This window comes from Balearica regulorum, chromosome 4 (assembly GCF_011004875.1).
Source record: "Balearica regulorum gibbericeps isolate bBalReg1 chromosome 4, bBalReg1.pri, whole genome shotgun sequence".
Lineage (NCBI taxonomy): Eukaryota > Metazoa > Chordata > Aves > Gruiformes > Gruidae > Balearica > Balearica regulorum.
The window spans coordinates 24,540,497-24,684,675 of record NC_046187.1 but is presented as its reverse complement, the minus strand read 5'-3'; the positions used below and the strand labels follow the sequence as shown (position 1 = coordinate 24,684,675).

Here is a 144,179-nt window from a genome sequence, read left to right as displayed (position 1 = left end):
GCACTTTTCAAATAACGTAGCTTATATTTAGATCTGCCAAGAGTGATGACTTAGAGAGTAAAATGATTCAATTCCACCAAGAAGACTGGGCCATGGGTTTTGTTTTTTCCTGAAGTTGAATCTTAATAACTGACGTCATCAATCTTGGATCTTAATAACTGATGTTATCAATATCAAGCTATGGAGATCTACTATCTTGGTAGCTTGGGATCCTCTTTCTTCAACCATTACACCAACAAGCATCACTATAAGGACAGCAATCAGTTCTCATTTATATCTAAGCCCAGTAAAATTTATAGCAGCTCCTTTTTCTACATAGCTAGCCCATTGTCAATCTAAGCTTTGTTACTTTATAGGAATATTTCCACATAGTTAATGGGAATTAGACTGTAGGACTGCATTTTTCTGCAGCTAGGGCTGTTATTTCCACAGATCAACTTTACCTGGCATCCATTCATTATTATGCTACAGTGTCATTTTACTCGACACAAATTGCAGTAACGTTAGGGAGTGTTGTTTCACAAAAAAAAAAAAAAAAAAAAAAAAAAAAAAAAAACAAAACCAACCCACACACTTATTTTCACACCTCCCACACCAAAAAAAACATTTCACATTGTAAGGCACTTTAAAGTGGTTTGAGGTAATACTACAAAAATTAGACACGAAATTCACAATGAAATTAACAAAAGATGAATGTATAATATTTGCTTATTTTTAATGTACAATAAAATTAATCAGATATCTTTTTGTGCCTTTCAATATTATCAGCGTCCAGAACCCACACTGCCAGCTAGTTTTCTCATCACCACCCTCACCCTGAGCCTCTGTAATGTCTCTCTGCTCTGCTTCTCAAGAAAAATAGTTTCATATTATTTCTACATCAGCCTCTCATTGTCTAAGTTTTGTTCCTTAAACACCAAAAGCACCTCTGCAGTGGAAGCACTGACAGTACAATTTTCAGCTCTAAAGAAACTACGTAATCACAGTCTTAAGCTTCTGAAGTTTGTCATCTACAGCTGATCACATTGCCAGTATCTTGAGCTAGTATTTGTTACATGTGAACCTGATTTTAAAATCCAAGTTATTAAAAAAAAGAAATTATCTTACAGAAAGGTCACATTTATTAAACATATTAGAATGAAACTGGCAATTTTACCTGGGAAAAAAATACAATTTTACAGAGACTACATTGGTATTAGAACATGTATAGATGGTATATTATGTATTGTGAACCAAGGTGGCAGACACGCAATTAAAGAGACCGTCAAGAAATGCTAGGTTGACAAACCGAAAAAGTCAGAGCTGGGGGAATCACATCCCTCATGAAAAAAACCATACAGGAGATCCTCTTAATTGCTCACATTTAGAATCATTTTAGATGCAAGAGTCAATAGCCACAAAATATGAAATATTGCAACATATTATATTTGATAGGGTATTTAGTTATCCTGTTGGGTAATGACTACCGAAAGGCAAGCCTTAAAACTTCTGCCCCTTACTGAAGGGCAAAGCACTTTAAAGAAGACACATATTCTACTGCTGGTTATGCTTAAAATAACCTTGATGTCTTGGTTCCAGCGTGCATCCATTTTTAAAAACCATCAAGAGAAAAAGTATTAACCAGACAGAGCCAAAGAAGCAGCTGGCACCACCACTATGTGAAAAGAATGTTCCCCAAAAGTTCAAGCATCTACATTATGATCCATCATGGTTCCCCCTTCTAATATTTCAAAGTCATAAAAAAGTGCTAATTGCAGTCTTAAGTGAGAAAGAGGAAGTAATAGACTGCTGGAATGAGAGAGGATGTGGGGCCATCCAAATGTAGACAGCCATGCCTTCTGCTTCCCGGACACTGCCACTGTCATGGATTTGCTAACAGTTAACAGAGGTCCAGTGAGAGAAAGAAGGAACCCAAAGGCTCACAGCTCTTCTCAGGCTTTACTAGACCCTCCAGATGCAGAGCTAGCCTTCAGTCCTGCGGCCCCCTGAGACACTACTCCCTACCCTCCAGAATACCTGTTTGGAATTAAAAGCTCAGCACAAAGATAAAAGGGGTGGAAATACTATACACAACAGGGAGACGTTCAAATCTTTGGGTTTAGGCTTCTAGCTTCAGGTAACTAATTAAGATGATGTGCTGAAGCAGGGATCAGTTGTTTCAGTCTCTCCAAATGAGGGCTTTTTCCTCTCTCAACACACCCTTACTTATCTGCAGCTCTTTCCAAACGTGCAATTGCCTTTGGGAACTGGTATCTCAGGGCTTACTGCTTACCCCACGGGAAAGCTTAAGGTATCTAACATGCACCATGCCCAGAATTGCACAAAGTCTGAACAGGTACCTATGTAGACTGTTCAACATCAATGTAGAAAGTTTTTTTGGAGGGTTATACTCACTAAAAATATGGATAAGTTTATGACTTTCCACAAAAAAGAAAAAGAGGAGCTACTAACAGAAACTCTCCAGTACACGTTATCTGTCAGTTTAGGTAATAAATGCCTCTCAGGTAGAATCTTACATTCTTCACAACTCTGGACACTTATTTGACTCTGCAGTAGTTATATGACAACTAACGACTCAAGAGTACCTCCAAGTATATACCAGACAGCCAGGGTATTTTACGCAACTGCAATCACTGTTTCAAAGTATGTTGTAGATCCATCCTTTGCTACACCAGTGTGAGAGAGCAGGATTGAGCCTACGTACTACATAAGCACAAACTATCTCGGTCAGGAGATATAGGATCTCATATACAATATATACCAGAACCTGAATTAGCCTTGGGTTTAGTAACCTGTTAGAAAGTATGTCATATTCCTGCTGTGAAACCAACCCAGTCTTTCGGTTATTCTGTTAAAGCAGGATATTGCTTCACCCCTTCTTTTTGTGCCTCGTCAACCTTCCTGACTTACCTGAACATAAGATTTTGTAGCAGGGCCTCCCTCCAGATCTTGCTGCTGCAAAATAGTGTATATGTGTGTGTGTCTCTCTCTCTCTACGTGGAGAGAGAGCATATCACTTTGCGTAACTGCAGCACAGGCACCCATATCAAGCATAGAAAGCTAACCACATCCTGGGCTGCATCAAAAGAAGTGTGACCAGCAGGTCAAGGGAGGGGATTCTCCCCCTCTACTCGGCTCTCGTGAGACCCTACCTGAAGTACTGCGTCCAGCTCTGGGGGCCCCAATAAAAAAAAAAAAAAAAAAAAAAGACATGGAGCTGTTGGAGGGAGTCCAGAGGAGGGCCACGAAGCTGATCAGAGGGCTGGAGCACCTCTCCTATGAGGACAGGCTGAGAGAGTTGGGGTTATTCAGCCTGGAGAAGAGAAGGGTCCGGGAAGACCTTATAGCAGCCTTCCAGTACCTGAAGGGGCCTACAGGAAAGATGGTGAGGGAGTGTAGTGACAGGACAAGGGGTAATGGGTTTAAGCTGAAGGAGGGTCGATTTAGGTTAGATGTTAGGAAGAAATTCTTTACTGTTAGAGTGGTGAGGCACTGGAACAGGTTGCCCAGAGAAGCTGTGGATGCCCCATCCCTGGAAGTGTTCAGGGCCAGGCTGGATGGGGCTTTGGGCAACCTGGTCTATTGGAGGGTGTCCCTGCCCGCAGCAGGGGGGTTGGAACTAGATATCTTTGAGGTCCCTTCCAACCCAAACCATTCTATAATGATTCTCTGAAGCTGAACTTATAGAAGTACTCTGCACCTTTTTAAGGTGTTTCTCAGAGCAGCAGTAGCACCAAAGACAGATTATGCCTCTGGGACATCATTGTGTCTTTGGAGCTTCCCCTGTGCACTGCCCCCTCAACCCAGTCACACAACAAAAAGCACGTTCGAGCCCACACCCAGAGTTTAAATTCTAAATAAAAAGTCAAGGTATTCCATTTGACAGAAGTTAGTAAAACTACCAACCTGGTATTTTTCAGCCATCTAAAAACTATTACTCTACTCTCCATTTAAGTTCTCAAACAGTTTACATTTCAAAAGAAAGGGTGTCATTGTAGAATAATATGTTAAAAATTGCCTGTAACTGCTTTGAATGTGCACTCAAAATGGGATTAGTCTTTCCAAGGAAATAAAACTTTTGGCATGGCACCCGCTTTTCATCTTGTCAGAGTGCTACTTGATGCCTATATATAACCACCTACATTTTTTGTTGTTGACAAAAAAAAAGCCCCTTTAGTGCAACGCTTGAATAAGTTACATAAGAGACATCTAAAACCGATTTTCCTTCAAAAAGGGATCTGTAGTCTGCCAAAAAAACCTGAGGCTGGCAGGGCACTTTCAACTGAGATTTAAAACTCCCAGTATAGCTGTAACTTCCCAGATGTTTTTAAAAACCTCTGTCAACAGTCATCCTTGCCCGCTGGACCTGTACACTTCATAAATTCAGAAAGTTAGAGGATACCAAGTTGTACACATCCGATGAAACTCTTCACCAAATGAACCAGTTTACTTCAAAACTGGACTATGGGAAGCCTCTAGATGTTGTTAGTCCTTAACTATCACAATTTTCCTGACAATGGCAAGATTGTTCAAAATAAGTTGTTGCTCATGAGAATTAGCGTATTGCCAAGTAGAAATTCCCCTTGCTGTTACCTGCAAATCAAAACTGTAAGAACAAGAAGCGATGCATTGGAGGAATTGGTGCCTTTATGCACAGTACCGAGGCTGTGGAAACACATTCAGCAGGTGTAAGTCAGCGCTTTGACTTCGGTGACATTACTCCAATTTATGCTAAGTGATAATCTGACTCACCACATTTAGTATCCTTCCTGTTTAATATCCTCAGCCTCAGGAAAGAATTCAAAACACTTAGTTCATTTCTGTCTTTCCAATTCAGCTATCAGACAGCAGTGAAGTGAATGAATGAATGCTAAGACCGTTGCATGCCATTATAGTTACGCATTTTCACTAGACAGAAGAGTAATTTGACATTGTTTCAGATCCTTGTAAATTGAGGTCCAGATAAACGAAACCATGTAAAGCACTACCACATGACCTACTCTGGTCATTCTGGAAATCACATCTGCCTTTAACTCGGATCAGTATGATCCAAAGCAGTCATGAAAAGAGAACAACTTACATTGTGTTCTGTTTTACTCACAACCCTTATCACAGTCCTGGGAGTATGATAACAATACCTCTGTTTCTTGAATAGGTAACCAGATAGTTGCACATAAAAATATTTTAAATGCGATATATTTCTTAGAGAGAATAAGAACTCTGGTTTGCTGGAGGTGACTATTCAGATGAACATAACTACAGCATAAAAACTGGAGGGACACATCATAAATCATTTCTGAATTAAGGATGAACAGTAGATCAAATCACTTCTGATGGTACCTTATGAAAACAACCTGTTGAAGAAATTTTCTTGAGTTCTTTATTTCAAGGTTTCAGGTAATCCTTTGATTACTGTAGTCAATTATCTTAGAAAAGAAGATGCATCATCTTAACAGTGTAACAGTGGGGAAATAAAAAAAAATAAAATCTTTCCTTACATGAAAGAACTAGGCGGTAGATAGTGATGCTATGATTTCCTCAGACCTCACAAACAGTTCCTCTGGGTTATTATTTCTTCAGAGTATCCAGAGAGCTGCAAGCGCTAACCCTGATGATTCACAGTTCATACTAAAGCCATTCTGCAGCATGGCCTGCAGGCAAACTGTGCAGGTGGTAAGATTGCCATTTGTCAGGTAGGAATTTAGGTGCAATTTAAACTCTGCACAGCTATAGATTTGAAAAGCTTTTTATAAAGCTGCAAGTTCTTCATTCTCCCCACCCCCAGCAGATATCAGAGCTGACTTAAGGCATGAGTACAGCAAGACAGCTGCCTGTAGGAACAGCATGAAGAGGCAGAGCACTTATGGGTATGAGCCCCACACCCATACCCATCACTCCATAAAGCCCAGCGCGTAACTCCAGGTCCAGCTCCCATACTCAGTCCCACTCAAAACTCCCTCTGCCTTTTCCATGCCATCTCACCTACCACCCAACTCCTCCAGCCAGCCACTGCACCTCACCCACACCCCAATCTGCACCACCATGAGAAGATCATCACCTGAGAAGCCCTGAATTAGTTCTGGAACATGTGAGCTTAGCTATCTATACACATCAGTAAGAGCACAGAAAAAAAATGGCTTATTAAGAAATAACATATATTTTATAAAGCGTTCTGGAACATATTGTGATTCCGACTTCAGATATTTACTACTATCATTATCATTGGTATTACTGCTACCACAATAGCTATACATGCTGAATAAATTCAATTTTAGTTAAAAATCAGGAAAAATACTTCCCTCCCTTCTCTGAAAGCAGACTCAAGCCAATTGCTCCCCCTCATCTTTCCTGACGCTTCTCCTATGCTCCATCATTCACAATATAAGGCAAGTGCCCTTTCTACCAAGCCCAGGAGGGTCACCCCATTGTAACAGCTAGCCTCCATCAGGATCTAACTGTTTCTAGCATAGGAAAGAAAATGCATGAGCAGCAGGAGAAGGACTTGCAAGACAACCTTTGTGCAGTGCTGCTTTTGGCCAATGCTAGCCCTTGTAAATTAGTGCAAATTAGAACAGGTGCACTAAAAAGATTATAAAACTCTCCTAGCAAACAATACAGAGTTTATCTGACTGGATAGATGAGCATAAGTATTTAGGTGCATAGATCAAAAATATTTTGACACAAAGTTTTTCATTAAATGTGTGGTTACATCAATATCTGATATTTGAAGCTATATCTGGATGGTGACCAGTCACCAGCAGTGTTCCTCAGGATTCCATTCTAGGGCCAATTCTGTTCAATATTTTTATCAATGATCTGGATGTGGGAGTTGAATGCACCATTAGCAAGTTTGCTGAAGATACCAAACTGGGAGGTGCTGCTGACTCTCTTGAAGGATGAGAGGCCTTGCAGAGGCATTTAGCTAGTTTGGAGTGTTGGGCAATGATTAATGGGATGAAATCTAACGAGTCCAAATGCTAGATTCCGCACCTAGGATGGATTGACACTGGGCACAAATATAAATTGGGAGAAGAGTGGCTGGAGAGCAGCCCTGCAGGAAGGGGTCTGGGGGTGCTGGTTGGCAGCAGGCTCAGCATGAGCCAGCAGTGCGCCCCAGCAGCCAAGAGGGCAAACCCCTTCCTGGGGGCACCAAACACAGCATCACCAGCCCGTCAAAAGAGGGGATTATCCCGCTGCATTCAGCGTTAGTATGGCCTCACCTTGAGTGCTGTGCGCAGTTCTGGGCCCCACAGTCTAAAGATGTGAAGGTCCTTGAATGCGTCCAGAGGAGGGCAAAACAGCTGGTGAAAGGGCTGGAAGGCATGTCCTGTGAGGAGCAGCTGAGGACTTTGGGCTTGTCTAGTTTGGAGGAAAGGAGGCTGAGAGCAACTTCATGGCTCTCTACAGCTTCCTGAGGAGGCGATGTGGAGAGGGAGGTGCTGAGCTCTTCTCTCCCTAGATAGGACACGTGGGAACAGCTCAGAGCTGCACCAGGGGAGGTTCAGACGGGACACGAAGAAGCATTTCTTCATCAAGAGGGCAGTCAAACACTGGAACAGGCTTCCTAGAGAGGTGGTCGATGCCCCATGTCTGTCAGTGTTTAAGAGACATTTGGACAATGCTCTTAATAATGTGCTTTAATGTTTGGTCAGCCCTGAATAGGTCAGGCAGTTGGACTAGATGATCGTTGTAGGTCCCTTCCAACTGAAATAGCCTATCCTATATCAAAATTTTACAGACATATTACTATACCTAATCATGGTTTTATTATGTGTGAATTGAACTCCATTTTCACATTTCATATCAGGAATGAAGACAAGTGCACAAGCACGTACACATGTAACATATCAGAATATTTTTCCAAAGTAGTTTCAGTTCATGTCAAATTGCAAAGTGCAGTAGTAATCTTGAATTATTAGTAGTACTGAATGCTTTACTATAATTAAGCATTAAAAGCAGTTCAAGAATGTTGAAACAAAAGTATTCAGCTGTATCTCCATGAAATACATGATTACACCTAAGTTTTATGGAACATGCATTTTGTGGTAGACTTCTATGCTACAATTGCACTTTTTTGCTTAAAAACTTACATTTTCCATTCAATGGTAATTTGGCTTTCTGGCCAGATAAGAGATAAACATTCAGTACAACAGATGAGAAAATCTTCAATAACATCGTACTGCCATATCAAATCAGACTGCAAAACAAAAGGACCTTTTGGCCGTCATTCTCCATACATGTCTTAGTTTCTGTATACCTTAGCTACAGCAGAGGAACCAATTTATTAATTTACATTGGGCTACCTTCTGGAGCATGCATCATACAAGCATTTGCAGGGCTGGGTCAAATGGAATTCACTGCAGCAGAGTGTATTGCACAAGTGCTATATAGTCAAACGAAATACAATTGGGGGGGGCATCACCTCGAGTTACATTCAGTGGGAGACAAAAAACCAAAATGTCGGAAAGATTTTCTAAATTATTGGTGAGGAAAAAATAGTCCCACACCTTAATTTCCACACAACCCCCCAACCACCTCTTTCAGAGCAGTTCAGCCAAACTCTATTAAACTTGTCAGCATTGCATTCCTTTATGTATGGATAGACTGATCCTGAAGAAGGTCAACATAAAAAGCACAAGCAGGCTTTCAACATCAAGAATGCATGCTTTCTCTTTTGACTCCTCTCCTGAAAAAAGACCTTTCTGAAAAACTCATGTCCTCATAAAATATTACACTGCTGGTAAAAGAATCTGGAGCTTTATCTTTCTACACTCAACTACTCTGACTCCTACCTTGCATCTATTTAAGCAGGTTCCGGAAGATAGGACCTTTGTTCCTACATATGTATAAATATATGCTATAGATGTCAATGACAATGTCGTTCTTTAAAAAACTTTGGATGCCAAATGTTAGGCATCTAAGCATACATCAAAAGATACATTTTCCCTTTCAAGTCAGTAGGAACACTTTGAAATCAACTGCTTACATAAGTGTCCAAATACAGAGTGGCATGCCTCGTGTTAGTTACTCAAGGTGAAAAGTTTATCTACATCCTTACTATTGTAACAGAACCTGCACACATCACTACTGGCATAAGTGCTCTGTGACAAGGTGTAAACAGTGCAGGATTTTCCACCTAGAAATGCAGCCAGGCACTGCCGCAAGAGCAAAGCTATTCTGCTCCTACTGAAAGGCAGGGGGAATTCCATCTCCTGCTAGCTATGGGATTTTTCTGGGGCTCTACCTTTCTCTTCCTCTAGTGTTCTCTCAAAAATTGCAGCATCTGTACCCGCTCCAATTCGTAAGGCAGGTGATGGTATACTGCAGTTCCAGAGAAAAACAGTTCATTCAGATTCGTTCTCTGCTCCTAGTTGTGCCACAGACTTCCGTGGAGTTAACTTGGACTCTCATTGATCTAGTAGAGGAAAAAATGCACTCGACTACATATAAAAGGCTTTGAAAAAATCTATAAATTAATTTCAGGTAATGGGAGAAGAATAGAAATATGTATGATCTTCACAGTGCTAGAAAGAAGAAGGCATTACATCATGAATGTGTCTGGTTACGTGATGTAATGAGGAGGTCAGCCTCTACCTTTTTTTTTTTTTTTTGCCTCTCACAGAAAGGCTCATTTTCTACATGGCTCCAGGGACACACATATACATGCTGTATGCATTGATTTAAAAAACCAACCTACATCTGCACATCAGTTCTTGTAACCTTGTACCTACCCGTTGAACTGACACACATGCAAACACCCAGGTGCACCTGCAAATTTTGTGGCAGCATTAATCAAAAGATAAGATTAGACTACATATTAGGTGAACGCAAGCTAAACAGCCAGCAATTTAAGAGGCAAAAGGTCATCTGATTCAAATCAGTATAGCACCATTCAAGTTGGATGTATCTCAATTCCTCATAGCTGAGAATCTGATCCTAGCATACAAGCTATAAAAAAGGGGGGGAATAATCTTTATGTCAGACATATGTGCACATGCACACACAGCCACAACCCCATGGAATACAACTGCAAACTCGGTGTGTTATAAGTATTTACTTTAAAAACAAAATAAATTCTCCATTATTAAACATGAAACAGAGCAATACTATCATCCTTCAAAGCCAGAGGATTTAAAATACTTCCTGTTCTACTTATCAAGACTCAAGTTTCTATGTGAAGTTATCAGCTCCAGCAGGATAAAGCAAGATAAGCAAACTACTGAACCTAAATAAATAAAATTAGCTCTCAACAGTACAGTGCTTTCAGCATTAGATACACTTTGAGCTATACTACAGAATTTGCGTGAGAAATTTAGATAAGAGGTTGTTCAATCCAATTCCCCCTCCTACATGGACAGCAGTAGTGCTGGACCTGATCTTACAAAACTGTGACTATATCATAGGGTTATTCTCTCTCTTTGCAGTCTCCATTTGCAATCAAGGGCATTTGGCTCGAGCAGGCAAGGTTTTCTTCAGTAAACATGTGGTTTCAGCCAACTTGAAAGGATTAATGAATCCAGGTCAAACTCGCTGACTAATTTCATCTGGGGGAAAAACAAATGAAGAGCTAGTATCATAAAACCTCCCTCAGAGGCTGGATGTTCCCCCTTTTCCCAATAGCTCAGTCAGAGCACATGGGAAATCTGGGCTCCACCTTGCACATCCAGGGCAAAGCTCAAGCTATCAGATGAAAGGAGACACCTTCTCAGCAGTGTAAGTCTCCCTTCTTATTCACTTCTCCACAGAATGTCCAAAATGAAGTATTCTGTCTCTAGTCAAACTGTTTCACATCAAATGAAGCATCACTTTTACCTTGTCATCTTGAAACACACAAAAATGAAACACTCTCTTTGGTTCAATCTGAATCAACTTCATTTTGTGATTTTATGCTTTTTGAAGTGCAGGTGTTGAAAATCTCTACAGCCTTTTCCACTGTCTTGTACATTTTATTTAGTACTGCTTAGGATAAAATCTAAATTTCAATTACCATCTAAAGGGAATATGCACACATATGCAATATTGTTCCCAATACAGTCAAATTGGCAATTCATCTTTTTCAATACTATACACTGAAAAAAAAAAAAAAAAAACCAAAAAAAACCCAAAAAACAGTGACTGCAAAATAACATTTAATGATTTCACTCTATTCAGCATGCTGCTTTGAAGAGAAAGGTTCTTTCCTTGAAAACAAGCAGCTACAAATACTGCTTGCACCTTGGTGTTTTCCCTGACCTTGAGTCCCCTTTGAGCTCCCAGATGGTCTTAATTAAAATAGAGTAGTTTCTAATTTACAGCACAGGAGACATTTTGAAACTTGTTGAAGTAGTGTTAGTGAAACTCCAATGACCCAGATCTTACCCCCAGACAGGTACATCAATATCTTTAATTTATCTACTGAAGTTCCTGTTGTGCTCATAAGTCTTCTTTACTGTAACAATTGTACTGTGCTTCCATAGCACCTTAACCCCCCAAAAATAAATAAGTTTCACATAAAATATGTGCCATCACATAAAGAAGTATTTATTCCTTTCCATTCTTGCATCCCCTCCTTCGAGCTGTTTCAGCTCTGCAAATAGAGCCTAATGCTCTAATATAGACAACAACCTTTCTGTCTGGAATACTACTAGTAGTCTTGCTTTTTCTCTCAAGCACATCACATTTTGCAAAAGCGACATCACTGCTCCACAGCACTTAAGTGGGATACCATACATCTTCGCGACACACTTCTCATGCATCCCATCAGCCTGCTTTTCTTGTAAGCAGCCAAAGAAGAGTGCCATGCGTACAGCTCAGTAACTCAAAGTGTAATCAACCAATAAACCCTCTAGGGCTGAATGCAGATTTTCGGTCTCATTTCTAGCTAGGTTTTTACAACAGGTAGTTCTTTACTATTACACACACAGAGGCACAAATTTATTAATAGCTTACAACCAAACCAAAAAACAACAGGAAATGTTTCATAACATTATGCATTAATTGAAAACAGAATATCATTAGAACTGGATTTCATTTATGGCATGTGCGATATTTCCCCCCTACACCAAAATATACATACTTACCTAGAAGAATACCAGAATGACAATGTTATTAACATGTTACATAAACATACCCAATGAGTATTGTACAGTAAGAAGGAGAATTGGTTGTTTACCATACAGGAAATTTTGGAAAAGCTCAATATGTATTTTCTTGAATGTAGAATTTTCTCTAAGAACCTATTTTTTTCTCTTCATAGAATTAATTCTAAATCCTTGGCAGAGAACATATATTGCTCCTACTTGCTTTTTAAACTTGATGAAACAAAAATTTTAGTTTTCAAGTTAAATTGACTAGCACTGGCAGTTCTGCCATACCTCAACCTCCAGGTCAGTACTGCTCTTTGAGAGAATCACATCAAGCGAAAGTATGTTTCAGAAAAGTAAATTCCCCTCAACTGTGCACTGTTTTAGTGATAAAACTGTATACACGGGTTAATTTAATCCAATGCAGTTTAATCAATGGTGCACATCCTCATTTCAGCATCTCATTAAGGCACCTGATTTGTCAAAAATGAGTGATCACAAGCTGTTCCCAATGGCTACTCAGAACTAAGGATTACATATGAAAAATGTGTGTAAAACTACCGTTAACATGTGGCTTTTTTGTATATTAATCTTTGTCCGCCTTCTCTGCTGTTTATTATCTTCCCTCCTTCTCAACCAGTCTCTTCTAATTGTCACCACCTTTGCCATTTTCCTGCCTCCTCCTTCCCACATTTCTACTCCTAGACTTCCTCCACTTTCCACTCCCAAGTGCCTATCAGTGTCTCCTACTACATTTGCTCAGTCCCCAGCAACTTTCCCTTCATACCTTTTTATTTGAGGTATTTTTATATGAGAACAAGGCAACGTCATGCCCCCCAAGGATCACTCTTCTTTTACATGTTACAGTGGTCCTGTTTCCCATCCTATGTTCCAAATAAAGTGTATAAACAGAACATAGTTCTTTAGAAAAGGACTATGTCTTCTTTTGGGTTTACATAAGATCTAATACTACAGGATCCAGGCCCTGATTTGCCTGGATCCTTGGAAAGAACAGGAGAAAAACCTCCATCAAAAAGGACTTGAATGGAAAATACCATGTTTACACACAAATCTGTACGTGTGTTGTCCCTCTCTCAAACTCTCTTCTAACTTGTTTCCCTGCTGTGTAATTCTACGTTAGCCAAAAAAGGTCCATCAGTCAGAAGCTGACCTCTGCTTTATCAGAATTTTATTTTAGCATCACTAAAAAAAGTACATGAAGTAATACACCTCTGTAGCAATTTTTTCTGCAACTCCATTACTTAAAAATGGGTGTACAAGCAGATCAGAAAGCAAAAGATGAAAGGGAAAAAGCTGAAGAGAAGGGAAAGCAAGGTGAGAGACTGCTACGAGAAGACATGTATAGTTAAGAAAAATCTCAAATTCCTTCCTGCTATAGAAGCCAGGAAAGGACTACTCACAACCACACTAATTATGGCACTTTTGGAGCGTGGAAATAAGTATACATATAACTTGCAAACATACCCAATACCCCAAAAGTTCTTCAGGCTCTTCATCTTCATCAATTACACTCTTGAAGTACTCAACAACAAACTGCCTCCCCACATGCATTTGCATGGAAACTATTACTTAAGTTTTCAGTCCATCTTTTCTTAAATCAGTATTCAAGCTCTTTCTGATATTCTGGTAAGCAATTACCCTCACTAAAAATTTCCAAGTAAAAAACCAAGATGAACAGTTCTCCTCATTTACTCTACTGACTTACTGGGTTTTTGGATGCTTTTAATAAGTAAAAGTGGAGACATGATCTCAAATATTAACATGCCTGATAATTCAGCATTATTTTTTAGATGATAGCCTGGAGAATGATTGTCCTGCTTAATTATTTTCTCCTCAATCCTCCTTCCCATTAAAAAAATTACAGTTCAGTGCTTTTAACTGATGTCAGAATAAATATGATTTACTGGTGTCTAGATTTCTCTGATCACTGCACTTTTAACTGATGCAAATAAATTTATTCATAATAAAATACAAAAGATATTTAAGCCTCTGCAATCAGCAAATTAGCCAATGATTTTTCTTGGAAACAACATCATGATCTTTTAGTAAAGTAATTCAGTGCAAACTTTGATGCCTAACTACAGCATAACCTCTAACAGACAATTTTTTTTTTCCCTCCTTCCTTAAAAGCAGACAACTTTCACATTCAAGACCCTGAACAGTGGCACCTGAAATTCAGACTCCCACAACCCCAAGATCCAAAGAATGACTTTGTTTTGCTGGTGATTTAGAGAGTGCCTTTAAGTACCCTTTGATGACTTGAACACTTTCATTCCTTCATGGTTCAGACTGCCCATTTCCTTTCAAGAGCTGAAGCCTCTGTTTTTCTCTCTAGCAGATTTTTCTGTAAGGGCAGGGAACTTGCTGGGAAAATTCTTTTTCATGAAAAGGTTATGCAATAAGCTACAGAAGTAACCCTTCTTTCCAAACTTCCACAAAGCATATAGAAAGAAAACAAGAGACAATTAAGAAAGCAGACCTAAAAGTGTTAAAAACTAAGCACGTGTTTGTTAATTATTGTATTGTCTTTTTTTACATGGATATTCTTTTCATTATCAGGGTTAAAATTTTATATTTGCAAAGTCACCGACCATACCAACATATCTCAGTATCCTTTATGGCATCCCTAAAGCTATTTCCTACAAAACCTTACACGGACACAACTCCAGTGGTTTCATGAGAGCATTCTCACTGGCCTTTGGTAGGTCACAACTGCTTGAAGCTCGGTAAACAGTTAATCTGCCCGGGCCAAACACCAGAACAACAATTCATCATTGCCAGTTTAGTACCGCAGCAGCGGCGGGAAGGTCCTACCTCCTCCGCTGGCTCCTTTGCCAACACGAGTGTTAGCCACAGCCGCCTCCCGAGTCACAAGCACTGCATTTCAGGTGTCCTCTACGCAGACAGGAGATATTTTTGCACGCACTCAGAGAGAAAATTCATACACCTCAAAATCTATTAACACGCATATCATCATCAAAAAAGTATTAAAGTGACTGCATGGCAGTACCCAAAGCATTCAAACATAACGTTCAACCTATGAGATGAAGAGATTTTTACATATTCTATTTTTGTCTCCCCCATCCTCTGCATCCCACACCACCTCTTACAACGAGGAGCTCCATTTCTCCTCTCCAGGGAGAATGCTGACAATCAATTTGCTTTCTGAAGTGTTTTTGGACTCCAATCACTTTTGAAGTGTAAAAACAACAAGTATAAAGGAAATTCCCTGGAGTCACATTAGTCCATACAGTGAAATTCATGCTTAGCACACAGAATGCTAATGAAGACAAACTATAGTTATTTTACTGTATGCTACATCATTAAATAAGTATTAAACCTACGTATTATTTCCAAAGACTCAGTTTTAAAAGCACACAGACCACCTGAGTTGCTTAGAATAATAATCTGTGTTTGAAGTGATGAAAGCATTACCTCCTACAGGCCCCTCTTTTTGTCAAAGTAAAAGGTAGGAAACATCTCACCTAAACTGATCTGAAAGGCACCCTATATCCAGCTCCTTCATTCGCTAGGATAAAGTATTTTGAAAGTCTGTTTGACCGTTGAAACACCTCAGGACACAGATATTTCAAGAAAAAAGCATCTCATTTACAAGCAAATCATTTTCTAAGCAAATAACTTTTGCAGTTTTATACATTTACTATCATTTTTTTCATAGCATCACTTATTTTGCGTTATCCCCTTTAAATCCAATATAGAGTTGTGTAACCTAAGCCAATGTCATTTGCCTCAAGAGTCCTGTAGTCTGTCATTTCAAAAAGTAGCACCCTTTTTTTTTTAGCTTAACTTGAAAGCTGTCTCAGTTGAATTCAAAGACAAACTTTTGCCCCCTGTCTGAAATGCAATTAAAAACTAAATCAGCTAACCATTAAGAACACTTTCAAGGTTTATTTTAACATTTTAAAGCTATTAACATGCTCTGCAATTATACAAAGCAAAGACAGCTTCTTCCCCTGCCCTATCAATACTACAAAACATTAATCCATGATATAAAACACCCAGGCAGTGGCTAACTGGATTATACAGTTATGGGTTTACATGAATAAACAAGGTGAGGACTTCATACAAGATACTTTGTCTATCTACATCTATTATTAAAACTTAATCCAAAACCTAAGTGGATCTATCTTCAAAGTCTACAGAAGAAAGTACATAGTTCTCTGGGATCATAAGATTTAAAAAAAAAAAAAAAGAAAAAATCTGTTTTTTCCCCAACTCTCCATACGTTTGATGTAATGCTATAGCTGCTTCTACAATTCACTTTAGCTTTTCTTTAGTGAAATGTACATTTGAACTTGCTTAATGCTGAGCCTGACTGGTGTGGAAACTAATGGGTTTGTCTTGTTTTACAAGCAAGCCCAGGTTAATCTAAATATTTAAACTACTGATCAGCAGCGTTCCTGAAGTGTGTATTTTTGGCTCAATTCTAGTCTCTGGTAAATTAACAGACTAATGCTGTCGACACACATGGCAATATTCCAAAGTTACAGATGTAGAAACGACAGCAGAAATGGTTGCATCTTTCTGTGCATCAGGGACAAGTAGCAGTTACCTGCAATCAGATAAGAATTAAGCTAATCATCTCTGTATTAGATCAGATAGAACTCTGACTTCAGGAGGTTATTCTCAATCTACCCTAGTATAAAGAAACAATATTTTTCTCTCAAAAATAAGCATAAAAGCAAGAAAATAAACTGAGTGCTACATATCAAACATGCCCTCATTGCCTGAGCAGTTTGCTCTGCCAGTACGACCGACATACTTTGAGTCTGCTGCTCTGAAGATAACCTCCATTCAGCAAGTACCCCTCTGAATTTGAGGCTGCTCACACGAGGGCTGTTTGGTTTTCTTGGTGGTGATTGATTGTTGGGTGTTGTAGGCTGCTTTTATTTTTTGGGGTGGGTGGGGGGTGGAGGGTTGCTTTTATTTTTTTTAGCTTAACAACCTACCTTTCACGGTCTTTGAATACAATGCAATAAGCTTGAAACATCATGTTCTCAAAAAAAGCACGCACATTTAAACAGATTAGGGGGATGTGTTCAGCATCCGATACAAGGATGTTAAGGTATCTTTCAAATTGCTTGGAAGTTTAAATTCATTCGTGACAGGCCAAAAGATTCAGCAGATTCTATCAGCCCCCACTGAACTTAAAGACATCTCCAACAAATATCCAAGATCAAAGCCTTTGGATACAAACAGACAGCACATCCAGAGAACTCCAGTTTCACAAAGAGAACTGGAGGTGGAGGGAAGGAGAATAACTGTCATCAGCTTTCTCTGTGTTTTCATAGTTCAGGAATCCTTTCAGGTGTATTTCCTGCTACAACACAACAATTTCTGACCTGCAGTCTCTCTCTTCCTTTTTATATACAAAGCAAGCTGATTTTATGGGCAAACTGTCTAGTAGTGCTCATATGGTCCATATAGAGGGTCCAGGATTTTTTTATTCTATATTCCTTGAAGGAATCTAATCAAATAACTGTATTTCCATTAAATATCATATGCACTTCCGCAAACTTTTTTTGCAAAATTACAGCAATTGTCTATGATATGGATATCCAGAAGTTTTTCATTATACTTTTCCCTTCTCCCACTCCATATTGTATTTTACACATCTGGAACCAGTAGAAAAGCTATAGTATTAGTATGGGCAATAAGAATCACAACAAATCCACTTACAGTACAAACATACTGTTCAAAAAAAAAAAAATACTGCCAGTAATGGACTTTTTTCCCCCCTCCAAAGTTCACATAGCTTCTGAGGAACAACAGAAGTATGTTTCTGTATTGCCTGTTGGTGAAGAATATGTACACAGACAAAGAAGTGTAACACCTCTTGTACATTGGGCATTTCTGTAAAATCAGATGACTTAGTGACCCCTTCTGCAATCACATCAGTCAGTAGCAGCACTATGGCCAATGCTCACGAGGAGTTATGCAGAAGGGGAAAAAATAGTTTTACTCAGTTTGTTTTTTTTATTTTCTTTTTACCTTTGAGCAGGTATTGAGATTGTATCCTCCCCTCTTAACTCTGAGGGTCCCCATGTTACACCCAATCACACCCACAGTTATATACAAGGTTCAACTTCAACTATTTTTCCTTTCCAGCCAAAAGACTACTACGAATAAACTTTGCTGAACAGAGGCATGCTTACCTGCTTTTTATCATCTCTCAGAAAAACAACCGAGACTTGAAAAGGCAATATATGCCTGTAAATTCCATGCACCTGAGTAATTATTGTAATTAATATTCTAAGAGGTACAAAGTAGCGCATCAGGTAGTGATGACACCAGATTAAGTGTGTAGAACACGTGCATGTTGACATGTTTTAAAACCTGTGAGATTTATGTGGAATTGCAGCCAGTAATACAAGTTTTCCTTTTTATCTTCACAAGTAGCGCTTTTATCTATAAACAATCTCAAATCTAGCAACCATATCAAACACACACAGGGACTCACATTAACACATCCAACTTTTGAAAAAGATCATATGGTTCCAGAACTGGGATCAATGAAATAGTCCTACACGGAACACGACTGGTTCACTGCAGCACTACTCCAAGTGCATCCTTCTGTTTTAAGGCAACTCTATTAGCTGAGGGAGGTTTTGCTTCTTTGCAGGCATGTACTTTTACAGTATCTTTCATCAGTTCCTTGAGAGTGAAATAAAAAGGCAAACAGTTTTCCTGCAATACCTTTAGTTGCTTTAAAGCAAACCCAAAAGTCATGGAGGAACATACTCAAACACATCTGGTTATGCTGAGACATTTCAGGAGGTATGAGAAATCTGGGATGACCCTAGCACTGGAATTGCCATTACACACAGGGGGGGGGGGGGGGGAAAGAAAGAAAAAAAATAAAAATTCAGAACAAACAGCATCTTAAGCTTTCTCACTATCATGATTGATTTTTAAGTGCCTTTCACTAAGAAGCAGAATGAAGTTGAACATTCATAGATCACAGGAAGTCTTTGTCACAATCTTTCCCCTTTAGCTTCTCTTCATTTGTTAGACTGTTTTCACAACCGTCTCTCCTACTATCCCTGCTGCTAACATCAACTCATTTCATAGGATGAAAATAACTTCAAGACATTTTACTTTGGCAGATGGAAATACTCCTGTAAAGCAACTTCAGAAAAATTCTCCCAATATCACATCAGAAGCTACCACACACTTAAGGTGTAATGAAATGCTAGTAGCACTTCCTAGAAATTCTGTGTGCACTTGGGGTTGTTTTTTCTTTTTTTTCTTTAATAATCATGTCAGTTTCTTAAAATTGTGCCAATTTGTTTGAGATTGGGGTGAGTTAATTTGCCAGGGTCCTATCCTAGAGTTAGGATTCAAATTTCAGCTTAAAACAAACAAACAAATCTCAGCTGCAACTATCACGTTGTGCTGAAAACATACATTTGCTCAGATTCTCACAAAACTCACCTCAGAAATGAAATCACGTTCTTCATCAAAGAAGGTTTGTTAAACTCAGATTTAGACTGAGATTGGGTAGTTTAAACTGTCAGACTGTTTCCTAGCCAGGAAAAAACCAACATGCTGACGTGCATCCTCACAAAAGGTCTTATAGCAACCTCATCTTCCTACAAAAAGTGCTTTTCAGAAGCTTTTAATACCACTTGCAATAAACGCAGGATCCGAGGTCTGCAGGGGGTGGATAACTCTTTATAGTTTTCTCAAATCCTCTTATTCCACCCACTCTGAGAACTCTACAGGCCAAGTTTAATGACTAAGCGTACTGCAGTTCCACTGCAAAGCTCAGCCATATTTGCGCGCACACACACACACACACACAGAGAAAAAAACCCAAAAAACCCACAAAACACCAAAACCAAACCCCGAACTCAAATCTTTCTTCTTCTGCAACTGCTTTATAGAATCAGGCCTTGAAATACTAGTTTGTAGTCATATGCCCATGCATTACTGTGCCTCAGCCTCTGAAGTGCATTCTATCTTCAAATAATAAATGTCTTTTATTCTTTCAGGGCAAATCATGTTGTCTCTGTTCCATGAAGGATGTGTGAATATTCAGCAAACAAACTGATGATTCATTATGGTCTTGAACAGCAATAGGACTTCATCATAATTCCAAGCAAATCTGATCATTTCTAAAATCATTCTTTAAGAAATATAATTAAAGTCTCACATTCATGCATCATGCTCAGATGGTGACATTTCTGACATTTTCAATTTGAGCAATGTCACTAAGATGGAGAGGTCTGAGATTTACTAATTTCAGAAGAGCCCTGTTACATGCCAGTACCTACTTTAAATAACTAGAATTTTTAAGGCGTAACCATGCTCTATCTGTGCAGCTGTTTTTTGTTTATCTTCACAGACAATTGACCAGTTCTAATATTTTGGAAGTGAAAGAATCCAAAGTGCTCAGAGTCTAGACTAAATGCTCTTGGCTTGATGCTTCTGTCATTAAGTCTGGTACAACTGGGCTGCACTACAGGCACAGAATCATTGCCAATAGAACAGCAATTTTCAATCGTGCATGAGACTGCTGAGGGTAACTGTGAGCATATTCTTCATATATTTTATGAAAAAATAGATACTTGGCTCTTACTGTATTACATGTTGGCCCTAGTTTAACAAAGCATTTAAGTGTGTTTGTGTTCATAAGGCAAGACGTATGACACGCATCACAGTAAGGACTTACGCTTAGATTGATTTCAGTACCTAGTGCCCATTTCAATTAAGTCAGAGAGGAGCAGGTTCCAGAACAGCTTCAGAAATCCAGTCCTCTCTTGCTATTTGAAATTCCAGGTCTCCAACTTGCATTAAAATTATTGGCCATATAACACTTCAGAAGGATTAGGAACTATACAGAAAGTAGTAACTTTATCTTATTCAGTTAAAATAAATGAGTATTATGAAAACTTGTACAAACCAAAGCCATGAAATTGGATAAAGTAAAGCACCTACCTGCTACGGGCAGACAATGCTAGAGAACAAGGTTCAATTCAAAGGATGCTGAAATATTTGTATCGCATCAAGGCAGGCTGGCTGAGGGAGCCTCGGCTTTCTTTCTTTCTTACTATTTCTACCTACCTAGAGAAAAATGTACGGAGTCTCCAACTTTTCCAGTTCAATAGTAGTACCGAGACGGAGAAGTCCATACTGAAGTCATTTCAGAGTCCAGTGACAACATCTAGCATCTGCCTAGCCACCTCTTATTTCTCAACTCAACACCGAGTTACTCTAATAACTCAATGTTATGTTCAACATAAAGACAGACATCCTGATCCTTCCATCACAAGACTTCTCTCCATGCCTCCCAACTCAAGAGCAGTGAATAAATTCCTGGTCACTCACAAACATAGTTTGCACATCATCGTGGATTCAAGTCAGATGTGAGGACCTGTATGGAATTTTACGCCTAGATCTCTTCTCTCTCCATCTCTCTGTTGGCACTTCTTTCTCTAATGGATCAATGCTTACCTTCAAGTTCTTCCACATTCCCAACCACCTCATCTCCAAACCACCAATCTCAATGCCTAAACAGCAAATAGCAGTGTCTGCCCACTTCTGTTTTCTCTAGTTTTCAAGGCAGTACCTTTCAAAATAGCTTTCCTCATGCTGCCCTTGCCATTTTGTAGGACATTTTCGAAGATGTGCAAAGCTTCCTTATTATCTTAAAGGCTCACTTGAAAAGACAAACCCTCTACTTTCCTGCTACCAGACAAGGTAATAAAATAAAACAGCTTCATAGCACTTAGGGTGCTAATTTGATCAAATGATTGCTTACTATATTAAACAATACTGCCACACTGTCTACGTATCCTCCCCACTAGCCCGTGTTGAACTTACCTTTTCCTGTTGCCTCACACTTAAATTGTAAAGTCTCAGCAGAGATGGCCTCTCCTCCCTTCCTCCACCCTCCCTATTTTGTTTATACAATACTTGGGGCAACAAAATCTTGGTCCCAGCAGAGTTCCTAAGCACTGAGGTGATAATGAAAGGAATAAACACATTATACATAAGACTATACACACACACACACACATATATATATCATCACTTGTTAATCACTATTGTAATTTGTCCTATATAGGAAATAATCACCTTAAGAACTGCCTAGTAATGCAAACTGAATTTGAAATGGTAACACACTTCAGGACTGTACGTGGAAATGCACCATCTCTCTACTAAGACTATATTCATACCTTTGCAAGCAGTTAGGACTGCTCTTTCAAAACTCCTCCTCTGAGTAGCTTATTGCCAATTATACTAACCAGGATTAGAAAATTATTTAGTGTTATAACGATATACTCACAAATTAATTGAGTTTTGTAATGGTGCTTTTTGCATGGGGCAGGTTGTTTTGGTTTTGGTTTTGGTTTGTTGTTTGGGTTTTTTCCTGACAGAATATATAGCAAAATGAGCAAACTTTCCAGTCAACAACTGCCAACTGCTACACAATATTATTACAACATTTTTAGGGTTCTTTAACAGCGTGGAATCCTCCACATCTTGGGAAATTGTAAAGATATTAAAGTAACCAAGATTTCCTAACCCAAAAAGTTACTTATGACATGTGAAAGCATACTGCCAAAGTACTATGTGGCAAACCATTTTTAAGTGATCAAGTAGCTGCTGCAATCTTTAAAATTCACTAAATATCATCAACATTCTGCTCTGTATAAAAAGAAAAATAAAAAACGAACCAACCAACCCCAAAACACACCAAAACTGCTGACAGTTACAAAACCCTCTCAAACTAATTTCATGAAAATCACTACTTACCTTTTCAATACTGTTACAACATAATTAGACATTTGTTATATCATCTTAGAAATGCGAGTCTAAAATAGAATAGCAAATGCTATTCTAAGATATGTCTTTATGTCACTCATTTAAAAAGTTAAATTGCTTATATCTTAAGAATAGACTATAATCCACTGGTTACAAGAAACAGCCCCCTAACTGACATATTCACACAATTTTTATGCGCCTTTGCACTTTCATAAAAGAAAAATAGCCATCCCCCCCCATTTGAATCAATCGAGATCACAAAGACATTTCCTCTTTTCCCACTTCACACTAACAAATCCCCCAAAGACTACAGGCAAGTTTCCCATCACCGCAGGGGTGCAAAGGCCAAAAAGCAAACTTAATGAGGCCAAACGGAGGCCTTCTCTTGCAGAAATGTTAATCTTAGTCTGAAGAGAAACTGTGAGGTAAAAGAGAACCCCATAAAATCTGGAAGTGTACAAAATCATTTGTAGTAAAAACGTTTACAGCATTTCTTTTGTCCAAGGTTATCACAAAGGCCTTTAATTCAGAGGAACTAGTGGGAATACAGTTCCTCTTATTAAAACATATTAATTAGTGTAATATATACAGTTGTTTCCTTTGAAAAGCAAACCAAACCCATGAGAGGAACAGCAAGGTTCTGCAAGGACCCGCCCACCATCTTGGATTTACTCCTCTGAGGACGGAGTCCCAGAAGCTGCCTCTGAAGCTTCGCTTCTTTTCATGTTTAAACCCTTCATTTACAGGCATAAATTTCAATGTCATGGTCATTAGCAGCAACAAAGCTCAAACTTTATCAAGAACTTGCTGTCATTCTGATAACGACTCTCAAAACAGAAAGGCTAATCTACAAATTGGCATCTAGCTTGCAAATTGCAGATTGCCAATGAAATCCCTAAATACATTTCCCAGGTCTGAAACGTGACTGTCGTGAAGACACTGGTTCGAGTGCTTCATTTCATATGTGCACATAACTGTGCTTATTTGGTTTATAGGGATTATCCTGATCCCTAGAGTTTGCAGCAGCAATATAAGTACAATTTCTCAAAAATATTGTCCTATGTGCTGGCTGATTGACAAATAGCAAGTTTTAGCAGTCAGCAACTGCCTCTCAACAGCTTATTTCAGGTGAAAGTAATTTTAAAGCATAATTTTGGATAGCAGTTTAGATGGTAAGCTGTAAGCGACCACCACAAAAAGATATCATCTCTACCTAAACATCACTCTAGGAAGTAAATTACTGGAGGTTACAAGCGTGTTTTGGTGAAAAATTACTGTGCATTCACAGCTGACAGTGATATTTTCAGTTTTGTGTTTCTGATTTACACATAGATATATTTGTATCCAGTCTATGTTTTTCTGCAGATCTGCTACTGGCCAAAAGATACAGCAGTAAGAGTACAGATGTTCTTAAAGAAAGGGGGAAAAAAAAAAAAAAAGAAAAAAAATCAGTCTAACACCTATTTAAAAAGAAAATCCACAACACCAAACAAGATCATTCTTATTTTCATGCACACTATTGCCATAAAGCTTGTGTAAGCCAAAACACATCAGTCATTGCACTGGCAAAGACCTCTGCAACATGAGCTTATGAGGTTAGCATGGGTGAGAATGATTAGCCTTGTAACTCGTGCAAGAATTCTGATGATGCCTAAGGAGAAGTAGTAGCCAGCCTACCCTGCTGTTGACAGGACTAGGAATAATCATATTTTTTGTCACTTAAGTCAATTATACTTCACTTCTTTGTACACATATGGAACAGACAGTCAGGGAAGGTGTTAATTTTACAATTCAGTTTTTAGAATTCAGCCACGCTTTAAAGTCACGTTTGTTTAATCACTGCTGCCACCTCATATACACGGAAATGATGCCAACAGTCCTATGTTTTTTGACTGCAGCCTTTTTTTTCATGAAAGGCAAAGAAAGCACCAAGCTTGCTCAAACTGTGACTCAAACCAAATAGAGGTTCCCCTTGCTGCAAGGCCCTCGGTTTTTCTGAGCCTAAGGAGCATTCATCCACCATGCCGGCATTTAGCTAGCCATGCCAGCTTCTCAAAGGTTTAAGGAAGACATGGGGAGAAAGGGGGAAAAACACATCAGACTCAGATTCTGTTAAACATTGCAGGAGTCTTCCCACTAAAGTAAATTCATTTGTGAAGAACAAACAGGTTTGTGGGGAAAGAGGAATAAAGAAATACAGCAAGCGGATCCATTCCAGGTTCTATACATACATAAAAAAAGACAGCTTTTCCAAGCGTTCCCCTAACAGATTTCCTAATAATTTCAGAAGTACTGAGCATTTAGAGAGGTATAGTCTATCCTAACTCTTATTAATATGTCTTACTGTTTATTTTAGAAACAAAAGTGCATCTACTGCATCAGCAATCAATTTCAGCATACACTGTGCCAAAAAAGAAAAACCACCCAACTTCACACAGTTTCTGCAAACACTACCATAATATATCAAGTCAGCAACAGCACACAAGAAGAAAAAAAAAAAAAAAAAGGCACTATGACACTTAATTCACTCTCACATCTCCTGTGGCGTGTTAGTGGTTTTTTACCTAACAGTCTACCAACAAAGTACTTACTAGAGCCATACTTGCTGGACTTGCATGTAAAAATACCACCAAACATACACACAGTCTCACTGAAACCAAAGCAAAAATTCTTACCAATACAACGCCCACATACATGCCAAATAGAAAGAAACCAAACACTGGCAAGCAGGTCTACAAAAATTTAGTCGCTGTGCTGCTAAAACAAACACACATACAAAAAGTACTCCCTCCAAATTGCATTAGCAGCAGAGTTTAATTTTTAAGTTATATCTTGGCAATTTAGAAAATTACCCTTCAGGTTTAAAAGCTATGAATTTCTTGAAATAAAATCATCTGACTGCAGTATTTCAGTACTACTGTTCTATGCAACAACAGAAAACTCAAAAAGAGAGTACAGCCAATCTCTTACCTCCTTAAGAACTTTCTGTCACACACCAGCAGTAATACTTAGCCCTCACTTTTAAGCTACATTTCTCCTTTCAGATCTTTGGAGAATAAAATTATACATTTCTGATATCAATGTTACACCTACACATACAGGCAGTCTATCTTTTAAATTGAATTCAAGTGTAAAGATGACAGCAAACAAATCCCAGGGTTCTAAAAAGCAGTATCTATGAAAGGAATTGATGACGTAATGATATCCACCACAAGCAATGAATCAATATTTAACTTGCAGGGTGTTTAACATTTCAGCAACTGAGAAGAAACACTGAAGTAATTTCCAAAGATCATCTAGACTACTTCCATAAAGTAAGGGCAAAAAGTTATCGATATCACTGCTGAGAGATATTTACAAGTCTGTTCTTAAAAACATCTTGTAATGGAGATGCTATAACCATCAAATAAATTGGTTCCACTGGTTCCATTGCTGCAACATGGTTCCGTTGCTTACTTTTCCTTCTTTTCTCTTGCCCCCCCAGCTGACTTGTAGGTCTTTAAAAACTTACCCCTCCCCTCAGGTGTATCTGTTCTAACCTAAACCACTCCAGTTCGCAAACTCCCTTGTGTTTACAGACTGTATTCTGATGGCTGTGGTAGCTGTGCTCTGGACTGTCCTTATCTGAGCCATATTTGTATTCAGATACTTCCCAGAACTGGACAAAAATCTGCAAGTGATAACTCTTCCACTCTGAATTGGTAAGGTATTTCATACCGACAGCCTGTTTCGATATACCTGCATGCTGTTTGTCACTTCTCAAGAGAGCGTAACACTTAACTTATGCTCTGCTTGTGATTGACTATAAAACCAAGAAACTTCTTCAGAATAGCTACTTTATCAACATCTGTAAAACAAGCTTATTTACATCCAAGTATTTAGTACTCAGCCTTACTCAGCTGTACCCTATGTTTTTTTCCACATTATTTCTCCACTTCAGGATTCTTGTAAACCTTTCCATTATGAGACACCTGAATTCTAGTTCTGTCCTCAAATATATTTGCAGATTCTCCCAGGCTGTTCCAGAAACTAAGACACCCAGAACGCAACAGCGGAAGGAAGACTGAAAAACAAAACACTTTTCAATTTCAATCCTTAACTGTGCAATTAAAACACTTCTCACTAGCTCACCTGCTAAAGCAACAAAGCAGTGCTAGACAGCTAAAATGAACGTGTAGTTGAGTTAAAATATGCAAATCATGGCATCAATTATTCTGGTGAGAATATGGTACATAAAGAGGGAAGAAAAAAAAGAGGGTTTTTTCTCTATAAAGAACAGAGTGTGCTCTTTTATTGTTGATACTATATCAGGGCAAACAAGAATTCATGAAAACATGCAACACGCAGGAAAAATGCAGTTTTAAGAGTACTGTGGACTTTTAAAGAGAACAAATTTTATCCTAAAGTAACTTCTTTTATTAACTTCTAAGTAACTGTAAATACCACCATAAAATAAAAAGCTATTCACTTATCATTTGCTTATGAGAACCCATCAGACCACCAGAAAAAGTACATTAGAAACTTTGATACCATATAAAGTTACAAGCCTAGGTATTTGGAAAATGTTAAGAAATCCAGGGGGACAATGAGGGATCATGCAAACCCGACCCACTAAATTTTGATTTACTTAAGCGGAAAGAGGAAAAAAACAACTTTGATAGACATCAGCAATAAATGAGATATGATCCAGGCTACATTTGGTACATGAATAAGACTTTTTTTTTTTTTTTCATGCTTCAAGGCTAATGGAAGGGAGGAAAAAAATCTGTAAATTTGGATGTGACAACTGGAGATTTAAGTGCTAATCTAAATTCTTAGAGACAAAATTTCAGAAAAAAAGAAATGCTATAAGCATATATGCATGGATAGGAGTGCACCAATATATCTGTATAGCCATGCATGCAAATAAGTAGCTAAGGGCCTAACACCTCATATATATGTAATACCTACCCTATTAACACATCCAGCCAACAGCAATATACATCTGTTTAGGGAACTTGCACCTTCTTTCTAGAAACTGCAGTCTAATCATTATTTTAATGGGCAAGAAGAAAGTAACTTAGAAATGTCTCACCTTATTAACCAAGGCTTCTTTTCCGCCCTATATATCCTTACATCTCAACAGCCATCTCTACATGCAAAGAAGAATCTCCCTAGAAACCAAATAAACAACAGAAGTGCAAATGGCGTGTTCTGCCTTCTGATCCACCAGAAGCACTACCTCAAAAGCTTTATTATTGACAGCCATTGCTGGTGGGAGGCAGGGAGAAGGGAACTTTACACTGAATACAGCTTTGTTTTTCACTTGTTAGCATGAGTTGCGATGCTGCCAAATAGAAAGAAAAAACCCTCTCTCATCTGCAAACAAAACACATGTATGGAAGACAGAGTTCACTTTTTCAAAGTCACTTTTTTCATATATTGTAACTATAATTGGCTTAAACAAAAACAGTTTCCAGTTTAGAATCAAGGTTAGCCTAACAAGTGTACTGGTGGTAGAGTACCACAGGTCCGTCAGGAAGAACACACTGAGCTATTTTAAGCTGTTTGATGTAGTAGTGTAAGGTGTTTAGCGTAAGTGCAATACACTGGAAATCAAGCCTAGTAACAACCCAGATCTTGTATACTGTGCAAAACATATTCATAACCTGTGAAAATAAAGTATTTCAGTATGAGTAGCACTCTACCAACAACCATTAAATATGTAAAACCTTAATGCTGGATTCATCAGCTAGATTCTTTCTGTGTATCTAGTTTGTGCCCATCCAACAACAAAAAAGCAAATGACACCAAGGAATAAAGGCCAACATTTTTCAATAACTAGTGTATTTCAAGAATCCTGTGAAGTACTTCATCATACAAAGAACTGCAAATTTATCTAGTTCTTATTCAAGTTAAATGAAAATATTTCTACCAAATCAAGTAATATGAGATCAAGTCTCCAGAGAAAAATCACTTTTGATTCCATATCAATGGAAATAAGATAAAATTTCACAAAGTTAGATGCAAGGAGCTGTTTTTCCTCTCTACTTAAGGGGACACACTTGGACAAAATGGGCGATGACTTCTATAAAAAGACTAGAAGAAAGCACTAATAAAATTCTGCACATTCTATTCTTCCACTCCCTTGATATCCTGTAAGAACACAAGCATCTAGTAATGTCATAGAGCACTGAGGGATGCTTTGTCACCTATAGACAATCTCCTGTTTCGCTCAATCATTTCTCAAACTTTTAAAGAAAAACTTTCTTGTAAAAATGGGGGCTTTTTTGGTTTTCATTTGTTTGGGTTTTTTTTTTTAAAGTTTTAATTCAGAAAAGTCAAAAGCTGTATTTGTTCGCAGACACATTTTCTGCAGTTTTCCATCACCCTTCTTAGCAAATAAGGCTCCAAGATTTTTCAAGTTCCAAGCTTTTATAAGAATACTGTAACTTCCAAGGGTAGAAGATTTTTGCTAGTTCTCCTTTTATTTAACAAAATTTCCACTGTTAAGTCTGTTCAGTGATTTTTTTTTTTTAAGCAAAAAAATTGGTTTATCTATAATACATAACCATATATGCTAGCTCAAATTCCAAGTTTTTGAACAGTAATTACTGAAAAACACACTAAATGTGAGAACAAGTTAGAAAGAGAACTTATTGCCAACAACGCTACTAAGTACATTTTGACCCTACAGTTCAGCTTTTGGGAAAATATTTTTGAACCACTGCTTCCTGGAAATTTATTCAGCTGTTGGCAACCAAATAAACCAGCAAGATTTGAATTTACTTTTACTCCTGATGGGCAAATAAAAGCAATATTAACATATTATCACTTAAAGATATTGTCATTGACCACAACAGGAGATGTTCCACTCAGGGTGGGGGGGAATCCAACGTGTTAACTTTAGGTATGAAAAGACTCCTGACTTACATCTCATTATTTTATAACTGTTCTTAGCTGACAGCAGATCAGCAATCAATTCTTTCTCGCCATAGTTAAACCAAGAGGCATTTTTAGACTCTAAAAAGGGCAGTGTCATAAGATCATATTGTGTACACAACTGAAAATGAAAATTAATTGAATGGTAAAATGCATCATATTTAATGAATGCAAATGAACATGAGCCATCTGCTGCTGGTCAATACATCAGTAGTTATATTTTGTAGCATGTTTAGGAAAATTAATTTGTTATGTACCTTCTTTGCTAATCAAAGTGCATGTAATTAACTTTATGGAAAAAAATTGTCATTTTATTCAGCTCAATCATTTGACAGCACAATTAAAAAACTGAAACACAAACAACAGGGATTTGGAACTACTGGTTCTAGCCTTCCTTTTGATCACATTTCAGAAAGAAAATGGGGGCCAGTTATACAGAAGGTACGTATGTATACAATGACATCCTCTATGAAGCTGTCATTTTACTAAGAACCCTATTTCACTTCACGAAAGGCCAGTCTTATGCTCTCAACCAAGCAGCTGAAAGGAAAATAGCAACAAGTAAGTGTCCCCTTGCTGTGTCTATGAAAAGCGTACGCTCCCGTCATGAAGCAGCCATACAATCTCACTTGGTGCGGATGCAAGTGCTGGTGCTGTTGTATATTCTGGAGAAATTCTGTCCATTTGCCGTGAAAAGGACCCCCAAGAACCTTCTCCTCACAGATCACTATAGATTCCTCCCAGACTTTAAACTGATGGCTATCTGTCACAAAAAGTCCTCCTCAAGCCACTTTTAGTCAGCAGCTTCATGGGGTTTAGACTGAGGTGACCAATCACGGCCTAACAGAAAGATTAGTGTGTCTGAACACAAAGCAATACAGAGATGTGAGTAACCCTTTTTGCCATCTCCAGCAACGCAGTTTAAAGAACACTGAAGGCAGTCAAAGAGAGAGAATGCTCGGGCATCTGAAAGACAGACGACAATTTGAGGAGATATCTGTCTTCATTTGAAAACAAGTGTTCTTTAGAACCAGCAGGAATTTTCCCAAAGAGTCAGAAAAATTTTGGCTGCATTAGTCCCTTTCCAAGTGCTATTATTAGTGACTAAGTTAAACAATTACAGTTCATCTCAAAGTATGATTAATAGCAACATAATAATATTGTGCCCCACCAATCTTTTTTCTGTAAAGTCCCACACTTTACAAGACAAATACACATGTGATGGGAATATATGGTCACTAGGCTACTAAGCCAAACATATAAACAGCATGCCTCAGTGGGAAAAAAAAAAAAAAAAAAAAAAAAGAAATCTAGGACCATAATTGAAGTCCAGTTCCAGCAAAATACCAGTCCATAGGAGGGATCAGAGTTCAGGCCTTAGCTGTTGTCCTTCCTACTCTACACAAAGCAGGAAATCAAAGACAGATAAAGGACTAACAGCAACATGATCAAGCAAGGAGGGATGAGAACAGCTTTTGGAATAAATGAAGTCTGTCCCTGTGCCTTTAGGTCTTCAAGCTCAACTTCTACCACAGACCATTGGTCTTGACACTTTAATACATTTCAATAGAGATAAATAATATGCAGAATCTGATAGTTCCTATGGGCTTTGAGGAACACTAGTCTGTGCTACGGCACAGAGGAAGCCAGCACTTGCACTATTTTCACGCTTCTGCCTGTGTAGTGTTACTACCAGACCAGAACAGAGCAATGTAGAATTAGAAAGAGCTATGATCGCTCCCTTGCTTAGGCAATAACTTCTAGTTCACACTAGCCTCCATCTTCCTATAAATTCCTTCCTTGTTAGCTTCACACAGCAGGGTAATACCCTCTGTCAGGAGGGCAACATTCAGACTATGCATTCTCCCTGCTCACCATTTTTCAGGAAAAGCTGAGCATATGCAATAACTACTTGCCTATGCACATCATCTAGAAGACAGCCCAGAAATAACGGGCACTTATCCCACCTTGTGCCATTGTTCCAGTCGCCAGCCGATCTGCCCCTTAAGCCATTAAATCTGGACATCTTAGATGAGTACACAATGTCTGCAAAATGTCCTTCAGAAGACAACATCCCACAGATATGTCACCCTTTTTTCCTCATGACATCACTGCATTTCCTAAGTGTTGAGAAGCCCTTTCACCAGTTTACACTTCAACATATCCTGCTGTCACTCACTGCTCAGAATGAATGAGCAGTAAGAGCTGAGATAACCTCTAGAATACCAAAACCCAGCCTCACCTAACCTTTCCCAGATGCTGCAGAGAAAAGCTGTATGGAAAAAATGTTAAAAGAGACTATTTTATTATTTTTCCTCTTAAGACTGTGTCAATCCTTAATTCTTCTTCATTAGGCCATCACGGGAGACTATGAACAAACCAGGCACCTTGTCTCTGCTATGGTGTATTCCTCTTCACTTATCTCAGTCTTTGATAACTGAATTTTCTTCTGAGTATGGATGTCTCTTAACAACATAGACAGGTATTCTCCTTTCTGCTAGCACACTCCTGAAGCACATTGAAGATAACTTCTTGGTGCAGGTAGAGAAGGGAGCAACTTGGAAGGGCGCCCTCCTAATATGTTGTTTGTAAACAGAGGGGGACATGTGGGCAAAGAGCTGTTTGGTGGCTATCTTGGACACAGTGACCATGAAGTAGTTGAGTTTCAAGTCATTGGCGATTGTAGAAAAACTGCCAGCAAAACTTCAACCCCAGATACAGGGAGACCAGAATTCAGGCTGTTGAAGGAGCTAGTCTGTGAGGTCCCCTGAGAATGTGCTTTTGAAAACACTGGGATCCATGAATGCTGGTCACTTTTTAAAAGAGCCATCTCTTAAGAGCGCAGGAACAGACAATTTCAAAGTGTTGGAAGTCAAGCAAGTGGGGTTTGACAGCCCAAACAGGGATCTTCAACTTTTTCATACCATTGCAAGCAAAGAAACTTACAAAGTGCAGTGGTATGAAAAATGTTAATTAATGCTTCCATAAAGAAAGGAAGGGAACATTTGGATTAAGCAAATAGTGACTTTTTGAGTGTAGCACCAGGAAAGCGGGCAATGGGAGAGCTACTTCAGAGTTAAAAGAACAGTCCAAGTTGAACAGAAGGATCACCTCTTGCACAAGTATGAAAATCTATTTGAGTAGAAAGACATATGCACCTGCAGAATTCAGTCATGTTGGTAAGGAAATTAAGATGAAGGTCCAGCTATATATATGGGTCTATTTTTTCTGTCCTTCAGAACTGATGTTTCGAACACTTCTGTAAGATTTTTGGTAGCTTTATCTAATGATTTCTAAACAATCAACAATCCTCAGAACAACAGTCACTGAGTCTGCAACTATGAATCAAGATGTGAGAATATGTAACTTTCCCATAAAGATAAATACATAAAATAATTTCTGCTGTTCAGACTGTCCCCAAGTGCAGCCAGAACTCTTACAATATTACAAAACTAATTCTGTATTCCTAGAAATAGATATAGACATAATGTTCTTGCTCAGAGATTGGAAAGAACAAATGATCAACTGAATGGTAAATAAAGAATAGTATTTGTATGATGGAAACAAACTATAACTCAAAGCTAAAGTTGATGATAATGGCTGCACATAGAAACAGGTATGCACAAGGATCCAAAGGGGATAAAAAACAAACAAAAAAGACCCCTCAAGGCCACACTCAGCCTTCAGATTCCAGCATAACTACTGATTTCACTTAAAATCTGTGGGATTATTAATGTGCCTGAAGTAATGTATATGCACATATCAGGTCTGATTATTGTCAGTCAGACTTCCAGTTAAAAGCTACTTTCACCTACCTTCAGTGAAAAGTAAAATAATATTTGGATATCAGAAATTGTGGTAGCAGAAGCAGCTACTTCTAACCCTGAATAAGTGATCTGAGCTGGCATTGCCCACCTGTTCAATTATGAAGATTCTTCAAGGTTAGGTTGTTGTTAAAACAAAAACATCCCAAAGCATTCCCAAAAGGTTACTTCAGTTGCAAATTTATGTTTTTGCAACTACTTTCACACATGATGATTCAGCAATCTAAGGAAAGAAGAAAGAGCACTATACAAGATCCCATTTTAGTATCCTCAGAAAATGAGCATGCAACTGCCAGCAATGATACTTAGCAGATTCCATCTGATTATATCCTGGACTATTGATCAAACTGGAGCATGGAGGGGTGATTACCAAAATTAAAAAGGAGAAGAGATTAATGCATTGGAGAGAAAGAAGTTTCTGCTCCCCAAGACAGTAACTTTATTCAACATTATAAATACTTTGTACTCGTAAGTCTTTGGCACACTTTGGTTAATGTCTTTACATCTGTTCTATTTTACGGATGGAAGAACTCAAATATGAGGATGTTCTACCTCACCTTTACAGTCCTGAAATGAATACAATCACAATACAGAACTGTTACTTAGTTGTCCCTGCTGTAATTCATTAAGCACAATGTTTCCTCTAAGCTGCATTCCTTTAAACTTACTATGAGAGTGCTTTTTCCAGAGTGTTCCAGTTGTTATAATACACACTGAAAACAGATTCATTTCTCCTTATTATCCTAAAATGGACTGAAATTGTTTGGAATACATCAGAAGACCACCTTGTAGCAGCAAATCAATTTTAAGAGAGAGAAAAAAAAAAGAGAGGATTTCAGTCTTGCTGACTGGTGGTTCAGTTTTCAAGGCTCATGCTTCTTTTTAACTGGCCAGTCTAAGGGCTTATGTGCTGCCTCCTAACTGAACGTGCTAAAAGAAAGTCCTCCTACCACACGTCAGGATGTGGCTCAGCCTGGAATTCAAACTAAGGAATTATGCAAAGCTGTCCTAAAGTGAAATCCACAACCGTCAGACTTAAATACTAATCTCTCTTCACTAAGATCAGTCTCCCTACACTAAAGAAATACAGTGCACTTACATGCTTGCTGCATTGGAAAAACACTTCATCCTCACATAGAGAAACATTTCCAGCCTTCTACAAACACGGCTGTCATCATTACAAAGACACCAACTCTAAGTAAGTATTGACAATGGCTGTCTAAGCACTGGTTCATTTTAAACTGATGCCGTGCCACTGTGTCTTTCAGCCTCTCTGGTTCATCAGTATTCTGCATGGCTACTCTCAGGAGCCACTTGGGAAACACATGCCAGATAATCCTTACTGAACTGTGACTTCTTCATAAACACACATAGATAGCTACAGCAAACACCACGATCCGTTTCTGTGATACCACTGCATTTGTATGTGCCAACTAAAGCCATTCCCCAAGCCGCACAATATTAACTGACACAAACAACTATCAAGCATCCATCAGGACAGAGAATAAAAAAAGAGCAGAGTTCAAGCTCAGCACTGCCATAAAGACCACCTTAACACCCACTTTAGTCTACACTTGAGTATGTCTGCACAGAGCACATCTCCTGGTACAAGGACCACATAGGAGTCAGGAAGTATTTTTACTAAAGTTTCAAGACAGCTATCCTGTCTGAGAGATGAAGGGTGTAAAATCAGTAGTATATTAAGCACCTCTGTCAAGCTGAAGTGATAGTTCTCAACATTTGTCATCCTTCAACCAGCAATAACCAGCAGTGGAGGTGCAAGCATTAAAGGAACATTTGATAAAAAGCAGCAGCAGAGTTGGCAGTACAGGGACTCTCCAGCCACCACTTAACGGTATGTTTCATAGTGATGCCGTTGGGCATTATCTAGATGTAAACTCTGTGACTGGAGAGGAATATGGAGTTTATCCTTTTAATCCTCTGTGGCCATACCCCTATGCTCAGGTATCAAGGCTTCCCCTGAGAACATCAAGGGAATCAGAACAGGAGCTTACTCAGAAGGTACGGGTTCAGGGCAGGGAGGAAGAGGAGGGGTGCCTTCAAGCAGCTGTTCTCATATTCTTAAGAGATTATTAGAGATGCCAGCTAAAGGAAATACCTCCTCAAGTTAAGATATATACACTTTGACTTTGAACACTGCTGTCTTCCATGAAAACCCTACTATCATCCAGCTGAAACACCGATATCTTAAGAAACCTTACAGCATTTCCTAGCAACACAACTAGTTCTACCAGCAGAAGCTAGGCCTTAGTCCGTAGCTAGCTATGCTCTTGCTCTTACAGACTGCACATGATCTTAATCACAGAAGTATCTTTTTAGAGAGTTTATTTAGTGTTCTTCAAGTTACAGGGTGCTGTTCTGCGTTCAGATATGCATACACAAATCTGTCACTGCAGTGGTAGCCACACCTCTGATAAAAGATTTTGGTCTCCAATATTCAACACATTTTCCTGGTTTCAAAACTCCTATGTTCCTTCCTCTCCCCCCCACCCAATTTTAGAAAAGATCTTTTAAATAGCAGTTTTTTACCATAATCTTAAGCACAGTGTGCTAAGAATGAGTTTATACTTATCAAAGGAACCTCATTCATAAGCTAAACCTTTAACGTATACTTGCAGTATGATTTTTTTCTGTGCTATTATATTACAGAGAAGGGATATTGAAAATACTCAAGTGGAAGGTAAAATAAATGAGTTTTTCTTAAGACAGCATAAACTGCAAATGGCAAAACAGCAAAGGCCTTAAAACCACTTATTTCTACAGTCTTCCTCCCCTGATATTTACAGCTCTTACTCCACAGCCCCTTACTCCTAAGAGTACTAAAATCTTCAAAAGGGTAGGAAGAGCCAAGTTCATGAGCTAATTGATTCTGCTTCTTTTTTAGAAAAAGAAGAGAAAATAAAACACTTCCTTCCCACAAGTCTTTGCTGCTCAGAGGATGCACCTCCCAGGTACCAACAGACTGAAGTAGTAACAAGAAATGGCACAAGCCAGCTATTTCAGTCAGCAGAAAGCAGTGGATCAGGCGCCTGCCTTTATGCAGGTTTTTCCCTGATATAGTGAGCCATATTCTACATTACGTCACCGTGACTCGTCAGGCAGCCTACCGTGTGTCCAAGTTACGGCATAGTGTGAAAGACCACCAAAACCATCATACTGCTATGTTGTACAGTGTACTGCGTTAAAAAGAGGACCAAAGATCAAAGATTATTTGATACCCTCCTTCTCCTCAACACTTCTTCAGCTGAGATTGTAGAAGATCCACAGACAGGTAGGGGAAGCTACCTAGAGGGACTCAAATCCATCATTATTTCCTGTACAACCTCCTTTTCAACCTCCCCAAGAAACTGTGATCCGCTCTCCATCGTGAGCCCAAACAAGACATATTAGCAAAGGTAAACACCTATTAAAAAAAAAAATCTGTAAGCCATATTCCTAAAAACCCAAATTTAAATTCCTAAGTACTTCTAAAAAAAATACACACATCATTAAAGAAATTTAATAATATACTTGCCCAACACACAATAATTGCAAGATGAGATTCATGCACAACCAAAACTAAGATGATAATTCTAATGCTTAACACAGACAAAAACTAAAAATTCTGGTTTTAATAGACCTCCATCTATTTCCTCATGTAATTCACCTGTACACATTCTAAAGAAAAGTATATTTTCTTTATATTTGACAACTTCCTGCTCAATTTTTAAGACACCATAGGACAAATTATTGTTGCTTAAAAGCTACATTGCTTCTTGGTTGAGTGTATCTAAGCAGAAGTCTCTGAAATCATTGTATTAATTTTCAGAACATTCTAAAAGAAATAACATCCCAGTTTTATCACCTCTGTTATTACACATTTTCTTCACTCCATTTATTGTTTCCTTGCCCTACAAAGGGCTGTCATCATCTTTGATATAATTTACTAGAAATATATATTTTTATAAAAGATTTACATGGATATATAACAACTTCGTATTTCTTTAAAAAGCTCCTCAAGAATCATCATCTGTTTCAAAGCTTTCCAAGCACAAGAAGAAACAGTTCTCCCTAAACGTGCATGCAATATTTACAACTACAGGTAAATGCCTGCTCCTATATAAACATACCTCTGCACATATAAATGCAATCAATTTTAATACAACACCCACACTGCTGCCACACACACCCCCCGCCCCCCCCAAAAAGATACAGAAGAGCAGAGGAGGAGCAGAAAGGATAAGTGTTACAGTGTGCATCAGAAACAAGACTGTTTTCCAACATACTGAAAAAGCTGTTTCAAGGAGAGCATGCTGATCAGGTTTTCTTCATGAACATGAAGGATGGGACAAGTGGTTTACTTCACAAATAAGGAAATCATAGCTTGCCTGCTAAGAACTAGGAAACCTATGGAAATATTTAAATAGATTACTTTAGCTTAGGCACATCTATGCATTAACAATTTCTTGCACTAAATGTTTACTTATTTACAGAGCTGCACATTTTTAACTGAGGAGACTATTTACAGGAGGCTGCTGCACTTAATCCCAGAATTAAGGCAGATCCAACAACTTGTTGAGCCGTGACTGACTAGACACTGCGGTTGTGAACCACGTGGAAGGAAATACCTGACAACGATGGCCAGAGCCCAGAAGCACGAATAAGATGATCTCCTGGGGTATCAACCCAACTTGTATTTCTACAGTTGTTCAAGTCTACATAGAGGAAAAAAGAGCTGTACATACAAATGTTGCACTTTCAAATTTGGCACTCAGCTCTGAAAATTTGTCCTGACATTTTTATCAAGCTCTCACAAACAGCTTCTTCTGCTTAACGTAATCTCATGAAAATACCTAAGCAGATGAATTTAAGCAGGCACTGCTCTACTGTAAGTCTAACCAGTAAAAACATGACAGTCCGCAAGCTTCCAAAAAGCAAGCCTGCAGCATCGTGTTCACTACTGCGTGTATTATCTAACTGCAAGCTGCAGCTTTAATTGTATAGAGTGAAAAGTGTTTCTTCCAGCGTGTATTATTCTGTGCCTTCTTACGTCTTCTTAGTAGTTCTAAGTAAGCAGTCAGATTTCCTTTTTGCAGCTGACTTACGAAATCAACCGAAACGATGAAGGGGGAAAAGTGCTCTGCGTAGACAAGCCTTCCTGAAGAGCCTGTAGTTAGCAACATGACTCAAGTTCTGTGTGCGTTAAAGTAAGATGAATGGTTTCACAGGGTTGGTAGCTTGAAGATATTAATTATACGATTCTATCCGGTAACCTAAAAGGCCCTATAAAGACAGCTTCTGTCAGTCATGCTGTTTGCAAAGCTAGCTGATTTTTACTGCACTAAGTATACAAAAAGTAGACAGGTAAGCCTCAGGCAGTAAATTTAGAAGGGAGTGAGAAGGAGGATGAGTGCTGTAATGCAGGTGCAGCAGTGCTGTTCTTCTGGCAACACATTCCCAAGAAGCCACTAACCTTTAAGGAAAGGAACGGGGAAGGTGAGTATTGCCCAAGAGAACTCAGTTTTCTAAGCTTTAAAGACTCTTTAAGGAAATAGATGCATATATTTAAAGATACAAGAAAGAAAAATAAAGTAAAAAAAAAACCCTACACAGACACTAAAAGCTTTGTTCCAGAAGTAGGGTTAACAGCCACTTCTCATGCTGCAAGACTCACTGTACTTGAACTGCTTTGACACTTCAGCAGTTCGAGATGGACAGCTGCCACATGGAAGGAAATCTAAGAACATATATGATATGTTCTTATATTTAATATTAATCTCACATAATATAAGAACAGCTAATGCAGATAATCAAACCTTCCTTTTAATATGCCTTGTTTGACAAAATTCTGCAAGTTCAATAAATTTTAATTCAAGTCATAAAAAAACCTTTTGTTAATAACACTTTCATAGTCAAATCAACCTTTGTTACAACACCACTGACATCAACGATATTACAAAAGACAGAAATCTGGTACAGTCTGCTGTCAATCAGTTCTCCTTTGAGCCACATTAAGTTTCGTTCATCATGCTGCACACCCTACCTCCTTACCCAGAGGGAAGGGAATTAAAAGGTCACATCTTAGCCAATAAAATATATTTAGCTATTCTGTGGGGAGAAAACAGTATCTCTAATCAGTCATCCAAACAAGACAACAGACTACCCAGAAGGTTGCATGCTGCTGCACATCAATAAACATCTTTATCTAGGAACTGAAATGAAAAATATCAAACCAGTGAAGGTATGAAAGGGGAACTCAAAGCCCTGTCAGAAAAATTACAAATTTAGAGCTGAGCACTGCATTCAGCAAATAGATGATACAGACATGGCAGAAATAAGTAGTGCTGGGAGCTAGGTTCAGATAGCATACTCTGGAATTTTAAGTAACAGGGAAAAACACTTTGGATGTTTTCCATATCTATCCATATTTTCTTTTGAGTCTCTCTACTGGTAAACACTTAAGTCAGCTCCTCTTTTCTTTACCTTTTCAGTCTTTACAGAACTGCTTCACTGTAATCATAATTTAAAAAAAAAAAAAAAAAAAAAAAAAAAAGAAGAGGAATACCCTGCTGATACATATTTGGGGATTCTTTAAATCCCCAAAGTTGATTTATCCTTCATTCTGTCAGCCTCACTAATCAAAATGCTCCAGGAAATAGTCCTGATGGAACACATGGAAATAAGAAAGAGCACTTAAATTATACTTCCACTGCATGTCAAAACAAACATTATGTGTTTAAGACGACAAAAACAGTACTGGGAGGCTAAGAAAATACATAGATTTTCCCCATCCATGCTGCTACCAAAATACCTACAGCAGACTCATCACCTTACTGAAGAACTGTAGCTGTAGAACACAGTTTTCCCACTAGAATTACCAGAATAAGACTGACTGGTATTCTCCACCCCCCCCAACCCCTTTCCTTATGGCATTTCATCTCCTGAATGAACAGGTTTATATACACACAACTACACTGAAACAAGCTTTATAATCTGATCACAACAAATTGCATAGCAAAATAGGAGATACTTCAAATGCTGAACCATAAAGCTCTTTAAGACTGGAACAGAGAATCAAGATGACAAGATTACAAAAAGAGCATAAAATAGCTGGCTAAGAGAGAAGAATGATGGCAATGTCCATGGCTGGAAAGGGTTTGAAGCCACAGGTTTCTGAACACAACAGGGAGAAAAATGCAGGTTTCTTGATGAGAAAAATACAAGAGAAAGAGCAAAGGAGGAAACGTTGTCTGTGGCACAAAAGAAAAACAAAAGTTGACAAAATAATTTTACTTTATCAGGTACCCATCAGTGAAGTTTAGCTAATGTTCTGGGGACAAAAAGAATGGGAAAAAAAAAAAAAAAAAAAAAAAAAAGAAACCCACCCACACCACACCAGACAACAAAAACAAGAAACCCACAACCAACCAAAAAAAACACCCACCCAAACTCACAAACCCCATCATTGTGCATGAAGGCTGTAGTGAACATACATACAGAGCATGTCATAGCAGTTAGAGATAAAAAAAAAATTCTTATGTTATGCAACCTATCCTTTGTCAATGCAGAATTAAAGAAATGTATGGCATATAGGCATTCCTGCTTATATAATACTCTTTGCTTTATCATTTTTTAATTTTTTTTTTAAAGGAATAAATGCATTGTAAAGGTCTTCCTCAAAAGAGGAGAAAGAAGAAAACCTACACCTGGCCAAAGAGGACATGCAGAACCATACATAATCACCTGCTAGCCTTCCTGCTGACCAAGTCTGAACTTTCTGTACTAATAGACTTGACTTCTACTCCTACCAACAGCACCTGACTCCAAGAGCAGGCTCTGAGGAACACTTACAGAAGGAGACATCATGGCACATGACCACAAGTGTCAGAACTTGACCCTTGCAATATATAAAGGATCAATTCCCTAAAACACGCAAGCATACGTTAATTTCTGCTAAGTCTACAGGTCCCAGGTATACACATGAATGCTTTCTGGAAGAGGAAAGTCTTAAGAAATTCTTAGTTTTTTGTAGATTCTTCAAACTATTGAATTGGGAGTATCCCTGTGCTTTCTCCATGTGTTACTCTTTCCACAACAGTGTGACTCTTGGCACTTGGTAAGATGTATCCAGCGCTGTGCCTGACTGTTCCTCATAAAGCTGATTATGCTCCAACAGCCATTTAAAGGAACATTCAAACATAGGAAATAACTACCTACGCACCTTTTTGTTGTTGTTGTTGTTCATCTTTTACAGTAGATAAACTTTACAATAAATAATAAACCTGGCAAGGAAAATTAATTTATTACAGTTAAAATAATTTTAGCCACTCAATTTGCCCCCCAGTCCTATGTGCAGAAGGCTAACTGCCAGCAATGACTGCAGCAGTAGTTGCAAGCATGGGATTTAAGCTGGCACTCTTGGTAGAACTGAGGTAATTTAAGAGGAATGTCATCATGCATTTACTTCTCAAACTTTATTACTCTGCTTTAAGGGCAGAAAGAATGCCTGCTATTGTAATTTTAAAAATATTTACAAGATCTTTGGTATCTGGTTTTAGTACTGCAGAATTAAAATCAAAACTCTAATATCTCCTCACATTGTGTTTCTTTCATAAGAAAATAATAATTAGAAAACTCACATTTAGTGAAAACAAAGTTTTTCAAGAGAAATGTGACTGCTCTTCACTCTAGACAAAGTTCAAGGCTACTGTTGAATTAAAAGGAGCTACACGTGGACAGCTCTGCAAGCTACGAGCAGTTGTGAACCTGGCTGCCTTTGGTATCCAAGCTATTCAAATCCAGTTTCCTTTGAACATGCAAGTTCCTGCCACGGAGGGCCACGAGGGGATGAACATCTCAAGCTAATGAGCTCTACACCAGTTGCATAACTTTAATCCTAAATCAGAGGCCACTTTCTCACCCTCTTGTCTGCAGATTGACTTTCCCTCTCTTCTTTCTGTAGAGAACAATGTAACCTACTTTTAAATAATCTTTATTCCTCTCTTTAAAGACCAGGATGATGGAAACTGCCTTGGTGGCCATTTGGCAGCAGGCTCTGCTCACAGCATAGGGATGTTTCAGACAATCAGCTCTGTACCATGAAGGCTTTCCAAAGTCATCTCTAACAGACACGTATTTTATTATTACAGAAACGCAGGGAAGAAATGCAGAAGCCAAGCAGAATAAAGCAGCAAAATGGAATCACATGGGGAAGCAAGAAGGTAATTTACTCTTTGGCTTCACAAATAGCGGGCAACAGAAAAACCACTGCATTTCCATGATACTTTTCCTATTAAACCAAACGTCTTCCTGAACATAGTAGTCCAAATTTGTAATAGCAGCATCAAGGATGAAAATAAGAGCCCATTCTGTCCAGTCAAAAAGGAATTCTAACAAAGGGAATCAAATGAAGAAAGAGCGATTTATTCGCTCTACCCCCTCCTGCTCTGGCTAATGCCCGCTGTTAGGAGGCACGGCACTCGCGTGGCGGTGCCGCTCAGCCCTTGTTCTCTCAGGCAAGGCTCCCAAGACGATGCCATTTTGAGGTAGACACCTGTCCACTGGCAACAAGCATGAGAGCATCAACTCATTTTAAGCTGTCCAAAATGAGGCTATCACATGGCAACATCTTTCAGTCGCTACAAAACTTGCTTCCAAACTGAAATAGCTACCCAGAGGTGAAAAGCTCCGTATCACGTTTCTAATCCCCATACCAGCTAGTCCTCACTGCAATTTTTTTTTTGTTTGTTTTATAACAATTCATGTAAGTTTTTCCGATCTTATGGATCTTGCTCCCTTGAAAATGTTTCCCAGATCACTTTATTCTATCTTTCATCTAGCAAGGATTTTTACAATGCATGTGAGGAATATTCTGTTACTCATTATCTATTTGATAAAGCATACTTCTTAGAGAAAAAAAGGTCAGGTAAAAATTGGTATAATGTGGAGCTCTAGTGGTAGTGGGGAAGTAAAGCAATGCATAACACCAACTGTGAAACAGTAGATACTGACCCTTAGTATGAAGGCAATAAGCTAAAACATTGTAACAGACTAATTTAAACAAGGAGAAGGCAAAGGGAGAGAGCTTGGCATCAAATTCACCCATGTTTCGGGCTCATAGAGTACATCTTTGCATACAATATGATGAGCAACCTTCATTTTTAGTGCACAGACTTGAATCTTACAATTTATTGCAGTTAAGCAACAGAAAAAAAATAAGATCAACACTGTATGCTCATGTTAGCCTTAAAGGAAAAAGTTATATATAGTACAGCAGGAAACCAACGTTCCTTACCAAAACTAGCTGGGAATTGAGTATAATTCTGTGCACTCTTTTAAAGTCCTAGTCATATATATTGTCCCTTTCATGCTAGCCATGGTAACTCCTATACCAGCCAGTAAATACTCAGCTCTTGTATCATCAGCAAAATACTGTACCAACGATTGAGGTCAGTTTAAACACTGAGGTTCAGCAGTCCCTTCAGGCTGATGAGCTTGGCAGGAATTAAAATCTAAACTAGAAGAGCTCCTTCCTTACATCCACAGCACTATCACACATCCTACTGGCAAACATCATCAGCTTAAGTCTTGTTTACAGTCGATATTCCACATGTAAAGATGTGGTTTTTTAAAAACAGTGGAAGGATATGGAAAGCGTACTGTCTAGTGCGCTTCATCACACAGCATTTTGAAATTCCTACATCACCCTGTGAAACACTGGCATTATTTTCTTAACTTTTAAGATGCCATTTGAACTTGGGTAGTTTATAAAGCTAAGACAATATTGACAGCTATCAGACTGTCAAAAAGCAGCATGAAAAACACAGAAAACACTGCAGTGTGTGTGTGTACGAACAACTGATCCCAGTATTAGGGGGCCCAATTTCCAAAGTCAAGCGACATCACTGGTTGCATAAACACACACAGTTTTGAACCCTCAGTATGAAACCTCCAACCCCTTCCTAGGGGAACTGCTTTCATCCATAACTACAGAAAAAAAGAGACTGAAAAGCTCTTGAATATATTACTGGTAACTTGCAACAGACTCTCCACCTATTTGAATTCATGTTATAGGTTGCTTAAGATTTTTTGCTAAGAACTTGTGTTCTACTTCCCAATAATGCCTTGATTCAGTACTACCCCATTTAAGACAGAATATATTTTTTCTTGCTAGAATAGATCATTAACTTGCTCATAAGTGTAATTGTTTGGCATTACCCAGCCTAACTGGGAGTTTTTTAACTAGTGTTAGGTCCAATCCAGTGCCACAGTGGAAACAAATGAATCTGGGCTTTACACCTTTTCCCCTCAAGGTACAGCTGTTGATTGAAGAGGCATCCCCTAGATCTGACTTACGTGCACGGGAAAAACACGGCATAGCAAAACCCCGGAGTTACAAGCCCCAGAGAGATTTCCGTGCTGTGTCTGTTACCTGGTGGGCAGTTGCACTCTGGAGGCACTTCTCTCGCTACTCGGATTTTTGCCAAGTGTTCGTAGGATTTCTGTGGGCGAGAGAAGCAACGGGAGGGCACTGGGTGAGCTCACTCTGCCACGGCAGCCTTCCCGACACGCGTGGCCACAAACTGGGATTCACCGCTATTCCATAGGGTGCGGAGCCAGCGGTCGCTTCTTCACTTGGACTCGACCCAAGGTGTCTCACTGACTTCTCCACCCCCACAACAACAAACACAAGCCCGACGCCACCGGCTCTCTCCCACCTCCGCCGCAAGTGCCCCCTGACTTTGTGGGGTTTTTTTTCTTCCTTTCCCCTTTCCTTACGGATGAGGAAAGCCGCGGTGCCGTCCCGCCCGCCGCCCCCGCCGCTCGCCTCAGGCCCGCTTCCCGCCCCCGTCCCCACCCGGGGATGCGGGCTCACTCTCCCCGCTTCTCCCCCACCTCCCGCCCGCGGAGCTGCTCCGGTCGCCCCCCTCATCGCCTCAGCCGGCCTCCCGTCGCCCCGCACACATCATCCCCCATCCCCGGCACACACGCAGGCTGAGAGCGGCCACCCCCGTCCCGCACACCTGGGCGAGAAGTCGCTCCACTTTCTCCTGCATCATCGCGTTCAGCTGCTCCAGGGAATAGCCGGGCAGCGGCGGGAGCGGGGCGGCGGCAGAGAAGCCCCCTCGGGCGCCCTCGATGGCCGCGACCCTGGCCTGGAGGTCGCTGGTCCGCACCCCCAGGTAGACGCAGGAGGCCGCCGCCAGCGCCGAGAGGAGAGCCGCCAGCGCCGAGCCGCACGGCCCGGCCCGCCGCGGGCAGCGGTCCCCGCCGCAGCCGGGCTTCCCGCTGCCATCCCGTCCTGCGGCTCCTCGGCTCTTCCCTAACGTGCTTTTACACCCTTCAGCTGCGGCAGCTTTGATTTCCTTTCCTCCGCCCCCCATGGAGGCAATTAGTTTACAAACAGCGGCAACAAAAATAATAACAATAAAGTACCAGAAAATAAACACCAAAAAGGCGAAATAATTGAAAAAAGAAAACCCAAACCCCAAAACGCGGTAAGTAGAAGAAAAGCCCGCAACCGGCGCTCACACTTTCAAGGCGGAGCGGCGGCGCGCACCGCAGCCCGCACCGCACCGCACGCCGCCCGGCAGCGGGTCGCGACTAAGCCCCGCAGCAGGGGCGGGAGGTGGGGGGGGGGGGGGCGAGGAGCCAAAATCCGGCAGCAGGGCTGGGTGCGGGGCGAGCCCCCGCGGCTTCCACCCGCCCTTCGGAGGGAGCAGCGTGCTCTGCTAACGGTTTGCCACTTGTCAGAGAGGTTTGCAGGCGCGGGGCGGGAAGCGCCCCCCCCCACTCCGCCTCCCGCTCTCCTCCCAGCCGCCGGCGGACTTGTTGCTCCCCCCCCCGCACCTGCCTGCCTGCCGGCGCCCAGCAGCCGCGCCAGGCGGGGAAGCCCGCAGGCGGCCGGGAGCCGCGTCGCCCCGCCGGCAGGGAGCCCCCGCGCTGCCCCGCTGTCAGCCGCGCCGCGGAGCCACCGCCGCTCCCGCCCGCCGGCCCATCTCCCCGCCCTCGTTAGCATAATTTATTCACCTAGGCGGAGGAGCGGGCTGGGAGCCCGCTTTGCATAATGTATGCACGGCGCGCGGGGTATTAGACTAACAAATGAGGCGGCCCCGGCTCGGGAGGGGGGCAGCGCCCGCGGCCGGGAGGTGCCGGGGAAGGGGCGGCGAGCGGTGGCCTGCCCCGCCGGGGAAACTTCTGGAAAACCGCGCTAATTTACGGCGGTTTATGAGCGGGCTGTCATGCCCACGGTGCGGGCATAAAACACGGGGGAGCGCTCTGTCGTCCCGTGCTTTTTTTAGAGCGCGGAGGATAAACGTGTATAACTCAGCAGCCGGCTCCCCGGCGAGCGCGACACGAGGGCTCGCTTCCAACGGAGCAGTGTGCACTAACTCCCTATTGCACGGCGTCGGTTTAATTTTAGCTGATTTTCTTTCTGTTTTTTTATTTACCAAGTTGCTTCTTCGCCGTGTGGTGCGCGCAATCCCGTTTTCATTGCCCCCGGTTTGTACGACAGGAAAAGAAGCATCGACATGCAAAGAACCGCGCTCATGGCCTGGAGAGAGCTTGTTGGTTTCTGTTCCTTTCCCCTCTGCCTCTTACCCTCCAAATGCTGCATTCAGCTGTTGTGGTTTGGTTCTCATCTTGGCATTACCACAGAGCATCTCCTACGTAGCATTTGGTGTGGCATTTCTTGCGCCTGGCAAACTTCCCGAACCAGAGAAACCAGGGCCAGACTCCGAAGGAACACGTAGATCACCCTGGTTGGCATTTACTCACATGAATGCTGACTTCTTACAAGGTACAAAGACTCGTGGGCCGAAAAAGAGGCTTGTCCAACTATGGCGCTTCTCAGATAAGACTGAGAGTGCTGGTGTGTACCGCAAGTCAAGTTTCCTTACGGAGTCGTATTTGTGCAGTTTTATTACCTATTGTTTCCCAAGTATTCAAGCAACCATGGCTGCCATGAAAACACGGATCCGAAAAGCTTTGTGGGTTTCAGTATAATTACTTAGACTTTGAATAAAGCGTACCAGAAGTTCATAGCTAGTCATTTATTCTTCGTAATTTGTCTTTCTCCTTTCTAAAAAAAAGTTTCACAGACTCTAATCAGGGAAAAGAAATCATGATGACATAGCCCAAGGTGATAATTTCTTCACGATAAACAGTTAATAGCTGCAATGGAGAGTTTGCAAACAAATTCCCCCAAGCGGCACATACCTTATGATCAGGACTTGTGAATAACAACTGCTCTTTTCAAAACAAGGACTTGCTCACAGACTATCTCTTGGCAATAAGACGACGAAATGGTATTTGGAATGAATAATCTGACAGAAGAAAACAAATAATACCCACATGCTCTTATTTGGTGCATAGCACGGGCTCCCTGAGCGTGCTACGAGCAGTACCCAGGCTGCCTCGGAGCGGCTGGTGGGCCAGCGAGGCGCTGGGAGCCATCGGCGCCAGCTCCAGCTCTTAACATTACCCCCTGCTGTTAGTAGCCAGCGCCATTACTCAGCCCTGCCCGTGGTGACATCCAGCAGAGGAAAGCTGCAAACCCTCAGGATATGATCATCCTCCTCTCCGGTTTACGCGGGGGGTTACTGAGGCGCCGCTGGGGGCAGGACGGCTGCCCGCACCCCGCTGCTGCCGGTGCCGTACCCAAGTGGGTGCTGCCTCGTCTAGGCCAGGGTGAAATTTCCTCCTGAGATCAGCTCTTTTTATTTCAGTGCAGATACAGGTGTCCTCTGGCTGCTTCAGTGCCCCATACAACCGTGTACCCATATATCAATGTGACCTGGCTCAATGTTTTGCTTGGCCGAAAGATGCGGTCTGTCTGTCCAAGCATCTTTCTGTCCCTGCATCATGCTGTCTGTTTGTTTTGGACAAGGCACATTCCACATCAGCAATGAAATAGCCTGAGACAGAAAGTCCCTTGTTGCATTAGATTTACACGTACTTACCATCGTAAAAATCGCCAAATGAGCCAGATCACCGTGTTTCTGTGGGACACGATGCAAAGCTGCTTTCCTACTGGATAGCAAATTTCATGCTAAATGTTTTTTATTCTGAAGAGGTGTGATGGGAAACCTTGATTTTTCTGTCTGGGACAAATAAAAAACTCTGCCATACTAGAATCAACGCCCAAACAAACACGAGAACAACTTTAAAATATGCAAGAAATTGTTTTCATGCTTTTTTGGTTTTTTTGCAATGGGTAGCTATACCTCTACACACCTGGGAGAAATGTTAGCCCTGCCTGGTCTCACCTCTGAAAAGAGACAAGGCTCATTCATTCCTCATGCATGTGGCTGCTCACGCGTATCCTCAGACAAAGGGAAACATGATGAAGAAGAGTGAAAGACCAGTGCCAAGCCTTCCTTCTTGCTCCAGCTTAAAGTTACATTTTTCTTTTTTGCCAAAACTTGGCAAGATGTCATTTAAAAGTTTGTTAAAATGCTTAGAAATTACTTGATAAGGACAGAATTTGCGAATAAATGACTTCCAATAGCTTTTTTTTCCTAATGTGTTTTCACATAGAAATAGATACCAGAGAGTCTTTGAAGATGCAAATTAGCAGCATGCTCTTCTTACAGAAAAACCATGGTGATCTTCCTGATGAAGGCATATTTATCCACCTCACAGCAGGGCTGGTCCAGAATAGACTAGACTGGACTACAGAATCTGAGCAGCAAGCTAAATCAAACACAGTCTGATTAAGTCTAGCACAGAAATTGTTAGTGCAGGTGAAGAATATAACAGAGCTGGTTTACCTGTCACAAAATTATCTGGTCATGTCTGCCTGACTAGAGAGCGTTAAGCAGCTGTACTCGTCTGTGTTCAGTTACTTGATACCATCAAGTGGACAACCGGCAGCTTTGCAGTACACTTACCCCATCTAAACACAATAAACTGGAGAAAAAACATGTAAGACTCAGCCTTGCTGCTTTTGCTGGCTTTCCATAAGCAGGAGGCAGAGCGAATCCAGGACATGCGTATGTTCAGTGCCAGTGAGCCTGCTTCTTATTTTGCAGCCATGATGATGCCAGAGTCAAGAAGGCATCTACTTAGGATCATAGCTAAAATTGAAACCAGATTGCTGTAGCACTTTTGAGAATGCTATCCGTGCAATGAAAAAAACGGATTTTCTTTTTTTTTTTTCTCTCTCTCTTAAAAAAAGCCACTATTTTTTACATTTTTTATTGGTGAAGATTTATAGGTTTTGAATTAGAGCAAGTAACTTGGTCTAAAGAGTCAAACTTCTACTCCAGGAGTAAAACAGATGGCTGTTCACATAGGCAAACAGTAATTTAACTGCTTGCAGGCAGGAACTGTATCTCAGACGGTGCTGGTCACACTTAAGGTGATATACCATGCAAGTTCAGGTTACAAAACACTTAAAATGCTTAAAAAGCCTGTTTTGTATCTGGTAGCTAGAATAAAGCACCTTGAAATAAGAACTGTACCCCAGATATATTGAGCTGGTCATTAACACGTGCAGGTGGAGTATAAGAAATGGCAGATCTGCAGCACTCCAACTCAAACGGTAGCAAAATAGGAGGAGAATTTTCAATAGGGTCTGCTGAAGTGCTCGTGCACACAGAGCCGAGGTGGCCACGCTTCCCACCAGGAGGGGAGTGCTCTCACTTTGAAGATTCAAATCTCTAAACGCCACGTTTCAGCAGATCTTGTGCATGACCAGGCCAAAGGTATTGACACAAGATGCTACTGTTTGCATTTCATGGGTCTGTGTTTGAAGATGTGGATGGTGTTTGCAGATAACAATTTTCCACCAGACAAGACCAGTGTCTGGAGTTCTTTCCATATTTTTATGTCTACAGCATGCCGTGTTCTGGCTGACCAACCCACAATCCACTACTGGATTTCTTTACCAGATACGACATAAATTTGTGATTAGAATTACGCAAAAACAGATCAGTGAAAAATAAGCTGAAATCTGCTGAAAGAACAAGCCGCGTTCAGTTTGTAAAATATTTTGCATACATTGTCAAGAAGGGCAGAAGGCAAAGAATAATGTAAGTAGAAATTGGACTCTGGGACTCTGTGTTGGAACTGAGGTGACACACACAAGGATAAAAGGTTAATAATAGTCATGCATGCTTCAAGATAGAGTTAAAACCTTCTATTCCAAATGTTCCTGCTTTCAAATGGAGCTTATATATTATTCATTATATGTGGACTTGAATTGTGTCTGCATTCTACTGCTTCCTCCATTCCTCTCACTTCTGCTCCGTTCAGCCTTTGAATTGGAGTGCATCTTGCACCCTAAATGAGACTTTACTCAACTTTTTTATACTTATATGGGTAAAATGCAAGGTAGAACCAGAATCCAGCACTTCCGTGACTTGCCTCAGCCTCACTTCTCAGCTCTCTGTCAGGTTAGGTAGTATGGTATTTCTCATTGAGCTGCTCATAATATCTGCCAAGATAGCACAGAATCACCAAAAAAACCCCCAGAAAACAACTTACTTCACTGTTCTGGGAAAAAAAGCTGGAAAAGCCTTTCACTTTCAAATATCCAAATTGATTGCCTTCTGTCACTTTAAATTTAATATAAGCACATTAAAGCACAGTATACATGATGCAGTACATTAATATACTTAGCAGATGGGTAACACTTGCTCGTGATTTAATACTTAGATATACTCATTTCACATCTACTGTACAAACACTTCATATATTTGAATCTTTAAGTCAGACTTATCTTCAGACTAGAGGCAATTGAGTCACATGAGCATAGGATTTAGTTTATTAGTTCCATAACCTTACTGCTACTTTGGAAAACCTGATAATAAAAAAAAAAAAACCAACCCCTTGCATCTGGATTTTAATATATTTCACAGGATTTCCTTTTTCAACATGATGAAACCAGCTCTCCTAGACCTACAAACTGACTGATTCAAGACAAAATTCAGACCCTGTATGTTATTCTCTACTAAAATTCATGATCAGTTCTCATGCGAATGTATTACAAAACACTTCATAACAGATAAAACAACTATCTTACATTTGTCATAGCTTCAAATACTTGCTTTAAAATGCAGCTGACGCTTGGGAAGCCCTGGCAAGAATTTTACTGAATGGAGAACCATAATGGGACGAGGAGACCAGATCTGAGAACCTCAGACTGAAAAAAAAGAAAAGACATCCTTGCCCTGGCTCCAGGCCAATTAATATCCCTTGGTTCCCTGGTTTGTTTATTTGTATATGAATGAACACCACTGGAATTCGTGGGTCGTGGCAAAAGGCTGGGAGGACAAGGTCTGGACGAAGAGTTTGAGAGCCTGCAAAGTCCTATATTAACACATAACTTTACTCACATGAGCAGTCTGATCCAAATCAATAGGATTAGTCATGGAAGTAAACTTTCATGTGTACTGGAGTATTTGGAGGATATAAAAATGCCAAGATGAGGGTGAAGATGTAGGATCCAGCACAAAAAGCTAATTATACAGCAGGGAAATTTGCTACATCTTGTTAATTCCAAATTTTGGTTGATTTTTTTCCTATCTTTTTCACTTGAGGTCATTACTAAATAATTTCTGTATGCAGAAGCAGTTACTTTTAGGAAGTGATTTTATTTGTCAGAGAAATTATTACAATAAAGAGTATACTCCTGAGAGAGCACAGTGGAAACCACCTCTGAAAAAGGCAACAGTAACTCTGAAGATATTTTTATGCCCCGACACAAAGACAAAAGTTACCAGAAATGTAAAGGTGAAGAGCAGAGGACATCATTGGCAATCATAGAATCATAATATGGTTATAATGCAGATAAACTGGTATTTCTATAAGCACTGTCAATTATTTTCATCCTTAAAATAGGCTGAACCTTCTCAAACCTGCAGACGTTGTGGGTCAAAGATGGAAAAGATTATTGTGGGACAAACAATTAGGAATCAGAAAAGGCAGCAGAAGGAAGGAAGATGATTTGATTACCAAATTAAAAGGAAGGATCCAGGAAGCAAGCAGAAGAGAAATAGCTGTATGGATTTTAAGAGACTGAGGGAGTGAGTGAGTTGCAGCAGGAATTGTTCCCTTGGTTCAGTGGAGGGTGTCCTCCAAGTGACTTAAAGACAGATAAAATCTGGTGATTTTTTAATTTTTTTTTCCAGTTTGGGATGAGTACATTACAAGTCATTTATCTGGAATAAAATATCACTTTACAATCACTGCATATTTGAGTATCAGTGCTTCATCTTAAACCGGCCTCCACAACTCTGCTCAGGGCCATGTTCTTCTCGCTGTTTAACCAAATTACTGTGATGATACCACGTGAAAATCCTTAGCAGGATGTCCAGTACCCTCAGTTATCTTCAGCTTCCCTTCTCGATGCTGATTCCTCGGTCCTCTTGAGGTTTCTATTTTTTGTTGCTAGGTCTGAGGAAGGCAGTGGTGGGCTCTGAAGATTTGTCTTTTCCAATCAGTTGTTGAATCTCTCGTTACTTCAGTGAGGTCTGGGCACAGATGTCTACGTGCTCACTGGCACCTCCCCAGTCAGTCACATCACAGGAAACAAGTGTTGCGTCTTTCAGCGAATTGGGAAAAAGTCAGTAGTCCCAGCATGAGTGCTCTGTCATAACTTTCAAAGCTGTTGCATCTTGAAAGGAAAATCTGAAAACTAACTTAATTTCAGATTTAGTTTCCTGTGTCATAGAATTCAATGACATGTTGATATAAATTAAATCTTTTTTTTTTTTTTTTTTAATAAAGGATGACTGATCTCAGGCAAATTTATCCTTCTCTTCTGAAGACAGAATTCAGCCACTGCTGAAGATAGATTCAGGATAAAATACAAAACTTTGAACAAATCAAACTTGGATTCAACAGAAATCCCGATTTTATTACTTGTATATTTTTCTGCACTAAACTCTAATTTGATGACCTCTATCAATGTTGGTCCCTTCCCCAGTTATTCAAGCACAGTTTCAAAATGCCATGCCATTAGCAGCCGAAGATTTCAAGCCACTTTTGAAGGACACAGACAAAGGTTTCTGGGAAATTGCTGCTTGTTCATACAAATTTTCCACAGAAAAATCATTCCTTTCTGATCATGTTCCTATCAGGTATGCATAGCAATTCCTTTACTGGGAAGATAAAAATGTCCAACTATATCACACCCCAGGCAGGGGAAAAAACAAATAAACAAACAAACAAAAAAAACCCAAAAAATGAAACCAAACAGAAAATTCTACTCTAAAAGGCTTACCTGCATCTGCAAAATAAATGGTTAGTTTCTCTGGATCAGGACAAAGTAAATTTTAAGCTGCCTGGATGTACATGACAAAACCTACCCAACGGGGTTACCATCAGGTGCAAGAAAAGTGCGTACTGTGGATTTAACTTCTTTCTCAGATATTTTGAGAAGACACACCAGTTTTCTCAGACCTTTTATCCTCACCAAACTTCCAGCTGTCAGATCACCCGTTTTCCTGCTCCCTGCAATGGGCTTGGAGCTGCCGTGCGTGCTGCTGAGCGGGAGCACGTGAAGAGGGCCAGCAGGCTTCCCAGGGCTCCGGGCTTTGTGACTCTCTAGGCTTCTCTTTCTCGCTCTACAGAGGGAAAGGAGGAAAAAAAGCCCAATTCCTTGAAGGCTGCACAATTGTAAAAGCTTTGAAAGGGTGTTTTATAGGGGACGGGAAGATCAATCACTGAGGCTGATTCCAAAAATCGATGTTAAAGGTCTCTTTCACATGTCTCTCCATCTGTGAACAGCACTGTAACCTCTTCTGTGTGAAATTCTCAGGAAGGAGAATGGAGTAAGATACCCGTGATATCTGGGCAAAAATTAAGTTGTTATCATGAAAATTATGGAACTAAGGTGTGACTGACTACAGCTTCTGGAGAGTCATAGAGCTAAAAAAGTAAGCTGGCAGTCAGAAAAATGTCTGAAACCCGATCATGAACATTTAGGACATTTTTCCTTGCCACTAGAAGCAAGATAAAGGAGGCCAGTCAGGAGATCTTATCAGCTAAAGAATCCATAGATCTCCTGTAGATTTCACAAGTATTCACGTGAATAAGCATAATAAAATAGCCCGGCTGCTTGGGATTACAGGTCCCAGCCTTGTGTCTGCATCATCTCAACTCCGTCAGGCCTCCAGCTGCCAGAGACTTTACTGCATCTTTCAGGGGCACAGATTCTTCAAATTACTGTCATAGACTTCTTGTAGCTGTCATATTCTTTACACTACTTGTATTATTTTAATGCCAAAGGTAAAGTCAAGCTGGTTTGTTTTCTGTATTTGCCATGCCCGTAAGAAAATATAAAGCTTTGATGATAATGCTGGCTATGGAAGTCTAACCCCGTGAGTAGCAACTTAAGGGGAAAGGGACCACTAAGTTACCTCTTAATTTACTACACTTATCAGTCATGCTTCTTAGTCCTGGATCTCTTCTGCAGGGCTTCCATTTTCCATGGCTCTGCTATGCTTCTTCCTCTCCCAGAGCCCTCCGCATGTACGCTTCCCAGAAACTTGCACTGCTGCGTTATAGATGGCTGCTTAGAAGTCAAGACAGGCTTTCCTGTTCCTTTATCTTTCCAAAATTACACTGTCAAAAACAGTCAGCTGAAAGTTACACATGTGTTAAATGCTATCTCTGTCTCCATCTCTCAGGGAGCTGGGAGAGACAGTGTCTTTATCGGTGAGCAGGAATATATTGGCAACCGGTCACAGAGCATCGACAGCAAGTGTCAGTGATGGGGCGGCTGACAGACGAGGAAGCTGGGGCAGAAGGGTGACCCTGCGTTAACATTGCCGAAATCAGTAACGTTTGGTGGGAAATACAAGGAAAGGGAATTTATTATGACCTTTTGTAGTTGCAGGTGATGCTCCTAAAGGCTCTTTCTTGATGGAGCAGAAGTAGGACTGAGAGAACAGAACGGGCAGGCTTTGGTTGGGGGGCGGGTATTAGCACTATGGATGAAAAAGCAGAAGGGCAGAAAAGATCTATCAATCAGTGACACAAAACACTTTGTATTTATTATACAGAGACTGGGAGGAGATACAGGAACTTTCAAGCCCATGTTTTGCCAGCTAGCTGGGGGACAGGATGAAGCCATCTTATCTGGCCTTGACAAATCTCAAGATCAAGAAGGTGGCCTCTTGCAGGTGGAGAGGCTGGGAACGTCTCGTAGCAAGAAAGCATGCAAAGGACTTAAGAAGACTGTTTTTGAGCTGAGAGTTTTGTTCTGGGTTAGTTAAAACCTCTAAAAACGTGTCTTTCTAATGTTAAGGACAGCTCAGGTCTAAAATTAAAACAGTCCTCGTGTTAGAGGGACAGAAACAGACCCCAGTGGGCTTTGGGAGCAGCATTCCCGCGGTGGGGCAGGAAAGGGAATGTGTTTGATCACTGCAGCTGAAGCATTTTCTGCTTGATGTGGAAGGCCAGGTGGGTGAACAGAGATGCGGAGTTTGCTCTCCTGGATGAAACAAAGAGAGGAGAAAAGGTTTGGGGAGAAGTCCTCTCCCAGGGTACATACTCATATTCTGCTTTCTGACACATACCTACCCAACATCAGCGCTCCAGTGGTTTTTGCCTGACAGCATATTTAGATAAACTATCCTCCTGAAACAGCAGGATGATTTGTGTCTAATTCTTCACTATTATTGAATGTGGACTTCTACCCATTAAAGAAATCTTGTGCTCTTAATTTTCTGTTTCATCTTGCCCTGGAGGATAGTTTGGTTCCACTGTATTTTCCTGTCCTCTGTGATTCTAAGTGTTTGAGACTTATTAAATACAAAAGCTCTTTGATATCAGCTGGAGCACAGCTGAGGATTAAGCCTGCCCCTCAACGCTCTGCCTGCTGCTGTCATGTGTAAATCCTACATAGGAATCGCTCCCTTCCACAGAAATCAGCCTTAGCCTGCATGAAACATAGCAGATGCTTCGCAAAACAGATCCGAAAGGAAGTGAAGATACCTTTTCCAATGAACTTCATGATGAATATAAAATCCGGCATAGGAGCAGCTCCCCTCAGAAAGCCAGCAAATGGGCATCTGTAACTCACTCATCTATAAAATGCCTCCCGGAATCCCTAATGGGTGTGAGCAAGCGCCTGTCAGCTTTCTGCCACATGGGAAAAGATGGTACCGGCAGTGCGCTCAGAAACAGTGCTGCCAGGCTGGCGGGATGCGCTGCTGGGGACGGGGCTCATCACAACCACCCGCGGGTGCCCGGGAAAGGCCCCGTCCCGGCCGCCAGCTCGGCTGACCCCGGCTTAACACAAGAAATGGGACAGCGTCGCAGTCCTAGGTGTTATGACTGCAGGCAACATTACATTAATATCCAGAACATAAGAAATACTTAAAAGTTACCAAGACCAAAGCAAAGTAGTAGTACTGGTCATCAAAAAGATAATGAAATTTAGCTGTTAGGTGGGAATCTGCTCTTTTCTGGCAACCCTCAAATATTTTGCTGCCAAGGTTTCATCAGCTGTACTTTACGTTTTAGTTATTTGAGTCTCCATTAACGTGTCTGTTCTGGAACTAATTTTTAGGTGGTTCACCCACAGGAATACCAGCCCATATGCTTAAAATAAAATGGGGGAGATGATACATATATGTAGAAAGAGGGATTTTTTTTTTTTTTTTGCAAGTGATAGCATGCCTGTATATGATTACAATGTGTAAAAAATACTCCAAAGCCTTCTCCTCAATCCGTGTTTATAGGAAAAGTCCCATACACTTATAAAAGAGTGAAGAGTTCTGAAACCAGTACCATAAATCAACTGTAAAACTTCATGAACTATGACCATGATGTAAAGCTTCCTGGACTGATGTGAGAGTCTGAGGGTCTTTGCAGCATCTCGGTTAGGTCACTGTGCTGCAGGCTACTCGCTCCTCAGCACTCACCATAACCAAACTCCTGCTCAGTTTCTTAGGGGAGCTGCATGCTGCCTTAGCGATTTCATCCAGAGGCTGGTTTGGTTGGGTTTGGGGTTTTTTTTGCACTAGATGCTGATTTGAAAAGACATCTTGACAAAGAAACGCAGATAAGCCATGGGCAGGTTTACTGCTGTAGCCCTCCCGTTGCTGCCACTCATACCCTTGTGAAGCAGGCTGTGCTGGAGCAATCAGCTTTTCAGAGGCTCCTGCCAGAACGTCACTTCTTCCAGATTTGAGGCTGACATGTATTGATTTATTGCAGTCAGGAGATGGGACCCATCAAAATTAATCACATTCTGTCTTTACGCCCCACCTTCGTGTTTCTTCCCGTGGCTTCTGTGATCCCCCCGAGTTAAAGGCCTGTCTCATCTTCCCCTTAGTTCAGAGACAGCATCCTTCTTTCCGGCAGAGTTTATACCCTTTCCGACTGCGGCTGCACTGCCACACCTTCTGAGCTCTGTAGTTTCTGCAGAACTCTATTGCCAAACACCCACTGAAGACTGACCCAATACATCTTCCTAAATGCTTCCAGCAGAATTGTAGCTCAGTACAAATGTTTGCAATGCTGTCTCTTGAGTAATTTTATTTGTGGCTATATGAAAATTCATGCAAGGAGGTGTATTTCATGATACGGTTTATCACATGGCATAGCAAAAAGGGGAAGGAACACTCTTTACAGTAATGTGCTGCTAAAAATGTGTATATCTTTGCAGTTATCTGCTGGCTGGAGTGAGCAGTAGCTCTTTATTAGGGGCTACATATCTAATACCATTACTACAGGTCAATGAGATCTACTAGAAGCGAGGAAGCTACCCGAGTTTGAGGTATGCCTCTCACATCAACTATCTCTTTATTTCCTCTTAGTGGTGTTACTTTGTTTTCCCAATGACTCATTCTGTACATCTGTATTCTGCATTTTTTTAGAACTTAAACAACTTGTTTTGGCTACCTCTTGTGCTGCTCTGAATTTTGTAGGATCCTTTTTAAGCCCGCAAAGGTCACTGTTCTTTCCCCATGAGCTGTGTATTCAAGTCCCATTAATATTAAATAGGATTTCAGGGAATACATTGAGGGAGAATAAGCCTCTTAAACACCTCTTTTACTATACTTATTTTATTTCTTTGGCATTTCTCACCTCTTGAAGCTATTTTCTTATTTCCTTGTCTATACAAGAATAGACCACATCTCACCCTTCTAACAAGAATCCCTCCCTTCACTGCTGAGGACTCTCGAGGAAGCCAGGCATACAGCTCTTTGCACTATTTTCTTTTTCACTTCCATTTAAGAGACACAGTTTGCTTCCTCTCTAAACCCTTTTCCATTCCAAGACCAAAACTACTTCTCCTCTGTTTTGCCCTGAAAAGGAGCATGTACTTGCCTGAAGCCATGCGATGTTCTAAGACTAACATAAAGTCTCATTTATTTATTAGCCTTCTTTGAGCTCTAAAAATACAAAACTTTTTTTTTTACAGTATCCTTAACTACTTCACAAGTTATTACTAGCACTGACCGAGAAGTGCTGTGGGTTGTAGGGTTGGGCAGCCCGGCTGGAGTAGATGGCTTAATGTGGGTCCATTTTGGAAAGGAAGTGCTTTCACAGAATCATAGAATGACATGGGTTGGAAGGGACCTCTGGAGATCATCTAGTCCAACCCCCCCTGCTAAAGCAGGATCACCTAAAGCAGGTTGCACAGGATCGCGTGCAGGCAGGTTTTGAATATCTCCAGAGAAGGAGACTGCACAACCTCTCTGGGCAGCCTGTTCCACTGCTCGGTCACCCTCAAAGTGAAGAAGTTTTTCCTCATATTCAGGTGGAACTTCCTGTGTTCCAGTTTGTGCCCGTTGCCCCTTGTCCTGTCACTGGGCACCATTGAGAAGAGTCTGGCCCCATCCTCTTGACACCCGCTCTTTAGATATTCATAAGCATTGATGAGATCCCCTCTCACTATTCTCCTGACCAAACAGACCCAGCTCTCTCAGCCCTTCCTCATACGAGAGATGCTCCAGTCCCCTAATCATCCTCGTAGCCCTCCGCTGGACTCTCTCCATTAGTTCCCTGTCTTTCTTGAACTGGGGAGCCCAGAACTCTAGATGTGGCCTCACCAGGGCAGAGTAGAGGGGGAGGATAACCTCCCTCGACCTGCTGGCCACGCTCTTCTTAATGCACCCAAAGTTCACATGAAGTTCAGTCTCAGTCCATAGGCAGTGATGCTGACTTGTGGCAACCATTATGGCAGACAGAATTAGGAGTTAATGTCCAGCTTCATGTGCTGTTTCCTTCTTGAAATGATGGTCTGAGATAGCAAATGCCATTTCTACACATCTCTGAAATAATAAACAGCATTTCTGTACTCAGTTGAACCATTTAGCTCCATCTCAACTGTTTTTCCATCGTCCAACAATGAACTGTTAAATGAGTTGAAAATCTGTTCTGAGCTAAAGATGTCTTTTCTGTAGTACTAATTGCTAACAAAGTGAAACAGAATATCAAGACAGAGGAGGATAGAAGGGCCACTTGCATGCAATTTAGTTTTTAAAAAATTATCTGGGGATATATTAGCCATAGCTTAGAAATCTTAGAACAAAGGCACTTAACACTTGAGATTTTGAGGATGTTGCAATTTATCATATATGACTTCTGCTTTAATTGCCTGTAAATATCTTCCAAAGATGTCTGTATGACTTCATAGTTTACAGTTTACCTGGGTAGTACGCTGGTCACAATTTTTAGCTTTGGGTGATGATTTCAAGGTGTCTGTAGCTTAGTCAGTACCATTTTTGCAATGATTGTTAGTTAATCTTGCCTATCATCTCGAGTGCCTGTGATATGAATGTGTAATTACGCAGGGCCAATTAGCCTTTATTTCCCAGGTGAGAGAGGTAGCTGATGGTGTAATGAAGGAGCGCTTAAAGAAAGTTATCATTCATCTGGAAAACTTACATCAGGAGAGGGTGAGAAAGAACAAGGACCCTATCATGCAAGGTAGCTCTTAAAAGGTGTGCATAATAAAGGGGCTGTGTGAGCCACACACAGGGACTCCAGTAATAGCTCCTGTGTTAAGGGAAAAGTTGCCACATTACTGTTTCCTTTTTACTTTTTTTTTTTTTTTGCCCTCCTCCTGTTGACAGTGGCCTCGTGAGCACCACAAAGTAAGAGCTTTGGCTTGCGTCTGCTTTGAAACCGCCACAGCTGTTTGCTGCAGGGCTGCCCCTGGCTGGTTGCTCTGCCGCCGGCGGCTCCTCCGCAGCAAACGGGGCACAGCAGCACCCGCGCACCTCAGCCGCTCGCATGTGCAGCACGGCAGCCCACAGAAAACTGATGATGGAAGTAGCTTTCTGAGCCATCACCGGCATGCCAACACGTTGGCTTGTCCCTGGCCTCTGCTAATTCCTCCAGAACTCAAAGATACCCCAGACACCAATGCCACGGTCTTCCTCTCTGGGCTTTGTGTCTTTACTTTCTTTCTGGGTCACTAGTGTTTTCTTCAGCTGCTGAGCAGGGCTGTGTAGCCAGCGATCTGGGGATGTCTCAGAGTGAAAAGTGTTCCCCCATCCTTCTCTGCAAGACAGCTCCACAGGTGGCAGCTCCTGCAGCGGGGTGGGAGGGAGAGACTGCTCCTTTGCAGCCTCAGGATTACACGAGAACCTTTTTAAACACAAAAAAGAGAGTGAGATAAGTTCTTGCCTTCCAGATCTCAGAAGAGTTTGAAAATGCAAATACTAAAGGTTCAGACCCTAAGTGAACTTGAAAAGAAATTGATTTTGTGTACTTTGAAGATTCACAGCTAGTCTCATGTCTTTTTTATGAAGACCTGCAGGATTCAAGCTTTTTGAGTCCTTCCTTCCCGTTAGTGGAATGGGTGATTCACCTTTTGGTTTGTTCTCACCGCTGCTGCTACCTCAAACACATTTACTAACGCAGGCAGACTCCTCTTGCACATCAGGAGGCAGAGGGGTTGGGTTTGTCTAAAAGTTATGCAGACCCATGTCATGGCTGACCTGTCAGCCGGTGTGAGGAGCTCAGCACGGGGAAGAGACTCCCCGGCCCGGCCCGGCAGGCACAGGGCCCCTCGCAGCAGCACCGAGGGGAGAACACGCAGACCATTTCTTCTGTGCATCTGCACAGGCAGCGGCACTCCCAGGGGAGCAGTGCTGGAAGGAAACAAGATGACTTGTCCTCATTTACCAGGGTGCAATACGGGGGGATTATCTACAGCATCCAGGAGAGCCTTTAGTCAGCCACTATTAAAATGGCATAATTGTCAAAAATAGCACGGAGCATTTCTGTACTGCCCACTGTGCTTCATAAGCACGCACAGAGCTTCACTAACACGCCGTCAGTATGTACGGTGGCATTGAGAGCACGGCATACGGAGGGAAGGCGTGAATAAATTAAGGTTTTTCTGTGTTACCAGATCACCAACAGAGAGGCAGAAAGGGAGAGGGGCACCTTCGGGCAATGCCGCTGCCTACAGCAACAATAAGAGGTGCTTAGCAGCTGCTGCCGCATCAGGCTGGGCATACATTAATGCTCTAGCCCAGACCAGGAGCGTGCTTTTCAAGTGAACTGCCTGATTACCCCCCATTACCATGGTCAGGTTGGCAGTCTGGGCGCCTCCCCGCTGGAACAAAACGGGATGATGTGGTTGGGGACGAAGCCCCTGAAGCCTGTGCGGCATCGGTGCTGTGTCAGGAGCACCCGTGGTTCTGCCCTGCAGCTTTGCTCCTCTTGTCTGCACTGCTTGCCAGGCGGCCACGGTCTCTGCGCACTTCTTGGTAAGCTTAAGATGGGACAACATATATTTATGCGAGGGGAAAATGACAAGGCAGGGATCACGGCAAGGAACAAGTATTAAATGGGTCGGAGGTCCCAGGAACTAAGGAGGTTCTTGATGGCTCCATGTGCCAGCGTATGCTTAACGTAGTGAAACCATTATGTTATTTTTAGGTCCAGTTTTCACACGTGAGGTGCAAACACAGGCTTCATTTTGTTTTTAAAGGTGTGACTCTTCCTCTGCAAGCTGTTCTAAATATGTGCCTCCATGTTTAATGTGCCAAAATAAATGTTCTGCTATATTCTGATTCTGGTTTGGATTTTGCTTCTGCATTTTAAGCCAGTAATGTGCACAATGACAAATTTGATATCAGTGTTCAACACCATCAGATATATGATACTTCATGGCTGTGTTGCTTTGGTCATCTTTTTTTCCCCTTCATTAAGTTATTGGCTCATTCATTGCTAAGAAAAATACAGAGAATGGAAAGTCTTAGAAAGAAAAATTCATTTAATTCCCTGATATGAACCCAAACCTGTGGCCAATTTTTAATTTTTTTTTTAAGGAAAAGTCTATATTTCAGTTAGGTTTCAAAAAAAGCCTGATTTTTTTTCTTTTTAACAAGACTTCTGGTCATGCTGGTAAAAGTCGAGCAAGCGTTACTGACTTTATTTAAAGCCTCAGCTGCTCAGGTAGCCACCAAATATAGCTGAGCTCTTACAAGAACAGCTTGCAGGATTCTAGTATTGTTTAATTTGAATACAAACCCTAGTCTAGGGTTTCATACCACAACTAGACTTAAGTGAGATTCTGATCTGGAGCCAAGCTCCACATCTGACCCAGCTCCAAATATGTCAGAATCCCAAGATGTATTTTAAGTATACCACATGACAGAGTCCCAGAACATCATAAAAAGTTACATGATAAATATATCCAAATAGGAATGCTTTCATAAATAAATGAGTTCTTGTGCCGTTGAGTTCTTCTGCCACAGTGTTGAGGATGCAGGGTCAGGTCCTTGTTCATTTGGCCAGAACAGGTTTGCATCTTGCGGATGGACTCAGAGTGCTCCAAACCCACACGTGAAGAGCACAACATCAATTGCAGCGATGAGAAAAAGAGTCAGACTTCTCAGACGGTACAACCAGAGGGCCGAGCACGTAATGTTGGGGCTGCTGTGCAGGAGCCGTCCACGTTGAGCTGATCCTCGGGCCGACCGCGAAGCACCCATTTGTCTGAGATGCAATGCTGCGGGCTCCATCGCCTTGCTCTTTGGTACTTTCGGCAGGTGGTTACCCAGCAACGATGCTGCTTCAGACCACGTTGTCCTCCCTGCCGCTGGATGGATGCATCACTCACAGTTGCTGCTATCGGGAAGGAGAGAATATGATTTGGGGGGAGGGCGGGAGGAAGGTAGCCATAAATGAAGGAAATTTATATAGCCCCCACCCTCTAGATTGCTGCAGATCAACTGGCTCACACTTAGAGATAGTCTTTGAGGAAAATTCAGGGTTTTGAATTCATTCATTTCACAGCAAATGAGATTACTGTAAAAGAGGAAAGATCCCAGATGCTTGCTCTCCTTGCAAAACTGCAAATGCTCTTGCATGATTTTTTTAGACTAGGTAATTGTAGCACCTGCCTTTGCTGAGTTGTGTAATGATGCAGCTCACCCTTACAGTGACCTTCAAAGGAAAAAAAAAGAAAAAAGAGGAAATAGCTCATTCAGAAATACCTGTAACACATCTTGCAAGAAAATGCTCTGAAGATTGCTTGCCTGCTGGCTATGCCGTATGTGAGGGGGTGGGGGCTGGGACTTCACTCTGGATTCTCACACCATTCCTCTTTTACAACCAAAGAAGGTGACTGGTTTCTGCTTTTTCTTAGCTGTTTTTCCTACGGCTGGATTTGTAGCCTGAATAGTTAGGATAGGAATTTGGTGCAGCACTTCATCCTGCTCACTGCTACAGCACTGCAAATACGCACAAGAGAAGGAAGAGGGACTGCCCAGGTGAAAGCTGGTGGAAGTGCAGTGCAGGGGGCCCTCGCTACGCCCGCTCTGTGGGTATAGCCAGTATGTATACCCAGCCTGCTGATCCCTACTTTATGCTTCTACAGAAATGCCTAGTCCTGGCCAGCAATGCCAACTCCTCCCCTTGAGCTATGAAGAAGCATTTCTGCAGCCCATGAAGGATGCAACACAAGGGGAAAGAGAGGGAGTGGGGAGGATGTACTCCCTAATACATCCATGTAGGACAAATCATAACTTAGCCCTTTGCTTCGTATCTCATTGCCCTTAGCTGCAACGCAGCCAAAAGAAGCCTAGTCTTTACTTGCTTTTCAGATTTCTCCTTTATGTTAGATACCTATTCTGCAAAAGAGCTTCCTAAAATAGGCACACAAAGAGTATCTGCATCTAGGAGCGCTCACTTAATAATGTTACCTTGCTCACAAGCTGAATGAGCTTCAGAAGGACCCTTTTGAAACTGTATCCTGCAAAAACTGGTGCAATTTATTCCTGTTAAAATTTATGTTTAAGCAAGCAAGGGAGTATAATAAGCTATGTCTAGTTTCCACACAATTTCAAAATTGGAAATTTTTTCTGTTCACAAAAAGAGACCTGAATTCAGCGAGCCCTATTCTTTGCATATTCTTGGCTATGAGATCTGCTCGCTGCCCAAAAGCACTCAGCATTTCTCAGGGTGAGGACCTCGGGACCACATTCAGGGTAAATAAGGGTGGCTGAGGCTGCGTCGGAGAGAGACCTCACCTGATGAGCGGGAGCGGCAGTCATGCCTGCGTGGCAATGCGGCTGTGTGGCAGGGCGAGGGATGCAGCACATTCTTCTCCCTGCCGCAGGCATTCCCACAGAGGCAGGGAGGCTCAGGGGCTGCCAGCTGCTCGGCCCTGTGCTGCTGGAAGAATGCAGCTGAATGTGAAAACTTGCCACCAGGCTGAAGCCCTGATACACCTGTCCCTCCTGTCAGTCTCCTGCAGCAAAGTCTCGCAGGGACTTAAAAACTTAAGCCATAAAAGTGGGATTTAACTAGCCTTATTCTAGAATGCAATATGTAACATCCATGCTCCATATGTCCCATGATGGGAATGTCCATTTAAACCATGCTATGTAAACAAGACAACAGCTGTGGAATGGCATGAGCCATCCCACTGTAATTCAGAGAAGAGTTAGGCAAAACTTTAGAGGAACATTCCTTTTTATTAAATACCTATGCCCAGAGAAATGGGAAGAATGTGTGATGGGGATCAGTGTCATCTTCTTTTTTATTAAGTGGCAGAGTTGTGAGAAACCCGTTAGAAGGAGGAAAATGGCTCCTCCAGCAATGAGAGCAGGGGAAACTATTTCCCTTTTTCGTGTTGTTAACAGTCTTGCGTCTAGCCTGGAAAGATAATGTGTCGGGAAGCTCCTAGCGCTCACCTTTTATAGGTCAGCAGTGTGGGAGCCCTGGAGGAATGTACTCTGGCAAATGTATGGAAACAGCTGGCTGCAGCTGAATCGGTTGTTTCCTCCCTGGAGATAAATGTTTGTCTGTCTTTTTTTTCCCCTGTTTCCTTAAATTCTAAATTAGACTGCCATAATGCAGAGAAATTTCCTGATGCTTCCAGTGAAAGCATGTATAACAAATGGAATAACAAGCGCTTCTCAAAGCATCACTTTTTCTGTTTGTTAGCTGAATTGAGAGGAAAAGGATTCTGGTTTTCTGTTTGTTCCTTCGCTGGGCTTTTTTCCCACATGAAAACAAATATATTGTTCTATATTAATCTCTGGTTAAACAAAATGCTTTATTTAACTATAAATCAGACATCTTGGCTGTTCCCATCCCCCTTTACTTTATTAAACTTGGATAAATTGAAACTAAGCATCTTCAACTTGCAGGTCAAGGTGCTTGAACACTCTTAAAAAAGCAGCCCAATGGTTTGATTAATTTGATTTTAACCTGAAAATAATTAGTTCTACTAAACTTTCATTATTGGTTAATAAAACTTCTAGCATTACAATTTTCTTCTGTTCCAGTTACAATATACGTACTGACTTCTGTAACAGACACAAAGATTTAATAACCTCCTAGGAAAATATTGACCAAGACAAGAGGTCAATATTAACCTGTCAAATCAATAAATCCAAACATTCACATTGGAAGTAGTTAATCTGCTCATACTTGTTTCAAAAAAAGCCAAGATTATCGAAGATGTTAATGTTGCTGAAGCTCAGAAACATACTTATTTGTCACATAATTTACAAAACTAGTAACAAGTGCTTACTTGTAACATGGAAATTAAAAGTTAAGATCATCATAAATCTTATGTACTTGGACCTAACCAGAAACTAGGAATCATCATCACACGCACACTTTGCACTTGGCTGTTTAAAAGCTGTGTTTGACAAAGGCAGCTTGGACTTTTAGTGCCTGAGTACAGGCCTGTGGGGTCAAAAGTGAGAATTAGGTGCACTCTCTTCCAAATACCTGCTCTGCTAAATACCCTGGCTACACTCTCTTGCATCGAGACACTGGTAGCTCTAGGGGGAGAAAAAAACCTCTTGGGGAGAGGAGGAGAGATTTTATTAGAGCAATTTCTTCAAAGCTCTGGGTAGGAAGCCAAAATCTGCATTTGCAAAGATTTTCAGCAAGGAAATAAGTACAAGGTGTCCATCCTAAAGAGCTTTCCATCTGTGGTCATGGAGCAGTAAGACTTCCTAGCGATGGTTCCAACTTCCCCTAAAATCCGTTATTTATGATGGTCTTGTGATAAAAAGTTAGTATCCTGTCTGAGTTACAGACAAGTGGGCATACACCTCATCAAGCTTTCAGAGAGGATTTTGGAAAGAATTTCCCACTTACTGCATTAATAGCCTTGTGTTTGAAAGAGGTACAGTGCAGAAGCTGAGCGCGGAGGGGGAACAGTCGTCTTTCTCCTCTGTGAAGCACATCCTTGCATAGAATATTTACGGCCTCTGGACCCTTTCTGTTTATTTCTAGAACTCAAACAGCATCCTGGCTATGGATTATCTGTGAGCTGGAAGTGCAAATTCCCATGCAAATGAGTACACTGAGGACCCTTATTACTAGAAAGGCAACAAAGACTCTTCAGGAAAAGAGAGGGGTAGCAGGCAAGGAGAAAAGGTTCCTGTGGGTCAGCTGTGGGGTTAGCAGAGGGAATTCAAGGCTTGCAGCTGAACCATCAACAACCTCTCTCCATTCTCACAATGGGGCATTGTTCAAGCATCTCAGTGATGTCCTCTATTAATAATGGTGAATTCTCTTTGAGTAGCCTGCCCTAGAAACCGTATGGATTAGACATCAAGTCCCACATACTTTAGCAAGGGAAAGAGAGAGAAAGCATAGAAAGGCTAGGCTTGCTCTTGCATTCCTTCACTGTTGAGGGCAAAGGAGGAACACAAAGCATGCAGGAAAATATTCTTAATAAGGTGTGTAATCCGGTCGTGAAAAGGGGAGGGAAAATACAACTGTTACACTACCAGTTTGGTCCTAGCTTTCAACATTGGGATCATGGTTGTATTCTCTGCCCTTCATGTTAATGCAGCTGAAGTGGAAGAGGTTTGCAGAGTACCATTTTTTTCAGTTGTCAGGTGTAACCATGATCACCATCACTTGTGCTGCGGCTATACCCCCCGTGTAATAGGATAGGGGTCCCCCATTCTGCTAGACCTCGATGAAGTATAAAAGACATTGATCCTGTCCCGAACAGCTTACCATCCAACCAACAGGCAACAAAAGCAAGCAGTGAGGTGGAGGAAGCGCTAAAGGGAAGTTTTTAGCATTTCTGGGTTACAATAGCTGGCTTTATACCCAGCCAAAGGTGTCCAAACAATTTAGAAGTGTTGAGCTTATTGTAAAATTAGTAATTAAATGATAAGAGCTCTGCTCAGGCACAGTTCCACGTGGTCTCGTGAGCATGCTGATCTCTGAATATGGGGTAAGTCACTGAGTTCATGCTTAGGTTGCATTAAGACTTCACTTTTCTCACACAACTCTGATCCAAGCCAGCTACAAAGAGCTGCAGAGGAGGCAGGGGAAGATAAAGTTGGTTGTGGAGGATGGAGGAGGATGGTCATAGAAGGAATGCCAGCAGCAGCTGGAAATATGGCAGTGGGTGAAACGTGAGGTATTGGCCTACGGCATCCACGATTTCCAGCAGCCAAACCTAGCGCTGAGAGCTCAGAGGCCATTGGTACCGCACGTGAGAGCAGCTGCAGGAGGGTTTGCCCGCAGAGTAGTATGTAACAAATGACTCTCAAAGGCAAAAATGAAGATGCATTGGCGAACATATTCAGAAATTAGGCACTTGAGGAAAAGCAGCATTCCAAGACACACGAGCTACGTAGATGGATAGATGGTGTGCTTGTCTACAGGGGAAATTCTATTGACTAAGCTAAGGTGTGAATTTATACAGCCCTAGCTACTCTGCACTAGCTTCCTGTGTGGATAGCCTTAATCTGTACTAAGAATGCTTTTGTGAGCACAATGACACATTTACTACAGGAGTTAATGTAGAGCAGCAGCTAATGCGCTGCAAATTCACACCTGGGCGAACACCATCCTGCCTGCCCCCGCTGATTATACAGGAGCACTTTTCAAACAAGGGGCACTTCAAGCAACCTACAGTCGGGGAAAGCATTTCCAAATGCTGATGTCGTATTGGGGCAGGGCTGCCTGGGCAACATCATGGACAGAAATCGTTGACAAGATTTGAGGTGAAACAAATAGGTTTGGACTTTTTGATAAGGTTGGGAGGGTATCCCTGAGGAAAAGCATTTTTTCTGAAGTGTCCCAGAAATATTTTATATTATTAAATTACTCTTTGAATATATGCATGCTAATATGCTTTATGCATCCTATAGATATGATTCCCTTTCACCTTCACCCCTTCACAAAAGTTTATTTCTGTCTTTGTTGGAAATTGTGAAACCAAAAGACAAGTGAAATGATGTATCTGAGATCACATCTGGAAAGGGACCCCTAATCTCCTGATACTAAGCGCTGCTCTTAGGGAGTCTGGCTGTCATAAACCACAGTTTTTTGTCTCTGTGAAGGGAAGAAAGAGCCAAGACTTTGGCCCAGCTATGGATCCAGATCCAGATTTTGTAGATGAGGCACTGCAGTATATGATGAACCTAGTAAAAACCGTGCTTGCTGGAATGCATCAAAAATAACACTTTAAAGAAAGAGGCTTTTAACAAATCCCAGCCACTTCTGAAAAAATGTTCCCTTTAATCCTACTGACGTTGCTGAGACCCTTAATCCTGGAATTGTCTCGCTTACTTGAGTACACGTGGGGGGAGAACAATCTGGTTCTATAGAAACAAACATACTCTTTTTACAAGTGGTAGGTTAAGCATGCAAAGTCTGTCATTACCATAATGACGAGAGTGATGCTCTATGAAGAATACTAATGCATCCGTACTCGTTCCATCACGGAGGGCACGTCACTTTTATTATTGAAAGCTGCTGATGTGAATAACACAGAAAGGTTTCTCAACATTTCCTGTTTTGCTGAATAGTATGTCACATTGTCACAGCACACTGTTATATGATCTGGTAATGAAACACCATAATGCACTTGTATGTGGAAACAGACTTAAGGATACAGAGAGTACGTTAGCCCTCAATTATCTGGCCTTGGATGGCCTAAATCTCAACCTTCTGGATGCTTTCATGTCTTGCATAAATGCAAAAAGTAGAATTCAGAACTGACAACCAGCACCGGCTGCAGGAATGTAACAGCATCTTCTGTGAAGGCAGACAAAAAAGCGTGCTGCTGTACATGGAGATATTGGGTACTTAACAACAGACATCCCACCTGCTCTTAACTCTATCCGATTGTACCCTTAATGTTTTACAAATAAACAAGCTTCCATAAACACTCAGCTATGTTGTGTTACACTGCAATTATATAAAGAAGCTGCAGTGGGCCGCTTTGCAGGGATGAAGCTGTTTTATAAGGGGATGCTCCAATAGAAAACATCTGTCCCTTATTTATGGGCATGGTTTAAGCCACTGAATAGCTGATTCTTTACTCTTTCCTCTCCCCTCTCTCCTAGTGGCCTATTATACAGTTTGCCAACTATTTACAGTCTATTTCAAATAGACTCTTATTTCCAGGCCTGAAATTAGCCATGATACTACTCGATATGCTGACATTTCTGATGCTTAGCATCTAAGGAGATGCTGCTGTTTCCTTTCCAGCTCAGAGAAGATGGGTACGGAGCGGGTGAATTCCTCAGAACTTCGAGGCAGCCAGTTCACTCAGGCAGGGAATGGCTCGGTGTTACCATATCCCATCCGCAATCCTATCGTTACATGGTTGAATTGCAGTTCCCATTATAAGCTTCATTTTCCGGGGTTTGTAGCTCATCCGTAACTGGCCATTAAGGTTGTCAGCCCAGCAATGAATATTATTCTAAGACTTTGTTAGAAAATTGGCTTAGCTTGCCTTTTTTTTCCCCCCCTTTAAGAGTGAAGTCTAAAAATAGTTTTTAGATGTGGGCTGTGAAAATCTCGACAGATCGCAATGCCCTCACCAAAATACCATGGGTACTTTGATGCACGCTCTCAGCAAACAGAGCAGCACAGGCTGAAACATGGAACTTGAATTAAGGTTAATTGAATATCTTTCTGCATCTTGTGTGCCATGCTGCTCCATTCCTGGCCTTCCAACTCTTATTAGAGACAGTGTCTATATTTAGCTTTCCCACACTAACCCCATTCAATCTGCATGTTGGACTTGATCTTGCAGATTCTTCATTTAGTTTAGTTTTGCTCAATTTCAAAGGCAGAAAAAAGCATGGCTAAAACCTCTGTACACCTCCAAGGAATGTAAAATAAATTTCATGCTTAGACAGTAGTTCAGAGCATTATGATTATTTACAATTGTGAGTTTCACCCTCCCTCTGCTACCTAACTATATTTGCTTGCTCATCTATGTCTCCACTGGGCAAAAGTGGAGACTGACTTACTCTCATGGGAAGGATTGCAAGGAGGAGGCACTTTCTGTCCTAATTACCAAGGCTGAAGGAAGAACAGTGCTCATTCTCTTGTGGAAGAACATCTTCAGCTTCCAGGATCCCTAAAGCTTTGTGAAACCTGGGTACAAGAAATGCAAGCCGTATTTTTGGATGCCTTTATCTCTGCTCTGGCTCTGGGGCCCTCTCTTTCTGCTGCAGCTCTCAGACAATGTGTCTTCAAATGGGTATCTCAAAATGCTTAATCCATTACTGAATGTCTGAAGTGTGGAAGGGCCAACTCATTCTCTTCTGAGCATGCCTGAGCTTCTCTGCAGCCATAGAATTTCTCTTTCAGATAATGTGGTTGTGGCAAGCTGTCTACCATGGTATTGAAAAAGACTTGCATCCCTCCCTTGATTTAATTCTGTGTTACAATTTGACTGTTGGATTACAAACCCTTCAAAGCTAGGATCTGCTTCTGGTTTCCTTGCAAAATGCTGTGAACATTTGTGATGAAGTTAGGCAAATGGCAAAGAGTGTGATAAATTAATAACCTTGCCAATTGTCTTTGGAAACCAAAATTCAAGGGAATTCAGGTAGAATTCCTCTATTGGATTGTGACCTGTTACAATACTTTCAAAGCTGATGAAGACAGTAGAAAACCTAGTGAAAACATAAGACTGCTATAATACTCTAATACATCACTAATAGGGAGTTTGTGCAATCATATTCCTCCTCTTTCCACCAGTCTGCAGTTTTCCAGTTTAGTAATATGGTCCACAATTCCCAGCATGTATCACAATGCCATCCAAAAAGTTTGCTGCCCCTCAAATCTTCTCTGTCCCTTTGTCAAAAGTTGCTGCCCCGGTGGCACAGACAGTGATGCCACAGTGCACAACGCAGTATATCAACTTAAAGCACCACTGCTTCTAGTTGATGTTAAAATACTAAGCAGGACACTGCTGCTGAGGAGCAGGTACATCTCCCACTCCATCACTTCTACTACAGAAGCATTAACTCTAAAAAATGGGCAGGACAGCCAGCTAGGGCAGCTAGGATTTAGCAGCCACTGCCAAATCTGACAGGGATCACAAACCAGAGCCCTCAATTTCACCTACATTATTCACTCATGCTGTATTAACTCATTCCTATCGGTTTTTACTGCTTGGGCTAACATATGTGGATATCATATTGCCTATTGCTTAGCCAAGCTTGCTTTAGACTGCAACTGGAGAGAATTCAGAGAAAAGCAACGCAATGAGTTTGTCACTAACTGTTCCGGCAATGACATACCCAGGAACCAGGCACAATTAGCCCAGGATCCTGCAGAGAGAAGTACCGCTGCCTCCCTGCTCCACACGCATAAGTAAATCACATTTCCTTAAGTAAACTCCAGTGCACAGTAGAAAACTGAAGCTTTCCCTTAAGTCTCCCTTTTACTTGTTCAGTTTCTGAACTCTTAAATTTTATTTCTTTTTGGAATGCCACTGCTAATGTAAAGGAAATTAAATATCAACATTTCTTTCAGCACTTTTTAATCATATGCTTTGTGGCTAGAACTTATGCTGTTAGTAAATGCACGTTAAACCTTGAGAAGATTACAGCGCAGCCCTGGGATTTCAAGAAACTTTAGGGAAATAACCAGTCATTGTCCCACTATTGTGTTACAGCTACCTACAGTGTTAGGAAACAGAAAATTAATACTGATTAATGTATTTCTCTGATTTACTCTCACTGCAAGAATGAGCTAACAAAATGAAACCTAAATTAATTTTGGTAGGAATTAAATTTATTCCATCCAAATTCACATCTAAAGATGGTAAAAGTCATCACTCAGAAAGAAATGAATCAAAACACAGTATCTCTAAACCCATCACTTTCCTAGCTGCACAAAAAAAATGTAGACCTGCCCTAAGAGACCCCAACTCCCTGAAAATAAGAAATAGGTAACTCCTTCTAACAGGTCTACAGTTTCAATGTATTTTGCTCTTGCTTAAGTTTAAAACTGTGCAGTCAGTAACCTTACTTTAAGGGGAAATTGCGGTCCTAGAGGGAATATGAATAGAAATACCTCAAAAAACCCAACTGCCTATACCAGAAAATGAAGCAATAACCTGCTAATAATGTGTCCTTGAACCCAGCAGTGACTAGTCTTCTGAATACTTCTTCTCTGGGTACACATTGTTCAGGGGCCTTTTGCTATTTTCAGTGTTTGGAGCAAGGCTCTCCAATAAGCTGTAGCCATCTGTGAATTTAAAATACTGCCTTAGCCCAACATGAATGCTGTCTTGACGCGAGTTTGTGCCTTGGTAGTTCACCCTGCTGCTTGCAGCGCTCTTCATTACAAGCTAATACAACTTCTTCTTGTTCTCCCATAACCTGTGGAATGACGAGTTTGCGTTCTGCTCAAACACCAGCTAGCAATTCAACAAAGTGGAAGACCACCACAGGCTTACCAAGCCAGCAAAAACCCAGGAGAATGCCTTGCCTTCCTCTTACACTGCTGTCTTACAGATGTATGCACCTAAGTCACATATTAGCAGAAGTGTCTGTTTTCTGCATGTGGAGAGCCAAGAGTGGTGGGAACCCGCAACATGCAGCACAGTATCTGAACTGAAATAAAAAGTGACAAAAATGGGTTTGCTACTTATAACTAAGGTGTAAATCAGTAGAAAAACAAAGATGAAAATGGTGAAGTAAATTCAGATTTGATATTTTGTGGATGCAAAAGACAGCAGCAGGGATTCTTACTTAATCAGAGGCTACAAGAAAGGAAAAAAGCAACTAACAAAAGAAGTTGTACAGGGGTCTGGAAGACTAATTTATTTGAAGGCAATATCTTACGTGATTTTCTTGTTAAACTCACCTATATCTTTACAGCACAATGTTATTATTTTTTCACATGTATTACTGTAAAAATATTTAGCGCAAATAACACTGCTTTCCCACATACATCTACTTTTTAAGCATTTTGCACCTGAGGTGCAATTTCTATCAGTACTGAAACTAATTCCTCACATCCTACTAGTGAATTTTTTTCTGGCTGTGAGTGGTTATGTCAGCACTAGAGCCTCATGGGGTCTAAGGTATGAATATGCACCATAATGGTGCTAAACTCCATTATTATGGGGCTTATTATAGGTTTCTTTGTATACCTGCTTGTTCTCATTAGTTATGACTTTAGTGTCAGCACCAAATGCCAGTTATCTGACTCTCAACCTTGCCGTCACAGGATCCCTTTAATATAGACTTCCCATCCAACAATAAAGGAAAGGCCACATAATCTCCCCAACACTTAATACTGATGCCTCTGCATGATACTCATCAAAAACCAAATAGTCCACCACTGGTTTAAACCTGGTGGAAGGCCAAGTTTATATTTGCATTTCAGGATATAATCTACTAAAACTAACACCATTTAACAAAATGGTAAAGCTCTTCCTGGCCTCTGGGAAACTAATATTGGTACATTCCCAACACTGACCCACAAGAAGAGTCCCAAAACAGAGGAGCTCAAGGCCAGCTGGTTAGTTTTACTGAGGTTTGGTTCCTGGAAAAGTAGCACACGTCACCTCCACAGCTGGGGACTAAGGCAGTGAACTGCAGCTCCCCCCGGGAGACCTGTAGGGTCTGGCAATAAATACAGATTTCCCACATGTCAGTCTGAGACCACGGTGAGGTCTGGGCAAACTGTGCTTAAAATCCTCACCCATGCTGGAGTGCCCCACTTGAGTACCCCTGTACCCATCTATATGAAAAGCCACCCTGTGGATTTGCTAGGTGAGTTCAGCGCTCCTCTGTCTTCCATAAAAGAAGGTGAGCGGCTCCCAGCTGTAACATGGGAGTCTACATACTCTCTAAAAGCATATTTTCCTTTCCACTGCAACTCAGATACGCTGCCTTCCCACTTCTCTGGGCAGGTCCAAAATATATGTTAATGATTCATTATGAACAGCTTTGCCCATTCTGCAGGATGAAGAATCCAAGAAGTAGGGCTCAAAGATGGTAGAAGATATTTACTTTCAAGAAAAAGGTTATAAACAAGCTGTATGCTATCATCTGTAACACCTTATTTGCTCATTTGCAGCTGAATCCTTCCTCATGAGAAAATTTAGAGGGGACTTTGCTACCATATTTGCGGTGAAGCCACAATAAATCCACAGGATATTCCACTCAAGGGAGAGATCCAGGGGGGAATGGTATAAATTGCCAGCAAAAGCAGAACTATTTCAGGGTGGTCTACTTAGAACTAACTTCCCTGCTTGTTGATTATGTTGTTGATGGTTGGCCAAGATTTTTTTCAGAAGTACCTAAAGTTAGCTCAAAAGGTCATACTTGGGAAGGCGGATAAATGGCCCAAATTACATACATTCTGTGCTCCAGCAGCTCAGCCACTGGTTTAATTATGAAATAAGCATGCTGATTATTAATCTTCCTAAACATTTTGAAAATCTTGACCTTTGATTTTCAACCAACTGCAATGCAGTCTCTGTCTAATCAACAGTTCTTCATCTATTCCACCAAGAAAAGAAGTAAAACCCTTTACATGTGAGACTGTAAAAGGCATAAAAATGAAGAGCAAGATGAAGTGAGTTTCCCCAGAATGGTCAATCCAGGTGCAAGCTGCCAACATTCCCAATTTTTGAATGCCGGCCTGCCAAGATAGGAGAGCCTCTTTCAACCCTTCCTAAAATCCCTAGCTTGGAGGATGTTAGCTTCGCTCTGCGGTATCGTGTTGTTGAGGGACCTCGCCAGGAAGCAAGTGCATGGAATTAGATAGCGAAGGAGAGACCGAGGGATCTGAAACTCAAGTGGTGGGATCACAGTGGGGTAGCACTGAAGAAGCTGGCGCAGACCCAGCGAGCTGTTTGCAGTAATAGAGGAGAGAATTACTACAAACCCTCATCCTCATTCCACGACAGCAGTTGGTAGCTGTTAACTACATGCAGACTGTAAAAGGAGAATGAGAACCAGCCACCTTCAGCCAGAGGAAGAATGAATAAAATGCATTAGGTCTCTTGCATATGAAGAATCAGAAACCTATACAAATAAACTATTTCTGCAACAAGGCACAGTGCCAGCAGCAACAGTCTGAACTACTAGTCTGCTCTGACAGCAATGAGAAATGGCAGCTTCTCAGAAGACATCACCTTAAAATAATAACAGCAAAAAGTGTCCCAAATCTGCATATGGACCTCACTGTCTGGCTTTTTTAGGAACAGAAATACTTTGGCCATAGATAGATTAGTTTCTGGGTTTGGCTTTTGAGTAATTGAAGGAATCAGGCAGTGATTTAAGAGCAGTGGATCACCCAAACTCCATACACGGCTTGGCTTTGTTAGCAGAGCTTACTGCTCTTATCTCATCTCGCTTCATTTTAAAAAGACTAATCATCAACACAGCAGGGTACATGCAGAAAACCAAAAGGTCCAATTCTGCAGTTCTCCTGTTTGCATAAGCCTGCAGTAACTCACTTTTGGGTGAGTGGTAAGGAGAAAACTGATAGGAGACAAGGATCTGACCCCCATCTGGAGAATCTCAAGGTAATTAAAGGACAGAGAAGCAAGGCTTCCATTAATGTTAAAAGCATTTGTAAGACCAGATTCCCCATTTTCATGTGAAAATGTGTTCAGATACATCTGTGTATTAAAAATAGAAAAGAGACCCCCTATAAATTCATACACACTGAGCTGAACTTTGTGGTGGCCTGCAGTTAAAGTAAACAGTGAAGAATGGGAGAGCCGGGAAGAATGGATTTGACCAGAGCCTCCAGTTAACTGTTCTAATTCCTTCCTTCCTTCCTCTTACTTTTTATTTCATTCCTTCAATCAGTCTGTGTATTTTTCTTCTGCAAATTAACCACTAGGGAAGGATGTATTTTTTAGAAAGGTTAAAGCAGTGCTGCCATTCTCCTACCAGGCAAAGGAAAAGTGTCCAAACTCAGCTCCAAGAAGCTCCTGATTGCTCTGATGAGCACTGAAAACACCAGCATCTTCACATTAAAGGGGTTTCCACTTCCCCAGTGCTAGCTTTGAAATAATCTCATATAAAAAGCTTCATATAACAGTGGGCATGTCTGCAAGAAGAGCAGCGTTGGCATCAACCACTATCTTTAGCTTCTTTCTCACGCTCTGTGACTGTAGACTGGTTAATCAAGATTCTTGTCCAACTGAGTATGTCTCTCATTTTGATACTCCTAGGAGCACTGTTAATCCTCCTTCCAAAGGAGGACACACGTTTAAGATTAACTTTTGTAAGAATTCACTGTGAAATGCTCACAAGCAGCCAAGGGACTTTGCAGACTTGACACTTGAAGATCAAATATCCTATGATTTGGTTGGTGAGACTGTTCTGAATGTTGTCACGTCACTTATGGATCAAGTCTAAACATTTCATCATAACCTCTCACGTGCAAAGCTCCCGCCACTTCCTCCTTCAAATCCCTTCTTAAATACATTTCCTTTGAAAAGCTTCCAATGTTCCTCTGCTCACCAATAACATCTGCACCCACTTTATGGTAAAGTAATATCAGCGACTTGTGCCGAAAGTAGACTTTCTGCTGCCTGTAGCGGGGCCTAATCTTCCATCTGTTTGCAAAGTGTATACGTATCTTAAGATCATCCCCTTCCTTCCCCCCAAAAAGCAACCAGAAACTGATATAACCCAGGATCAAATTTCGATGGCAGACCCTCTGGCTGGGTCCTGCCAGTAGAATGGCTGAAGAAAACAGCACAATCTTCCAACCAGTTTCTTAGAGAAAGGAAAAAAGGAAATATTTCTATTGCACTAGGAATACTTGGAAGCCTCATAAGTACACTTCTCACACAAGGAATATTTGCAAACCTTGTAGAATAGAAATAGCAAAAATTAAACAATTTTTCATTATGCTCCCTGTTCTACAAGACATACTTTTCCTGGAACCTTAGGGCTTATCAGCATAGGCTTTCTGACCAAGAACAAGTTTTTCAGCTTACCCAATTAAATTTAAACAGTTACTTTATCCTTTCAGTGTATATTTATCTCCCTGTCTTCTCCCTGCAAAGCCCCACAGAACTACAGTTGGCTTATTGGCAAGGCTGACCTGGAATTGTGCTGTAACACCTGATTACCACGGACCACCACAAAAATATCAAATGTACCATGAAGCATATGTGTCCCCTTCACCACATCGATTTCCATCTTCCTTGGGACCTCAGGACCCCACATCCCACTTCTACCTCTCATGCTGCTGGTTTTGACACGGGCCGCTGCTTTGCCAGATGGTGGCTGCCTTGCCAGCCTTCAGCAGCGGCAACAAGTGGGATCTGTTCACAAAAATGGCAGCAGCAGTGATGGAAGCTGCGTGGAGGCAGTGGTTGAGGAGTATATTTTCCCTAAAATGGCACCTTAAAGAATATACATTTGCTTTAGGTGCACCATATAGTATAACCATAAGATGGGGCCATAAACACACAGATAGTTCAGTCTGGGAATCAAGCTACTTATATGTACACTATTCTGGACTTTTAATTCTATGTATTTAGATACCCAAATAAATGGCCTCTTTTTCTGAAAGGCTGAGAACTGCATTTACTAAATATGGAAATAGGGTATCTAAAAATAAACACACAAGTATGAAGATGTTAGCCTTATTCTATAAAACGGGGGCAAGACAACTGCAGCAACTTATATGTCCAAAATACTTCTTAAAAGTAACCCTTCTCCCACCCAGCCCTCAAAGAGCCCCAAGCAAAACAAAACCAAAAAGCCTCCACAAAAATTCCAAGAGTGGAGTGAACATGTCAAGAAAGGCACAGAGAAAAGATTGCTAGTGATAAGTGGGCTCCCTGTGGATGAATAGGCATTTATGTTGCCAAAGGACAATACAAATTTGACATTGTTTTACTAATTTTCACATTTTTCATTTTATGGCAGCAATCATCATAAGCCACCAGAAGACAATACTATCTAATGGCAAATGAACAACGCAAGCAGTCACGGCATCCCCAGCCACTGTGGAGGGTGATAAAGCTACACAGCATCTGGAGTTTTGCTACAGCGACAAGCAAATATAAACACATAAATGGAGTTTACAGTTAATCTTCATATTTTTGGAAGTCCTTCAACACAGCTCCAGCAAGAGCTTTTCCAACACCTTAGTTTCAAACTGGAATCACCATTAAACCTATCAGGTTTCTGCCCAGACATAGAAAATCCCCTTACTTGAATTCCCAGGCGTATTTCTAATTTCTCTGTTTAATTATATCCCTGAATTTTAAATTCAATTTATCCTGGAAGTTTTTTTTTCAATATATGTTTAAGTCATATTATCGAGCAGGCTAAACCCTTCTAAGTATAGAAACACAAATCTTTTTGTTACCCAAATCCCAGCAGTCAATATTATAGATTAGAGAAGTAAATTCCTGGGTTAGTAATTTATATCAAACTAAAAGGCAATGCCTTTCTTTAAGTGCTAAAGTAGTCCTCCCAAATTACTGCAAACTGTGAGTTACTGTTTCACTCAGCACTAGTCTTGTACATGTTTCTGTCTCAAATTTCCCCTCTAAATGCCTACAAAAAAAGAGAAATGTGCCATGGCTCAGCCTGGTTTGAAGTATTTCTTCCTTCCTTTTTGTCTTCTGTGGCGCTCGATGTATTCTGCGTGCAGCAGCGTCTCCTAGTGGGAAAGGCAGTGAACAGTGGAATTTTTGCTTCCCACCGTTTCACTACATTTCCACATGCTTGCACAATAAAAGGAATCAGGTAGGACCAGGTATCGGTACTAATGCTGCACAGCAGTATTTACCTCTGTTGAAATGAGGGCTGGCCCCTGAGTTACAGAAGGATCTGGCAACGTGAGGGTCAGAATCCTTCCCACCAGCCGTCGAAAGAGGCAGGGTGGGCTTTGCCAAATGGCCCTGTCCAAGGGTCTTTTGTGGGAAGAGTTTCTCCAAGGCTTGAATCAGATATCAGGTCTAATTTTGCACTAATTTCCAGCAGTGTTAACACAACTGAATTCCTGACTTTTATCAGCTTAAATGAAAAAGGTGTCTACTTACTTTCTAAGCAGCTCATAATGAAGAATTTATTCTCTGTGTTATTTGGAAAAGGAAAAGTGCTTGCAAGAAGTTATAGAAGTACTGTGGATAGTCTCCAGATAGGCAACAATTTACAAAGAATTGGGGGAATGCTTCAGTACTTTCTGCAGAAAGGTTAGAGAGATGTGTAGGATTTCAGTATGCTAAATGCAGCAGAGAGATTATAGACACTGGTAACAATTCAGCTCTAATGTGTAGCTAGCGGGCTGGCGGTTGGTTCATCAGTGTGAGCAGAATCAAGTGCAATGTTTTCAACACTCACAGGACAGGCATAATCCTCTGAGCCACTGGACACCCACTGCATTCCCTTTGGCCATTACCACTGCTGGACACAGCACAAAAAGCCCGCATTCAGGAGGTCACTATTCAGGGCAGCTTAAGCACCCGCTTAGCTCCTCTTGAAGTCAAGATTAAATGTCAGGCACATGTTTCGGGACTTTCCTGAATCAAGTCAAGACCATTATTTGGAAGGGAGCTTGCCTACTGAATTCATTCCTAATCCTGGTCATTATATCCATGCTTGCATTACCCCAATCCGCAACTATTTGGAGCTTCGGAATTGTTTTCTCTAAAGACTGCTGAAGAATGCTAGAACAGACCAAGGATTCAATCTCCAGCGGTAAAAAAAGAAGTAATGAAGCAACACTGAACAGGAGTGTACTCTCACACGGTTTCCTGTCCGTGGTTTGTTGGTTTTTTTCCCATTATTTGCATAGATAAATCAGAGTACTTTTTTTGTTTCATATGGGTTTTGATATCTGCTCCACTCTAATTCCTCTGGCAAGGGAAACATCATACGGCAGTAACAAACACAGCATTATTTATTTATTGAGCACTCTCTGTGTGATTGACATTTACAATACCCAGAGGGAGACACAGGCCCTGTCTCAAGGGTCTCGCAGCCTGGAAAAACACCACAATTTAGAATCATTGGCCAGACAATCAGAGCCAAATATGTGAACCTCAAACAATTCACCATTTACATTTAAATGTTGCTTTTTTTTGCTGGATTAATATAGAAAGGCTTAGCAGATGAACAGTATTTGGGGGAAAAAATGTAGACTGTCTCCACTGCAAAGTAGAAAAGGCAGAAAAAGTGCTATTTTCATTGTACCCAGAAAAACTAAGTACACTTGAAGAACCAGGGGATCAAATCTTCAAGAGGACTGGATGCTGGTGCTCTTTAATAGGTAGAATTCAAAAAAAGTCCTGAAAATCACTTCCTATCTCTTGAGTCTGAAGTAAGCATTAGAAATGTGTTCATGTGATCTTGAAGTCCAGGACTCGCGGCACTGTCCTCTTCATCCCCTCCTCCTCTCTCCCCACCAAAACTCCTCTGTTAATCTGTATTGTATTTTCACAGGTAGGAAAATCCCATCTAAATCTAACCAATTCTCTTCTTTTTCCTCATAGTCCAAAGAAGGTACTGCAGCACAAAAGGGAGCAGGATTAACTCTGGGGGCTTTATGAAGTGGGAGGAAGCTACTGCAGAGGTTGCAGAGCAATCAGTTTTCTCTGAGCTATTGTGCAACCTGTCAAACTAGGCAAGTAAAAGCCCCTATATACTATTAGTAACCAGGATCACCGGCGATGTTGCTTCAGCTCAAATACTATTTAAAAAATGGGACATACTACTGATTCTCCTGTTGTTTGCCAGTATTGCTGCCATATTGTACAGTGCTTCTGACACGCTATATGCTAATGGAAGAAAAAAAATTAAAAATTCAGTAAATCCCACATTATTTTTTAAATTCTGAAATTACCAACATTAAAAAATTAATTTTTTTTTTAAAAAATGTATTATTCCCTGCCATTTGTTGAAAATCAGTGCTTTTTCTAATTGAAATCCTTAAGAACAAATGATGTCAGCACATTAAATGTGAATCCAGGGGATAGATTCACGTCCAAAGCTAGCAGAATGCTTCTTGGTTACGGCTCCTGCAGCTGAGAAATGTGAATGCCTGCAGCTATTCTCAAGGGACAATTTATTTATGGTCCCCCCTGTGCTTGACCAACTCTCTTCATGAATGTGTTTACTTGGGGAATAGTAAAATAAAATCTTTGAGCATAGGCTCCTCAGCTGCTCACAGGTCTCCAAGGAGATGGGAAAAGAGGTCCCTGGTTTCTCTGCTTTCTCCACCCCGCATATACATAAAGGTTTTGGTCCTGTGACACAACCCCAGTGTATAAAAAGCAAACACTGTGCAACAAGAGCAACAGAAGTTATCACAGCTATAGGAAGTTAACCGCCCGAAATTTTGAACAGGAAGGCTAAGTTTAACCCCAATTGGCCTGTTCAAATCTAGCCTAGAGCTGGAAAGAAAACAGCTGGAAATTAAAAACACTGTTGCATGATGGTGTTTGCTGCTTCCTGAACAGCTCCGGACTCTCAGGGGTGAACATGTGAGTGCTCCCAGTTTCAGAGACCTCAGATCACATCAGGTTAATTTATCTCCTATAAACATAATCCCCACTCCTAGGAACAAGCTAACTGGGGGAATGGGGCCTGTCCAAGTTCATTTTTCTGGCAGTATTTTGCCCTCTGAAACTACACAGGAACACACTCACACATATGCTTAACATCCTTAATCTAGAAGGCACTTAAACACATAATTAACTTTGGGCACATATTTCTGAAGCAGAAGACTTGTTTAAATACTAAAAGGAATACAAGAAAATGGCTGTTTTGATCTTCTGGCCAAAATGAAAGTAAACAAACAGGTATTTTGGGTCAGCCTGATACGAAAACAAAAGGCTTTTTGACATCAAGGACAAAAAGAAGGGTGATGGGACCTGAACCCAATATGAATTATTTAGTTACATTTCAGGTGCTACCAGTCCTTTCATCTCCTTTCCTTATTTTGCATTCTACAGCAGTCAAAACTGCTAAAGAAAGTACTGTTGAAACTGAAAATATTCAATCCCATTTCCAAATGGTGTCAGGCCAGAGCTGCTTTCTTTGCAGGTAGTAAATAATTTGTCAGCAAATGTTCATCTGCTTCTAGAACCAACCCCAAACTGGGATCTCAGTTACAATGAAAGCAATTAGGTAGAGGTCAAAGGAGGAGAAAAACCCAGAGATGCCTCTCACTATAGGCTAAGAAGCAGCGATGTCTGTTTGTCCCAAGTCATAGCAAGCATCTACAGAAAAATAGTTCGCCTCATAAAATAATGCCACAGATTGTGCTACTTGTTCTTTTGTAAACAAAACGCTTTCCCTTTGTCCTTGCAGGTCTGATCTGCATCTGTACTATTTCCAGTACCATGTGAGACCACAAAGCGCAAGCTGCTCTTAAAAGATAAGATGGCAGAGACCTATTTTCACTTCTTTTTAAAGCAAAAGCATCACAGCAAAACTAAGTCGATCTTTGTGTATGAAAGTTTACTATGTTAGATAAATATTTAGATGTAGGCACTTTATTACTGAAAGGAAGTCACTGACATTTATTGTTATTTTTATAATTCTATGTTGTGGCATAGTAAATGTTGCAGTCTTAGCAAAAGAGGTGCTAAACAGAGGTGCTTCCTGTTAGGTGAATTCGAAATTATAGTGCCACCACTTACTTCAACAGAAGTCAGTGGTGTAAAAATAAAAGGTGAATTCACCCACTATGAAAAATGAAATTAAATTAGGAGGCAACTGCTGGGAAGAGGCTACAGATAGGTAAAAAGACATAGTTTTAAAAGCTGAAAGTAAGATTGAGACTGGTAAGGCTGTCAGAAGAGCTATAAGTACAAAAGGATTTTTTAGATGGGTGGTTTACACATCTGAAAATATTTAAAATAAACATGTCTTTCTCCATGAATGCTACTATTTAACTTGTGCTTGGAAATGAAACTGAGCATTACTGTTTAATTTTTTTCATGCACATGAAGTTATATGAATCACCTTCCGCTCTCACAATCTGTAAGCTTTTTTTTTTAATTACATTTATTTATTCTTCCACACAGTGAAAAGTACTCTCCAGGTTCCCTCTGCTGAAAACAACGCACTGCTACTCATTAAAAAATCTGACCTTAAATAAGTAGTACTTCATGGGGTACTATGACTATATGGCTGTAAAGGGAGAATGTGTCACTTTATATGACGCTTTTGAGTGAAGTTTTTCCTACCATCGCGGAGCTTCATGTGCCTTCTCTAGATTTAGTCTCACTGAAGAGGACAAGTCAGTCAGTGCAGAATCTGGTCCTGGTCAGTCTGAGTCCATAATATTTAATTGGCATGACAAGCTTCCCAAATATTGCCAAAACATCTTGTGAGAGGAATTTTTCAATTAGTTTCAGAGGGCAGCGGTCTCTTCAGATAAGGATAGAGGCAATGTCAGCTTCTTATGTTGTTTCAAATGTACACAGAAAATCAGGGTTTCCAAAGTGTTACTGCAAAGTCCTTGAGGTTTATGGCATTCAGCTGCTAATCCACAGCATGGTACTTTTAAGTTTTAATTGTACTTCAATGTTCTAATTATCTTCTATTTTAGTTTTGGGTGGTTTGATCTACAGTCCACATAAGCCTATCTCATTGCCATCGTTCACATGAGAAATCCTTTGAAGCCAAGGGTATTACCATGTGACTGAGCTCCTCAGGACCTACAGTGTACATAAATAGTGGAGCCTACACAGTCATACAATGTAGGGGAGGAACTGTGTTTTGAGTCTGTGGGTTTCTTACTGCCTATGCGAAGATACCGTGGGGACCAGTGATGTAGACGTTGAGAAAAATTGAGAAACTATTTCTAGACACAGGTTCCCATGTTTGCAGCACATTTCTCTTTCAGAAGTAACGGCAAGCTTTGCTTGGGGGGCAACAGCATATCTGAAGCCACAGGAGGAAGATGGGAGCTCCAGTGGTTCAGATGAGTCATTGTTCCATCTTAATGGAAAACCTATAAAATCTCAAGCCAGAGACTAATAGATCTTTCAGGGGTTTATTAGTTTTACAGGTGTGTTAGATTTGCATGGCAAGGTTTTGGTAGCGGGGGGGGGGGAGCTACAGGGGTGGCTTCTGTGAGAAGCTGCTAGAAGCTCCCCGTGTCTGACAGAGCCAATGCCAGCCGGCTCCAAGACGGACCCACCACTGGCCAAGGCCAAGCCCATCAGTGCCTCTGTGGTAACATATTTAAGAAGGGAAACAAAACAGTTAGAGAGAGCTTTTGCAGCCAGAGAGAGGAGTGAGAAGATGTAAGAAACTCTGCAGACACCAAGGTCAGTGCAGAAGGAGGGGCAGGAGGTGCTCCAGGCGCCAGAGCAGAGATCCCCCTGCAGCCTGTGATGAAGACCATGGTGAAGCAGGCTGTCCCCCTGCAGCCCATGGAGGGAGGATGAGGGGGTGTAGAGATTCCACCTGCAGCCTGTGGAGGACCCCACACCGGAGCAGGTGGAGGCACCTGAAGGAGGCTGTGACCCGTGGGAAGCCCACGCTGGAGCAAGCTCCTGGCAGGACCTGTGGATCCGTGGAGAGAGGAGCCCACGCCAGAGCAGGTTTGCTGGCAGGACTAGTGACCCCGTGGGGGACCCACGCTGGAGCAGTTTGCTCCTGAAGGTCTGCACCCCATGGGAGAGACTCACGTTGGAGAAGTTTGTGAACTCCATGCTGGAGCAGGGGAACGATGAGAGGAGTCCTCCCCCTGAGGATGAAGAAGCAGCAGAAACACCGCGTGATGAACTGACCGTAACCCCCATTCCCCGTCCCCCTGTGCCGCTGAGGGGGGCGGAGGTTGAAGCCGGGAGTGAAGTTGAGCCTGGGAAGATGGGAGGGGTGGGGGGAGGTGTTTTAAGATTTGATTTTATTTCTCATTCCTCTATTCTGTTTTGCTTGGTAATAAATTAGATTAATTTCCTCTCTAAGTTCAGTCTGTTTTGCTCGTGACGATAATAAGTGAGTGATCTCTCCCTGTCCTTATCTCGACCCACAAGCTTTTCGTTATACTTTTTCTCCACTGTCTAGTTAAGGAGGGAGAGTGATAGAAAGGCTCTGGTGGGCACCTGGCCTCCAACCAGGGTCAACCCACCACAACAAGTCTTATAAAAATTACTGGAAAAACATAAAATTTTAATAGCTGAAAACTGAAAAGGTTTCATGAGCTTAAGCTTGGCCTGTTTGGATCACGGCATCGCTATGCTTCTACAGCTGGGATGTGGCACTCCAGCTGCAAAAATTCCCTAGACTCTCACTTTTGTTTAGCTGTCCTCCAAGGTCACACAAAAGCTTGCAGCTAGAGTTTCCCTTTGAACACAATTTCATGAAAATATTTAGATCTCTGGATATTGCTGAGGTTCTTCCTTAGTCATAGCTTGCCTGGTTATTTCTAAGTACTAATGCGCTAGACTGAAGTTTGCACCTGATGAAACCACCCGAGAGTATTACAAGTCTAGATATAGATATATATGTTTATCTAGCCTGCATACTCAAGGGGCTTACCAGGCGTAATTGCCAATCAGGAGTATCAATTTAAGTAAGAATTTATGTCATATTTCCAGATTTTAAGAGGTATCACAGAAATTATAGACTAGCCTATGAACAGGGATGAGACCCTTCATTAAGGGTCACAAGATGGAACAACTACTCTGACTTTCAATCTCAGACACAGAGGCCATAACGATTAGCTAGATCCAGCAACTATCAGCTGTAGCCATTAGCAGAGCTCATTGCCTTGGTCCAGAGAAGAGCTAAATCATTCTCTTACATCATTTACAGCTACCCTAGGATGATGACAATTAGATTGTTGTTGATGCCACCATTAGGCTGGCAATGGCAGTGACAGTCCCCTTTATCCTATAATCTGCATAAGGACTGGTAAAGATGATGGCTGTCTAGAATGTGCATGTGGAAGGTTTTCCTTAGAGCTGGTGAAACCACAGCCAGGGAGATCCTGCTGCTTTCTGAGCCTTTTCCGTTACAGGTATAAATATCCCAGAAAAAAAGGAGGGGAAAAAAAAAAAACCCACAAAAATCAAGCACAGTTAGTCTTGTGTACCCAACTGGAAAACGTGCCAAGCGCTCCAGGTGGACAAACAGAAGCCCTGCTCATTGCTGAGACAAAGAACTCCTATGGAGTTACCTGGATAATAAACTCCCATAGAAAGTAAACCTGCACGTGTGTAAGAAAGCCGAGCTGCATTACAACTGATTTCTCTTTCTCTGTTAGGCTTTAGATCTTTAAAAGATTTTTATTTAAAATGGAGCATGACTACCCTGGGGCCTCTTCTACTAATTAGCCGGCTACAAATGAAGTATAGCACAGATCTCACCCAGCGGATGCAGGGATTTATCCTTCAGCCAGATGCAGAGGTCACCCAAGCAAAGGCACACTTTACAGTGGCAAGAGTCTCAATTTGCCTTTCTCATTCTGGAAGGCAATCACACTACAGTGACTACAGGCAACTTACTTACCCAAATATAATGATGTTGACACAGTTTGGGATTGGTGATTGTGAAAACGTGAAGCTTTATTACTTTGCACTGAAGTGGCCCACTTCCTGTAAGAGAAGCAGGAGGATAATTAGAAATTAGTGAGCTAGGGTGACCCACAGCTATATTTTGTTGATGGAGATTATAAAAGCACCTAATTTTAGCATTCGCTTTCTGAAATGTCTAGCAAAGTGGGAAAGACTTGACTTAGTTATGTTAAAGCTCAAAGTTATTTCTCAGTTTATAATGATTTTTGTTCCCAGATTTTCCTCTTTGCAAAAATAACTTTTGCTCTCTAGGTTTGGACATTTAATGCCCCTTTTATCATATTACAGGTAATGAGATACACTTTCATGTTTTGCTCCCCCAAACCCAAATGACAGAGAGACCTTTTTGTGTCATTGCAAAACTTCCTGCACCAAAGATCAGGAATTATTAGTAAGAAATTGTTAGTAATTAAGCCTCACCAACTGGCCAAAGAAAGCTCCTGTAAGCTTGTTGCTAGACTAAGTGGAAGCAATGGCCTAGGTGAGCCAGCTCACATGTTAATTGTTGCATGATAGCATAAACAGCAGACATTAATATTAATTTCTTGCTAATGCTTTCAGATTCATTATAAATGAGGAAAAAAAAATAATGGATTTGAGTTTATGCTGGATTTCCATTAGAGGCTTGTGTTCTAGCTGCCAACACATCTGAATTTCCTAGGAATTAATGGGTTTAACCACAGTGTAATTGTTGTTTGTACAAAATAATTAATTAAGCCATATAAAAGGTTTTGTAAAAGCATTCAAAACAATGGGAAAATTCCCAGTTGCCTCTTCTTTCTTTTAGCACAATGATATATATCCTCTTGTGCTTGATCTTAAATTGATGTGTAATTTTCACAGATTGTGATGTAGGATATATTTATGATCTCACAGCACAAGGAGTTAAAGAAACAAGGCTTTGGAAAGGGAAACCTTTGCCAAAACACAGATTCACATGTGTTGCAAGCTCTGACAAAAGATAGTCATAGTACAAGGAAGCAGTTACACACCTTCTAGAACTGCACTAAGAATGAAAAGACAAACCAACTAGTTGTCCATATTTCTGAATTATTTTGCTTTCATGCATTCATTTCACACAAGCACTTTGTGTGGGATGGAGGATGGATTACAATGAAGAAAGAACAGTGGAATTTTTTAACCCTATGACAACAATATAGCCCTGGGAGGGACTTTAGGAGATCACTTGCACCAAAGCTGGATGACAATCTGACTCTCAAAATGTTTGTGAAACCTGTTACAGCAACATCCCACCATTCCCATGTCACCTAGTCCTTTACTATATTAAGGTAATGTTTTTTTGTTAATAGTTCATCTGAACTTCACTGCGTTTTGAGCCTATTATTTCCTTCCCTAGCTTATTAGGACATGGAGAAGAAATTATTTCTTTCAGATGTGGATCTGCAGTCTATCAAAGGACTAATGGAGGCCTGTGCAAGACATGTCTACATAGTTTAATAGGGTGTGAAGGGTGAGAAACTTTAAAATACGGTCCGTTCCTCCAATATTTAAAGATGCCTCACATACTTTGAACCAATAACAGTCAGAGCTGGACAACATGCTTAACATACAAAGTAATTTAAAAAGTATTAAAGTATTTAATGACAGAGATACATAATAACCAGTAGGAAAAACAGCAAAGAAACAGGGAAGGAACTGGTCAAATACACCTAACAAGTAAGGTGACTCAGTGTCCTTGGACTTGGTCTTGACAATACAATCACCAGTATATGTTAATGTGCTTTCGACTTCTGTACACAATTAATAAAAGAACCTGAGCAATGAATTCAGTCTTGAATAGCATCTGAGTGAATGACAGATGATAAATAGGTGATGGAGACAGACACACAAACAGTCAAAATTAATATGGTTTTGTGTGTTTGACTGCGGAAAGTGCTAAATTGAATGGAGATCCTTTGCCAACAGTAGTCAAGAAGAGAGGCTGACCAACATTTTTCTTTCTGTTTAGAGAATATATGGTATATACTCTGTACAAAGACTGAAAAGCCTTGCCTTATCTCACCTTATTCTTCCTTGTCAAGCACGGCCTTTCTGTATATATGGTATATACACACTATATATAGAGACAATACACAGTGTGCACTCCTAATACAGAAAGAAAAGCCTTGCCTCAGCTCACCCTGCCTCACTGAGGCTTTTCTGTCTGTATATAGAATAATTACTGAGGGAAAGTTGTCACTTCACCCCGCCTCACCTTGTCAGGCCTTTTCCTCCCATGCAGAGCACACACATTACCTCTATGTGTTCCACGGTACATATATATTCCAAAGACACAGACAGCATGTATTATCTATACAGAAAAGCCACAACTAGGCAAAATGATGGGAGGTGTATGTATAGCTTCCCTCCCGCCGCGGCCTGTCCGCCCGCACCCACAGGGTTACAGATGGGGCATGCGGCCCCCGTCACCCACCGACTGAGCAGGCCGGGCCCCACCGCACCGCTTCTCCCTGCCATACAGGCCGTTCCCGCACGGAGCGGGACAGGACAGCACCTGCCGAGCGTGCGCGGGGCCCAGCCGGGCGGCTGCAGCCGTCTCCGGCGGGAATCGACGCCGGGGAGGGCGGCGGGAGGCGGGGCGCCCCGGCCACCCTCACGCCGGGCAGGGCGGTGCCGCGGAGGCGCCGCCAGGGGGAGCTGTGGGCGGCGGCGGCGTTAACGGGCGCAGGGCCGCGGCGGCAGCAGTGGCGCTCGGCCCCGCCTGCGCGCTCCTGCCCTCCCCGCTCCCGTGGGGCGGCCGCGGCCTCAGGCCCGTTGGCGACCCCCGACTGCGGTCGGGGCGGAGGAGAAGGAGGAAGAGTAGTGGGGCGGAGTGAGGAAGCGCTGTGAGAAGCCATGTCTGCGCCCACCGGGCTGCCGCCGCGGCCCGCCGCCGCCGTTTACCCGGGCGGGCCCGGCGCCTCCCGGGAGGCCGCGGCCCCTCAGAGCGGCGCGCCTTGCTACCAGAACGGTGAGGAGCCGGCGGCCTGTGCGGCGCCTAGCGCTGGCGGCGGCGGGGAGAGGCCGCCCGCGGGGTCCCCGGGGCGAACTGCGCTGCTCCCTCACTAGGGGCCCTGCGGCTGCTGGGGGCGGGGGGTGCCAGGGAGCTGCTCGCTTGTCCTTCCTCTGGGGGTGGCGGGACGTGCGGGGCGTCGAGGCGGCCGCTGTGGGGGTCGGCGCAGGTCCGGCGGAGGGCCCGGTGGGCCGCGGCGGATCCGGCACGTAACGAAGCCCTTTCTCTAAAGGGCATCAGGAGCCGCCTGGGAAACGTGCGTCCCGCCCCGGGCCCCCACCGCTACGTGCGGAGTTAACTTTTAAGAAGGCGCAGGCTCTCCCGGCCTCGTTAAAGGAGCGAGGGAGAGGGCATCCGCTTCTTGCTGTCCTCCCGAGTTTGGATCTGCTCGGTGTTGTGGCCCTGTGGCGTCTCGGGAGTGCTCCGGAGGCCAAGGCATCTCTAGGCCTTGGCTCTGGTGGTCGGGCATGAGTATGGGCCGAAAACCAGGTACTATAGATGAGAGTACTCACTTCATCACTGTTTGTGAACTTAAAAGTAGTAGGTGGGTAGGCGTTCACAGAACCGGGTCTTGGGTTTTCAGTTGAATAAATAAGACTGCACCAGTCAAATGTGGGTCACTGAAAAACAAAGTTGAAATAGTTCAAAGTCACAAAATACTGATTTGCTTTTCAGATTGTGAGGTATTGAGACTAACTGTACTGTGAATTAAAATAGTTAGTGTGCTATAAAATCAGTTCTGCACCTCGTTAACTTTTCAGAATGCCTGTATGATCTTCGTCCCCACCTAATGATGGTTTGGTATCTAAATTGGGCCTCTTGCTTCCACAGAGGTTTAGCTTCTATTGTTAAACCCTGTATTTTGTAGTCAGACTATTTTGTGCACAGGCATTTTTTCTGCACAGATCAGTAAGCAAGGTAACGACCTACAATTTTTTTTACTTATGAATATTTCTCATGTCCAAAGCAGTAGTTACGGGATGAGCACTTACATGCCTATAAAGTAGGTTTTGAGTCAGTTTGCAGATAATGCAAAACTCCCTAAGGTGAATGAAAAGGAAGATAATTAAATGGTAGATTTTAGGGAGATGCTAATGCCTGAGATGTGTTCTCCAAACTTAAGTATTACAATGCTGAGTGTTGTTAAAATTACTCAAAATGCCAACTTAGATGGCTTTTAATAAATACCATGTCATTATCAGGACATACTACAGTATCAATAACCTGGACATGTGTTTCACAGAAACGGATATCATACACTTTAGTGGTGTTTTTAACTGAATGAAATGGTAATTTTAAAGAGCCATCATTACTGTTTGTTACTTTAATTAATTAACTCCATGTTGCTGCTAATGTTCTTGAAACCAGCTTCTTTAAAACCTTGTAGTAGACTTTTCTATGAAACACTTTTTCTCTCATTCTGAGAAATGTATACACTGTTCAGTAATAGTCTTGACTTTTTATTGTGTAACTTGCTAACTACTCAACTTAACTTTGGCTTCTGTGTTCCTTGAGATATATTAGTTACGTGTATTTGATGATTTGCAGCAAGAACTTTGATATTTTGTGTGTGTGTGTGATTTAGCAGTAGCATTCCAGAATTTTTAGTTTAGTATATGTCTTACATAAGTACTAATATAACACAGGATTTGAGGCTTCTTTTTTTTTAAATTAGATTATAATAGGAAGGGGAGTAGAGGGGAATAGTAAGTCAAAAAGACTGTACTGGAAATTTCTGTTCTATCCAATAGAAACTAAATTTCACAACGAAGATTTTCATTGCTCTTGAAATTTAATTTTATGTCAGTATAATGGAGTTTAAATGTAAGATACTTAAGTGAATACAGCTATTTCTATTCTGTTAGTTACTGAGATCTGATGAAAGAGGGGCTATTTTTTGCAGAAAGCAAGCAACCTGTTGCACATACAGTGATACTAAAAACAAAGCTGAACATGCTTTTTAAGAAGTTTTGCCAAGGCCTTTTGAGACCCTTGGAGACTTCAGTTGTAGCATAACTTAGGGTTGTTTTTTTTAAAAAAAAACAAACAACAACTACTTGTTTGTATTTGATTTTTTTTTTTTTTTCCTTCTCTCTTACATTGCTCTGAGTTTGATCCTATACTGAATTTAAGTGGGGTGTTTTTTTAAAAAGCCCTTGTTTGGGCCAAGCTGGGGATTGAAAATACAGTTCTTCTGAATAAAGTGTTGCAAGTTCGAGAAGCTTTTATTCTAGCAGTCTTACAGGTTGCTTTGTATCTAAGTGGAAGATGACTTGTTTCCTAATTTCAGCATAATATAATGTTGCTTGTTTAATCAGTACTAAAAGATGATGTATTTTTCCAGTAGCAATGGAGGACTTGAGTGCTACCAATTTAATGTGTTGAAATGTAACACTGAGAGGATAATTGTATTGAATCCCCCTGTTTCTCCAGAAGATTTTTGTCTGGTATTGTCTATAACTGGTTTATAAGATTACCACTGGTATCTCTACTAGCATTTTGGGACCATAACTTTCATTATGATGTTATTTAGCCGTCCTCAGACTTCAGATCTTTTGGATAGTCGCATGAAGCTTGATAAAGAGGATAGAGGTCTGAAAGGTACGAAATCCCTGAATATTTTGTGGAAATGGAAAGCTGGGTGAATGAAGGAGCTGGACATTATTTCCATGACTGAGCTGTTGCAAGAGCTCAGCTGTCATGTTTGCTGGCAATTAAGGGCACACAGAGCTTAACAAGGCACAGTAGTGTTGTCCCCTGTCCAGTTCGTAAGGGATACCTGAGGGAGCTGTGGTGGGTAAAGGGATGGTAGGGTATGTAGACTACATGTAGGTAGCATACGTGGCAGGTAGCTAAATTATTCAGGTGAGAGAATGCATGGACATAAAAAACCCAAAACATAACATTAGTAAGCAAAGCTTTACTAATTCACATAGTGGTATAGCCACAGCACTGCTTTTTTTTTTTTTTTTTTTTTGGTGGTGCTTTCCCCCCCCCCCCCCCCCTTAAAAAGTGATAAGGCTTTTGGGGTTCACCTGTTAACCTGTCTGTGTAGTTATACATTATAACGTTATAAATTATTAACTTGTCTGTAGAAGGAGAGGTTCACTGCTTTTGTTATAGAGATGGCATTTTAGCAGTACACATTCTGTGTGCAAATAAGGTTTTCAGCTCCTCTTGTGGAGGTTTTTGAAAGAGATTTGTCAGGTGTTTTGGGAGGAAAGTAGGGTACCTGAGACCTCAGGACAGATTGTACAATTAACCAGGTTTCAAAATGACACTGGTGTACCCAGATTTCCAGTGTTGAAAACTGTCCAATTATCTAGTCGTCATTAGTAACTTCAACTACCAACTGCAGTACAAAAATTACATTCTACTCACATTCTTTATAATCAAATGGACAAAAACCTCACTTAAGATAATGAGAATAATCTTTCATCTGTTATTGTAAAACTTGCTTTTAAAGGACCATGAGTTTGAAATCAAAAATATAATTTTTCAAATGTTGGATGTGTCTGTCTTAATGAGGTCTTCATGGAATTTATACTCTTGGGTACTCGTGTATAGTTTTAAATTTATAGATGTTTCTAATTAAAATTGTGAATAAAGATGACTCGGGCATTCTGTAATGTAGATATTGGTATCTTATATTGGTAATTTAATCTGTCTCTTTTACGGTGTTTTTAAACCAGAGCTAGATACTGCAGGACTTTGCAGTGATGATTTGTTATGCAACCTTTTATTTAAAAGTCAGGTGCTCCTAAATGAGCTTCTAAATTATACCTACTTAATTAGTTTATTCCACATGTTTTAGTAGAACAAATGCACAGACTCTTCAGAGAAAACACCTTTTCTTGCCATCTTAAGTGATATAACTGCTTAAAGCAATAAGCCTTGAGAAACATAAGTTATTGGTGTATTTTGGAATTTGCTCTTTCAGACTTTAAAAAAGCAGTCTACAGTCTGCCAAAGTTCATGTAGCATGTTAATGACTTGTTAGCTCAGAATTGTTTTCCTTTAAAGGAGAATAAACTACAGAGCTTTACAAAGCAGCTCCCACTTTTTCAAGAAAATAATGAATGAAAAGCAGTTACATACTCTCCTCAAAACTCAGGATGTAATTTTTTTTTAATCTCCTTATACTTTCTCCCAAAGTGCCTTTCTGTCTTTTTGACCCAGCAGTCCAAGTTACAGTTATTCATTTTTTAGCTCCTTTCTTTTCTACTCAACTTTCTGGGTTGTCAATTTTATGAAAAGCTACTTTTAATTTTGTCAGAAAACAATTTGGGAGAGTATGTTCCTTGCTTACAAGATTCTGTTAACAACTTCATTATTAAAATTGCCTTGCAAGTTAATCATAGAACATCTGGTTGTTACTTTAAGAACAGTGCCTTTTTAGAATTTCAAGACGAGAAATAATACTTATATTTTGTAATCATAGTAAATATAAGGGGGAAATCAGCAATTTATTATCATCAAACTGGCTTTTTAAATTTGCATGTGGCCCAGTGCTGTGCTTGAGTTTCTGCTCACTGAGGGCTGGGAAGTAAAACTGTAGTCATCCAACGTGACGTAAACAGTAAGGTGTGGTAATTTTAAGAAAGGAAGTTATCCAGGGAAATGTATTTGTTGTTCACTAGAAAATAAAAATAGGGTTCAGGAAAAGAACTTGAGGAAGAATTTTCAGATTTACTGTTGATCAGTTAGCATTGAAAAAAACAGTTTGGACGTAGTTGACATTCCATCTCCAGCAAACAAGTACTTGTTTGACCCTTGCTGGACCAGTATGTAATTAACTTCTGATATTGCAGAGCCAGTTGGAGTGGCAGCAGAGGTCATTTTCTCTGATATCAACATCTCCTATACCTGATGTAACTATCAGGCAGTAAAAGCAACAAAGTGCATTGTCAGATACTCTGTAGTTTCATGAAGATGTCAGTTTTCATAAAAGCATAATACGAAAGAACATAGAATACAAAAATAATGGTCCTGCTGCACTTTATCTTGGTCACCATATTGAGGATTTGTGAAGAAGAGTACCTACATTTTTATATATTGACATATTGATTTGCAACTTTTCATTTTCCATATTCAGTCGGTTTGTTTAAGGTATACTGTTGTATTCAGACACTTAGAAACATCAGGTTGGTGCTTACTGCTGCTCACTATTTGTTTAAATATTAACCTTTTAAAAACTTAAAAATATTAAAAGTACAAATGTGAGGCCTGCAATCTTGGCTTGGAAACCTCTTTCAGTAATGGAAACAATCAATTTTTCCTCTTCTGTGTGTGTTTTGCAAATTACTTCAGATATTGCATTATTCAAATTCAAATTGCATGCATTATACTTGGTTTGTTCTCTTTCTGCTGATGGAAATTGACCTCAAATAGTGACAGTAAACAAGAAGAAACCAATTGTTTGTTATTAACAAAGCACAGAGAGCATTGGCACTACTAGCAGATGCACCTTTAATACATGTGACGTTTTCTTTTTGTTTCAGGTCCTGTGCAGAGTCGGATGCAATTCCCTTCTGGCTATGGCTCGCATCCTCCAAACTATAGTGCGCCCTCAGGACACTATTCCCAAGTGCCCAATAAAGCTGCTGCTTCACATATGGATAATCAGTATAGAGCCAGTTACTACCCAACTTACTATTCAGCACCAGCACAAAATGTTATGACACCTTCTGTGGGTACCAATGTGTTGAATACACAGGAATTGCAGCAGTTGTACAACAAAACTTCTCCCCATGCAGCGGTGTCAGCTGAAGGACCTATTCAAGGAGCAATATCATCTGCATCCTACTTGCATACGAGTGCTCAGCAGTCATATTCAGCATTTGGTAATCACTACAGCACTTCTGTCAGCTCTTCAGTTGCATCTCAGGGATTTCCCCTTAATTCTGATCACTACACCATGCCTGTGGCTTCTAGTGCCATGTATCCTAATGTTTCCTATCCTGCGGCTGCTGGCAGCGTGTATGGGCAGGCATTTACCTCTCAGAGCCTACCTGCTGTTGGACAGTTCAAAGAGACAAATACATTTTCTAGCCAGAGTACATCAGTACCTCATTCACTTCAACAGCATGTTCCCGTGGGATATAATTCAACATTATCATCTGCTTCATCTGCTCAGTCCGTTCAAGACAACCTCAGCAGGAATCTTGCTGGATCGGTTGCTAAAGTAAAGAACCAAATAAATACAGGTATGGTACTATTTGAAGGTTAGTGAACTTCCAGATGTGTCTGGGAGACATCAGTAATCACGTGCTTTTGTTGGTTTGTATTTGTTTGCTATGTGAAATTGTGTATCGTATTTTGAATTCTGTCCTTATTCATTCTTGAAGCTTTTCTCATTTGGTTATCACACTCCTCACAATAGCAACTAATCGTATCAGTGGCATGTTTCTGTTGAGAGATACAGAAAAAGATACTATTTGGAGGATGGTTTTAGTTTATTGTTTGGGTTTTTTTCATTTAAGTGGCCTTGGAAGGGAATTTTTTCATCCAGTTTTGGAGGAATGTGTAATTTCTGAAGTGTCTGTTAATCACAAGGATACTCATTTCTTTTTGTAGCTAGAGAATTTTTTTAAGTCATGATCTAAATTGATTCTTTAAATTTAATGTAAGTGAACATGCGTGCACTCTTTTCTTCAGAAAGTTCAGAAAAAGTGGAAGCCTACGTGGGTTTGGAGGCAATTGTGAGGTTGTTTTTAATTAGTATTTTTGATGAGCATTTGAACAATAGAGCAATTTTGGTGATTTTAGCTGGTTTTTGTAAGCAACAACTTGGTTTTTTTAGTATGGATGTAGCTATACAGAATGACATTGTGAAGGTGTCAGTTGAGGGCGAGTACGCTCGGTTCTCGATAGTGGCTGCAGCTTCTGCTTCTTGGGAAAACTGAATACAAGTTCATAGGGTAAGCAGTACTTGGTAGGAAGAATGACAGTTCCGAGACGTGGAGATGCATCCATACTGAAACATCTCTGTTTCCCTCTGAGAGAGCAATAGTCTATGCAGGAAAACTGTGGTTTTCTTTCTATACTGGTAATTTTCTGACTTCATGCAGTTTTGACTTGTAAGCTGCGCAAGACTAATGGTTTTCTTTTTCTGCTGAGACAGATATTAGAGCACTGTAGAATGTTTCCTTTTTATGCCATGTATTTCAGATTATAGTTTAACATTGGAATTGTTTTAGGAGTGCTTGTAACTGAGGTTTTCTAAGACCAAGGACTTATGAAAGAACACAGTTTTGATGTTTCGCCTGGGACAACCAGCTAAGCTTAAATCAAGCTCATCTGATCCATACCAAGGTTGAATTTAGTTTCAATATTGCTTTTTTCCCCCCAAGACTAGGATGTAGAGTCATCCTTCAGCTCAGTTTTAGCAGTTTGAGTATTAGTAGATTTGAACTCTGTCTCTATATGGTGATCTGTGTGATTTTATGGAATATTTCAAAAACACGGAACACTACTGTTTGAAAAGGGAGCTCCTTAAAAAGCTTCTGGACTTAATGGCATTTCATGGTTGAGCATAAAAATGAGTTCTTTCAAGGACTAAAGGTTTAAAACTCTGGCTAAAAAGATTGATGCTGTTGAGTATAGAATCTATAGCTAGACTTGACAGAATGCGGGTATCATTCCAGAATAGTAAGACTTGCGGTAGTCATATGAAAATGACTTATTGTTTGTTCAGACTGTTAGTGGTGTATTTACAGAAGTTTTTAATTTAAATGCCTGTTAATTTTATTTCCTTTGGAGATGTCTTGAAATCTATGATTTTGATTTGTTCGTAACAGTATTTTCAATAAGGAACAGCTGTTTTAAAGGTGAAACAGTGGAGCTGACCAGACCATGAACAACAATATGAGCAATGGATAGTCTTATTTCTGAACCGTTCAGTGCCCTTCTTAAGGGAGGGATTGAGTTAATACATGGCCTCAAGAAAAAGTAGTAATATTACGCTTGAATTTCAAAGACCTAATGATAGAACTGGCTGTAGTAGTGGTGTGTAATAGGTACACGCTTTGCAGTTACGAAAATAAATACTGATCTACTGTTTCTGTTACACTTAAGTAGTATTGCAGTACTTGGTTGTTTGCTGGACTGTAGGCATAATTACTTAAACCACACTCAAACTCTTTCTGAGCTTTTAAAGCTGCTGAGATAAGCATGCTGTGTGCTTCATTGCACAGTAGACTGGATGGTGGCACTGATTTATCTGGAGAATAATGTTTTGCTTTTCCCTCTGATTCCTGGTTCAGCCTCAGCACATGAATGATTCTGTATTTACTGACTGGGAGAGTGCAAATAAAGGTAGCAAACAGCAGCTAGGCTGAAGGAAGAGCAGGGCTGGTTTATTACTAAATTGTAAAGAGTTACACCATTTATGAAGTCCAGGACTAAACAGGCTGGCATTCAACATCTTTGGCTAAAATATATAAAAAATTCAATTTCCACAACATCTGGCTGATAAAAGATGGCAAACAATTGTTTGGTCCTGGCACAATTGAGCTATTTTTTGGAACACTGATGTGCTTTCTAATTTTTCCAGTGCAATCTTATTGTTCCTAGAGTAATTTTGTATATAGTATTCTAATTGTTTGCAGCCTTTAAAAAAAGGAGTTGGATCTTGAAAATTATTTGCCATTTCTTGTACATCCTTGGAAAGTGTTTGAGTACAACACACAAGGAATTTAAGGAAATGATGAATGATTTGTAAGAATGAATGTTTCTGAATATTTCATGCTCCCCTCTATTCTCCAGGAAGGAAACGATGATGGAAAACAGTTGCAGTCTGTTCTGTGCATAGTTTTTAGCAAATTTGCTTGAAAAAAATTTAAGATATACTGAAATTTCGAAGTGTGCTTTCTATAACGGTTCATATAAAGAAATTTTGATATACTATCCTACGATTAGAGTGCCAATAAGACAGTTTGCTGTCATTGCTGCTGTGCTGTGAAGGATCCCTCGAAATCCTTAAATTCTAAATAAGCAAATAGTAGAAACTGTCACTCAGGATACTACTGTCTTAATGTATTTTTCAATAGCAATTTTGTGCAGTCAGTGAACACAGAGCTGTCTGTGATGAAAATGAAACATTCTTTGTATAGAAGAATGCCATGTTTTTAATAAAATGTGTGTGTTTAAACAGGACTTACGAAACAGGCTGGCATGAGCTTATGAAAAGTTTGGTGATTTCTGAATTGGTTTCTACTTGAATCAGAAGAATTCGAAGCGTTGGACTTAAAACTGTATTTTTAAATAAACTAATTTGTGTAGGGCCTTGGAAAGCCCCCAAAATGCTGAATCTATTAAGATCAAACCCCTAAGCTGCTGTAGGTCATGTACTGAGGACATAAACTGCAACAAAATCTTTTTCTAAAACTTTGCCAGCCACTGTCTGAAATCACTGAAGTATTTTCAGTGAAGCCTGCTGAAATTTCACTAGAAGAAAAGAAGAAATTTATTTTCAGAGGCATCTTTTGCTCGTAGTTGACCTGTTTTGATGAATAGCAGCCAGAGAAAATATTTTTCTTTGCTTTAGGAAGTATAAATGAAGCAGAATGCGAATATTTAATTTGAGATTTTTCTGCTTGCTGGTTTAAATTCGTTTTCATCTAGCAAAAATTCCCTCTTCTAGTTTTAAATTCTCTATTTCAGCAGAACAATGTTGATACAAATCTGAAACAGTGTTATGCTATGTAAATAACACACTCTGTATTATTTAGGCTTTTTTATCTTTCTAGGTCAGTAGCTTTCCTTAATATTTTTCCAGCTTATTTCAACTGCAGTTGGTATACTCTGGTTTTTCTTGGTGCTTTCCAGTCAATATGGATATCAGCCAGGATGCCCAAATTTTACTGGACTCCCCCCTGCCTCCCTGAGGAGAGGGAGATAGAGAAGTCCTTCTACGGGTATATGGCATGGGTTTTTTTGCTTCCTGGATCTTGTCTACTGTTGTGTAATCATAGGCAGTCTGCTTGAGCGGGAGACACTTTAATTTCTTTATCTCATGCACATACTTTGCCTTATATCTAAAGTCCTTGCTGCCCCAGTTCCATAGGAATGTAGGCTATAATCCTGTAAATCTGCTAATATAGGTGTGGTTGGAAAAGGGGAAGGACTGCAGCCAAGATACAGAAAGTCAGTGAGATACGATGCTGTTGAAAACCAAGCTGCAAGGAGGTGGTAAATATCTCTGTAGAAATCGCATGCTGTGTTGGCGGGGCTGGGGGGGGAAGGAATCCAAATTGCAGCTGTAGCAACTCAAAAGGGATTGTTCTTGTCTCTCTCCTGAAAACTTAAGAAGATACTACTGTGGTGATGCACTTATAAACCACTACCTGTAGGTCTCAAGTTGGAAAGTAAATAAAACCTTTAAGTGATATAGGAAGAATGAGGAATGACACAGCTAATTTGCACAGCTCTCCAGATTCTTTCTGTAACATACCTTTTAGCTGTAGGCACATGGCTTCTGTACCAAGTGGTATGCTTGGTCATTTTTAGTGCAAGAGACGTTCATGGTTGAAAGGCACGAGGGAAGACTTCAGAGCACATTAAATGTAGGAGGAGCAGAAGGTGAAAAACAAAAAATACTATGTCACTGAGATTAGATTTTATATTTATTACAGTCTGACAAAGCTCTTGGCTTCTCATGACATTGATTGGTGGGAATGTTGTATGGCCTGACTGGGCTTGTTCTGGATAAGCTGATGGAAAACTTGTACTCTAAAACTGATGTCCAGTCCAGCTTTGTCTTGAGCTGAAATACACCATCCTAAATTGATCAGTACTTGTATCACGATGCAATCTTCTTACTGGCCAGAGGAGGAAAAAAAAAGATAATTACCATAACCATAGAATGTCTATGTGATGATAGTTACTAACGATGCATTTTTAAAGATTAACTTTGTCCAAGTATTTCCTTTGGTTTTAGTTACTTTAGTTACTTTGGTGCCAGAATCACCAAATAAAGTTTAACATCTAATCTTGCAGGTTGGATTTTTGTACAAAGAAAAAATTACATTATTTTTTTGCTCAGAATTTAAAAACATTTTCTTACACTACACATAAAGGATCTGTATAATTTTGAGGATATTTTGGATACCTTTTGCTTAAGATTAAGTACTTGGCAGGAAGCCAAGCTAATCTGGCTGTAAATTGGTTTTGGCTTTGAACATGTGACATTATAGCATTTAGCATGCTCTACAATCGTGCTTGATGCTGCAAGCATTGCTGTATTGACTCAAAGTGTGGAAAATACCATAACCCCATAAACAAGTCTCTCTGCTACAGAACCTGGATAAGCACACTGATGTTGTAAAGAACTTCCCTTGTCATCTTGCATATCTTGCTTGAGGAAGCTGTAGCTACCCTAACAAGAATGTTTCTGCTGACAGGTGCTGATGCTTCCATGGGGAGTCTACAAAACATAATTTGTAGAAGCAGAGGTTATAGCAAGTACATTTCACTAGAAAATGCTGTATGTATATACTTGGAGAAATATATATTTTAATTCAGATTTTGATAATACTTGCGAAAAAAGCAGCATTTACGCTCAACATTATATTTTAAAACTGCATAATAAATGTTCAGTTAACATGGTGAAAATGTATGCTGCTAATTTTGATGGTAAATGAGAAAAACAGAAGGATTGTTTTAAGCTGCCTCTCCTTCTTCCCCCTCTAAGGGAAGCCTCAGCTTTCCCATAAAGTCCTGTCAGATATCAGCTCCATGATTTAAGGAAAAGTCAGGGACTGTATGAACTACACTGCTATATATGCAGAGGAAGCAAAGTTAGTATTACCTGTGAGTCCTCTAGTGAATTCTGTAATTTATGTACTCTACAGATGCAAACAGTGACTTTTGGTCTTGCTTAATTTCTGTGTTTGTTTACTGACTAGTATTGGTCAAACCATGTCCTTTCTATTCATATTTTTAACAGTGTGGTCTGTCATTTTTGTTTTAGAAAGAATCATAATATGATGGATTTTTTTCAGTTTATAAACAGTGACCCTCTTAAAAGCTAACTTAATTGAAGTTATATTGTTGTTATCTGATAGGAATTTCAACTGGACCGTGCTAAATCTCTCAAAGCACTAATCTGACTTTTTAAGCAGATTATATCTAGTCCAGATGTTTAAAACACATCAGAAGTTCTGTGGAATACTCAGGGTTGATTGAAACAGATTGCTTTGAATATGGGTCCCAGAACCGAGTACCAGAATTGCAAAGTGCAAGCCCTGTAAGGGAGACAGAATACCAGTCTACTACACAGCTGACTTTTCAGGTTTCCTGACTGTGGGAGGAATATTGAGAGGGAGCTATCCCACATGAACTGCATTCCTCTTATCTGGGAAGAGGAACCTGTGAAAGCATGGACTTGTGGAGATGGATCAAAAATGAATTAATTTAGCATCTGCTTAATCTTGATCTTAATACATCAAGCTTTCCTTTTTGCTGTTAGCTGTCAGAGCAATTTGTTCATTTCAGTGGAGTTTTAATATTCTAGGTATTTAATTTATATTAAAAAACACACACAACTTTTCAATGTATACTTTTTTTTGAAGGCATCTCTCTTTGGAGTACTGTTTTTGTAGTTATTGTGAAATCAAATGTGATTGCTGGCATTGTGTAATTGTCTGTGCAAATACAAACAAAATGTTCCTGCTTTCTGCTGCTGCTTTCAGGTGGCGTTGATTCTTCACAGCCTGTGCACTCTCTGAGCCAGAGCATTCCATTTACCAAGCCTGGGGCTGGAACATCTGCTTCCTCTGATGTGATCTCGTCAATAAGGACACCTGCTCCAAGCCTTTCTTCACAGCCGCGATCTTCACCGTCTCTTCCACAGTCACCAGAGTCAGACCTTCAGGAAGGTACTAAAAGGGAATGGGAAGTTACAGTACAGACTTCTGCCCTGTTCCACATGCTCACATGAATGCTGGAAGCTGTATTGCTGCTCTTCTGCTTTGTCTGACTGGAGTACATCTCTTGCATCTCATCAGGCTCCCTTAGTGTTCTTGTTTTGTACCACCTTGGTTCTAGCTTCTCTTAGTTCTTCTGTTTGATTTCCTTTGACCATGTGTCATGTTTGGCTTGTTTGTCTTGTTGAGTGTTAGATGTCTCTTCCTCAAAAAGCCCTTCTTTTAGTTACCTTGTTCTTCTAAAAAGCCGCTCACTATTTTAAATTCTGGGAAGAAGGTCTTAAAAGTAACTTTTGTAATCAGTCTGTATTGAAAAATCAAGTGTAAACAAGCAATTTGCTAGCATGGGGAAACAGAGCAAGCTTGAGTATTAAATGCAAATTGATGGAATCATTTTTTTATTCCCTAGCTGTAAGCTCCCGTGGAAAGCTGCTGCGAGAGTTCTTGTATAAGCTCCTTCCTATTCTGATGTTTGGTAGCCTCTTGACAAAGAATCATTTGGGTCTTGAGCCTTCTTCAGCCATGCTCATTCTACACTGATGTTTTGACTTGATTCTTGACTATTATGTGTTTCTGTATCTAGTACTACAAATCTAATTTATTGTGCTGATTTTTTTGGTTGTTTTTTCTTGGCAATTTCAGAATTTTAAATTCTTACGGAAAAAGAACTCGGCGTATGAGGTAGAAGTAGGCATTAATTTTATTCAGAACAATACGATATGTCTAGTGCTCAAAATAATTCTCAAAAGCACGGTGTGTGGCTGTCACAGCATGGTTTTTTTATTCTTAAGTTTCAAGGTTGACATAAATGTCTAAATTTCTACTTTTCCTCCATTTCCTCACCTTTTCAGTGAGGTGGAGAATATAAAGAAATAACGTATCTGTGAATCAGCTCTATATATCTTACAGGCAAAAAGATAATTCATCATTGCTATGAAGTCCTATATACAGTATACCATTTTAAGGAAAATGATAAATCAGTTTTTAGAACTGTGCTTGATTCTTGCAGTTTTATGGTTCATTTTTGATACTGGGTAGAATTTGTACTGTAGATGTGCTTCCTAGAAAAATCTTGCTTCATCTTCCAAAGAAAGCTCTAACCGTGTTTCTAATGAGAAAAAGGATTTTAGCTGTTTACACATCAAGGCAAGCACAGTTAATATATGTTCTTGCAGTGATACCTGTATAATGTGGGAACACTTGATAAATTAAATACAAATCACTGCAGTTGCGCTGAACTTTTCACTAAATTCAAATAGTTCCATGTAAGTGAAGGTTAATGCAATATGCAGCTGAATGAGCACACTTTGAAACCAACAATATACCTATGTCAGGAATATATAGATAAGTCATCAGGAGTTTGCATTGTTCTAGTTGTCTTTACATTAATATAATCAATAGTAAATCCATGTACATGTCATCACATGCATGTTTCTATGTTTAGGTGGTATTTTTATGAATGTTAGAAGACTTCATACTCTTCATTTAGTTTCATTTGAGGAGGCTGAAATACATAATGTACTCTTGCAATACCTTTTTATCAACAATTAAGTGTGATAACTTTATTTGTAGAAAATAACCTACTGAAAAAATAGAACATGTCTACTGAATATTTGTCTGAGTTGTTAGAATTACAAGTGTGCTTCTCATGCAGAGATTAGATGGACTGACTTTTCTTAGTCGTGTTTTCTACATGAAAGCATTCTGGAAAACCAGTTTGAACTAATTTTTAAAGTGGATTTCATTGTTTTAAGGTCCTGTGTGGGCATGTCTATAGAGAATTAAAATGTTCTAATTGTTTACTTGGCTAAGTTCTAACAGGACAAAAAAATTAACATTTATAAAGCCTATTTAATGTTACATAAATATCCATACAAATTTAATGCAGATAAAGTAATTTACTTGAAAATGGCATCTTAGAGCTGAACTTTGAGTATGTGTGTCCTGTCTGGGTGGTATTTGTAGACTTCCTTAGGTTTTGTGTTGATGAGAGGAGCTGATGAGTAGATGAAAATAATTTAAAGCAAAGAGTTTGAGTGGAGAAGAGGGGGGTTCATTTTGTGAGAACTACTATTTTTAATATTAAGATCTTAGTGCCATAGTAAATTTGTTGAAAATATGACGCTTGTGGGTAGAAAGCCAGTTAAAGAACTTCAGTATGTAGTTTATTTTTGCATGTGGTTATTTCATTTTCATTTTTGGTGAGGTCTCCGTTATGAAACTTAAGCCACATAAAATGTAAGCTTTATGTTTTAAAGTCTTTCATGGTATGGGTAATTGTACTTAAAATAGCTAAATAGTTGGTTTATTTCACAGGCAAATGAATTCTTAGCCCAGTTTATTCTTTTGTGTCCTCCCACCTACATTTCTAGGTGTCTGTAAAATATAGTGGGATAAAGCCTTAGAGTGCGATATTACTATATTACAGGAACACTGGTAACAGGGTTTAGAAATTTCCTGTCCAAGAAATTTGTGACAATTTAAATTGTGTGGTTGCATTTTAAGCCAGACCTATGAAGTAATCTCAATCAAAATAGATTCATGACTTCAAAATAAGCTTTTGCAGTTTTAAGAGTGGGAGATTTTAATGTTATTAACAACTCTGTAAAAAATACTAATCAGAACTGAGTTGTCGCAAGAGGAATCACGATTAGGTGCATGGTGGCACTTGGAACTACTGCCTTCAGCCACTCATTTCTGCCCTTCATTGCTTTCTCCCCCGTTCTGCCCTACTGGTGGTGTTGCTGGGCAGTGAACCAGAACTGGGGGCTTCTCCACCTGACTTTTTAAACTACGTTGTTTTTCAGCCAGATCAGTTCTTGGATTGTTTTTGTGGCTGGACAGTTGTGTTAGCACAACACAGGAGTATCTTAAAGGCACAAATTTTTAGTACTGCTGGCAATGAAAATAAAAAAATCTATGCAAACTTGTAAGGCTGGTAAGAGTCAAACCAGCCCTGCCTCCAGAGGATTCATAGTGATATAGTTCATGATTCCTAAACTTCTGTGTCACCAGCATATTTTTTAATCTTTTTCTGTATTCTTTCTGAACACATGCATTCTTTATGTATGTGACCAGTTACTGGAAAAGGGGGAGTTCTAGCAGTAGAAGTTTTATTTGTTTTCAAAAAAACATTCAAAAGACTCCCAAGTAGCGTTAGTAGAATGACTAATTCAGTCTTTTTCTCTCATCTGCTCATGCTTGGAATTTTTGCATTGGCATGCCCTTTCCAGGTAAATTTTCTTTCTTTCTTCTCCTGTATGTGTACATTGTATTTGTTAGAGGTCTGTCTTTGCACTCACACTGTGCCCATCTTCTTTTACTTTGGCTCTCTGTTACAGCTCATCTCTTCTTGTCATCCTGACTTTTTTTTTTCCCTTTTACTTGCATGTTAATTACTTTAAGTTGTTGTTTCTCCTTCACAATAATGCAGTTGTTCTGTCTTATTCCTCGGTAGCTCTCCCAGGCCTGAGAAAAGACATAGTCTCCTTGGCTGTAGTCTGGTTTTGCCCAGAGAATTGTTTTGATGACGTGCATCCAGTAGCCTTCATAAAAGATGGGACTATGAATCACTTGAGTTAATCCTGTGTTTTAGCAGTATAGAGAAACTGAAGCATTGTGTCTCCTCAGTTACACTTGGATTGATTTTTGCCTTCATCATTGTGACTACTTGCATTGAGGAGAAACTTGATTGGAATTGGAGGAATATTAATATACTAGATAAAGTGAAATAATGACAATTTCTTCTTGCACTAGCCCCTGTATGAAAATTCAGCTTCTCAAGAATGTTGTGATATGGTTTTGCTGTGTTTTCTTTTTACATGTTTGAATTAGGTAATCTTCACCTTGATTCTCTTGGTTTTTCTTAAGTGAAATTGAAATGGTCCTCTTGGGTTCATTTGCTAACCCTTTTTTAAAAAAGCTATGAAACCAGCAGCATTTGTGGCCCATAGCTTAAATAAAAGCTGATACAGTTGATCTAAGTTCTGGATTGAAGGATTATTAATTACCATGATGATTAGAGATTATGCATAAAGTACAACAGTTCTGTAGTGCTTTATAGTGTTAAAATAAAGAATACTAATCATGCGACAGTGCTTCTACAGGGGGGTAAAAATCCCAAACTCTCAAGAGTCTGAAAAATTTTGAAGAGTTTGGAAGAATTACAGTATTTTCTTGCTATAGCAATCCATTGGATTGCTAAGAGAGAAACAGTAGTTACTTGAATTTATTTAGGATATCTCTACCTGACTACAAGCATGTTTAAAATCCTTTCTAACCCTGCCCTGTGACAAGAAAAGCTTAAGATTTCTTGGGAGGTGCTGAAATTGCATCAATAATGACTTATGAAACTAATCATAAGCCGTTGCTGCATGCTTTACTCTTTAAAATGCTATATGTATGTGCTGCTTTTGTTCACGTGTTTCAAGTAGACATCGTAAAAAAACAACCAACAAAACCCAAAAACAACCCACTGCCAAAGAACCCACTACCAAAAAACCTTATAGATTATGGTTTGGAGGTGACAGTGGTAACAGTTGTTGAGTTGTCACCAGATCTTAGAAGTGGATAGTGTATTTAAGTGCTTAAATATGGGTCTGTGAGCCTGAATTTAGGCACTAATTTAAAAATAAGTCTAACCAAGTTTTCAGGTTTACCTAGCTTAAATTTTACTGACCGTGTTGCTGAGGTATATGATTGTATTCTTGCATGTTGCAGCAGCACTATATTTCATTAATTTCTGACAGTGTTCAGAATTCCAGCATGAATTATTCTTGTCTTAAAAGGGGCAGGTGTGCCAAGCTAAAGTTTAATATTAATGTTTTCATAACACAGTTTGAATTTATCTGGAAAGGAACTCATTTATTTCTATATATTTAATTTATGAAAGTATTCCAGTGGACAAACTGATGGTAAATACATGTATAGAAAGTCTGTGTGTGTGTTTAACTTCCTGATGTACATGTGTGCACACACGTGATTTCCTGCTAACTTCCATGTACTACTAATACTTTGCTAAACTAGCCCACTAAAAACTGCTTCTGCTGTACTGCTCATATAGGTCATATATGAACTATAGTTCTATAGTCTAGGGTTGTAGGTTTGACTTTTTGCATGCTGGGATTTTTTCTAGGACAGCTAATTTTTCTCACTTTTAATGCAACGATTTGTGACTTTTGTTTCTCATCTTTCCTGTCTGTCTGACTCTTGTGTTTGTGCTTTCCACTTCACAGGCATGCAGTATGGTGGATATGTTAATAATCAAGCTAGCTCTGCACCAGCTCCCTTGTCATCAAGTTCAGATGATGAGGAAGAGGATGAGGAGGATGAGGAAGCAGGTTGGCTTTAGCTTTACACCAGTATCTTGTTCTTTTCCTGCTCGAGTTTTGTTCCATATTTCCATCCCCTGAAAGTTTTTTTTTCCTCTAAGACAAAAAGTCACTCTGATTCATCATGTATCAAGTTAACTAGAAATTTCCCAGCTGTTATTAGTATAGTAAACAACAAGGATATCAGTAGTGGTCAGCAAATGGCAGTGGTCAGCAAACAGTTGTTTTTTGGTTGGGTTTTTTTTGTCATATTAATATCAGATGTTTTATGTATCTAAAAAATTAATATTCACAACTTGGAAGAGTCCAATATTTTTAATATTTTGATTTTCTGTAGGTTTTAAACTCTTAACTGAAGATAACTAGCTATAGAACTTAAACTTAACAACTTAAATTGCTTATGTTAAGCAACTAGATGCCATTTTTATCATTGTATTAAACACTTACCTTGTTTCCCATTTTATGTACAGGGAGCTCCAACAATTAAGGTAGTGAAGTAAATACTGAATGTTAATGTGTGCTTTTTAAGACAGTAAATTAATCTGTGCTCCTTTTTTTTTTTTCTCCTTCTAAGGTATGCCTCTATGGTCAGGCATGTATGTTCAGTTTTAATCTATTTGCTTTGTAGGGAACTGAAAAGTTTATTTACTCCCCCCCACCCAAGACGCAGTTTGTCCTGATTGATTGACATGTTAGCTTCTTGGTTGCAAGGATTCTGCCTGTATTTTCTCAGAATGGCCTGGTTTTGTTTGATGTTTCTCACTACCTTAGTTTCTTGCATGGTAACTATTTTTCTTCTAACTTGAAGTCCTTACAAGCTATATGTGAGTGGTAACAGTGTAAAAAACTTTGACATGAAACATTAGACTTCTACCCTTGTTGACAGAAGGAAGTAATAGTACATACCTTCTGCTGATACACTACTCCCCTCTGTTGTGCTGGCTTTGACTATGAATTTGGAATAGCAAACTTTTGTAACTTTTTTTTTAAGCTTATAATTAATATTGTAACTCAGCAGAAGAAAAACGGTGCCATATAATGGAGCAAAACAATGGTTATAATTAAGAACAGTGTGATGGGTTCATGTTAGCAATTTGAATAATATTGATTCAACTGTTATGTTGAATTATTAGTAAAATATTAGAAGAAAATAGTTGCTGTTGTTCCTCTTGCAAGGAGGGAGGCATTTTCAGCCAAAGATACTTGTCATTGTTCCAGCCCGAGAAGGACAATATTTGGAGGGTGCAATAGTATCAATATAAGCAATATTATTAACCCCACCTCTAGTGGAGCACGAGTATTAGGATACTTTGCATATCCTCTGTAATTCTTGCTATTTCAGATTATTGGTTCACTTTCCTTACTTTCTTACCCTTTGTGATAACACGTTCGATCTTTCAGCAGGCTTGAGTATTACTATTAAGTTACGCATAGTAACTCTTGAATGACTCTCCTTTTAAATCTAAGGATACTTCCTAATTTTAGATACCAGGTTTTTTTCTAATGCTATGAGTCTAATTAGACTTTACCAGCTAGAAAATAATTCCACTTTGGGATATAAAGTTTGCTTTGGTTGTTGTGATGCAGCTGCTTTTTGAACTCTGTTGTCTAAAGAGTAGGCTAAAAGAGCCAGGAGAGCATTTTGGTTTTTTTTATTGCAGGGCTACCTACTGAATTTTCTGCACATAATTCTTTGCCTAATCCCATGCCAAGTTTTCTGTCAAAGGGTGTATCAGATACCTATTTTGTTTTTATCAACTGCAACCTTTCTCTCCTTACTTACCTAAATGTACCAGAGTTTTCATACTACCATCCTTTCCTCTCGAGTTCTGTGCTTTGATAAAGCCTGTAGCCTTTGAGTTGTCATTGTATTTAAATTTATCTTATGCAACAGAGTGAAAGGGCACCCAGGTTCAACACATAGGCTACCTGATTAGTAAGCATCCTGGTTTATGCCCTGTCACCAGGGGTTAATGTAAATCCCAAACATCCTGTAGACAAGTTTCTAGCTTAGGCTATGCCAGCAGTTTTATGAAAAAATGGTGTTGGACATCTGGTTACTTGTGTTTGTGTGGCTTCTCAAATTTTTTTGTTCTCTTATCAGTTAGATGTTTAACTATGTTGCAAAAGAGTTGTTGAAAACTCTGAAAGCAAAAGTTATATTGGTAAAATAATTACTTACCTGTAAAAGCATGCTATAAGTAATACTTCTGTCTAAGCAGTGTTTTCTTTTTTTTTTTTTTTTCTTTATAAAACATTTATTTGTCTTCCTAATAGGTTCTCTGTTCTGGTGTTTATGCTGAAGTAAACTTTGACAGCGGTTGTAGCTTAACTTAAACATAGGAAAACCATTGTGTAATTTTGTGGAAGTTCTTGTGCTTTCTATTGATGGACACTCTGTGAGATTTCCATGATACATGTGACCAGCTTAGAGCTTGAAGCTACTTTTGGTCTGCAGGAAACTGTACAGCTTACTGGTTTTGAGTCAACTGTTTTCCAGTGAAGAGTAGAACAGGGCACGTTGTAGTTCTTGTAGGCATTGGGACTCTCACAGTTCTCAAAAATATGCCACAAAATTTGAAAGTTCTTTAGAAGCAAAGCCCTTAAGTGAAATGTCTTTGGTAAGAATATGGGATACTCAGTAATAGGATTCACTTTCTTATTTTAAGTTAGGCAGACCTTGTTTGTGTTTCAAAATATCTGAGGTTATGCTTTCTGACTAGAACTTTTCTGTATGTCAGAACTGATGCATATCTCTTTTTTTTTTTTTTTTTGGTCGTAGTAGTAGAAGTACGACTAAGTTGCATTATTTTTACTTACAGAATGCTTTTAAAATATATTCTTTCATATATTTATCCAATTGGTTTCTCTTACCTTTTCCAGCAGAGCATGGGAAGTATACAGTATTTCTTCTTTGCAACTCACTGTATCATTAATATTTTCCTAGTGGAAAGAGCAAACTCATTTTATATGGTATTATATTATGGATTGATATAATTTTATGAATGCAATTTACTGTGGGTAAAAAAAAAAAAATCAATAAAGAGTGACATAGTGGTTAAATCAGAAAGCTTGAACTGGTGTCTTACATGTTCACAACTGTGCTTATATCCTCTTGGTACTTTTTTTTAAATGCAGAACTAACTTCCGGTCAAGCAATAAAACTTCTTGAAAAACCTCAAATCTTGATCTTGTTGACCTAGTAAAAGTATATTTTGGCTTTTCTGTAGTAGGACTTACAGACCTTTAAAAGCTGTGTTCCTGCTCAGGAAACAAAATAATGAATCTTATTTCCTTCAGTTTCTAGAGTAGAAAGATAAAATTTGGTAGTAAAAGAAATCTTGCAGTTACGTTCTTCTATAAACTTCAGAAGAACAAAGGGAAATCTACAGTGAAAAACAGTCTGAAAACTAAAGTTGTAGGAATTTCACAGTGTTAATATATTATTTAAAAGAAAATCTGTTGTTAGTGTTACAGGGGGTTTTTAATAGTTTTTCTATGTCTTAGCTGAATGCTTTAAAGGCAAAATGCTTAAAAATAATCTATATAATCATGATGTTTCCATGGTATTAATGTGTCCCAAATTTCAGTGATGATATGCTCCCATGTGCAGGAGTCTCCTTACTTTGAAATCTCAGTTGATGGGGGATGGAGTCTCAAACATTCCACCATTGAAGTTCTCCTTTGAAATACTTTCAGCTTCACAATGATGTGTGGTCATGATTGATCCTTCTGAATAGAACAGTATCAGGGAATCTCTTTTGTGTCTGTTCTGCCACAGAATTTGTATATAAAATTGTCTCTTGATTTCTTAAATGTACTTTTCTGTCATACTTCATGGTTTGGGGTGTTCTAAGGAGCAGATACGTTTAACCTCCTTGGCCCTTTTTCTTTGGAAATATATGTGAAATTGCACTGGAAGAAATATTTATCATTTGCAATGATTTACTTTTACATAGTTACTTGTGGTAAAGCCAAAAGTAACTGTTTATTCTGACTGAAGCTGAGACCTCTTGTCAAGGTTCAGTGGAAAATAGAAGCTTTGTATTGGAAGCAAAACAAGCTCTGAATTACAATAGCACAGAAGGGAGGAAAGAGTGAAATACTTGTCAGTTTTGCATGAAGGTGGGAATGATGCATAATCACTCTGAAGATGACGGGAATCTTACGTTGTTTGCGGTTGCAAAGGAAGTCACCATAGAGACTTGTTTTAAAGATGTTGTACGTTGTATCAATTGATGTGGTCTAGGAAGAACTTCTAGTTTAATAGAAAAATATTTTTTATTTCAAGAAACAACTTTTTTTGTTGTTTTTGTCCTTTTCCCATTGATCTCTCTTGCTGTTTGGGCATATGCTTGTTTGTTTTTAACATCGTGTTGATTGTTTATCCCTTCCTGTCCTTTTTGCAGTGGTAATAGCTTTCAAGTCCTAGGGCTGCAGTGTTCTTTTTTTCCCAGGATCTTTATTGACAGTTTCTTACCAAATTTTTAGAAAAAATATCTCTTTATTTCTCAAAAATTTGCCATTTCTGAAACGCCTAACTTTAAAATATTTTCCTCCCCCAGCAATTGATAGTTCCTCTACTACAAGCAGTGCCTCTCCTGTTCTGAACAATTATGATGCCCTGGAAGGAGGTGGCTATCCAGGTAAGCAGGTTATTATATGTTAATTCTAAACTGTTTAAAGATTTAAATGTTTACTGTGAGTCAGTGATTTTTTTTTTCTGTTTCTGGTTTTGTTTATTGTTAATTAACAAGTAGGTGAAAGGAAATGCCTATGAAAGGAGTGGGGGAAATAATCAGAGAGAACATTCTTTGCTTTTCTTAATAACTTTTCACAGATTTAACACTAAAGTTGGAGTAACAATTTAACAAAACTTCCCTGTATCATAAGTCATACTTTCTATTGTAATATTGAGGGTAGTGCTGAAAATATGCTCTGTATGAAAGCAGGCATCTTTCTCTATACTGTATGCCTAGTGGTGTTGACATTAGTAGCTGATAATAGTTGATGTGCCTCTGAAGTCTTAAGAGACCAACAATATCAGTTTGCAGAGATGCTTGGATCAGGTTATTTTCTTCTATTTTTCTTCATTTGAAAATGGCTAGTATTTTGCTTATTTTTTATCTCTAAAAATATCAGGAGTGTCAGGTTTGTTCTCAATGAGCCTACTAGGAGACTACCTTAGTCTTGAAATCTGTAGAGCTTTCATGTTGAGAGCAGGTGGAAAAGATGCTGTTCAATGTAAGTATGTTAGCCAATATTTCAAATGATAATTGGATTAATTTGGGGGGTTTCCACCTCTGGTTCTTTTGCATTGCTCTGGTCTCTGAGGATGTCACAGTGGCTTACTTAGTTTGATGGGTTCCTGTGGAAGGTGAAATCTCTGTCAAGTAAAAAGACAACATCACTTTACAGGGTCTAGTTCATGCAGTAAGGGTAGCAGAGGTGTGGTTGCAAGATTACAGATTCTGATTTCTCAGCTAATAACTAACCATTTTGGTTCTGCGGAAGGCATAGTCTAAAAATAACTTGTTCCTTTTGTTTTTCTTTGAATTTAAATTTCTGTAATCTGTTGCTTTTTTTTTCCCCTCTTCCTCCTCCTCCCCCCCCCCCCCCCTTCCTGGAGTGCTCATGCCAAACATAGTTTCTTGGCAGTTTTTCTTGAGTGGTTGATTTCTTTGCATGCCACGCTTTTTCTGGTGGATTTTTACCAAGCTTAAATTCTTCTGAAACTTAGCTCACGTTTGTAGACATTTCTAAAAAGTAGTTTCATCTCTTTACAATTGTTTTCTATGAATTCAGGTCTATGTGTTACTTTGAATTTGGCCTTTAAAAATAGTGGGACCAAACTATGCTGCAGAGTTATACAGGAGGGACTTGCATTACTTCAAGAAAAGCTCTGTGTCTGCATTTAGAGAATAATTACGTTGCCTTAGTCTTACATTTTGAAAGTAGTTATAAGTGGTAGAGGAGAGACAAAGCATGAATGGTCTCTTTTGCCATTTATATGAAGTGTAAATCTTGGAATAAAATGTGGTTCTAAGGCAGTTTTTATTTCTTTTTTTGTTCAGTGGAAATACTTTTTAAGTTGCATTTTTTTGTAAAATACTACTTTGTTAGTAGTTGAACAAGTCTATGGCCATCTGCCCATGTATACCCCCTTTATCAGCATAATTGCAGTAATCTTACTTGCTAACCTATTTGGTCAGCACAGATAAACAACTTGATGGATAATGCAAAAACTTACAAATGGGAAAAGCGTTGTTTGTTAAGCATTTAGGAGTTTACATTTAAATTAAGAAAGAAATAGTATATTCAATGCCTGTGGGATTTCTTTTGTTCTTCTAGAGACACGTTCTGTGACCAGCAGCCCAGTTCCTAGTCCATCAGTCCCCCAAACATCAAAAGCTTCTAAGCCCTTTGGTTATGGATATCCAACACTGCAGCCAGGCTACCAAAATGCAGCGCCGCCTACTCCTGTGCAGCCCAGTAATCCAGGACACCATCCTGGGTTTCAGCACTATCCACAGGTTTGTATTTTTAATTAAAAAGTTACTTAATGAAGTAACTTCATGGGAAAAGTCCTTTCTGCGTGATATATTTCTTTTTTTACGTATTTTCGTATTTTACTTTTATAATTCCTGAGCCAATACATTTTAAGTATAATATTAATGTTGTGACTCTGGATCTTAACTTTTTATTAGAAGGCTTTTGAATTAAAATTTTAAGTGTATCTCCAAATAGTTGGGTTTAACAATTTTGCTTCACCAGTTATTAGCAGCATCCACAGTTTTAAGGTTTGGTGTTTCACATAGCTGTACTTTATTGATTGGAAACCATAAAGAAGCATAATGAAGTACTTCATCAGTCTATGTACATTTGATCAGAGCACTACTATGAGCTGTGGTCTGTAGCATTAAATCACCTAACGAGCAAGGCATGGCCTAGGGTCCAGATGAAAGAGCTCTGTAGAGCATCTGCTCTGTGTGTGGTGGAGCAGGCTGCCTGCATCTGCTCTTTTCCTGGAAAAGAGAACACCCAAGAAGTTGCGTACAATCACCTGGCTCCCATTGCGCGTGTGAGTCACCCAAGAGCAGCGAAATCTGAAGAGGTAGACCTTGAGGCAAAATACTTTTCTGCAATGCTTCAGTGTTTGTGTATGTGTGAAGGGGTATAGAAATTGAAACCTACTGATTTACAAACCCCACTGTCTGAAATAAGGCCCAGCTGGCAAATATATCGAAGCTGTTGTAGGTGATCAAAATTCCTTGCTGATCTGAGTGTAGTAACATAAGTTAAGATATAATATCCAGGAATGCTTTCATTGTTATGGAGGCAATGTAAAATGTGACCTGGAGGAAATGTATGTTTGTTTGAAGTTGAAAGACTTAGCTTCATCTTCACTGTAGTGCAAGATGCAGTTAGGCTCTTTTCAGTAGTACACAGTAAAAGGACAAAACCCAACAATTACAAGTTGTAGCAAGTGAAGTTCTAATTGGATGTATAAGGAGAAAATTCTTCAGAATGAGGGTGGGGAAGCACTGGAACAGATTGTGCTGTGAAATAGTCAATTAATCATAGAATCATAGAATGGTTTGGGTTGGAAGGGACCTTAAAGATCATCTAGTTCCAACCCCCCTGCTGCGGGCAGGGACACCCTCCACTAAACCATGTTGCCCAAAGCCCCATCCAACCTGGCCTTGAACACTTCCAGGGACGGGGCATCCACAACCTCTCTGGGCAACCTGTTCCAGTGCCTCACCACTCTAACAGTAAAGAATTTCTTCCTAACATCTAATCTAAATCGACCCTCCTTCAGCTTAAGGCCATTACCCCTTGTCCTGTCCCTACACTCCCTCATAAACAGTCCCTCACCAGCTTTCCTGTAGGCCCCTTCAGGTACTGGTCAGCCGCAATTAGATCTCCCTGGAGCCTTCTTTTCTCCAGGCTGAACAACCCCAACTCTCTCAGCCTGTCCTCATAGGAGAGGTGCTCCAGCCCTCTGATCAGCTTCGTGGCCCTCCTCTGGACTCGCTCCAACAGCTCCACGTCTCTCCTGTGCTGGGGCCCCCAGAGCTGGACGCAGTACTCCAGGTGGGGTCTCACAAGAGCAGAGTAGAGGGGCAGGATCACCTCCCTCGACCTGCTGGTCACGCCTCTTTTGATGCAGCCCAGGACACGGTTGGCTTTCAGGGCTGCAAGCGCACACTGCCAGCTCATGTTGAGCTTCTCATCAATCAATACCCCCAAGTCCTTCTCCTCGGGGCTGCTTTCAATCCATTCCTCGCCTATCCTATAGTCCTGCTTGGGATTGCACCGATCCACGTGCAGGACCTTGTACTTTTTGCCTTGTTGAACTTCATGCGTTTCACACGGGCCCACCTCTCCAGCCTGTCAAGGTCCCTCTGGATGGCATCCCTTCCCTCCAGCGTGTCGACCACACCACACAGCTTGGTGTCATCGGCAAACTTGCTGAGGGTGCACTCGACCCCACTGTCCATGTCGCCCACAAAGATGTTGAACAGTGCCGGTCCCAGTACTGACCCCTGAGGAACGTCACTCGTCACCGTTCTCCACTTGGATGTTGAGCCGTTGACCACAACTCTTTAAGTGCGACTGTCCAGCCAATTCCTTATCCACCAAGTGGTCCATCCATCGAACCCATGTCTCTCCAATTTAGAGACAAGGATGTTGTGCAGGACAGCGTCAAATGCCTTGCACAAGTCCAGGTAGATGATGTCAGCTGCCCTTCCCTTATCCACTGATGCTGTAACCCCATCATAGAAGGCCACCAAGTTTGTGGTGTTCATTCTTAGATATTTTCAAAACTCAGCCAGACAAGGCTATGAGCCAGACCAGGCTAGAACCTGGTCTAACTTTGAAGTTAGCCTTGCTTGAGCAGGAGGTTGGACTACCAGACCTCAGAGATGCCTTCCAACCTAACGTTTTCTCCTCTTCTCTGGTGTTTTGTTTTCATTTAAAAATAAATATATAAGAACCAGTTTCAGTATGGGGAGAGGAAATTGGCCTTTCTAGTAACTTGTTTTCTTATGCCTGGAAAGTTTGAAGGATTCTGTGTCACTTCCAATGTTGATCTGTGTCATGAACTTGAATTTTGTCCAATGACACATATTTGGAAGGTATGTCATGTTTGTCTTAGCCTTTCTAAATTTCTACCATAGAACTCTTTCCTTGTTTGTTTGGGTCTGTTACTAACTACTTGTATCTTTTTTTAATACATGTCTGGAAGAATTGGGATTGCAAAAAGATTTAAGATCGTTATTTAAACATGACTGTTTACCTATTTGCAATGCTCTTAATTTTTTCAGCAATATCCAGGTGTGAACCAGCTGTCCTCTTCCTTAGGAGGGTTAAGTCTACAGCATTCTCAGCAGCCAGAAAGCTTGAGACCAGTAAACCTTACACAAGACAGAAATATTTTGCCTGTATCTTCAGTTCCAGCACCTGTGCCTAACTTGAATTCTGATCTTAGGAAGTTAAACTGCAGTCCAGAGTAAGTGTACTGTGTCTTACATTTTTCAGTGACTAGTAATTATTTCAAGTGTCAAAAAATGTCTAAACTGACTCCTGACTTTAAATCTTTGTGATGAACTAATATTCGCTTGAAAATAAGTTTATCCTCTGCATCCTTACACACATATTGAAACTGTCCTGCCATCAGAATACATTATATGCAGTGTGAGTGTAGCTCACTTAAGCAGGTTTCTTGATGTTTTAATCTTTGCATTTTTATCCATGTAAAAAAAAAAATATCTATTAATAAACACCTTAATGTTATGCAGTATATTTCATAGAATATTTTGTAATATTACATAGGATTTTTTCCAGAAAATTATGATGAACATGCCTAAATACAATGAATAAACTGTGAGTATATTTTACTGTGTAATCCTGCAGCCATGATGTATTCTTTTACCTCTAATCAACATTAATTAGTATTATCTACTACCCAAGACAAGTGCAGCTATGTACAATGGAAATAGCTCTCCACCAAAGATCTTAATTCTAATTCCAAAAGAAATTTTATTCATTGCTGCAAATTAATTCTGCTTACTGCCCTAGTGGCAATGCATGGTCCCATCAGAAACCCGAAATCAGAATACTGAGGGTGTCTCAAAATCATTCTTAAGTGTGGAATACTTTGGACAACGCTGTTCGTGCATTGGGGTTTTTTTAGTGGCCTTTATTTAGCTTTAAGTCCATCCTCCACTTTACATACACAAAACAAAAGATTTTGACTCTCTCAGTATTTGAGATATTTCCTCTGTTTTCTTATATAAGTATTGCTGTCTGAGAGCTATTTAAATACTGTGTTCCTTCACTCAAAAAACCTGTATAATGAATAAAAAATACATCACTGAGTGTTGTACCTATCTCTTTATTGCATGTTTGTTTTGGTATACTCGCATTGCTGAACTGCTAAATTGAGGAGCGAGGGAGTATTATGTTAGTTTCTTTAGGAGGCTTTTTTTAATCTCTTTGCTTTACTTTTGTTTATTAAATCAGCTTTGGAAAACATAGAATTTCTTAAGTTTCAAAATTCTTTAAAATCAAGTGTAACACAATGTTTTTAACATCTTTTAAAATTTCATTTTCCATTAATGTTTTTATTTCCTTTCAGCTCATTTCGATGTACGCTGACAAATATTCCACAGACACAGGCTTTGTTAAACAAAGCTAAGCTTCCTTTGGGTTTGTTGCTACATCCCTTCAGGGACTTAACGGTAAACTAGCTTACTTTTTTTTTAGTATATATATTTAATATATGCATTTGCCTTATTTTTGTTCAAACAATAAAATATACTGAACTATGTCTTAAATTTAACAGAAGTAGCAAAAAAAAATTTTCCCCTCAGAGGGGGAAAAAAGCCTTGAAATTGCTACTTTTTGAAATTCATAAGGGAAAAGAGGTGCTCACATTGAATGTATTACTGGCATGATAAATGCTGTCAGTAGAGGGTAAGCACAATGTAAGACTGAAACTGTGTTTGTAACTGTTAAGCAATTCCTCTCCATCTACTTTATTTGTATTTATGTAAAAAGGTGAATAACTGTCTGGTATGACTTTTTTCATATAATATGTGTTCTTTGTGTAAGATTTGCTGTCTATCACAGTTAGTCACCCAGATTTGTCCTGTCTGTCATAATTCCTCTTGCCATAGTAGCTTTGTTATTGTAACTGTGTAATTTAAAGTAGTTTCATTAAAAAAATTTATTACATCTTTGATTTGTGAGATTGGATTAAGACAATAATTAAGTATTATTTCTTCTGATTTTGAAGGGGAAGATATTTTTAATAGGCATCATTATTACTCTGAAAATGAGCTAAAAAGATAAAAGGAAAGATGATAGAATCACTAGTCTTATGAAGCTTATACATACAGTACTGCAGAGTAATATTTTCCATAAAACATATTATGTACCTTTGTTACAGCTTTCCATTGTTTCTTTTTAGCAATTACCAGTAATAACATCAAGCACAATAGTGAGGTGCAGATCCTGCAGGACATATATCAACCCTTTTGTTTCTTTCATTGATCAAAGGAGGTGGAAATGCAATCTGTGCTACAGAGTTAATGATGGTAAGTTTTTGTAGCAGGAGATGCTGGCATTTATAGAATCTCTTTCACGTATTTGCATCATACCAGTCTAGAGGATACTTTCAATTAAAATGCAGATTAAAATGACAATGTTCTTAAGATTTTTTTGGGTTTTTTTTTTTTTTTTAATTTAAATCACAGATGTGCTGTGCATTGTCGAAAGCCAAAGGTTGTTTCACAATTTTCTGGGACACTAAGAAAATGTAATCATGTTATCCTGACTACTTGTATAATGAAATGAACTTACTCCGTTGACTGCTATTGCAATACACAAATGGAAACATGATCACAACTAATACTGTCAGCAGTCCAGGCCAGAGGTTATGAGAAACAATATAGATTGAAGCTTGTTTGTTGTCAAATGCTCTGTTTGCACTGGTGTTTTAAAATTGGGGAAATATTGTTTAAAATAAACCAGGTTTTGTTTCCAGTTATTTAACTTTGATACTGCTTGGGATACTTGAAATGTGCCTCTGGTTTATGTATCCTTAATGTGAATTTTTTTCTGTTGTTAGTAGTAATTAAAATATATCTGCATTAGTTTTCTTGTAGCTGCCATAATGGTTTTTATTTGCTGACAAATATATAAACATTTTTTTGTGGGGAATTTTTTTTTTATGTATAGTTCCTGAAGAATTTATGTATAATCCTCTGACGCGATCTTACGGAGAGCCTCACAAACGGCCAGAGGTCCAAAATTCTACAGTGGAATTCATTGCTTCTTCAGACTATATGGTAAAAAAAGTTTCCATGGGAACTTCAACAACAATTGCATGTTTATGTAAATGTGTTCGAAATAATTGTTGCATATTGCTTCAATGGTGTCTGTTAATTTTCTTGTGAAGGTCCTCTTAACACCAAAGAAGAGTTAAAATTCGTATTTACTTTGAATTTTGGCAAATCTAGATATTCAGAGGCTTGTCAAACAAAGGCAATTGCAATGCGTGTAATCATCCAGTGTAGTTAATGTGGCGTAGTCTGATGCAATATGGTTTCTGAGTTTCTTCCTCATTTTGAAGAGGTTTTGAAAGATGAGTAATGGAATAACAAGAGAATTCAGTTGCGTTCAAATTTTTAATTAGTAATTGTGACAGAAACAATTCTAACTAGGAGTCAACCTACAGTTGCTGTGATAGTAGTCTTGTCTCCAAGAAAGATAAACAAGACCTGGGAAAAGACCCTGTTAATTATGACCTTTTTAACAACAGCAAAAATAAATTGTTTTCTTGTCTTTGAATTGAAATACTGTGGCCAAGACATTTGGCAAGGAATAAATACAACTTGCTGTATGGTTGGGAAAAGGATGTAGGTAGTATATTTTAAACCCATTTAATGGATTGCATTGTCCACATCCTGAAGGAACAGTGGTGTTTTGAAGAGGGAATTCTATATCTGACATCTGAGAGTAATGTTTGAGTTGATTGTTGGAAGGAGAGACTAAAATACTGAATTTCTGTTCTGAAACATCACATTACAAATTATTACAAATGGGAATTATTAACCACTGGGAATTGTGGTTAAGTCTATCTGCATGAATTTTAATAAATCAGTTTTATCGCATAATGTGTACATTGAGTTTTTCTAAGTATTCCCTTGTCCCACTTCCCTTTCTAATGGCTAATTATTTTTAATATTTCTTTAAATATGATTTTTGAACATTTTTTTATTTTTATTTTTTACTTTGTAGCTTCGTCCTCCTCAGCCTGCGGTATATTTATTTGTTTTAGATGTGTCTCATAATGCCGTGGAGGCTGGATATTTGACAATAGTCTGCCAGTCATTGCTGGAAAACCTAGACAAGTAAGAATATAAATAACCTTTTAAATTAGCTAATGTGTTATGAACAATGCTAACCTACAGTTTTGCAGAAAACTTGCATATAGTGTTTAAACGTTCTGTCCCAAAAGGACAGGAGTTCTGTTGCTTGAGATTCTGAAACACAGCTTACGTGTCTGAAAAACAACCAGAAAAACCAAACCATCAACCAAGCAAAAAAAAAACAAACCACCCCACCCCAAAAAAACAGCTGTTGAAGCAATTTACATGAGCTATGTTCCCTGCATGTGATTAAAGGTGGATCTGCAAATAATTTACTTATTTATGTGCAAAGAGTATTTAACTTCTAACAACAGGTTGATTGAACAAACATCTATAAAGTGTGCTCTTCCCCCTGCCAAGACAAACAAGCATAACTAAATTACAGACATTAAATTGGCTGGTTCTTGTGCTGAAATGGCCGAGGTGCTGCATACTGGAATGTTGTAACTACTCATGTGAGACTGCCTAGGTGAATTCTGTTGTCAGTTTGGTTTTTTTACATCACAGTTACCTAGATCTACCTGTACCACTTTCTGTCTGTTTTCATTTTTTGCACTGGAACAGGATGTATGGGATTAGTGGTGTTGGTTTCTGAGGGAGGGTTGATAAACTTCACTATGTTCATGTCTTTGGAATGATTTGTATCCTGTGGAGGCCTCACTCTGAAAATTGTTTTCTCCAAGTTTTTCTTAGGAAACTTGATTTTAATTTCTGATAAAGACACCAGCAAGTACAATAGAATTCCTCTACATACATTTATTGGTTTAGTCTTTCTTTATCCAGATCTTTACAGATATTTTTATCAACAACTTCCCAGAAACATGCTAAATTATTTTAGGGAAATTCATAAAATACCATGCAAAGTCTATAGGAAAATCAGTATATCTAGTTTTTTATTTGTATACTCAGATGGTAAAAACAATATTTGCCTCTCTTGCTTTTGTTGACCATCATGGTTTTCAGCACTTGTTGATTATTTTTTTTTTTATATTTGAGAAATCCCATTTAGTTTTTCTTTTTGTATTTTTAATGAAATACATAGGAATATGGTCCACATGAGAAAATCTTCTGCTGAAGAACTGAGAAGGCTACTTTTTCACGTATCAGTGTAATGTTTAAATGAACTAAGTTCTCTCTCAGAACAAAACATCAATATCTTAGTGAGTGCTAACCTGTAACACTTAGTCTTGTAAACTGTATCATTATCCCAGCTTTTTAGAAAATGCTGAAGAAATTTTACTTGTTATTCATGTTTCAGATCTCCTTTCTTTTGTTCTCCCTTCACCCCTGTATACGTGAGCTGAGTTTCTGCTAACATCAGCAGGAGCTATGTGTATGTATGTGTCTTGAGAGAGAAATTTAGGGCTTAATAGTTTATTTTTTAATGCTTCAGGCTGCCTGGAGACTCGAGAACAAGAATAGGGTTCATAACGTTTGACAGCACTGTTCAGTTTTACAACTTACAAGAAGGTTTATCTCAGCCTCAGATGCTGATTGTCTCAGATATTGATGGTAAGTAAAAAGAAAATGGAAACTAAATCTTTGAGAAGCTACTTTTTTCCCAGAAGAAAGGTTAGAGTCTCTCAAATATTCTGGTATTACGTCAATTTTATTGAATGTGTAGGGAATATATTTTTAAAAAATAAACTTACACTAACTACAGAGTAGGTGGTGTTTAAAAAGTGAAATTTGAATGTTAATTTTGTTTTGAATAAAACAAGCTTCGTATAGACTGTAGTATTCTCTCTAATATGTGTATCAGAAAAGTAGACTGTTTCATAGTACATATAGCAGTGGGCAGTGAAATGTTTTGTTCTATTTTTAATGTTATTTTTTTCTTTAATAAAATGTGGGTTTTTTCTGTTCTCCCTACAGATATTTTCCTACCTACTCCAGATAGTTTACTTGTAAATCTCCATGAAAGCAAAGAGGTATGATTGCTCAAAATATATCATTACATTTAAAGAGTTGAATATTAAAAATAGGCTTGAATTCAAAGTTTAAAAGGAACTTCTATCTTCATAATATGTAAATCCAATGCCGCTCTTTAATTATAGAAGTATTACATGTTGGTTTGTTGATGCATCAGAGTTTTTAAAATTATTACATTGTTTTCCTTAGTGTGTTGGAACTAAGCAGAAACATTTGGTACTGATTGTTCCATTTCAGTTACGGCAATACAGCTTTTTAGAAATAGCAGAAAATGTCAAGCTTGCAAAATCTCAAAGAACACTTTTCAATCTGTTCTGCAGCTGATAAAAGATCTATTGAATGCGTTACCATATATGTTCACCAATACAAGAGAAACACACAGTGCATTGGGCCCTGCTCTTCAGGCTGCGTTTAAGCTGATGTCTCCAACGGGTGGTCGGATATCTGTATTTCAGACTCAGTTACCATCTTTGGGAGCAGGTCTTTTGCATTCCAGAGAAGATCCCAATCAAAGGTCAAGCACAAAGGTACCAACACTTCCTTTCATGTTCATCTCATGAGACTAGGGACTAGCCATGTCCTTCTGACTTGCATAGTTCTGCATATCAACTCTTGGGTTTTATTTATAGCAATTCACTAAACTTTAATTACTCATTGTCTGTGTTTGTGCATTTAAGATCACAAGTTTATATATGTATATGTGGTATTACTTGTTTCAAAGTGCCTGAGCTGTCTTTTGGGCCTTTGGTCCATAGCTCTTCTCGGCAAGCAAAAGCAACTGCAAATATCTCTGACTCTGTTAACATCAACCTGGGTTTTGAACCAAAGCATGAATATATTAAATTGTAGACCTAAAACATGATTTCTTATTATTTTTATGGCATTGTAGTTTACAGTGTCCAGTAAGTGTAACATAGTTACATGAACGTTTATTTGTATGAGAATGTAAATTCCTTGAAAGTAGGATCATAACTGCTTGTAAATACAAACTAAAAGAATATGGAGCATAAAGAATATAATTTCTGCAGGTGAAAATGCCTATAAATTATTGCTTAAAGGAAACTGCCTTATTATACTTTGCTACTGAATATTATGTCTTTTGTTCCATGAAGTCTTAAGAGATCAGCACGATTGTTGTCTTAACTCTTTCCTGTATAATTTATTCACCACAGGTGGTCCAGCATCTTGGTCCAGCAACAGATTTTTATAAGAAGTTGGCACTGGACTGCTCAGGCCAGCAGACTGCTGTGGATTTATTTCTCTTAAGTTCGCAATATTCTGATCTAGCTTCTCTTGGTAAGGAGTACCTAATGTATGCATTCATTTTTTCCACGCTGCTTTCTGTCTTCAGAAGCATGGGCTACTTCAGGAATTCTTAAATCATGTAAATTTTTTTGCACTTCTGTAAATGCAGCTGATGCTGCAAAGGAATTGACTTTGAAGTTGGTAGAGTAAAGAACAGTAGTATTGGATAGGTGGTATCAGACTATTCTGGAATTTCAGAGTTTTAAATGAGAAGGTACTGTCCTGCTCAAGAACAGGGAACAGTCAGATGGCAAGAAATGAATAAAGTTTAATCACAGGGGTAGAACAGAGTTCTCATCTTTCAGTATTAAACCAAGATTTGTCTCTGCCCACACACTTAATTTTGCCTCTACACCATTGAATAATTCTGCATGCATTCCTGTCTTAGCTGCTAAAGGTAGCATGCTTTGTGAAGTAAGTGTATAACTAGGTAATTGTGTGTTTGGGTGACTCATCACTGTTTTCAGTGACCTGAGTCTGAGCCAGTTCTTGTCTTAGAGATGTGGGTCATATCAGGAAAAAGATGAACATAAATGTGACTTGCAAAAGGTCGGGCACAATTTTTGTGTCCTGACTTCATGTTACAGTTTTACCTCTTAACCATGTCTTTTCCTCCTTCACAGCTTGCATGTCCAAGTATTCTGCTGGATGCATCTATTACTATCCATCTTTCCATTGTAGCCATAATCCTGCTCAGGCCGAAAAGTTTCAAAAAGACCTTAAAAGATACCTTACAAGAAAGATTGGATTTGAAGCAGTCATGCGCATTAGATGTACAAAAGGTATGTTTTTAAGTACTGATTCATATGGAAAAGGTGATGTAAACATGTTAACTATCATTTTGTACGTGCTTAGTCTTTAGCAACATTAGACTTCAGGTTATTTCTCTTTCACTGAAGAGTAAGATAGTTGCCTTCTTCCAAGTAACTTACCAAAATGGCAAAAGCTAATGTATCTGGATGTTTTCTTTTTTACTTAAGATGACACCATCTCACTTCACCTAAATGGACATGTGTAGCATAAGGGCATCATTCAGCTCAGAGTGTTCAGAATTGAACATGAACTCTACAGGATCATGCTGAAATGCCTGATGATTCATGTAATTGATTCCATGTGATAGTTAGAATAAGTATTTTTTACAGTTTTCTGAAACATAGCTTGAGTGCTGTGGGTTTTAATTATTGATAGAAGTTTTTCATGCTGTTTTAACCTCACTCTGAATTTCTTAATCTGCTTCTAGGTCTTTCAATACACACTTTTCATGGGAACTTTTTTGTACGGTCTACTGATTTATTGTCCCTTGCCAATGTCAATCCTGATGCTGGATTTGCAGTACAAATGTCCATCGAGGAAAGTCTGACTGACACATCTTTGGTTTGTTTTCAAACAGCTCTTTTGTATACTTCCAGCAAAGGTAAATGAATTCAAATGACTTGGCCACTGGGCTTTTTGTTTCTTTTTCTAATATAATGTTTGTATAGTTAGTTCTATATCCTAAGAGAGTCTTCTCAAAGCTAGTGAGCCTACTTGGAAGTTAATCACATAATCTAAATATTTACATTAAATTCTGTTTTGATGGGAAAATGTCATTTATCTCCCATCTTACATAGAGTTGATTCTGCAAGATTCCTTTACTTACAAGGCATACTGTTGTTATAAGCAGTAATACGTTTGGCGCACACTTTGTCCAAAATCACAGACCTATGAGGGTCCTATGAGGGATTGGAGTGAGTTGCTAGTGCATTGGGTGGGCGTAAAGAATAGCAGGTACTTTCTATTGTGGAACATGCCACCAAATTTTGGGATGGAAATCAATGTACTTCATTTTTAGACTCAAGACATTTATTGTGGATGTTATAAGCTAGTTTGTGTATGAGCTTGTGCTGATTCACAAGTTGCATGCTTTAGAGCTTTGCAGAATTTGAACAGGTTGAGAGGCAGGAACGGGATATAGTGTTACAAGACTTTCCTGACTGGTGCGTTTTTACAAAACGAATGCAACTCAGATGAGAGAAGATATGCTGTAATGACTGAATTTGTATACCTCTACCAGGAGATCTTGCATAATGATTTCTACTTATTTTTATTAGGTGAACGTCGAATTCGAGTGCACACACTTTGCTTGCCTGTAGTAAGTTCACTGGCTGATGTATATGCAGGAGCGGATGTACAAGCAGTTGTATGCCTCTTAGCAAACATGGGTGAGTACAGCCCAGGAAGATTCAAGTATCTTTTTGTGTGCTCTTAATTTTGCCAGCCATTTAAATGAAGCAGTGAACGGAGCCTGGGTATTGTAGAAAAAGATTGGAGTGGAGCACACTGAAACCTGAGAATACGAAAGATGACAAAATCAAAGTTAGACCAAAACTAATAACTGAAATATTCCTTAGTCTGAATACTTAGTTGACTTTAATCTTTTAGAAGGAGCCTTCTTAGTTTTTTTCTCTACAGTTTATTAAAGGAAAAAGAATCACTTTGGATTGAACACTTGGATCAAAACTCTCATTTTTATATCATTATCGTGGTTGTCATCTCAAACTTAAGCTTTCTGGGATTAGTTAAGAAAGAGTGATTCAGTTTAGTGAGTTGCTGGAGACTAAAAGGAAACTTCTGACAACAGTGTATCCAAGAGATGCATTAGTTCTCTATCCTTCTATCCTGTCATTGCTGGGTTGAGAATCCTTAGTTATCCTTGCTTATGGGGCTCATGAGTAGCTGTCTCATAGACTGATCTCTACCATTGAACGTGTATGGCTCTATGCAGCATTTTAGTATATGTGGTATGTTGTATATTAATAGTCAAATAAATTAGGAGAAATAAATAGTACTTCTAGATCTCGTTTTACATGTGCATTCAGTCCAGCAGGTGGCTTCCTCTGACCAAAGGATTTGCAGCCCTTTCTCAGCAGAGAAAGATGAAGCTTCGTTTACACTAATCATAATTATGCCACTGAAATAACGGCAGAAATTTCTTGTGGGGGAAAAAAAATAATTGCTGCAAACTGTATCTTGGAGGTGGGACAGCAGAGAGTTTCATCAATAGCCAAGTAATTTGTATAAGGTGTAAAACAGGATTTATATTTAGTCTTGACTATCTACCACAGCTTTAAACAATTTTTTAAATTCTCCAAGAGTGGGAACTAGGGAGTGGAGGTCAGCCACGCTGTATTTTTTAAACATCATGAAAGTGAGTATATGTATGGGCAGTTGTCTTGTTTACTCCTAAAAAAAGTTATGACCATAGGTGTGTTATGGGGGTTTTGTTTGTTTTAAACGTCACCCAAAAGCACAACTAATATTTTCAAAATTCAAGGGAATGCATGAGGCCAACTGCAGTAACTTCTTGTATCCTTCTAACCCAACAGCTGTGGATCGCTCAGTTTCATCTAGTCTTTCAGATGCAAGAGATGCCTTAGTTAATGCCGTGGTGGACTCCTTGGCGGCATATATGTCAACTGCCTCAAATCTGCAGCAGTCCATGCTGATGGCACCAAATTCCCTCAAGCTGTTTCCACTGTATATTTTGGCCCTTCTCAAACAGGTATGTATAATCTAGTGGATTAATGTTTGATATTCAATTCGTTGTTCCATGTGAGGAATTCTTCAGCTCTAGGTCAAGCAAAGTCTGCACTTTTCTAAAATAATGAAAATTAGGTTATTCTCTTCCAGCTTACAGGACTTTCACATAAAAGATTATTATGTTAGCTTCATTTTAAATGATTAGTGCCTGAACAGTTTATTGGTTTTCTGGATTGTGAATTTTTTCTATTTTGTCTTATTTTATGATGAAAATAAAAACAAATATATTGTAACATTTCGCATTTCTCAGATTTTGGCGGCTAATTGGTACTGCACACAAAGATTGTTGGAAGCTGCTTATTAGTACTACTTCAGTTTTATTTTGTGAAGAAAAAAGTAGTCAAAAATGCATATACTTCTTACTTTAAAGTACCAAGAAGGAAAATGGGTTTCCATGGAGATACAATGAAATCTATTACAGAAACTAAAGTGATATAGTTTAAAGTTCACGTAGAATTACTTTTTTCTTGGTTTTTTTTTTTTAATATCTTTGTATTGCCAATCATCATACTTAAAAATAAGAAGAGACCTTACTGCAGGGTTTTGTTAGCAATGTATCTCATACCTTAAAGATTTTTGTGTCTGACAGTTCTTTGTTTTCTTATCATGAATAGACCTTTATGTAAGTTTGATAAGAAATCCAATCATAATAACTTACTTTGTTTGGCTCAGTGATTGCTTCAGTTTCTAATATACTGATTAGGACTTCGTTGATGCTTGCATAAGTAATGCAGTTAATGGTGGGGAAAAAACAGACCATGGATTATCAAGAGGATCTGTGTAAAAGACAGAAGAGTGGGTGAGAAAATAAGTTGTTTAGGGTATTTTTTTATCATCTTTGTTAACAATAATAAAAAAGCCTGGGATACAGAGAAACCAAAATGCTTGTGGCAGCCAAGGAGAAGAGGACTTGATTTACTTAGCTTTGTTGTAGAAGTGAATATGAACTCTTGTTATGGAAATTTTCTCCACTGAATTGGAGGATGGTGCTTATTCTATTGTGTTGCTTCTAACAGTGATCATTTACTGATGGCTTCTAAAGGAGATGTGAAAAATTCAGTAGGAAAGAGAGTTACAAAATAAATTTTATCCTAGGAGACCCTATTTCTGCACTAAAACATGAAAGTATATTTCCCTTCCAAAGCTTTTCCTTAACAGTTATTCTTACTAATATAAAATCAGAGTTAATCTTATCCACAGAAGTATCTTTTCCAAACTCCATTAGGCTCATATCTTCCTGTGATATTTTGCATCATGAGTTTCATAGGCCAGTAATATTTGACAAGGATAAAAAGGAAAAACACTAGTCCAATCACACAGAAATTTTACACAAAGTGGGGGGACTTTTTTTTATTCTCCTTCATCAATAAGGAGGGAGAACAGATTAAGTTTTAAAAGGTGTTGTATTCCAAGTTGTATTTGCAGATACATTACTTTACAAGAGCTTTGCTATCTTTGCTTGACACTTTAAAAAAAATCTGAAATACACTGTTTAGATGTGACACAAAATGCAGGATTTATTTGAGTAACACCACTGTTCTCTTACAGAAAGCATTTAGAACAGGCATGAGTACACGCTTGGATGATCGCGTATATGCAATGTGCCAGATGAAGAGCCAGCCTCTTGTTCATTTGATGAAAATGATACATCCCAACTTGTACAGAATAGACAAGTTGATTGATGAGGTAATGCATGAAGCCTGTTTTAGAACACTTCATGGTTTTAATGATCTGTTCAACCTGATGTTGTGCTGCGATAATGTAATTGAAATTGTTTACTGTAATGTAAACTGAGCTTTTTCCGTAAGTTATTAAAAAATCAAGAAAAACATTTCAAGTTTTGGGTTGCAAGTACAGTAGTGTATTATGAGCAGAACTGTGGTTTTACTTCACCTTGTTTCAGTGACCACAATAATTCTATGTTTTTGTATTATACAAAGAAAGCAGAGAAGATTGTATGCACTGGAAACATCTCGTGGTGTTTTGCGTGTTAGAAGTATCTGGGGGAAGTGGATGAAGTAGATTTGGTGGAGGATTCTAGGTTTTGTATACTGAAACCAGATGAAGTTGCCTGCAATAACAGACTTCCAGTGGTTTCTCAGACTGATGTGAATGAAACAGAATTTTACTTCTAGATGGTCACAATCAGACTGAGGAAGTACTTGATGTACAAAACCAGGTTTTATTAGTTTGCCTTTTACAGAGGTAGCCTAGGAACTGGATGCATTTTTTAACAGTAAGAAAGATGGGATTTTATTTAAGGTCAAAGTTAGTTCTAATTGCAAAAATAAGTTGTTTTTTAAGTAAGTTTTCATGAGCTTGTTACTCACTAGCTTTGGGAAAGCATATGTAGGAGTTTGTGTCATACAAGATTATATGGTAACTTAAGTAGTTTCTCTGGCAGTTGGTATTGTTCAGCACAAACTCTGAGCTATTTATAGTCTCAATGTTTCTTTTAAGGTATTTCATAGACTCACATATGCGAGTCTAAACTCAGTGTTCTTCAGTGGGATTGATTAGTTAATTTTTTATTATACACACACCCCCCCACTATTTAATAAGCCAACTTTTTCAACTAACCTTGTTAAGTTTTTTGTGGAACTTATGTTGAAACAGTATATTCAGTGTGCGAGTGCTCTAAAGAACCAGGAGTCGTTTTGGGAGATCCAGTTTTATTGGCAAAGGATTGCAGATCAGTTATTTCTAGAAGAATAATAACAGAAAATAGGGCTTATTTGACCTACTGAAATTGACAAACCACACTTTAAATCATATAACAGAGTGCTAATCTGCTATTTAGTACTACTTCAGTTTAACGTATTTGTGACAGAGGTAGTTTTTAAATTTGTTTCTTTAGAAAATTCTATGATATATATTACAGATTTTTTTAAAAAATGTTTTTTGCTCATTTTCTTTTCTCTTAACACTTAATTCTTGAGAGCATTAACTGAGCCTGGAACTTTCCCAAGTGGAATTCAGTGGCTTGATTTTCATCATTGTGCATAAATCTGAAAAAGCTTCTAATCTATTGCATTATAATGTGGAATTCTTTATATAGTGACTGTTTTTTAATAATCTTTTACCATGTGGAGATGTGCTTAGCCTCTAGACTATTTTTTCCCTACATTATTTGAGAATGCTTCGCAGGTATTAATAGATATTCAGCCTATTTTTGTATCGGAGGGGGAAGCAGCTTTAATCCGGAGATACTGGGGCTTGAGGGGTTTTATTGTGTCTGGTTTTATTGCTGGGGAAGAAGGAGGGGTTATTTTTTAATAATGTCATTGCTAATAGCCATATTGTTTAATCAGATCAGTCATAGTGCTCTGTGGACAAACCCATGTATCGCTTCGGGCAGGATGTTAAATCAAAAAACTTTTATTTGAATGCAGTAAAACAGTGAACCCTTATAAGGAGTAGAATTCTATGTTTTTCTGCGCTTGCAACTTTCCTAGTGAAGTTGAATGCAATGAAAAAAAATATGGAAATTGTTTGTAGAAGATTTTAAGTGTAAACACCAGAATCCTTTTGAAAGTTTGGCATCTGTAGCATGAGAAATATTACACACACAACTTGTATTATTTGTTTGTAGGTAACAAAGTAGCGTTTAGATTAAGTAACATTTTAGAATTGTTTGATGTACATAATCATTCTAGGCTTAACAGGGCATTTTTGTTACATGAGAATCCTTAATTTTGCTGGAGATCAACAGTGTTTTTTCCTGTTTTATTTTACCTGGTTAAGATAAATAGGATTTATTTATATTCTAGTGTTATTGCGTATTGGTTTTTTGTTACAGAGTACAATACATGTAAATGACAGAGTTGTTCCTCAGCCACCTCTTCAGAAGCTGTCTGCAGAGAAGTTGACAAGAGAAGGAGCTTTTCTGATGGATTGTGGTTCAGTAAGTTACTGGTTTTACACATTCTTCTTTTAAAACAAAAACAAACAAAAAAAAATAACAAAATGCATGCTGAATTATTACAAGTGGTCAACTCTCAACAGTAACAGTGTAGTGAAGCAGCATTCCAGGTCACCTGGCAGTAATCTGTGTTCCAGTGAAGGGCCTTCATGTTTTGATCAGAGCAGTATCTTTGAGGTTGCATATTAAGGCTTCAGAGGCTAATTTTTTTTTTCATGCTAGTTTGATCAGAATATACCAAGAGTTCACATCAAGTTTGTTTGTTTGTGGTGTTTTCTGGAAATAATGGATTTCCATTTTCCAAAATTTCTCTTAATGGTTATTAAATTATATGTACTACAGTCCCTCTAACAAAGCACTTCTCATTGATGCAGGAACCTTCTCAATTACACACAAATATAGAATCATAGAATGGTTTGGGTTGGAAGGGACCTTAAAGATCATCTCGTTCCAACCCCCCTGCTGTGGGCAGGGACACCCTCCACTAGACCACGTTGCCCAAAGCCCCATCCAACCTGGTCTTGAACACTTCCAGGGATGGGGCATCCACAACCTCTCTGGGCAACCTGTTCCAGTACCTCACCACTCTCACAGTAAAGAATTTCTTCCTAACATCTAACCTAAATCGACCCTCCTTCAGCTTAAACCCATTACTCCTTGTCCTGTCCCTACACTCCCTGATAAACAGTCCCTCACCATCTTTCCTGTAGCTGCTCTTCAGGTACTGGTCAGCTGCAATTAGATCTCCCTGGAGCCTTCTTTTCTCCAGGCTGAACAACCCCAACTCTCTCAGCCTGTCCTCATAGGAGAGGTGCTCCAGCCCTCTGATCAGCTTCGTGGCCCTCCTCTGGACTCTCTCCAACAGCTCCACGTCTCTCCTGTACTGGGGCCCCCAGAGCTGGGTGCAGTACTCCAGGTGGGGTCTCACAAGAGCGGAGCAGAGGGGCAGGATCACCTCCCTCGACCTGCTGGTCACACCTCTTTTGATGCAGCCCAGGACACGGTTGGCTTTCTGGGCTGCAAGCGCACACTGCCAGCTCATGTTGAGCTTCTTATCAGTCAGTATCCCCAAGTCCTTCTCCTCGGGGCTGCTTTCAATCCATTCCTCGCCTATCCTATAGTCCTGCTTGGGATTGCACCGATCCACGTGCAGGACCTTGTACTTTTTGCCTTGTTGAACTTCATGCGTTTCACACGGGCCCACCTCTCCAGCCTGTCAAGGTCCCTCTGGATGGCATCCCTTCCCTCCAGCGTGTCGACCACACCACACAGCTTGGTGTCATCGGCAAACTTGCTGAGGGTGCACTCGACCCCACTGTCCATGTCGCCCACAAAGATGTTGAACAGTGCCGGTCCCAGTACCGACCCCTGAGGAACACCGCTCGTCACCGTTCTCCACTTGGATGTTGAGCCGTTGACCACAACTCTTTAAGTGCGACTGTCCAGCCAATTCCTTATCCACCAAGTGGTCCATCCATCAAATCCATGTCTCTCCAATTTAGAGACAAGGATGTCGTGCAGGACAGTGTCAAATGCCTTGCACAAGTCCAGGTAGATGATGTCAGCTGCCCTTCCCTTATCCACTGATGCTGTAACCCCATCATAGAAGGTCACCAAGTTTGTCAGGCACAATTTGCCCTTAGCAAAGCTGTGTTGGCTGTCACCAATCACCTCCATATTTTCCATGTGCCTGAGCATAGTCTCCAGGAGGGTCTGCTCCATGATCTTGTGGGGCACAGAGGTGAGACTGACCGGCCTGTAGTTCCCTGGGTCTTCCTTTTTACCCTTCTTAAAAATGGGGGTTATGTTCCCCCTCTTCCAGTTGGTGGGAACTTCACTGGACTGCCAGGTGCTCTCAAATATGATGACGAGTGGCCTGGCTACTTCATCTGCCAGTTCCTTCAAGACCCACGGATGCAACTCATCGGGTCCCATGGACTTGTGCACCTTCAAGTTCCTTAGATATTCTCGAACCTGATCTTCTCCTACAGTGGGTGGTTCTGCATTCTCCCAATCCCTGCCTTCTGTGACCTGAGCAGTGTGGCTCAAGCATTTGCCAGTGAAGACTGAGGCAAAGAAGTCATTGAGTACCTCAGCCTTCTCCATATCCTGGGTAACCAGGTCACCTGTTTCATTCCAGAGGGGACCCACATTTTCCCTCGTCCTCCTTTTATCACTAACATACCTATAGAAGCTTTTCTTGTTGTCCTTAACATTCCTGGCCAGACTAATTTCTATGAGGGCTTTGGCTTTCCTAACCTGATCCCTGGCTGCTTGGAGAGTTTCTCTGTATTCTTCCCAGGCTACCTGCCCTTGCTTCCACCCTCTGTAGGCTTCCTTTTCTTGTTTGACTTTGCCCAGGAGCTCCTTGTTCATCCACGGGGGTGCCTCTTGGTGTTTTTGCTTGACTTCCTCTTTGTTGGGATGCATCGCTCCTGAGCTTGGAGGAGGTGACCCTTGAATATTAGCCAGCTGTCTTGGGCCCCTCTTCCTTCCAGGGCTTTGTCCCATGGTATTCTACCAAGCAGATCTCTGAAGAAGCCAAAGTCTGCTCTGCTGAAGCCCAGGGTAGTGAGCTTGCTGCGTGCCCTCCTCGCTGCCTTAAGGATCTTGAATTCCACCATTTCATGGTCACTGCAGCCAAGGCTGCCCTTGAGCTTGATGTCCCCTACTCAGGCCCTCCTTATTGGTGAGAATAAGGTCCAGCATGGCACCTCTCCTCGTGGGCTTCTCTATCACTTGGAGGAGAAAGTTACCATCGACACATTCCAGGAACTTCCTGGATTGCTTATGCTCAGCTGCGTTGTCCCTCCAGCAGATGCCAGGGTGGTTGAAGTCCCCCATAAGGACCAGGGCTTGTGAGCGTGAGGCTGCTCCTATCTGCCTATAGAGGGCTTCATCTGCTCCGTCCCCCTGGTCAGGTGGCCTGTAGCAGACCCCTGCTATGATGTCCCCTGCCCCAGCCCTCCCTTTAATCCTGACCCATAGGCTCTTGGTCAGCTCCTCATCCATCCCCAGGTGGAGCTCCGTGCACTCCAGCTGGTCATTGACATGGAGGGTCATAAGTGGTTTTATGATTTGTCGCTTGTGTGATGTAAGAGTTGCAAGAGTGAGAGAATTGTGGGGAGTGAACAAAATCTGTAGGTACAGCTTAAGGTATTCGTAGAGATGACACTGAAACACAATTGGATAAAGCATTATGCTACTCGAATAATGTGATAAAACATTATCCGGCTCTCATGGCACTCTGGAAAGTGCTTTAAACCTTTTATGAGTTGAGGGGCTGAGTCTGAATGTCAAACTAGCTTCTGTCTCCAGATGTTTGACATAAGTACTATAATGTGTTTTAATAATTGATGCTTTACTATGACTTGTTTAGATTGGAAAATCAGTGTGCAGTAACTGACACCGTTGTGTGACTTTATAAAATTTTGGTGTTTCATTTTAGGAGGTAATGTGGGAAGCTAGTGCATTAACAATATACACGTGTCCTGTGTCCTCATTCTTTCAATATTTGCATTCTATCTATTTTTTTTTTACATTTAATGATATTATGCCAAATGCTACTAATGTATTAACAAGTAAATGTACAAATAATGAATGTAGAGATGTATGTATGAATTGCAACTGGAGCCCTCAAGTGATTCATTTGCATAAAAGGTATTATTCTGGTACTATTCTAATCGTGTCACCACTTGTCTCTCTAAAATATATACAAGACCTTTACTAAAACTAATTCTGACATCTTACAGATTTTTTACATTTGGATTGGAAAAAACTGTGATAACAACTTCATAAAAGATGTCCTTGGATACCCAAACTATGCGTCAGTACCACAGAAAATGGTAGGCGTTTTAATGAGCTGAGCTGTATACTGCTTGCATTTGGAATCTATATTTAGTCTGGGTTTTTCCTACATTTTCAGTTTTTAATTATGTAACTATGAAGTAGGGGTTTTTTTTAATTAGGTACCTTCTAACATCTTGCCAACTTCATAGGAGACAGATAGAAGTTGTCAAATGCTTTCAAGGAAAGAACGAAAACGTATGAATTCTGGCATTCATGGACTGCCAAAATTTTTTCTGTGACATTACTGCTTTTATTATTTCTATGGAAATATATGTGGGCTCACAAGAATAGGATGGAATTTCATAGAACGAATACAAAGATTATCTATTCAGACATCTTAATTGTTAAGATTAGGGTTATTTTATTGATATCATGGTTTTCAGAAGCCTTGTGTTTTCCAAACCTGATGATAGATACCAAGTCTATGGTATGAGGTGATAGGCCCGTCAGTAAGTTAAGTTTCACTCAGCTTCCAAGCCTGGAGTCAGTGAATAAAAGAAACACTTTTAGCTACTAGAACATCAAAGACCCTTGGATGTGCGGTTTGGTGGAGGGGTTTTTATGTTATAACCTGTACCTATAGTCTTGTGTGTGAAACAGAGCAACAATTAAAGAGAAGACCCCTCTTCTGTGGGTAGTAGATTCCAAAATGCCAACAAGTGGCGGGTAAGGATGGACCCTTTTAAGACACTCTAGAAAAGTTTAAAATCGAATGGTTATATTCAGATAGTACCAAAATCTGTCATTCATTGCAGAAACACAGAGGAAGATATTTCCCGCTTCTAAAGCTTGCGTAGCATGAAGGGGAAAAGGAAGTGACAAGTGCTAATTCTAAGAACAGGTTAAGAGTGGTGAGCTTTAAGACTACTGTAAAACTGGACTGCTTGTTCAGCATGTTGCATTTTGCTTGTATTAGAAATTTAAAACTGTCCCCTCTGATCTGCTGGTGGTAAGTATTAGTTGACAGAGTTTTCAGGAAGAATTTCAATAAAGGAAGGATGATAACTTTTTCAATGGTTATATAACACTTATTATAATGAAAATGAGTTGAAAAAACTAATATAAACAAAAGTTGTTATCTTTGCTTTTAAATCATGTCCTCAGTTCACTTACTACAAAGGTAGCAATGGAACTACTTTTAAATCTGTAATCAATTCTTTTATGTAATTTTAATTGTCATAAAAGGTTACATCAACCTAAGAGTTGGTATACTTAGCTTGATGAATGGCTCAGATTTTTAGAAATTTTTTTTTCAGCTCATTCCCGAACTAAATAGTCCAGTATAATCTTTGTGTTGAATCTTTGTGTTTGCTTACAATTTAGATTTCACTTCTTCATGTTTTGTTAAACTTTTCAGTGATGCAAAATGCAATGTGTAGGAACTTGATTGACAGGGGAAGATAAGGCAAGAAAACTGCGAAAGCAGCATTTTGAAAAGATGACTTTATAAATGAGCTTGCTTTCCAAAAATCTTTTGCACTTAACAGGCAGTTTAAGTTAAAGATATACTGCTTCCTACAATTCCTAAACAGAATTACTGAATTTTTGTACTTTAAGCTGAAGAAAAAATGTGTATATGTAATCCATGGTCAGTAATTTCTTAATAGAAATTGTGGCTTGGGTCGTGTTACAACTATCAGAATCTATTTTTTTTACAATAGTTTTGATAATTCTTTCAATTCTTTCAATTACCTTCAACCAGACACAGCTTCCTGAAGTAGATGCGCTTTCTTCAGAAAGGACACGATCTTTTATATCTTGGCTTAGAGACAGTAGACCTTTAAGTCCAGTTCTTCAAGTAATAAAGTAAGTATTTCTGTAGATACTGAATAATTATTGGCAACTTGTATTTACAATTTCTAATTGACACTGATGAAAAGTGTGAATATCTGGCCTGGAAGAAACTGAGTAGCATCTTCTTTCCCGTAGATATAGTACTGTTATCTAAAATCCCTCAGCACCAGAGGTCATCTAGTGCAAATTCAGTTACTAATAGTTTTATTGGTAGGAATTAGTTGCATATTTTTATATTGTTAAGAATATACTAAAGCATTGGATATCCTTATGATCAGTGGGGTTAACCAGGTTAACTTCTGGTATAGCTTTTATAATTTCAATACATACATATGAAACAAATTCAAATGAGGTTAATAATCTGTAGATGGTTTAATAATTGTATATATTTATTACTAAGCTCTATAGAACAGCAGCTGATTTATGACATGTGAGGCAAGTTCTGAAGCCTTTTCAAGCCATGACCTGCTGAAAGAAGTTTAAATTCTATAAAATGTTTATACCTGAGTTTGTTTGTCTTTAGAGTACTCAGTTTACTGCGCCTGAGAGATCCCATTTTAGGGAGTACGATGACTTTCTTACTCAGATAAATAGTATTTAAACATAGGACTGAAGCTCTTCAATGTCTGGCATTGTGGCTGCTGCTTGAATTACGAGTAGTGCTGAGAGACTGGAGTAATAGCAAGAACTTTACTGCACACTGTACTATACCAGTAGAGGACTGTGTTCCAGCAAATATTTGCTGTGTCCGAGCAAATTTTTATTGGGGCAGTAATTTTGGATACTAGGTCTTTGACGTGTTTACCTTCTCTGTTCTGTTGCTAAATAAGAAAAACTGGGGAGGGGGTTGAGATTACATGCAACCAGAGATGTAGATTTTCCAGTTTTTTTAATCTTTATCAGGATTTAATTTAACCCTTTTGAATTTATCGCCACCAGCATATTTGTTAACTTCTAAAACAAAATCTTTGTTTTCATTTTTGTGTTTCTACAAAATATTTTAAATGCTATTTCACTCACTTTTCTACTATTTTACACTTCTTAAAAAGATGCTGCTGTTTGATAGTGTATTATAAACTTCAGGGGTTTTTTTCTAAACTTTGGATTATTTTCAATTGTAGTATCTATGGACTGAATCTAGACTCCAAAGGACAACAAGCAATTCATTAGAACTTACATTTCTACTTGAATTTACAGTGGATTTTTTGCTCAATGTTTGGACTAAAATGCCTTCCTCTCTTCTTTCAGAGATGAGAACCCTGCCAAAACAGATTTTTTCCAGCATTTAATTGAGGATCGGACAGAAGCAGCTTTCTCATATTATGAATTCTTACTTAATATACAACAGCAGATTTGTAAGTGAACAAGGAATAAATAGAAGAAAAATCCTGACTTCAGGTAGAAGCATGGGCCGAGAGAAGCATACGGGAAGTTACAAAAGTGGATGCTTGTTCTTCACGATATACAGTGACCAGCACTGTTTTGGAAGCTTTACAGTTAATGAAGTATACATTTCCAAAAGAATTTTGCAGATTTACTTCAGTCTAAAAGTGCTAGGATGATGAAGCTGTTTCTCTACTAAACTTTAAATTGATTTATACATGTTTCCAGTTGTGCAGCGGTATGGTGCTCTGTTTATTGCAAGCTGGTGAATTTATGTAGCTATGTGGGATGATATTTCTTAACAAAATGTACAATTAGGTAAAGCCTTTTTTCTTACATTTATTATAGTAGCCCTTCCAGATCCAAATTCTTAACAGAGATGTCAAAGGGCAGTGCTGTATGTTGGTTGTTTATATGAATTTCTTTTTAAAAGGAATGATTCATATTTACTAAAGACTTCAGCAAATTCCCTGTGCAAGTTGTAGAGTTTCAGTAAAGTACATTAATTGTAGAAATAAGATATATAATGTACATAAGTATTACCTTTGTAAAGAAAATGTAAAAAATGTAACTAAAAAAAAAAAAACGACTTAGCTCAGTGTGCAGAATTGTTGGGTGCTCAATGATGAATTGTTTTGTCCCAGGCTAGACAATGAAGTTGAATATTAAAACATGCTAAAAAATGTATCCATGTAGAAAGAACACAGCTGCTTCTTCTGTTAATTTTAGGTGAATTTATTTATGATTGGCTTACTAATTAAAAATATTTTGCTTTATCGTGTGTTTTTTATGTTGATGCAAGTATAATCCTTTTGCAACTGAACTGAATATTGGTGAGAACATGTTTGCCACCTTATTTCACAGACCTCTGGAAGGGAGGGGAAAATACTGCATAATCTGAAATGAGCTATTGATATAAAGTCCCTAAAACTCTTCCTATGTATTATCCTAAAGAAGGTATATTTGTTAACCTTGGTTTACATTTTTGTAAACTACTGTAGTCTTGGTCCAGGTTTCTGTAACTTGTGTTGTCTGCCATTTAGATTAAGCATGGGTAGTCACTCACACTTGATGATTTGATTTCTGCTGTGGAAAAAAAAAAGGATGAGGGGAGGTAAAAATTAATTACCTTATATCAATGAAAGTAAAGGCTTTAAAATGTCCAACTTCAAAATGTAATCACACTGTTGCATCTTTCTGAAACCTTGTTCTTGTTAATGTTTTGGTAACTCAATGGTTTGGGCTTTTTCATGGACTTATCCCGGATTTTTAAATTTAGTTGTTAAGTTGGGATGGTTTTGGGTGGTTGGTTTTGGGGTTTTTTTAGAGGCATATTAGAAATAACACATAGAGCACAACCACTCATACTTATTATTTTGAACTTTGGTTTAATGAAATGTGACTACAATGAAATAATTAAGTACAAAAAAGTAAATGATGATTAATATGATTACATTTTATTTTAAAGAAGCCTTGAAAATGCTAATGTTGCATTTTAACTGCCATAGCCCCTGAATCAAATAGTCAAGAAAAAAAGTACTAGTTATGGTTTGCAGATGCTTTAAAAGCTGCACTAATGAATTTCTGCAAGTGGTGTTATTCTGCATGTTAGCACAAATTCATTGTTTGGAGAAGACACCTTATAAGTTAAATTTGTGTGCTGTCCTTAACTAAATGTGTTCAAGTTACCCAAAGATTACTTAAGAGAAACTTTCCATCTAGTAAATTGATTTATCATGTAGTAAATGTCTGAGGCAATGCTGAATGTCCCTAAATCAGACCTTCAGGATTTCAGTACTTGTTTGTAGATTAATTTGCATTGGGTGAAAGCTAAGCGAAGACTCTGAAGAGTGGGGCATCTTAAAAATAATTTGTAATTGTAAAGACGAGAAGGGCATGTTACAATTTTTTAAATGCCCCATGATAGATGCTTCTGACTTGTGATCTTGGTATTGAATATCTGGGAACATACTATGCCATGATTAATTGCAACGTATTCTGTAAAACCATTACTTAAAGCTTTATTCTTCTATGGGTTTTGTATATAAAAATTATGAAAAGTACATCTTGAGAGCTATTTGTTCAGTAAAATTATTACACAGCACAGAGAATCTAGTTATTTTTTACTAATTACAGAGCACATCTCCATTCTGACTGATCATTAGTTTAAATCGTAAGACAACAATCTCACAGAAGTATCTCTAATTTGAAACATCTCAGGTTTTAGTGTTTTGAACTATAGAGTATCTGTAAGTATGGCAAAAGTATCTACAAGACAGTTTTACTTACGACTGGATCATCCCACTGTACCAGAAGATGCATGCCAAAAGATGAGCCCTTACCAAGGGATGCGCTGTGACGCTCAACCGGCTTTTTGCCTGAGAAATATTTTGGAGGAGAGATAAGGGACATGCTTTCGTATCTCTTTATTTCAAGTGCTGAACTGTCCAAAGAGGATGCCTAGCCATTTTAGGGACTGAGCTCTTCCCAGAATGCCTTCAACACTGCATAATATAAATCATGCCTATTTCATGTGAAATTCAATATTTGCTGGGGAAAATATTTCCCAGTCCCAGCTAAGTAAGTCTTTGGGGAATCAGTTCAAATGCATTTTAAATACCGACAGCGGGCATCCCTTTCCACATCTTAGTTCTAAAAGCAACATCTTGTATCTCTTCTGCCAAGTAGTATGGAAGTTCCTGTTGGAAAAATTACAGTCCAGGAAGCTCTTACAATGGTAGGACACATGATGCAGCTCCCAGAGAATTCTCACTAAGCTTGATTCTGTATTATGTTCTTGAGCTTATTAAGAATAAGCCTATTCATTAATCTTGATGTAGACCTTCATGGCAATGGAGGAAAGATGGCTGGGTGTGGGTGATTTTGTTTGATTTTCTGTACATTTTGTCAGATACTGAAAAGATGGGTTTGCATTATTGTTGTTTTTAAAAAGCCGCAATCAGTTGTTAGTGATCCTGAAAGTCAAGGGCTCTTCAATAATTTTAAATGTGGAGTCTTAATTTTTTTCAGGCCAAATACATTTTAAGAATTTTATGCAAAATTTTCAAGGTATGGGCCAGAAGTGAGTTTATGAGGGAATGATTACAACTTTAGTTGCTGATTTCTGTAGTTAGTAGTATTAACTCATGGGGAAGAGTCCTGAAAGATCTCATTTTTATTTCAGTTTTAAATTAGATTTTGTCTCAGTGCTGTATTCTGATGGTGGGCAGGATGTAACCCCACAAAAGCTTAGCAGCCAGTTTCAGCAATAGCGAGTTTGGAGGTCTGAGGGTCTAACTGGTGATGAATTTATGGAATACCCCAAGTACGCGTCAGTTACTACGTCAAAAATTACTTTAGTGACTTTTTGTTTAAAAGCAGTTTGTCAGATTTTAATAATATTAAATCTGTTATATAATTCTGGTAGTTTCCTCTGTTTTAAAAAAGGGTGGAGGGGTGTTTACATACTGTTGCTTCTCAGTTTTTTCATAAATGATGTAGAATATAATCATTCTTTCAGAATCACAAAGGTTAAGTTCTAACTAGAAGACTGTAATAGTAATGCCTGTTGGACCCAGATAATTCTGAGACTTAGCGTAACGGGGGGGTTTGGTACAGTTGGGAATTGCAAAGGTGAGCTGACTTATTGATGTATCTTTCTTTACCTGTCAGTTCCTATAATTAAAAATTCTAGCAAATTAAATTAAAAATGCAGCCTTGCATGCCTTTACTTAAACTGCCATGATGTTATGTTCAAATGCAGGAATGTGCAAAGGGTGGTTACAACTATTGCAAATAACTGGGATTTGAAGTCTTTCTTGAGAACACTTTGGTTTGCCTTTTCAAAAAAATCCAAAGGCATCCTGATTGAGTGTAGCGAGAG

At 39.6% G+C, this 144,179-nt stretch overlaps 2 protein-coding genes and 1 long non-coding RNA gene across 4 annotated transcripts in view; 1 reads left to right on the top strand and 2 right to left on the bottom strand.

Annotated features, from left to right (window-relative positions):
- The window catches only part of COL25A1 (collagen type XXV alpha 1 chain), a 322,148-nt gene extending 275,693 nt beyond the window's left edge, over positions 1–46,455 (bottom strand). Inside the window, exons 1-2 of the mRNA XM_075751482.1 lie at positions 45,643–46,455; positions 45,051–45,120 (exon numbers count right to left, since the gene is read on the bottom strand). Coding sequence (XP_075607597.1) covers positions 45,051–45,120; positions 45,643–46,002 — 430 coding nt within the window. The 5' untranslated portion in view covers positions 46,003–46,455. The remainder of the gene's footprint in view (positions 1–45,050; positions 45,121–45,642) is intronic.
- A 13,038-nt stretch (positions 46,456–59,493) lies between these two features.
- LOC142601693 (uncharacterized) lies at positions 59,494–90,422 on the bottom strand. Its single transcript, XR_012835259.1, has 4 exons — positions 90,256–90,422; positions 87,757–87,842; positions 62,121–63,673; positions 59,494–61,177 (listed from the first exon to the last, which is right to left on the bottom strand). It is a non-coding gene; the product is annotated as an uncharacterized LOC142601693 (long non-coding RNA).
- Positions 90,423–90,496: 74 nt separating this feature from the next.
- SEC24B (SEC24 homolog B, COPII component) lies at positions 90,497–142,405 on the top strand. Of its 2 annotated transcripts, XM_075751462.1 has the most exons (24): positions 90,497–90,792; positions 96,336–97,040; positions 103,527–103,712; positions 108,995–109,099; positions 113,656–113,736; positions 115,442–115,623; positions 118,423–118,607; positions 119,736–119,838; positions 120,570–120,696; positions 121,340–121,449; positions 122,402–122,514; positions 123,926–124,044; positions 124,408–124,463; positions 124,785–124,991; positions 125,637–125,760; positions 126,393–126,551; positions 127,010–127,183; positions 127,860–127,970; positions 129,135–129,310; positions 130,897–131,034; positions 133,148–133,252; positions 137,023–137,115; positions 138,822–138,925; positions 140,162–142,405. In XM_075751462.1, the coding sequence occupies exons 1-24, from the start codon at positions 90,678–90,680 to the stop codon at positions 140,274–140,276; spliced, it is 3,693 nt and encodes a 1,230-aa protein (XP_075607577.1). In that variant the 5' UTR covers positions 90,497–90,677; the 3' UTR covers positions 140,277–142,405. The 2 variants fall into 2 exon arrangements, with proteins under 2 accessions (XP_075607577.1, XP_075607578.1); XM_075751463.1 differs by lacking the exon at positions 108,995–109,099.
- Positions 142,406–144,179: the final 1,774 nt, after the last annotated feature.

What these genes read in the sequence shown, in the direction of transcription:
- SEC24B (XM_075751462.1), top strand. Translation starts at nt 90,678, where the DNA reads ATGTCTGCGCCCACCGGGCTGCCGCCGCGGCCCGCCGCCGCCGTTTAC. An exon ending in AAAGAACCAAATAAATACAG is followed by an intron (nt 97,041 to 103,526) that starts GTATGGTACTAT and finishes TGCTGCTTTCAG; the next exon opens with GTGGCGTTGATTCTTCACAG. An exon ending in TTGCTGGAAAACCTAGACAA is followed by an intron (nt 122,515 to 123,925) that starts GTAAGAATATAA and finishes TTAATGCTTCAG; the next exon opens with GCTGCCTGGAGACTCGAGAA.